This window comes from Takifugu rubripes, chromosome 4 (genome assembly GCF_901000725.2).
Source record: "Takifugu rubripes chromosome 4, fTakRub1.2, whole genome shotgun sequence".
Lineage (NCBI taxonomy): Eukaryota > Metazoa > Chordata > Actinopteri > Tetraodontiformes > Tetraodontidae > Takifugu > Takifugu rubripes.
In genome coordinates, this window is record NC_042288.1 from 9,872,888 (window position 1) to 10,016,340 (window position 143,453).

The following is a 143,453-nucleotide window of genomic DNA, read 5'->3' on the forward strand; positions in this document are numbered from 1 at the left end:
GTAGAAGTAGTAGAGGAAACGGTAGTATTAGTAGTGTGGCGAGCTCGAGTTGCGGAAGAACCCAGATGCAGATTTCAGTCAGCTTATTCTGCTGATCAAATGCAGAAAGAGCCACTTAAATTAACACTCAACAGTACATTAACACGAACAAAGGGAAGTCTTCAATGGCACACATAATCTCGTTTATGGTGTCCAGGTGCAAACAATAATTAAAACAGTAATTAAACACAATAACGACCAGAACTCAATAAATAGAGCATTAACATTGAAAATTACAAAGGATAACATTTACAACAAATAAAAAACAGGGTTAACACAAACCTGAACCCACAGAACACACTACTACAAAGCATGCTGGGAATTTCCCACTCTGACCCTCCCCAACACGCTACAGTAGTAGTAGTGGTAGTAGTAACAGTAGAAGTAGTAGTGGAAAGGTAGTAATAGTAGTAGTGGTAGTAGTAACAGTAGAAGTAGTAGTGGTAGTAGTAACAGTAGAAGTAGTAGTGGAAAGGTAGTAATAGTAGTAGTGGTAGTAGTAACAGTAGTAGTAGTAGTGGAAACGGTAGAAATGGTAGTAATAGTAGTAGTAATAGCAGTAGCAGCATTAGCAATGGTAGTAGCAGTAGTCCTTACCTCCACCTCCGATTGAGAGGGGAACCAAAACTCTCCTCGCAGATGTCACAACATATCAAAATAGAAACGTGAGTAATGATGAGCTATGTCGGAGTTCAGCTCAAATCAAAGGTGATCCAGCTGTTGTAAGACTTGTTGAATAACATGTTTTATTTTAACCCGAAAAAAGTATTGCAGGCGTTGTAATGACGCGATCTCAGTGACAAACATTAGACCCAATAAAGCAGCAACAAGTCAGCTTCATTCAGCAGCCATTAGCTTAGCATCATTATGGATTAATGAAGTAGGACTTTTCGGAAGGAAAATGTAAAATTCAGTAATAAGAAGGAAATGTGGATTTTTTTTATATCACCTATTCTTTTTACTTGTAGATGTTGTGACATACGAAATTGTAATATTTCCAGAGGGAAATTAATATCAGAATTCATTAATTGAAAACAAAGGTTGACGGTCCAGTTTCCCTCTGCGCTTCACCAGATCGGTACGTGTCGATAAAAAGATCAGGCCGGATTCTCTTCGTCTAGAAGCTTTATTGGTAACCGTTTACATCTCACAATGCATTCCACAAACAGCGGTTTATTGTTACAATTAAAGTATATCGTCACAATTAGACAAACAAAATGCTCAAAGGTTCCAAAAACCACGTCAACTTGCAACTTTGAGATTGTGGCTCCACAGGACAGAATGCTTTTTTTTTTTCCCCCATGCAAGTCCTTTTTCTCCCCGTTTTTATTATTCTTTGATGTAGATGAATGTAAACGCATTTCCAGACTTTAGTTACAGCTGCGATGAAGAATGGGAATAACGCGAAGGTTGGCTAGGAAATATTCTAACTAGTTACTCGGAAGCAATGACGAGTTTAAATGGTAGTACAAGCCCCGCCCCCTCGACACTGGTCGCTAAACCGCTCACACCGAAGGTGAAGACACGCAGAAGTTGAGTTGAAGGACATGATGGTAAAAATAGAAATAAAAAAAAAAATCAAAGTTCTCAGCTCAGGGGTCAGTCCCACACATTCATGCCTTTCTCAAAAAAACTGCAAACTCATGGCAACGGCGTCTTGACTTCCCACAATGCACAGGGGCGGGCGAGTTCAAGAAAAAAAGGTGTTTCTGTGAGCATTAACATAACACAATCATTATAAACTTGAAAGTCTATTTCCTGGCATTCACGCGGAAGCTTAAGGACAAAACTTCCATCTCCACACGTCTTTCGGGTGATACACAAACAGGAATTCTGAACTGGAAAAATGAATTTATTATTTTTGACAAATAAAATTAGGACTGCATACACGCCAGATGTCTCAAACGTATCCAAGCCCTGCCCCCAACCAGGACTTCGTGAGTCTACGCTCCACCTTTCTACTTCCTCTGCTTCACTCCGTTTTACGTTTCATGCCTGGGACTTTTGCCTGGATCCTGCAGGAAGTCAGAGAAACCAAGATTACACCTCCCATAAGGCAAAAGTTAAATTGTTTGGAGGTTGTTGTTTTTTTTCTAACTTACTTTCCAACGATATCCTTCACCTGGTTGTTGACCAGAGACAGGTAATGATCAATCTGAGCCTAAAAATACAGGCAAAACATTAGAATGAAGTTTGAGCCGAGACAAGTGAACAATGACGTTGGTAATGATGTTAAAAACTCACCTGGTGTTTCTCATAAACGATCGGGCAGCTGAAAACTGCAATCAGACCTAAACAACAGGAAGAAAGGCTCACTTTTATTTTACATTTGATACACAAACAGAACAATTTTCATGCTACCAGCAGAGGGAACCAGAGAAACAGTCAGTGGGGACTTACCCAGAATGAGCAGAGTGAGGCCGTTGAACAAGGCACCGACGTAGGTCAGGATCCACATCAACACTGCAAACTAGGGAAGCACAAACATGACAAATCTCAATTTGATGTTTACGTCTCAGAAAGGTCGCCGCATGTGTCCTCCTTTGCTTCTGTGTCAAAGAAACTGAAGTGAATTTACCCTGGAAGAAGCCAAAAGATTTTACTGCTGACTCAGCAGAATGATGTCAAGGCACATGTTAGCCAGTAGGCGGCGCCAGAGCTCCGGCATAAGAACTCAACAGTTCCTGTTCACTTATCTCTTGGCCACAGACATTACAATATCACATAGGTGTGATCTATGAAGGGAGGCCTTCATTCTCACTACAGCTGACCGGGGCTTGACTCCACTTCAGGACACCTCCTGCAGATCTGCTCACGTTCCGTATTTCTCCTAAAGCTCATCCATGCGCAACTTTGGGATTTTGGACCGACAGTCCTCACGTGCAGGTATCCGGGCTTACTCTGCATGTCCTGCTCACCTTGATGGAGTCCACCAGGTCCTCCACCAGGAACAGGCGCCTGACTTCTGCGATGGTCTTGTTGAGTTTGGCCAGAACCATGTCGCTGTACTTATGGACCATGTCCTCGGGCAGGGCCACCTCTTGGTCGAGGTACTGCCTAAAGACAGAGACAAAGTACATTCACATCCATTCTGATCGACTACGCATGGACAATCAAGTCAACATGGGAACCATTTGGGCCACGTCTGGGTTCACATTTTTGGGAGACTCACTTGAACGGGTGCCCTTCATCAGACTTCTGGATGGCCTGCAGGATGCCTTTGTATATCCTGAAGCTGATGGTGACGGACAGCAGGGCCAGGCCGATGTACGAGATGACGCTCACGATGCTGCACGCCATCAGGGACAGCAGCAGCAGGAGGGCGGCGCCAAACACCACGCCCGTTGTCTTCACATCACGCCAGTACACAAGATCCACCACTGCAAGTGAGGAAGAGGAGGGGTTTGTGTCAATCGCCCAGGCAACCGGAGAGCCCGAGCTCCACGCTGATCCCTCACATCACTTATCAAAAACAATGAACTTTGAATGGAAGCGATTAGACTCCATCTGTCCTTTACATTTAGATCACAAGCCATGAGCGGCCCTGTGCCCCGGCAGAGCCTGGAGGTCCAGACGCCCTGCAGAGTCATCCACTACCGATGTGACCGATCTGGTGATCTCAGCCCATGTGAACAGCCAGCAGATCAACACTTGAACCGGGACCTACCACAGTAATTTAATGTGAAGTCTTGATTTCCGAAACCTGAATGTTCTCTACTGGTTGAAGAGACGTCCTCATTCTCATCACGACATGAGCGTCACCATTCAGGTGGAGAGCCTGCATCTTCCAATGTTTCTGAAGGGCTGAAGAGCGAAGCTGTTCTCCGACTGTGGATCTGACAGCGCAGGTCATGATGCAGGTCGCACGCTCCGGTTTCAGCAGGGAATTCCAGACAGGTCAGCGGACGATATTAGACATGAACGAGTTCCCTTTCTGCTGATGGCCGGCGCACAGCGAGCGAATTAAACGTCACGCTAATCTCTACGCTGGAATCTGAAACTCCCTGCTCATGACTGGGCCACTCGGGGTGAATGGGGGGGGGGGGACGTGACAACTCTGAACCGTAATATCTGCACCACTCAGCAGCCAACAGGACAAGCAGGCGCTCCGTGCACGGACAATAGCAGACATGTTCTCTGCACCAGTGCAACATTTGGCAGCCAATCGGGGGGCTTGTGAAACTGCAAGTCAGTTTTCCTGCAGGCACATTAACAAGTTCAACACAATCCACCAACCACGGCACCGAGTGTCAGATGACACACTTGAAAATCCAGCAGGTTTTTCTGATCTACCAGGTAAACGTCTGCTTTCACCTGGGACCTCAGTCACCTTTGTAACAACTGGGTAGGACAGAAAAAGAGCCACTGATGGGTCTTGGCTTGATGAGCTCTCAGTGCTGGGACTAGCAATAATCTATTCTCACAGGTTTTTGCATCATCAGATGGACTGTTGCCCAGGCGAAAGTAAGCTGATTGACTCACTAAAGTAAACTGAAACCTCCAAACAAGCATTTTACTCTTGGGTCTGGATTAGCTGCTGCTGTTGCCTGGTAACCACACATGGCACGGCAGATAAGCCGGGTCTTATTTAAAGTACTCATGTATGGTAGAAGCTTTGCATTGTTGACAAAACTCAAACATGCAATTTGCTCCATAGTCCCACTGTAATGAGGGCGTTGACAGCTAGCCGCTCCGCTAACAGACAGCTAGCCGCTGCTAACAGCAGCGTTAGCCCTGTGCAGGCAGCTGTTCAGACATGGGGGTGTTGTCTGGACGCAAAAACGTGGAGCGGGCAGCCAAGAGAAGAGCAAGTGGAGGCGGGTCCACGGACCAAATGCCGTTGCTGGCTACATATGGTAGCAGGCGTGCTAGCGGCGCAGGAGCCGGGCTAAAAATAGAGCGCGCATCGCAGCAACGTTGGCCGAAGCGCTGATCTCCATGTTTAATCTCTACTCTGATCCCCCTGCCACATCACGGCCGGTATCCACAAAGACTTCCATCAGCCCAGGGGACCGCCTGCCGACACCCGACGGCGGCCACTCGCACCGACGGGGGTGAACCGTCAATCCGTCCCACATGACCTCCGCAGACGACCGCATCAGTTACCAACCATGCCCGGACGGAGCTACAGACCCAGCGCTCCCAACGACGGTTAACCGCTAACAAAGCGTCTGTAAAAAGCGACGAAACGCTTTGTGTAAAGAGAGAAGCGGGAGGGAAAAGATTAACAACTAACCCCGTTTGGCGTCCATCTTGAAGCTCCGCTGAGCTACAGCGGCGGCGGCAGGGCTGGCTGACAAGCGGGGAGAGGGAGGAGGTAGAGAGAGCTAGAGGAGTATAGGAGAGAGGAGAGAGAGCGCGCATGCGCAGACCGGCCCCTCATTAGCGAGCCCCAGGGTGCGAGTTTGGGCCAATTAAAAGCGGAACTTTGAAGAAAAATGAATGAATTTAACTCTTCACCAGGCAGAAATATCGTATGCTCCAACAGCAGCTTTTGACACTAGTAACAGCTAGTTCTAAAAGATTTAATTGTTAAAATGTCGACTTTTAGCCTGTAAGAAATGTGTTTTTTGTGTGAGCCATTAGTCACAGTGACCAACGTGGAGTCTGTTGGGACTGCAATGGTTCATATCTCAAAATTTACAATAAAACATGCAAGAGAGACCTCTCCCCTAGACATGGAGCTGACAGGCGAGCCTTAACACCATGTGGTCCTCCTCTGTCTCTCTCAACAAAGCTAATTCTTTGTGTGAACATCTTCAATAGAGGTTGGCAGCCTGCACAACCTTGGCGTGAATGGACAATTGTCTGGAGAAAAGTGCACAAGATGAAATCCCAAATCCCGGCCTCTTGAGAGGCAAAAAAAAGAGAGCTGCTCAATTTAAAGTGGGAGCAGTGTGGGAAGACTGTTGAGCTCAAGTGTGGGATTAAAACTCACATAATCTCATTGTCTGTTCTGCGTGCATAGCAGGTGGTAAACTGAACCCGTGTTCTGGAAGTTTACAGCTTGAATCAAATGAAAAAAAATGCCACAGGGAGACAGAGGCAGACATTAATCTGCATGAAATAGATTATTCAAACATCCTGAACCCAAAAACAAACTTTCAGTGATGCACAAAATCCTGGCTGACACCTCGCCAATAAAGGATCAATATTCTCATCTACACTTTGCAAAAACATTGTTACTATGTACCGAAAATTCATTAATCCCATTTAATAAATGTGCCACCCAGCTGGCACAGTCGAACCCAATGTTCATCATATTTCTGAGCAAACCCAACGGCCCAGAAAAACAAAAACAGTGGTTTACTTTATCAGCGGTTTGTTTACACTTGAACACTGAAATAACCGTTGCTCCTGAACACATCACAACGATCTTGGTGTGAACAACAAAGAAGCTGATTCACCATGTTAACGATTCATCACATCACACACACACACACGCACGCACGCAAACTTATAAACAGCCCCGAAAGAAGCTTCAGCAAGTAAAGCCTTCAGCTCATTTGTGCTCATGAAAGAATTCTCAAACTTTGACAATGAAATGAGAGTGAGGTGCTAAACACTTGTGTTGTCTTGAGTCCACCAGAGGAAACACATCTCGTCTGACTCCGGTCCGGCCCATTAACATATCTCCAGCACCGGGGCCAACCATTAAACCAGCTGATAACGTTGCTCCGCCCCTCCACCAGAAAACTGTTCAAAGGTCCTCCATATCTCCCCATGCTCAGGGCCAGAACTTTACACCATCGTGCCAGCAGAATCAAAGGTGAACATGACAACCATTTAGAACTGCTGCCAGCATGTTCAGTGAGATGTTCTGGAGCCAGTAACGCCTCACAAACAGCGCTCCAAACCCCCAAATAAAATCCATACAAACACATCCGCAGTGAAGAGAAGAGGTGGTGAGGACATTACCCCGCTCCCTCCAGGGTTGAGCCGCACACTCGCCCGTATCCATGGCGTCAGATAAGCAGACGGACTCTAACACACAGACAGAACGTGTGGCGGAACTCTGTCTGCAGAACGTGTCTGAGAGACGCTGCCTATATGGAGGGGAGACGACTGCAGCGGGCGAATCGCCTGCGTCAGCTGACCGTCTGCTGCTAGCACAGTGACGCAGCACCTCCTCCCTCAGTTCTTCCCTTTCCCCTCATTTCCTAACTTTCACCTCATACCAGTCATGTTGGATCTGCCGACACAGCAGCCTGAGTCACGCCTGAACACAAACCTCCGAAGCTGTACCAGCCTAAAGCTACAATAAAACTATACAGCTCATCGACCAAAGGAGGGGTGACTGGCCATCATGGACCAACCTGGGAGAATATTTAGAAACAGAGTGATTCATCAATTCTGCTGCATCACTTTTATCACCTACCTGCAGAAAAGTCAAGAACAGTTTAACATCTCTAGTACTGCAAATATACAGCACTTTTCAGGTTTATTGGCAAAAAGAGACCATCAAATTATATTTTAAAACAAACAATGGAAATTTAATATATGTGTATATATATCTGCTGCACTGATCAGTTATAGGTCATCCATTGTTGTGTGAATGAAGACTTTCAGGTTTTCAATGTTTTGGTTTATGTTCCTAAAGAACCATATAAATCACGGATTTATAAATTTATTGATACAGCTTGAATCTTCAACCCACCAACAGAACAGAAAAATTCTACCGAATGATCCCAGTTACCCCCTTCAGCCGCTAGAGGGCGCCAGTTACGTTTTTCCAACTTCTCCCCACATCAGAATAAACTATAGCTACATACAGCAACATGACCACAGGCTTTAGGACACAATAATCAAGAGGAACACAATTCCACTGATCTTTGAACTTTTAATTTAAGGAACATTAAATATGTTTAAGACCATGACTCATCTACCACCTCTTATCTGGAAACAACCCTGTACGTGACACGACAGAAAAGTACAAAGTTTGACTCCGAGACCCTTTACCCTCATCACATTCATCCTGTGCCAGAGTTCATGCTACAGACCTGTACAAGTTTCAAGCTGTTTCAAGCTGAAATCTGCAACCCTGCAGGCCTCCCGTCCTCCTTGACCTCAGACACACCAGAGCTTCTATTTTAAAAGCAGGTTAACTGACCAAGCAAAAATAAGGTTTTAAACCTGCTTTGCTGTAACTGCATGAATCATTCACCTTAAAAATGAATGACAAACAGAGGTATCAATAATCTGGTAACAAACAACTAACCAGCCAACACAGCCCAAATTTACTGATACCCTATCAATACAGTAAAGTAATAAAATGATGGACAAAAATAAAGAATTTTATAATCAGACTAGTTAATAAAATGAAGATTCTGCATTCTGCAGATATAGTTGTATAATGAACAAGTTTTCTGGGCCGGCGAACCCTTTGTGATTCCGTTAGTGTCGCAGTGCAGGGAGGAGGATTCCCACACACACACACACACACACCTATCTTTGTGAGGATATTCATAGACATCGTATATTCCCCAGCTAACATCACATAAATGCGTAACCCTTACCCCTAACCTTAAACACATCATTTGAAGTTGCAAGGACCAGACAAAATGTCCTCACTTGCTGCAAGTGACATACGTGTCAACACGCGGGTATAACACATTAAAAATATCCCATTTGAATATAATCTGTTCTGTGGTGGCCCTGATTATAACCCTTTCATACGTCAGAAACTTCACCCCCTAAAGGAAGAAGCTGTCCTGGCAAATCCAGGAGTCGGAGTTCTTCAGGACATTCATTACGTGACATAACTTCCACATGAAGGAAACAGTAAAAGCATGTTCTGTCAGCAGGGTGCGGTTGCCAGCTATCGCACTGTTAGCTCCATGACGGTGTTTGCTTTCAGATCGGTATGTGAAGTTATTTCCAGATGACAGAGAAGCTAAATCTGGATAAGAGAAGTAATCTGATACAAGAAAAATGTGGCCAACAAGAAGAATCTGCTGAATGTTCACGTGAATCTTCTGACCAGGATTTATCAAATGACAGATTTAGGTTCAAACAATAGCTGGATTTTTTGTTAGCTCTTAGGTTGTAAACAATATTTTTACTGATCTGAATGCCTGCTTGAAAAATCTAGACCACTTTATCTGATCTTTTCTAGTTAATATAATGTAAAACAAAGAAAAGAGTTTGTGTTCAACGGAGCAGAAAGAAAATTGAGATTCTACTTACCCTCACATGAAACATAAATATAGATAACCATGCTAACAGAAATGTTACTGATGAGACAGAGAAAAGGCAGGAAAAGAAGGCCAAACACAAAATAACGAGCAGATCAACTAAATGCAGGGGTTTTGTTTTTTTGTGATAAGAAAATGCAAAACCATGCAGAGAAAGAGGTGACTGCGGGAAGTGATGCTCCTAAAAATCAATGTGGGGAAAACTGAGAAAAGAAGGATGAGATGACCAACTGACATGAACATGGAGGGCTGGTGATAACTGAAGGGATGCTGGGGTGGGGGTGGTAGTTCCATGACAGCACAGCTTTGATTTTACCTGCTCTTATGTTCAGGTTTGCCACCTTAAACACTTTTCCAGCCTCCGTACTCTTCTGGTGAATGACCTCCTCTGGTTGGTGGGGACTGCTTTGGGTGGGCACAGATGTGAGTGGAGCCTGCTCAGTGTCGAGCTTCTCCAGGTCAGCCTTGCTCTTCTGTGGGGAGGCCTGCGTGAGGAGATGGTATGTCTGACCCTGAGCCTCTTCTTTCAGCCCAGAAAGAGAAAGTGAAGCAGATGCAGAAGATGCCAAGTCTTGTTGCTCCAAGATGAGATCATCATCTAGAGGGATCTCCGGGGGTTTGGTTGATGTTAACTTGGATGTATCAAGAGCCTCCAGAAACTCGTCAATGACACCCTTCGGTGGGCGCTCGATGAACTCAAACTCCTCAGAGGACACTTCATGTTCAGAGACCTCTTCTGCCAACTCGGCTTCCTCCACATCCATTGGCAAGGTCTTCTCAGTTTCCACCTGGAAAATGGCTGGGTTCTTTGCCATGGCTTCAAGGACCGGTGAAAGGGAATCAGCTGTAGGCGACTCTGAATCAGAGTCCTCAGTGTTTGTGTTTTTGCCCTTCAAATCGAGCGGCTCAAACTTTTCTTTCATTCGGGGAGAATCATTGCTTGAGAACCAATCTTTCTGTTCAATCTCAACAGGTTCTTCCTCTTTGACTTTGGTGGGGGTGGTTTCTTCAGCTTCTTTGACAAGATCAAGAGCTCCAAGCTCATCTTCTTTTGTTATATCAGATTTTGCTTTTACCTCCATCTCCTCTGTCATCTCTCTCAACAAGGAAACTTTAGCATCAAAGGCAAATGGATTATTGGCAGATAAATTGATCGGAGGGTTGGGTGACTCCATCATCCTCCTCTCAAAGATTGGACTTTGCTCTTCTGGACTTCCTTCTGAAGAGCCAGAGTCAAGTTTGTCAGGATTCAGGGGAGAGGATTTCAGAATGTCTGGAAGTGAGGGTGGGAGGGCCGAATCCTCCTCTTCATCGTCTTTGAAACCAGCCAAGAACTGATTTGCTGACTCATTCTTGCTCATCTCAAATGATTTTGCTTCATCCAAGAAAGATGGAGGAGTGTCCTGGGATTCTCCAGTCTGGCCATACTGGACCAGATCTGGGGTGGGACTTTCTGACATCTTTGAGGCTCCACTCTCCGATTTGGACTCACCAAAGGGAGAGAAGCCACTATCAGCCAATGGGGAGTAGCCTTCAAATGGATTAATATTTTTCTTCACCTCATTCATTAAGTCATCTTCTTCATCAGACTGGTTGCCAAGCAGGTCTTCTTCATACCTCGAGCTAATGGGAGCCATGTCCTTGGAGAAGGAATCCATGGAAACCTTGGAATTGTCTTCAGATTTCAGGAAGTTTGAATCCCAGTATTCTGTTGGGTTCGAGGAAGCAAAATGAGATTCAGGGACCATCATCTTTGGGTTCACAGGGGAGGGGCCACTGGAGGACTTGTTTGAGCCAAGTAGCTTCTCTTCAGGTGAAAAGGAAACCCCGCTGTCTTCGCACGGATTATGAGGCCCTGGTTCTTTCCCAAGACTCAGGTATGGACAAGCTTGAGGATCAGGAAGATCATTCTTATTCTGACTACATCCTGGTCCAGAGCCTCCCTCTTTAACCAGCCATGGCATTTCTTCCTTGGAGAGAGTCGTGCGAGCCGTAGAAGGGTCAATCGATAAAGAGCCCAGGGGTGCGGCTGAACCTAAAGTTGGGGGCTGATTGGGACTCTCAGTAAGAGACAGCTCCTCCAGAGAGTCAGGGGAGTGTACGGGGGAAAGTGGGGAGATGGGTGCAGGGGAATCCCCCTTCTGCCCAAGTTCTTGAGTAAAGAGGGGGGAGGAGGAGGAGAAGGCAATACAAAACATATCAAAGACATACTCTCGTTCAAACAGAGCTTACCACACCTGGACAGAACCACGAGGGCCAGACAAGCGATGCTCAAAGACCGACTGTGGAGACCAAATTACTGGCCATTATTAATAAAATAGTCATTAACTGGTTTTTAAACATTACATTATTAAGCTAATATCACAGTTATATAACGTGAGACAACAGCAGGTGCTGCTGGTTGGCCAACAACTCTGACTGCACCTTAATAGCAGCCATTTTCTCTCAACCCTACATTTGAACATGTTGATGTCACGCTGATGACAAGATTAAACATGACTATAATATCTCCAAATCCTTTATTGTTTAATAGTTCAGTGGTTGTAAAGAGGTCAAAAAAGATTTGAAAACCACCAAATTGAAGATCCACAGTCGAGTTCTTGCAGCATTTGTCTGGTGGTTACCTCGATTTCAAAACACTTGGTAATGGAATGATTCTGACCCAGGTCTTCCTCGATAAATCACATTGGATCTGACAAGCACAAACTGTCATGTGAGGAGAAATGGCCAAATAAATTTTAATCTCACCTGCCACATTTGAGGAGAATCACTATATTTACCTCACGAACTCATAAGTCTACTGTACAGCATGTCACACACACACTCAAAAGATCTACAAACATGCCCCATAAAGTTAGTAAAGACGACATGCGTCTGGAGGTTTAATCTTTGCTTCAATCAAACTGAACTAAAGAGGTGGTGAAAGCAAACACACAGGGTGGCAAACACAGAGAAAACTTGCCTGTAGGGAATTGCATCAGAGGAAGAGGTTGAGCTTTAGAAGGAGAAGTTACATCTGTGGAGGAAACCAGAGGGAGAGAGAGAGAGAAACGTAACATTCAGTCAGAGTGGAAAGAAGAAAATGACCAGAGGAAAAAAACGGAAACCACCAAAACCCAGAGAAGCAGCAACAACAGTCAAGGCTGGAAGCTGTTGACAGAGAGCAACTAACGGGTACGTGGTGATTAGGTTATCAGACCATTACATGTGTTTCATTCTACAAAGTTGAACTTTTTTTTTTTTTTTTTTTTTTTTGAAGTAAGCATTCTGAACTTGTTCCCATCTCAAACAGTATCAAATGTGCAAAAAGCAACTAACACATGGCACAATGGCGGCAGTTCATTGCATAGAAAAATAGTCCTGTGGACGCAGTTCACCATCAACACAGTGAGTGTCTCAGTGTGTGTGTGTGTGTGTGTGTGCGAAAAGAGAAACAACAGTTTGACTGTAGTGAAGAGTCCAGTCAAAGCTCATTTCTTCACATCCTCCAAACAATGATCTGGGATCCACTTTCCTCTCATCCAAGCTGTCTCACCAAGGACGGACAATGATTCAGAGGAAATTTTAAATCAGAACTGCGATCAGGCAGAAGGAAGTGCTCTGTTGTGATGATGTGATGAAGACAGTGAATCATCAATTTCATAATGTGACACAGGAAAAGATTAGTGCAATGCATCATGAGAATTCTTATCACTCATGAACAGAGCCTACATGATCAGGAATCACTTGTGAGGCAACAAGCTTGACTGATTGGTTTCATGCCAATTTCCTTGTGTGGTTTTGGTCTAATGATTGTTGACGCGATGCTCATGCATCAGGTTACCTCTGCTGTTGAGCTTTAGCTTCCAGCCAATAAGAGCACCTGCAGGATTGAACCAACGACAGACTTTACTTACAGCCAAGTGTGACAGCATCCAAAATGTAAAAAACGTTCTTTTTTAAAAGGTCTGGATAATGATATGTGGGTAATAAATATTACCCAGAATATAACTCAACCAATAACGTGACTGATTACGAGTTGTTTGGTCAATGAATGATCAAAATGGTGAAATACTGAAGATGACATTTTCAACTGTCTTCAGCTCGCTGCCAGGGAAGAGAAAAGATCACAAGGTAAACATTGGAATATTTGGAATTTCGAAACATTAAAAACTCCTAATTGGCCAAATCTCAATGTGTCAACTAAGCATTGAAAATGTAATTCTTTCAGTGTTAAGTCTGATCTATTATTTCTACTACAACAACCAGCACCATTAATCGCAAAGGAAAATGGAGAGACAGACAGATCTATCTAATCCACCTGACCTCATCATGATCTCTCCACAAACTCACGCAGACAGTTGTAGGTGACCCAAAACAAGATTCAGGTCGGTGGCAACCGCCTGGCCGCAATCAATTAAACAGCCTGTCTGTCATGCTGTCCGTTTGAAATTTTCCACCACAATTTCCAGCAGCCAAAAAATCCAGCTGCTCAATTATTGCAATAGCTAAGGCTACAAAAAATAAAGAAGCTCGGTTAAATGGATTATGTCCTTGCAGGTTTTGTTCACCTCATGTTTTCAGTCGCCTGATTACAGGAGGAGATTAAAGCCTCTTCTCGTTGGACCTTTTTAACCATTGATGTAACAGATGGCAGGGAATAAGGTCAGGTGATCTACAGCTGGAACACTGCTTACAAAACATATAGATAACATATAATGTGAAACCTTCGTTTCAGACAGAGGGCAGCCATGTTTAAATTGGAGACTTGGGCTTCATCAGCAGCCCCACCCAGGCTGTGTGCTGCCCGCTCCACAGGCCTGCAGGAGACCATGCAGGCCTGTGCACCTGTCACACCCCAGTAAACAGCAACAGCAACTCCAAATACACACGTCAGAAAATGTTGCAACAACATCGCAACACCATTAAGACTACCATGGCAGCTCTATGGTTCAGGGGGAGGCGCAGCTAGGCCGGTCCAGCGAAACCAGACTAGTCTGAGGGTGTTGGTTGGGTGGAGCTGAGGGAACAGCCCATCCAACAGGATAAAAATATGGAAAAGTGATTAAAGGCACTGACGGCAGCCTGGTGATGGCAGAGAAACGATAGGAAGGAGACAGGGAGTGAACGCTGAGTGGATTCCTTTGTTGTGACTAATCTCCGGGTTACAGCTTTGGTATGCCGTGCGGTGCTAACGACCAGTAGCTCTTTTATCGGACAGTTACTTGAACACTTTAGCATAAAGTGGTCAATTTACATTGAAAATGCACTAGTGACCACGCACAGATTTATAAGTGCAGGGTATAAAAATAAGAGTTGATCATAAAAATAAAAATGAATTTAAGATTAGAAGAAGACTACCTCAAATATGAAGTGTGTCCGACAATGGATCTCGGGGACAGTTGATGTTTAGCCAAAAAGGGCACGCAGCAGCCGGATACGGCAGATGGAAACTGCTCAGTTTCAAAAGAAGGATGGCAAGATAAAATAACTTAATTGATCATAAAAAATAATCATTAAAAAAAAAAATCAGGCCTGGTGGTGTAGATAAACGGAAAACCCGTTGTCGGACACTAAGCTAAAGACGCACAATACTGCCAGCTCATCTGCTCAGTCACAAAACGCCTCCTTCCGATTGTCAAAACAGGTGGGCCGCATCACCAAAAACTGGAGCTAACCAGCTAACATCACCATCGCTAATCTTCAGGGGGAAAGGAGCAGACCTGGCTTGTTTGCCACTACTCTGTTGAAAGGCTGGATTTCCCTAAACTCTTAGCCCATCTGTCAAGCAGCAGGTCGGCTTCAGGATGAGACCGCCCGCATAGCCTCGGGCTAGCATAGCCTGTCTGGCTAGCTCGTTAACCAGAACCGCACAACAAATCTGAAAAGAAAATTAATATTCATTTTTGGGTTTGGATGAAACGTAACCACTGCCGCTGAATAAATTCGGTCCACTGGAAAAAATGATTTTGCTCCGGTTGCATTACAAACCCTGTCGGTGAGCACACAATGCCCAGTTAAAATGATTAGGTGTAAAAGAAAAAAAAAAAAACGCGATCAATTACATTAAACGCACGCGGTTGTTTAAAAATAACAATTTTCTGATGTATTCAAAGCGTCAAACCTCATCCGTGGCGCAATTCATGGCCTTTTTTCCGTTAAGAAACTTACAAGATGAAGGAGCCGACGGTTCTTCTGTCACCGCAGGTCGCTCTGCTGCCTCTGCGGGGGCTGGCGCTGCTTTCCAGGGTTCAACCACGGGGAGGGCGTCGCTCTCCGGGGCGGACAACGGCTCCGGCTCGATCTTTGCGCTTTCGGGTTCAGCTTTTGGGGCGACGACTTCAGACGTGTCAGGAAGAAAAGAGTAGCTGGTGGAATCTGGCCCAGGTTCTGGTACTTCTGACACCGAGTCCGCTGGATGAGTTTCAGTAAACTCATGTGACGCATTATCCTCAGCGATGTGTCGATTTAAGGCATCATGAGCACCGCCGACCAAGTCCACAATATCGTCTAGACTGAAGAGGTCTTGTTTAGGCGGGTCTGGCTGAGGTTCCGGCTCGGCCTGGTAATGATGCACCTCCTCGGTATAGAAAGGAGTGGTAGAAGAGACTTCATGTTCCACGTTGTCTGCCATTTTCGTCCAAACTGTCCTTTCGGGTGGCGGAAAGTTTGAAATCGAGTCTTTGGACTTTTTCGGTTTTGACTTTCACGAACCAACGAAAAGCAGACCTAAGTTCTGGAACCTCGCCGGAAAACCCTGCTTTTTCACCCCGGACGAAGCCGAACAAGTGCGCCACACTACAGCCACCGCAGAGTCGGACCCGAGTTTGAGATCACATCCTCAAGTTTAGAAGGAGACAAGAGAGATTCCATTGACCAATCATTTGCAAGTAAATGTTTGAGCGACATGAAGTGTGACGAATCACAACACAGTAAAGTAGGCAGGCACCGCCCCTCCAAAGTGGAGGCGGAAATGAGACTCCTACCCTGTCAAACATCCACAAATTCAGTCGCCCTGTTCTGATTTACACAACTTCAGCTCCTCCTGACGTGGACAAAAAAATCTGGAAAAAAACCCAAAAACAAACTTTGCAACTATACAAATTTACTCTTCTAAGCAAATAGAAAATCTATTCAAAATTAAATCAATTGGCCTTATAACCCACACAGTTGAAAGGTTGTAGGCTTTAATTTGGGGTCTTTCTAAGTTTCAAGTCAAGTTTATTTTCCCCAGTGGGGAAATTCATGTGGTTGCATATGTCACAGATCCAACTCGTGTCCAACACGTAGCGACGGAATTTTAGTGGATTATCTATTTCAACTCCTAAATATTTATAGGTGAGATCCTCTCAACCCTCTATTTCCCTCTCAAAATCCTTCATAGCCGCTATTTCAGATCTTAAAAATCCAACTAAGATGGTGTCAGATGAAGCTGCCGGAAAAAAACAAACCCTTCAGGGGCACTATTGTTAATGATTTTTGATAATGATGAGAGAGCTCAACTGAACTCACTCCTGACTGCGATTAGTCAAGAAATCATTGATCTATAGAAAAATGTTAGGGTTTGTACTAAAATCCATCAATTTGTTCACTAGCAAATATAATTGTATCATGTTGAAAGCACTGCTGAAATCTACATACCCATTGACCAAGTTATTTGTACATTGAAGGTGCTTGTAGATATTATTCACCGAAGTCAGTAGTGGATGGACAACAACTCTCTCCACATGATAAGCAAATTGATTAAGGGAAATGGTTGATAAAAGTACTTTCAGGACAAGTATTTCAAAACATTTCATTATTGTAGATGTGAAGGCAACTGGATGCAGATTATTTAATACAAACCAGCTCAAGCATGTGCCAAGACAACAATGCTGTCCTGGTATCTGTGTTGAGCCCCTGTGCTCATTTGGTCCTCCTGTTGTCTGTGTGAGGTCTCCATAATCGATTGGGGTCTGTGTGGAGTGTTTTCCATGTTCTCCTGGTGTCTGTGCAGAGTTTTTGTGTTCTTCTGGTCCTTCTGTTGCTTATGTGGGGTTTCCATGTTTTCCCAGTATCTTTGAGGTGTTTCCACATTCTCCTGCTATCTCTGTGCAGTCTCCATGTCCTCCTGGTGTCTGTGTGGAGTATCCGTGTTCTCTTGGTGTCTGAGTGGTTTTCTCTGGTTTCCTATCACAGCAAAAAAGAAACATATTAAGCATCCTGTAGTTCAGAGACTCAAAACCAGGGTTGTCCAAACCCGGTCCCACAGGGATGCATTTCAGCCAGGTTTTCTGACCTACCAGATAGACAAGGCCTTCACCTGGGTGAAGGTTCTTGCCTAGCTGGACAGAAAACCTGGATGCATTACAGCCCTTGAGGACTGGGTTTGGTCACCCTGCTGTCCCTTAATGTTTGTGCTGCACTGATCACCTGTCCAGGTGTGTTCCTGAATAGACTCCACTTCCTGTGACCCCGATTGGGTGAAACCACTTTGAATAAAAACTGCATAGCTGTGTGGCAATGCTAAACATATAATCATATAAATTAGTTTTAGCATAGTTTAAAGAACTTTAGCATGAGCACAGTGCAAGCATTTGCTGTGGAGCGCACTTGGACTCTTGAAAACCCTCACCACCATAACGCTCGCCTTGAGTTGGATAAGATTATTGGTTAGTAATTTTACAAACATTGGACAGTTTGAAGTGTTCTGCAAATCCGGGGTAACGTGTTCGGTTTGTGAATGTTGACCCAGTTGGTATCGGCCGCTGACATACAGAGTTATCTTTAGACATCCAGCAGGGAGGATGATGATGGCAGCTGCTCCGATTACCATTGGTTACCTGGCAACAGATCGGAGAATTTAAAGGGGAACAACCAAACCTTTTGTACATTTCATTTAGATACATTTTTGGATTATACTTTGAAACAAATACATATAATATATATTTAAAACATTTTTTTATCTAAAATTGTTTAGCCACGTTTTTCAAGGGCACCATAAGTGCCATTAAAAATGAATTTGGATCATATTCACTTTAAAGTCTGGTTGCATTGTTGTCAGGTTGGATTCACTTGGAATCTGATTTTACCGTCCTCTTGATTTATGACTTAGATTTTAAGTCCTTATAATTGTCAATATAGAAATAGCATCATTTTTGGGGGTGTAAAATTTAAATTTTAAAAAGTGCAACATGGTACAGTAGTAAAGCTCACACTTGTATACTTTTACACATGTGCATGTTTGCCCCCAGAGGGCGCTCATAAGCCGGAAAATAAAAAGCATGTTAAGCTACAATATCTTATCCTAATCATTATCCTCTCCAATGCAAATGTTTGTGCTCCATTTTATTACTGTCAATTTAAAACACTTTATTTAATCAGGGTTTACAGAAGTCTAACAATGGAGAAAAATAATTACAATTGGCCATTATTGATGCCACTTTTGGTGGGAAGCACAGTGACAATGACCTTAAAGAACTTACTTCTTTTCTCATTTATAATCTTCCAAAAAATATATATTTTGGTGATTTGACACCTGTACAAATATGCTATTACCTTTAAGAAACTGGAAACATTAAAAGTGACACTAGCCTGTCATTGATGTGTAACCAGACCCATTGGTTTGACTGTGCAGGGAAATGTTCTTTTTTCTTTTTTGACTGATGCCTGGAAAGCAACCAGAAATCATCGTCCCCATCACCGTGGAAGCAGACAGGCATGTTTATTTTAGTTTAAATGGCCATACTGGGCTTAATGCACACTTTGACCTGGATAGTGCCAGATGTCAGAGTAACTGTGGTTTTCTTGAAAGATGTGGGAGTATAGAAACTGAGATGTGTAATAACACATTAATGCCAAGTATACAGAGGATAACTTAAAGGACTTTTTTGTTGCAGAAAATATGAACTGACGGACTCTTGAAATAGATGAGCCAATGCTAATGCGGTTTTGGTGCCCTATTAACCACATGTTCATAGCCAACCTGAAGTCTTAATGCCGGGCTAAAAACAAATCAAAGATCATTTTTCTTAAAGCTTGTAGTTCAAATTTAAAAGACAACAACAAAAATAGCTCTTACCGTTTGTGCTGCTGCTGAATGAGCTCTTGGCTCATATTCTCTCTTAATATTGGTCAGCCAGACACGACCCTCCCATTCAGGTTAATGATTAACCCCAGTAGGTCTGAAATGGGGGCTCTGCAGTCAACAAAATTAGATCAGTGCAAATTAAATGAATACTGTATTTAAAAATGTATGATAAATATTACCTTAAACGTTCTAAACACCTGCAGATAATTTCAATTAAATGTATTTTAATTTGTTGAATGCGGAGACCATGCTTATGACATCAACCACCCTCTTTCATGGTTTTATGTAATGTAAATAATCAATGTCCTCATTCAGACATCCGGAAATTACCATAAAGAAAATCCTTTTCTCACACCTGAATCAACAGTGTGAGACAAGCTCAGTTTTCTCACCATGATGTCAAGTGTTTTACAGGTCAAGTTTTATGTCAATGAAACAGCACAAAAGCAATCTGGCAATAACTTTTGAGTTATTGGAAATGCTGACACCTCATTTGAGCTTTGAATTTCAAATTTTGTGTGACAGTAAATTATTATTTAGTTAGTTAGTAGTTAGTTTTCGAGTGAATGGATCAGTCATAACTGTACATATAATTTCAACGTTTATGACCAATGATGTTCAGAGCGAGAAGCAGATTTAAGTTCTATATAACTTATTTTATTTCTCTTTAATCCTCTTTCTGTAGTTGCACAGATCCAAACAGGTTCACCAATCGACTCTCAGTGGGTCTGTTTTGGACAAGATGGTGAGCTTCTTTCAGACTCACAGTCCGAGGCATCACAGGGTGCCAGGGCCACCTCTGGGATGTGATCAGCCAGCTTGGTGGTGATCTATTATGGTATGTGTGCAATGACTGAGGGGTACGTGGCTGGCATGACCATACGAACACAATGGAGACAGAGGTGGTTGATTGGTCACTGTCTTGATCTGGCTGAGAATCCTGATGTCAAAGCCATCCAACCAGGCTGCCAGGGCGTTGGGCCAGAATTCTGCACATAAAGGAGGGCTGACATGACAGAGCCATGACAGAACCAAAGCTAAGTCCTCCTGGAGACATCTCAGTGACACCACAGAGGTCTCCACAGGGACTGCATGATGGCGGCTGCACAGACTGTGCTACCTTTGGTTTTATGTCTCCATTTCTTGAAATTGTGGACACAAAGGATGTCAGACAGAATGGTCCAGATTATTTTGCACAGAAAAGTTGGCAGATCCGTAACCATGATCTTAAGTTCAAGGTCATGAACCAAGTTAGTAATTCTGCAATGAACCTAAAGTCCTGCTTGAAAGTCCTAAACAAATATCCTAAAAAACATCCTGAAACAACTTTCACATCCACTTTATGATTGATAACCATGTGTGCCTTTCTCAAGGATTTCACATAGTAATCCATTCCTGTCACAAATTATGTCAGAAGATTATTTATTGCTGCTGTTTCTATACTGGCTGCTGGCTATATAAGTTACAATACTGGTGTGGAGTGTTTGAAGCAGAAGGTGAACAACTTCACCATGTGGACGCAACTGGTTCTTTGTGGCTTGATCGCTTCATGTGGGTTGCAAGGTATTGTTCAAATGTTCTTGTTTTTGACATAATAGTAATCAACAAATTTAAAATTTATCATATTTTTACATTATATTTCATACAATGACTGGATATTTGCTTATTACAAAACTGGCTCATGGACAAGTAAATAAAATAACAGCACAATTTCCAACCATGGTAATATTATATGATTGCTTTGATTTTAGCATTTACATGACTGCATTCTGTAGGTTTCAAATTTCCACAGCTTCATCGATTCTCCTCATTGCAGTTTTCAGAATCAAGAACAACATGGTCATCAGATTAATTTTTATGAGTTAAGCTTCCGGTATTCTGACTTCATCTCTGCCTGCTCCCTGCTTGTTTTGTCTGTCTGAACTCTAAACTCGGATTTAGTGGCACCAGTAGCCACAGAGGCAGCAGTTACAACTGAGGCACCAGTAACCACAGAGGCACCAGTAACCACTGAGGCACCAGTTACAACTGAGGCACCAGTGACCACAGAGGCACCAGTTACAACTGAGGCACCAGTTACAACTGAGGCACCAGTTACAACTGAGGCACCAGTGACCACAGAGGCACCAGTAACCACAGAGGCACCAGTGACCACTGAGGGACCAGTGACCACAGAGGCACCAGTAACCACAGAGGCACCAGTGACCACTGAGGGACCAGTGACCACAGAAGCACCAGTGACCACAGAAGCACCAGTAACGACAGAGGGACCAGTGACCACAGAGGCACCAGTTACAACTGAGGCACCAGTGACCACAGAAGCACCAGTAACCACAGAGGCACCAGTGACCACAGAGGGACCAGGTACACACATCTGCCTACACATCTGTGACTCTTCCACTGTTACATTATTTCAAGACCCACAGCCTGTAACACATCTTCTGCATTCTGCATCAGGAAACAGCTGTGAAAAATATCTGTCTCACTCTGGCAGCTTCACCAGCCCGAACCACCCAGGCTATTACTACAACAATGTCTACTGTACCTGGCAGCTCAGAGTACAACACGACAAAAAAGTCTTCCTGTCCTTTAGATTCATGGAGTGAGCAAATAACATCTCCCATTTTTGGGATCACTAATACTCTCTGCAATTGCTTGAAGATACTTTGTTGTCTTTGTTAATCTTTTTGAAAAAATTAGATTGGAGAACTGCTGCTCCTGTGATTATGTTGCTGTTTATGATGGACCCTCTGTTGGCTCACCGTTTTTGGGCAAGTTGTGCAACAAAAACGTGACCTCCTTCCACTCTTCCTCCAACTACTTAACGGTACTCTTCAGGACCGACAGCTCTGTGGTTGCTAGAGGCTTTAAAGCTGAGTTCACCAGCTCTCTGCCAGCAAGTTCAGGTACGATTGAGGAATTGAAATTGGACAAAAGACTACGGGTATAATAGTACTGATAAAGGATTGGAGTCTTGTAAAATTGTAATGTTGTACTGTTGCACCGTTGATATCTTAGTAAACTACTCTCTATCAAGATTCAAGAGTACTTTATTGATCCCTTTAGGGGGTGTCCATTAGGGAAATTAGCATGAGTGGAAATGAAAAATAGCCATCGGCTCAATTTTTGACTAATTAGCTTTTCTCTTGCAGGTCGAGTCGTTTGTTCAGACAACATGACCATTGTGATCAGCAGGGCTTACCTGAACTCTCTCGGCTATGACGGCAGCAGCGTGTACCTAAATGACCCTCAATGCAGACCCCAGATCTCCAGATATGACGTGACCTTTGTTTTCCCCATTGACACCTGTGGCAACATCAAAACGGTAACACCTTGCATCCTTTCAGAGAGAATATGATACAATAATTCTCTGGTATGTTATCGCTACATTTGAAAGTCTCCTACCTTGGACAGTTTGTGGACGGCAGGGCGGTGTACACCAACACTCTTCGCGCCTATCCCTCCTCCTCTGGGGAAATCACGCGTCAGGATCATCTCAAGCTGTTAGTGGGCTGTAAAATGGATCAAGACTCGATATCACAGATCATGTATCTCATCGAACATCGTGATAACAGCAGCATCACAGGCACAGGCAGATTCACCACCAGCATGCATTTCTACACATCCAGCAGTTTCATATACAAGGTGTGGAAATCGAGGGTGCACGCCATGTAAAAGTGGATCCTTCTTCAATCTATTCCACAAGAGTGCTGATTGTTTTGATCTCCTGCAATCTCAGGTTACTCAAGTTCCATATGAGGTCTCGCTCAACCAGGAATTGTTCATTCAAGTGGAACTGAAGAATAATGACAGTTCTTTGGTTCTCTTTATTGATACCTGCGTGGCCTCACCTTCACCCCACGACTTCCAAACCAGAGCTTACTATTTGGTTCGCAATGGGTAAGAATGCACTTTTAACAGAATGTTTCAAATTAAGGTCTTTAAATCTTACTGGGTCCTTTCTGGCAGCAGCAGGACGTAACAACCTCTGTTTCACCTGTAGATGCGCTGCAGACAGCACTTATGAAGCCTACGCATCTGGCTTCAAACACTACGCCCGCTTCGGTTTTAGAGCCTTCCAGTTTCTGCGAGCCGGCGAGTCTGTGTATCTTCAGTGCAAGGTGCTGATCTGCCAGGACAGTGACACCAACTCTCGCTGTCGCCGTGGTTGCGTGAGACGTAAGACCAGAGACCTGCAGTCTCATCACGAGAGCCAGACACTGGTCGCTGGCCCCATTCAACTCAAAGGTCTGAATCCTTTTTCCCCTTGATTTTTCTGTGTAATTATGCTTCAGTTGACTGATACCACTCTTTCTTTCATCAGGCTTTAAGAAGAGGAAGGAAGAATGAAGAGACCCAGGAGGGGGCCTGAGAGGGAAACTTGCATTTCCATTCATTTTAACAAATCAGATCTGTTTTTCTCTCTTTCTTGTCCAACATGGAATTGAAGTATATAATCATTTCTTCCTCTGATTAAAAGCATCATGAAAAGGCAAACTCTTTGTGTTTTTCATATTTTCATTGTCATGCACATAAATGGGCAGCAATCAAAACCTAATAATAAACCATAAAATGCAGAAGCTCATTTAGGAAAAACTTCACTTATAAATTTGATTAGTTCATAACACAATCAAACAATTTTCCATCCCAGAAGGAAAAGTGATCACCGAAAGGCTGCAACATTCAGCTTTATCTGAGAATGTAATACACAGTGAAAGAACATAAGGCAGCCATTATTGATGCCCCTGTTACTGGTGAGCAGGGTGACAAGAGGTGGTCCTAAAGACGTTAACTCCATTAATTTGCGGTGAAGAGAACTTCCTTCTTTTCTCATTTTTATTGCAAAAATATTTTTTTTGATTTGACACTGAAAAACCTCTATAAAAATGCTGAGTTACCTTTTAGACACTGTAAACATTAAAAGTGATACTGGCACATTAACGAGTAAACAGACCCTTTGGTGTGGCTGTGCAGGGACAAGACTCAACATGTTTCAAACACTGATCATCCTTGAGAGACTTGACTGGGCAGCATACATCACAAATTAGTTTAAATGTTTTCCTGTATCAGTAGAGCTTTCAAATCGATACCAAGTAAAAGATGAATAAATAAAACAACAATAATGACCGCAGGCTCCCTCAGGACTGCGATTGACATTAGTCACACTGCTGTATAGCAGTGGTTAGTGTGGAGGCGGAGGGCTGCTGAATTAGAAAAGGTTTCTCATTAAGAAGACAGTCTTCTAGGGACGTTGAAGACTGGATCTGTGACTCTGGAGGTAGTCTTCCTGTTAATGCAACAGCTCATGGGAGAAGTTATTGACTTGATCCGCCTAGTGCCCAACAGTTTGTGCTGCTGCTGCTGCTGAATGAGCTCTTGGCTCATATTCTCTCTTAATGTTGGTCAGCCAGACACGACCCTCCCATTCAGGTTAATGATTAACCCCAGTAGGTCTGAAATGGGGGCTCTGCAGTCAACAAAATTAGATCAGTGCAAATTAAATGAATACTGTATTTAAAAATGTATGATAAATATTACCTTAAACGTTCTAAACACCTGCAGATAATTTCAATTAAATGTATTTTGATTTGTTGAATGCGGAGACCATGCTTATGACATCAACCACCCTCTTTCATGGTTTTATGTAATGTAAATAATCAATGTCCTCATTCAGACATCCGGAAATTATCATAAAGAAAATCCTTTTCTCACACCTGAATCAACAGTGTGAGACAAGCTCAGTTTTCTCACCATGATGTCAAGTGTTTTACAGGTCAAGTTTTATGTCACTGAAACGGCACAAAAGCAATCTGGCAATAACTTTTGAGTTATTGGAAATGCTGACACCTCATTTGAGCTTTGAATTTCAAATTTTGTGTGACAGTAAATTATTATTTAGTTAGTTAGTAGTTAGTTTTCGAGTGAATGGATCAGTCATAACTGTACATATAATTTCAACGTTTATGACCAATGATGTTCAGAGCGAGAAGCAGATTTAAGTTCTATATAACTTATTTTATTTCTCTTTAATCCTCTTTCTGTAGTTGCACAGATCCAAACAGGTTCACCAATCGACTCTCAGTGGGTCTGTTTTGGACAAGATGGTGAGCTTCTTTCAGACTCACAGTCCGAGGCATCACAGGGTGCCAGGGCCACCTCTGGGATGTGATCAGCCAGCTTGGTGGTGATCTATTATGGTATGTGTGCAATGACTGAGGGGTACGTGGCTGGCATGACCATACGAACACAATTGAGATAGAGATGGTTGATTGGTCACTGTCTTGATCTGGCTGAGAATCCTGATGTCAAAGCCATCCAACCAGGCTGCCAGGGCGTTGGGCCAGAATTCTGCACATAAAGGAGGGCTGACATGACAGAGCCATGACAGAACCAAAGCTAAGTCCTCCTGGAGACATCTCAGTGACACCACATGATGGCGGCTGCACAGACTGTGCTACCTTTGGTTTTATGTCTCCATTTCTTGAAATTGTGGACACAAAGGATGTCAGACAGAATGGTCCAGATTATTTTGCACATAAAAGTTGGCAGATCCGTAACCATGATCTTAAGGTCAAGGTCATGAACCAAGTTAGTAATTCTGCAATGAACCTAAAGTCCTGCTTGAAAGTCCTAAACAAATATCCTAAAAAACATCCTGAAACAACTTTCACATCCACTTTATGATTGATAACCATGTGTGCCTTTCTCAAGGATTTCACATAGTAATCCATTCCTGTCACAAATGATGTCAGAAGATTATTTATTGCTGCTGTTTCTATACTGGCTGCTGGCTATATAAGTTACAATACTGGTGTGGAGTGTTTGAAGCAGAAGGTGAACAACTTCACCATGTGGACGCAACTGGTTCTTTGTGGCTTGATCGCTTCATGTGGGTTGCAAGGTATTGTTCAAATGTTCTTGTTTTTGACATAATAGTAATCAACAAATTTAAAATGTATCATATTTTTACATTATATTTCATACAATGACTGGATATTTGCTCATTACAAAACTGGCTCATGGACAAGTAAATAAAATAACAGCACAATTTCCAACCATGGTAATATTATATGATTGCTTTGATTTTAGCATTTACATGACTGCATTCTGTAGGTTTCAAATTTCCACAGCTTCATTAATTCTCCTCATTACAGTTTTCAGAATCAAGAACAACATGGTCATCAGATTAATTTTTATGAGTTAAGCTTCCGGTATTCTGACTTCGTCTCTGCCTGCTCCCTGCTTGTTTTGTCTGTCTGAACTCTAAACTCGGATTTAGTGGCACCAGTAGCCACAGAGGCACCAGTTACAACTGAGGCACCAGTAACCACAGAGGCACCAGGAACCACAGAGGCATCAATAAAAAGTATTTATGACCATAGTCCAACCTATTTATTTGATAAACATCACAAAATGCATGCTTTCTTGTATTTCAGAAGTACTCTCTATCAGCTTTCATTTCTACTTTTGATTTTTTTAAAAATATTCATGCTTATGAATAAATTTAGGTGCCCCGTGTGGTGGCTACCTATATGGAAGTTCTGGAACTTTTTATAGCCCCAACTATCCATATTCATACCCAAACTATGCAAGCTGTTACTGGTACATCAGGCCAGGACGGAGCATCATAGAACTGGAGTTCTCTTATGTAAAGTAAGCAGCATCGATTGTCCTGGAGGCTCCTGTGATGAGGATGATTATATTTTAAACATTTAATGCAAACCTCTCTTCTTCTTTTACAGCGTTGAGAGTCATTCCTCTTGTAGTTATGATGCTATTAACGTCTATGATGGCTACAGTAGTGGTAGCCGGCTTCTGGGGAGATTATGTGGCTCCCAACGTGCCACCTTCCACTCCACTGGTGCCTATCTGACTGTGTACTTCAAGAGTGACGGCAGTGTGACCAGCCAGGGATTCCGTGCTAACTACCGAATAGTGTGTAGGTCCTGTTGGTCCTGTTGCACAATCCAGAGTGTCTATGTTTCTATATATTCTATGTAGTTTCTATTCACAGTGTTTCACCTGTTGTTTCTGCAGCCAGTGGGTCTTGCAGGTTCAACTGTGGACACCAGGTTGGAAACTGCTCTTGTTCTACAAGCTGTCTGTACTGGGGGACCTGTTGTCCAGACTACATCAGTAAGCAGTGGTAGAAAAAATAATGACAATGTATTTCCTTAATGATTTTAGAAAAGCTACTAGCCCCTAATTTTATTGCCTCATAGGAGGACATCAACCCGAGCTCAATCAGCGTCAATATAAATTCAGTCAGCATTCTTCCTGCTTTCACACGAAGGTGCCTTAATGTCAGCATATCTTTTGGGCTACAGTGCCACTTTATTTGGTTTTAGTTGTGATTTGAAAATCCACATCTTTACATTTTGCAAAATTAATACTCTAAATTATATCGTTTATCATGTAAATCCTTACGTACCTCCACTGGGACAAATTTAGCTCAGTAATAAAGTCCCACTGAACATTACTCCAGTATTGGGACACTACTGTAAATTACCGCAACATTTTCATAAAAATATATATTAATAGATTTGGGAAAATACATTGAGAGACATGGTCAATTTCTCATATCTTTCTGACAGATTACTGTAAAAACCTACCAGTAACAACAGCGGCACCAGTGACAACTGAGGCACCAGTTACAACAGAGGCACCAGTAACAACAGAGGCACCAGTGACAACTGAGGCACCAGTAACCACAGAGGCACCAGTGACAACTGAGGCACCAGTAACAACTGAGGCACCAGTAACCACAGAGGCACCAGTTACAACTGAAGCACCAGTAACCACAGAGGCACCAGTAACCACAGAGGCACCAGTTACAACTGAAGCACCAGTAACCACAGAGGCACCAGTTACAACTGAGGCACCAGTAACAACTGAGGCACCAGTAACCACAGAGGCACCAGTTACAACTGAAGCACCAGTAACCACAGAGGCGCCAGTAACCACTGAGGCGCCAGTAACCACTGAGGCACCAGTAACCACAGAGGCACCGGTAACCACTGAGGCACCAGTAACCACAGAGGCACCAGTTACAACTGAGGCACCAGTTACAACTGAGGCACCAGTAACCACAGAGGCACCAGTAACCACAGAGGCACCAGTAACAACAGAGGCACCAGTGACAACTGAGGCACCAGTTACAACAGAGGTACCAGTAACAACAGAGGCACCAGTGACAACTGAGGCACCAGTAACCACAGAGGCACCAGTGACAACTGAGGCACCAGTTACAACTGAGGGACCAGTTACAACTGAGGCACCAGTAACCACAGAGGCACCAGTTACAACTGAAGCACCAGTAACCACAGAGGCACCAATTACAACTGAAGCACCAGTAACCACAGAGGCGCCAGTAACCACTGAGGCGCCAGTAACCACTGAGGCGCCAGTAACCACAGAGGCACCAGTGACCACAGAGGCACCGGTAACCACTGAGGCACCAGTAACCACAGAGGCACCAGTTACAACTGAGGCACCAGTTACAACTGAGGGGCCAGTGACCACTGAGGGACCAGTGACCACAGAAGCACCAGTAACCACAGAGGGACCAGTGACCACAGAGGCACCAGTAACCACAGAGGGACCAGTGACCACAGAGGCACCAGTTACAACTGAGGCACCAGTAACCACAGAGGGGCCAGTGACCACTGAGGGACCAGTGACCACAGAAGCACCAGTAACCACAGAGGGACCAGTGACCACAGAGGCACCAGTTACAACTGAGGCACCATTAACCACAGAGGCACCAGTAACCACTGAGGCACCAGTAACCACAGAGGCACCAGTAACCACTGAGGCACCAGTGACCACAGAAGCACCAGTAACCACAGAGGCACCAGTTACAACTGAGGCACCAGTAACCACAGAGGCACCAGTGACCACTGAGGCACCAGTAACCACTGAGGCACCAGTAACCACAGAGGCACCAGTAACCACTGAGGCACCATTAACCACAGAGGCACCAGTGACCACTGAGGCACCAGTAACCACTGAGGCACCAGTAACCACAGAGGCACCAGTAACCACTGAGGCACCAGTAACCACAGAGGCACCAGTAACCACTGATGCACCAGTGACCACAGAGGCACCAGTTACAACTGAGGTACCATTAACCACAGAGGCACCAGTAACCACTGAGGCACCAGTAACCACAGAGGCACCAGTAACCACAGAGGCACCAGTAACCACAGAGGCACCAGTTACAACTGAGGGACCAGTAACAACTGAGGGACCAGTTACAACTGAGGCACCAGTGACCACTGAGGGACCAGTAACCACAGAGGCACCAGTAACCACAGAGGCACCAGTAACCACAGAGGCACCAGTGACCACTGAGGGACCAGTAACAACTGAGGGACCAGTTACAACTGAGGCACCAGTGACCACTGAGGGACCAGTAACAACTGAGGGACCAGTAACCACAGAGGCACCAGTAACCACAGAGGGACCAGGTACACACATCTGTCTACACATCTGTGACTCTTCCACTGTTACATTATTTCAAGACCCACAGCCTGTAACACATCTTCTGCATTCTGCATCAGGAAACAGCTGTGAAAAATATCTGTCTCACTCTGGCAGCTTCACCAGCCCGAACCACCCAGGCTATTACTACAACAATGTCTACTGTACCTGGCAGCTCAGAGTACAACACAACAAAAAAGTCTTCCTGTCCTTTAGATTCATGGAGTGAGCAAATAACATCTCCCATTTTTGGGATCACTAATACTCTCTGCAATGGTTTGAAGATACCTTGTTGTTTTTGTTAATCTTTTTGAAAAAATTAGATTGGAGAACTGCTGCTCCTGTGATTATGTTGCTGTTTATGACGGACCCTCTGTTGGCTCACCGCTTTTGGGCAAGTTGTGCAACAAAAACGTGACCTCCTTCCACTCTTCCTCCAACTACTTAACGGTACTCTTCAGGACCGACAGCTCTGTGGTTGCTAGAGGCTTTAAAGCTGAGTTCACCAGCTCTCTGCCAGCAAGTTCAGGTACGATTGAGGAATTGAAATTGGACAAAAGACTACGGGTATAATAGTACTGATAAAGGATTGGAGTCTTGTAAAATTGTAATGTTGTACTGTTGCACCGTTGATATCTTAGTAAACTACTCTCTATCAAGATTCAAGAGTACTTTATTGATCCCTTTAGGGGGTGTCCATCAGGGAAATTAGCATGAGTGGAAATGAAAAATAGCCATTTGCTCAATTTTTGACTAATTAGCTTTTCTCTTGCAGGTCGAGTCGTTTGTTCAGACAACATGACCATTGTGATCAGCAGGGCTTACCTGAACTCTCTCGGCTATGACGGCAGCAGCGTGTACCTAAATGACCCTCAATGCAGACCCCAGATCTCCAGATATGACGTGACCTTTGTTTTCCCCATTGACACCTGTGGCAACATCAAAACGGTAACACCTTGCATCCTTTCAGAGAGAATATGATACAATAATTCTCTGGTATGTTATCGCTACATTTGAAAGTCTCCTACCTTGGACAGTTTGAGGACGGCAGGGCGGTGTACACCAACACTCTTCGCGCCTATCCCTCCTCCTCTGGGGAAATCACGCGTCAGGATCATCTCAAGCTGTTAGTGGGCTGTAAAATGGATCAAGACTCGATATCACAGATCATGTATCTCATCGAACATCGTGATAACAGCAGCATCACAGGCACAGGCAGATTCACCACCAGCATGCATTTCTACACATCCAGCAGTTTCATATACAAGGTGTGGAAATCAAGGGTGCACGCCATGTAAAAGTGGATCCTTCTTCAATCTATTCCACAAGAGTGCTGATTGTTTTGATCTCCTGCAATCTCAGGTTACTCAAGTTCCATATGAGGTCTTGCTCAATGAGGAATTGTTCATTCAAGTGGAACTGAAGAATAATGACAGTTCTTTGGTTCTCTTTATTGATACCTGCGTGGCCTCACCTTCACCCCACGACTTCCAAACCAGAGCTTATTATTTGGTTCGCAATGGGTAAGAATGCACTTTTAACAGAATGTTTCAAATTAAGGTCTTTAAATTTTACTGGGTCCTTTCTGGCAGCAGCAGGACGTAACAACCTCTGTTTCACCTGTAGATGCGCTGCAGACAGCACTTATGAAGTCTACGCATCTGGCTTCAAACACTACGCCCGCTTCGGTTTTAGAGCCTTCCAGTTTCTGCGAGCCGGCGAGTCTGTGTATCTTCAGTGCAAGGTGCTGATCTGCCAGGACAGTGACACCAACTCTCGCTGTCGCCGTGGTTGCGTGAGACGTAAGACCAGAGACCTGCAGTCTCATCACGAGAGCCAGACACTGGTCGCTGGCCCCATTCAACTCAAAGGTCTGAATCCTTTTTCCCCTTGATTTTTCTGTGTAATTATGCTTCAGTTGACTGATACCACTCTTTCTTTCATCAGGCTTTAAGAAGAGGAAGGAAGAATGAAGAGACCCAGGAGGGGGCCTGAGAGGGAAACTTGCATTTCCATTCATTTTAACAAATCAGATCTGTTTTTCTCTCTTTCTTGTCCAACATGGAATTGAAGTATATAATCATTTCTTCCTCTGATTAAAAGCATCATGAAAAGGCAAAGTCTTTGTGTTTTTCATATTTTCATTGTCATGCACATAAATGGGCAGCAATCAAAACCTAATAATAAACCATAAAATGCAGAAGCTCATTTAGGAAAAACTTCACTTATAAATTTGATTAGTTCATAACACAATCAAACAATTTTCCATCCCAGAAGGAAAAGTGATCACCGAAAGGCTGCAACATTCAGCTTTATCTGAGAATGTAATACACAGTGAAAGAACATAAGGCAGCCATTATTGATGCCCCTGTTACTGGTGAGCAGGGTGACAAGAGGTGGTCCTAAAGACATTGGCTGTTTCCGAAACCACCCCCTATACCCTACATAGTGCACTCAATAGTGTGGTCGCCATTTTGAAATGGTGTCCGAATTGTTAGTGAGCATCGCTGTACCCTATGTAGTGCACTCAATATATCCCACAATGCACTGCGAAGAGTAGTGTACGAGTGAGCGCCCAAACTCGGAAAATGTATCCCATCAGCCTTAACGGTATCACGTGATACCGATGGGATACATTTTTTAACGTAATTTCTACTGTGCAGTTTGATATATGACATTTTTAGAAATAAGATTTTTTTTTTTTCAGTTGGGGTCCAATATGATCATCTTAAAATATTACAACATAAATGTGTAAAAAAAATAAATCAATCAATCTTCACTGATCCCCTGCCCCTCATTTAAAAATGTTCTTCGGAATCGTCTGTTCCTCACCAGGTGACACAATCTCAGTAAAATAATATTTACAAAGATGAAAAGGAGCTCTGGATCTATTTTTTGATGAAAAATTGCTTTATTAAATGTTTTCACTACAGCGGAATATGACTTGAGAATGTGCCATCACGTCTTGGCTTGAAAATGTCAAGGGACACTAATTATTTTAGGTAATAAGTAATTATTGTTGTATTATTATTGACATTAATATTTCATTTTATTATATTGAGTTAATTATAGGGTAAAATATTGCATTTTCCTAAAATGACCGCTGAATGTATTTCCGATGGGTTAAAATAATTAAAGTTTGTGCTGCTGCTGCTGCTGCTGCTGCTGCTGAATGAGCTCTTGGCTCATATTCTCTCTTAATATTGGTCAGCCAGACACGACCCTCCCATTCAGGTTAATGATTAACCCCAGTAGGTCTGAAATGGGGGCTCTGCAGTCAACAAAATTAGATCAGTGCAAATTAAATGAATACTGTATTTAAATATGTATGATAAATATTACCTTAAACGTTCTAAACACCTGCAGATAATTTCAATTAAATGTATTTTAATTTGTTGAATGCGGAGACCATGCTTATGACATCAACCACCCTCTTTCATGGTTTTATGTAATGTAAATAATCAATGTCCTCATTCAGACATCCGGAAATTATCGTAAAGAAAATCCTTTTCTCACACCTGAATCAACAGTGTGAGACAAGCTCAGTTTTCTCACCATGATGTCAAGTGTTTTACAGGTCAAGTTTTATGTCACTGAAACGGCACAAAAGCAATCTGGCAATAACTTTTGAGTTATTGGAAATGCTGACACCTCATTTGAGCTTTAAATTTCAAATTTTGTGTGACAGTAAATTATTATTTGTGTTATATATGTTCAGAGCGAGAAGCAGATTTAAGTTCTATATAACTTATTTTATTTCTCTTTAATCCTCTTTCTGTAGTTGCACAGATCCAAACAGGTTCACCAATCGACTCTCAGTGGGTCTGTTTTGGACAAGATGGTGAGCTTCTTTCAGACTCACAGTCCGAGGCATCACAGGGTGCCAGGGCCACCTCTGGGATGTGATCAGCCAGCTTGGTGGTGATCTATTATGGTATGTGTGCAATGACTGAGGGGTACGTGGCTGGCATGACCATACGAACACAATTGAGATAGAGGTGGTTGATTGGTCACTGTCTTGATCTGGCTGAGAATCCTGATGTCAAAGCCATCCAACCAGGCTGCCAGGGCGTTGGGCCAGAATTCTGCACATAAAGGAGGGCTGACATGACAGAGCCATGACAGAACCAAGACTGGATCTGTGACTCTGGAGGTAGTCTTCCTGTTAATGCAGCAGCTCCTGGGAGAACTTATTGACTTGATCCGCCTAGTGCCCAACAGTTTGTGCTGCTGCTGCTGCTGCTGCTGCTGCTGCTGCTGCTGCTGCTGCTGCTGCGCTGCTGCTGCTGCTGCTGCTGCTGCTGCTGCTGCTGCTGCTGCTGTGCTGCTGTGCTGCTGCTGCTGTTGCTGCTGCTGCTGCTGCTGCTGCTGAATGAGCTCTTGGCTCATATTCTCTCTTAATGTTGGTCAGCCAGACACGACCCTCCCATTCAGGTTAATGATTAACCACAGTAGGTCTGAAATGGGGGCTCTGCAGTCAACAAAATTAGATCAGTGCAAATTAAATGAATATTTAAAAATGTATGATAAATATTACCTTAAAAGTTCTAAACATCTGTAAAATATTTTACTCAAATGCATTTTATTTTCTTTCATGTGGAAACCATGTTTATGATATCAAAGAACCTCTATAATGTTTTGAATGATTGTATATTAATCAAGGAACTCATTCGGACATCCGGGGACGATAATAAAGAAAATCCTTTTCTCACACCTGAATCAACAGTGTTAGACAAGCTCAGTTTTCTCACCATGATGTCAAGTGTTTTACAGATCAAGTTTTATGTCAATGAAACAGCACAACAGTTATGTGACAATGAAACTTTGGGTTATTCATGAAAAGGATGAAATCTCACTTGATCCAGTATGTGGGGGGATGACCAAGGGGTATATGTCTAGCATGACCAAACCATCACAGGGGGTTGTTTAGTCCCTCCTTTGATCCAGCTGAGGGCCCAGATGGTGAGTGACGTCCGGCCTAGCTGCAGGAGTGTTGGGCCATGTTTCTACAGAGGAAGGCTGGCTAATGTGACAGAGGTGTTTTCGACCCAAAGCTAAGTCCTCCTGGAGACATCTCAGAGACACCACAGAGGTCTCCACAGGGACTGCATGATGGCGGCTGCACAGACTGTGCTACCTTTGGTGTTTTGTCTCCTGTTCTTGAAATTGTGGACCCAAAGGATGTCAGACAGAATGGTCCAGATTATTTTGCACAGAAAAGTTGACAGATCCGGAATAATGATCTTAAGGTCAAGGTCATGAACCATAAAGTTAGTACTTTTGCAATGAACCTAAAGTCCTGCTTGAAAGTCCTAAACAAATATCCTAAAAAACATCCTGAAACAACTTTCACATCCACTTTATGATTGATAACCATGTGTGCCTTTCTCAAGGATTTCACATAGTAATCCATTCTTGTCACAAATGATGTCAGAAGATTATTTATTGCTGCTGTTTCTATACTGGCTGCTGGCTATATAAGTTGCAATACTGGTGTGGAGTGTTTGAAGCAGAAGGTGAACAACTTCACCATGTGGACGCAGCTGGTTCTTTGTGGCTTGATCGCCTCATGTGGGGTGCAAGGTATTGTTCAAATGTTCTTGTTTTTGACATTATTGGAATTATATAATACAAAATTTTAATTTCTATATTTTATAGAGTGATTGGCTATTTACTTTAAAAGTGATTTCCTATCTTTCTTCCAATGCACCAGCTTATTACACAACTGCCTCGTGGAGTAAGTAAAATAACAGCACAATATCCACACATAGTAACATTGTTATTGCTTTGATTTTAGCATGTACATGATTGCATTTTGTAGGTTTTAAATTGCAATAATTTCCTAAATTCTCCTCATTGCAGTCTTCATCACCAAGAACAATATGGTCAGTTAACCCTCTTGTATTTCTTAGCTCAGCACTCCTCAGCAACAACTCCACAGCCGTCATGTCAGCATAACTGCAACACTCACATGGGAAGCTGCTCCTGCAGGAGCTCTTGTCAGTACTATGGCAACTGTTGCCGTGATTACTCCTGTAAGTATCATGCAGCTGCAGGTCTCCTTTACAAAATAATGAAAATCTAATTTTTTGTGCCTATTGGTTTCTTTGATAGATTACTGCCCATCAAGCACTGCATCAAGTACCACACAGGACCTGGGAACCAATTCAACTCCACAGCCGTCATGTCGATACAAATGTGGTTATCACATGGGGAGCTGCTCCTGTGCGAGTTCCTGTCGCTACTATGGCAACTGTTGCCGTGATTACAACTGTAAGTATCACGTAGCTGTAAGCTCATTGGGGAAGACACCACATTGTGTCAGCAATGTTTGTCTGTTATTCCTGATATAGAGACACATCATTTGAATTAAATATTATTGAGACCTACGTAACTGTATTCTTTGATAGATTACTGCCCATCAAGCACTGCATCAAGTACCACACAGGACCTGGGAACCAATTCAACTCCACAGCCGTCATGTCGATACAAATGTGGTAATCACATGGGGAGCTGCTCCTGTGCGAGTTCCTGTCGCTACTATGGCAACTGTTGCCGTGATTACTACTGTAAGTATCACGTAGCCGTAAACTCATTGGGGAAGACACCACATTGTGTCAGCAATGTTTGTCTGTTATTCCCAATATAAAGACACATAATTTGAATTAAATATTATTGAGACCTTCGTAACTGTATTCTTTGATAGATTACTGCCCATCAAGCACTGCATCAAGTACCACACAGGACCTGGGAACCAATTCAACTCCACAGCCGTCATGTCGATACAAATGTGGTAATCACATGGGGAGCTGCTCCTGTGCGAGTTCCTGTCGCTACTATGGCAACTGTTGCCGTGATTACAACTGTAAGTATCACGTAGCTGTAAGCTCATTGGGGAAGACACCACATTGTGTCAGCAATGTTTGTCTGTTATTCCTGATATAGAGACACATCATTTGAATTAAATATTATTGAGACCTTCGTAACTGTATTCTTTGATAGATTACTGCCCATCAAGCACTGCATCAAGTACCACACAGGACCTGGGAACCAATTCAACTCCACAGCCGACATGTCGATACAACTGTGGTAATCACATGGGGAGCTGCTCCTGTGCTAGTTCCTGTCGCTACTATGGCAACTGTTGCCGTGATTACAACTGTAAGTATCACGTAGCTGTAAGCTCATTGGGGAAGACACCACATTGTGTCAGCAATGTTTGTCTGTTATTCCCAATATAAAGACACATAATTTGAATTAAATATTATTGAGACCTTCGTAACTGTATTCTTTGATAGATTACTGCCCATCAAGCACTGCATCAAGTACCACACAGGACCTGGGAACCAATTCAACTCCACAGCCGTCATGTCGATACAACTGTGGTAATCACATGGGGAGCTGCTCCTGTGCTAGTTCCTGTCGCTACTATGGCAACTGTTGCCGTGATTACAACTGTAAGTATCACGTAGCTGTAAGCTCATTGGGGAAGACACCACATTGTGTCAGCAATGTTTGTCTGTTATTCCTGATATAGAGACACATCATTTGAATTAAATATTATTGAGACCTTCGTAACTGTATTCTTTGATAGATTACTGCCCATCAAGCACTGCATCAAGTACCACACAGGACCTGGGAACCAATTCAACTCCACAGCCGTCATGTCGATACAACTGTGGTTCTCACATGGGGAGCTGCTCCTGTGCGAGTTCCTGTCGCTACTATGGCAACTGTTGCCGTGATTACTACTGTAAGTATCACGTAGCCGTAAGCTCATTGGGGAAGACACCACATTGTGTCAGCAATGTTTGTCTGTTATTCCCAATATAAAGACACATAATTTGAATTAAATATTATTGAGACCTTCGTAACTGTATTCTTTGATAGATTACTGCCCATCAAGCACTGCATCAAGTACCACACAGGACCTGGGAACCAATTCAACTCCACAGCCGTCATGTCGATACAACTGTGGTAATCACATGGGGAGCTGCTCCTGTGCGAGTTCCTGTCGCTACTATGGCAACTGTTGCCGTGATTACAACTGTAAGTATCACGTAGCTGTAAGCTCATTGGGGAAGACACCACATTGTGTCAGCAATGTTTGTCTGTTATTCCCAATATAAAGACACATAATTTGAATTAAATATTATTGAGACCTTCGTAACTGTATTCTTTGATAGATTACTGCCCATCAAGCACTGCATCAAGTACCACACAGGACCTGGGAACCACAGAAACATCAAACACCACAGGTATGGATGGCCATCATGCCACTGGATCATTTTAGTTATAAATATCACATGTTGCATACTTTATTGTGTTTGATAGCTGTTTTATCAGCTCTTATTTTCAGACTGTCCTAATTTACTATTTCTTATTTATTGTTCGTATTTATGCTTCTGAATAAATTCAGGTGCACCGTGTGGTGGCTACCTATATGGAAGTTCTGGAACTTTTTATAGCCCCAACTATCCATATTCATACCCAAACAATGCAAGATGTTCCTGGTACATCAGGCCAGGACGGAGCATCATAGAACTGGAGTTCTCTTATGTAAAGTAAGCAGCATCGATTGTCCTGGAGGCTCCTGTGATGAGGATGATTATATTTTAAACATTTAATGCAAACCTCTCTTCTTCTTTTACAGCGTTGAGAGTCACTTCTCCTGTAGTTATGATGCTATTAATGTCTATGATGGCTACAATAGTGGTAGCCGGCTTCTGGGGAGATTATGTGGCTCCCAACGTGCCACCTTCCACTCCACTGGTGCCTATCTGACTGTGTACTTCAAGAGTGACAACATTGTGACCAGCCAGGGATTCCGTGCTCACTACCGAATAGTGTGTAGGTCCTGTTGGTCCTGTTGCACAATCCAGAGTGTCTATGTTTCTATATATTCTATGTAGTTTTTATTAACAGTGTTTCACCTGTTGTTTCTGCAGCCAGTGGGTCTTGCAGGTTCAACTGTGGACACCAGGTTGGAAACTGTTCTTGTTCTTCAAGCTGTCAGTACTGGGGGAGCTGTTGTCCTGACTACAACAGTAAGTATTGTTAGAAGACACAACGACACAGACGATATTCACTTTCCTTCAATGAGAATAACTGTCAAAAAAGTTGTTTGCAATGCAAACCTATATTTATTGTTAATCATCTGACAGATTACTGCGTAAACACATCTACACCGGCTCCCACCACACCAGTCTACCCCTCAGCAACAACTCCACAGCCGTCATGTCGATACAACTGTGGTTCTCACATGGGGAGCTGCTCTTGTGCGAGTTCCTGTCGCTACTATGGCAACTGTTGCCGTGATTACTACTGTAAGTATCACATAGCTGTAAGCTCATTGGGGAAGACACCACATTGTGTCAGCAATGTTTGTCTGTTATTCCCAATATAGAGACACATAATTTGAATTAAATATTATTGAGACCTAGGTAACTGTATTCTTTGATAGATTACTGCCCATCAAGCACTGCATCAAGTACCACACAGGACCTGGGAACCACAGAAACATCAAACAATACAGGTATCGATGGCCATCATGCCACTGGATCATTTTAGTTATAAATATCACATGTTGCATACTTTATTGTGTTTGATAGCTGCTTTACCAGCTCTTATTTTCAGACTGTCCTAATTTACTATTTCTTATTTATTGTTCGTATTTATGCTTCTGATTAAATTTAGGTGCACTGTGTGGTGGCTACCTATATGGAAGTTCTGGAACTTTTTACAGCCCCAACTATCCATCTTCATACCCAAACAATGCAAGATGTTACTGGTACATCAGGCCAGGACGGAGCATCATAGAACTGGAGTTCTCTTATGTAAAGTAAGCAGCATCGATTGTCCTGGAGGCTCCTGTGATGAGGATGATTATATTTTAAACATTTAATGCAAACCTCTCTTCTTCTTTTACAGCATAGAGAATCACTTCTCTTGTGCTTTTGATGCTATTAACGTCTATGATGGCTACAGTAGTAGTAGCCGGTTTCTGGGGAGATTATGTGGTTCCCAACGTGCCACCTTCCACTCCACTGGTGCCTATCTGACTGTGTACTTCCAGAGTGACAGCAGTGTGACCAGCCAGGGATTCCGTGCTCACTACCGAATAGTGTGTAGGTCCTGTTGGTCCTGTTGCACAATCCAGAGTGTCTATGTTTCTATATATTCTATGTAGTTTCTATTAACAGTGTTTCACCTGTTGTTTCTGCAGCCAGTGGGTCTTGCAGGTTCAACTGTGGACACTACGTTGGAAACTGTTCTTGTTCTTCAAGCTGTCAGTACTGGGGGAGCTGTTGTCCTGACTACAACAGTAAGTATTGTTAGAAGACACAACGACACAGACGATATTCACTTTCCTTCAATGAGAATAACTGTCAAAAAAGTTGTTTGCAATGCAAACCTATATTTATTATTAATCATCTGACAGATTACTGCGTAAACACATCTACACCGGCTCCCACCACACCAGTCTACCCCTCAGCAACAACTCCACAGCCGTCATGTCGATACAACTGTGGTAATCACATGGGGAGCTGCTCCTGTGCGAGTTCCTGTCGCTACTATGGCAACTGTTGCCGTGATTACAACTGTAAGTAATGACTGAAAGTTCTTTAATGCCTACTTATCTAATGTTTAGTCTCTTCATAACAACAACTGCCAGCTGTGTAAACTACAGTATATCATCCGTCCCATGCATGTATTTGTTGAGGTGTGGAATGAACAAGAGGCCTCAGAATGTAAGGAAAAGAGATGTCAACATCTTCGTTCTCTTCCATTTTTCACAGATTACTGCCAAAACTCAACCACTGGACCTACACCACCAACCACAGGTACACACATCTGCCTACACATCTGTGACTCTTCCACTGTTACATTATTTCAAGACCCACAGCCTGTAACACATCTTCTGCATTCTGCATCAGGAAACAGCTGTGAAAAATATCTGTCTCACTCTGGCACCTTCACCAGCCCGAACCACCCAGGCTATTACTACAGCAATTCCTACTGTACCTGGCAGCTCAGAGTACAAAACGACCAAAAAGTCTTCCTGTCCTTTAGATTCATGGAGTGAGCAAATAACATCTCCCATTTTTGGGATCACTAATACTCTCTGCAATGGTTTGAAGATACTTTGTTGTTTTTGTTCATCTTTTTGAAAAAATTAGATTGGAGAACTGCTGCTCCTGTGATTATGTTGCTGTTTATGATGGACCCTCTGTTGGCTCACCGCTTTTGGGCAAGTTGTGCAACAAAACCGTGACCTCCTTCCGCTCTTCCTCCAACTACTTAACGGTACTCTTCAGGACCGACAGCTCTGTGGTTGCTAGAGGCTTTAAAGCTGAGTTCACCAGCTCTCTGCCAGCAAATTCAGGTATGATTGAGGAACTGAAAGTGGACAAAATTCTTCCTGTAAATTAGTAGATAAAATTCTGTAGTACTGTAAAATTTTAATAACTGTTATACCTTTGATGTGTGAACAAACAAAATTCATACGCATCACTATGGATCACTCAACCCTAATCCTAAATACTAAACCCTAACCAACCCTCAGTCTACCCGAACCTTACCAGATTCCTAACCCAAAACCCTAACCCCCTTGAAACCTAGGACTAACCCTAAACCCAACTTCTAACTCAAAACCCTAACCACTCTAACCCAAATCCTATCCCTCACGCTGACCCACTTCAAGCATCAAAGATGAACCATCTCTTTGCAGCCATCACAGCAAGCCAGCTCTTAGTTATTTCAAGTGCTTTGCATGAATAAGACCTTTACCAGGTCAAAACGTCATTTTTCGGGACACTCTTCTATCGTTATTTATACAATTCTGGATGATTTCATTCACTTTAAACATTTAAGGTACAAAAACTTTAAGTATTACAAGTAACACCCCCACCCCACCCCCTTGTGCCGCACTACAATGTATTGGCACTGAACTGAAAGCCTTCCCTTGTGTGGTCACACTGCTTCAATGACGCATTACGCCCACTTCTCAGGTGAATCATCGCACAGTAGACAGGTGAGAGAACCACGGCAAGCTAGCTTCTAAAACAAAGCTTCGCTGAGTGCACGGCTGCAGGATTAAAGAAAGCAAAGAAACATTAATTAAGAATAGAATCTCACCTCTGCAGTGGTCAAGAGAAGTAATTTCAAAGCATCAAATTAACAGAGGAATGAAAAACACCAGCTAATGCTGCAACAGAAACTCACTCAACAGATGAACCACACAGTTCACAGGGACAACACCTCCACCAAACCAATGGATTGATTTATGTTTTGGCGCACAGCAAAGCTTCTACCAACACGCTTACAGTCTCCTGAATGAGGCGAGAAAGGCAAAGAGGAAGTGACTTGGTCACATGGGTGCTTTTGGACAGGTTGTGTAAAACCCTCTCGTCAATCACAGGACTGTGTTGACATCGGGTCTTAAGGAGCAGAATGATGCCTCCTTGTCTGAATGAGACTGAAATCGGCTCTATTGGCTCCATTTTTGACTAATTAGCTTTTCTGTTGCAGGTCGAGTCGTTTGTTTAGGCAACATGACCATTGTGATCAGCAGGGCTTACCTGAACTCTCTCGGCTATGACGGCAGCAGCGTGTACCTAAATGACCCTCAATGCAGACCCCAGATCTCCAGATATGACGTGACCTTTGTTTTCCCCATTGACACCTGTGGCAACATCAAAACGGTAACACCTTGCATCCTTTCAGAGAGAATATGTTACAATAATTCTCTGGTATGTTATCGCTACATTTGAAAGTCTCCTACCTTGGACAGTTTGAGGACGGCAGGGCGGTGTACACCAACACTCTTCGCGCCTATCCCTCCTCCTCTGGGGAAATCACGCATCAGGATCATCTCAAGCTGTTAGTGGGCTGTAAATGGATCAAGACTCGATATCAGAGATCATGTATCTCATCGAACATCGTGATAACAGCAGCACCACAGGCACAGGCAGATTCATCACCAGCATGCATTTCTACACATCCAGCAGTTTCATATACAAGGTGTGGAAATCAAGGGTGCACGCCATGTAAAAGTGGATCCTTCTTCAATCTATTCCACAAGAGTGCTGATTGTTTTGATCTCCTGCAATCTCAGGTTACTCAAGTTCCATATGAGGTCTTGCTCAACCAGGAATTGTTCATTCAAGTGGAACTGGAGAATAATGACAGGTCTTTGGTTCTCTTTATTGATACCTGCGTGGCCTCACCTTCACCCCACGACTTCCAAACCAGAGCTTATTATTTGGTTCGCAATGGGTAAGAATGCACTTTTAACAGAATGTTTCAAATTAAGGTCTTTAAATTTTACTGGGTCCTTTCTGGCAGCAGCAGGACGTAACAACCTCTGTTTCACCTGTAGATGCGCTGCAGACAGCACTTATCGAGTCTACGCATCTGGCTTCAAACACTACGCCCGCTTCGGTTTAGAGCCTTCCAGTTTCTGCGAGCCGGCGAGTCTGTGTATCTTCAGTGCAAGGTGCTGATCTGCCAGGACAGTGACACCAACTCTCGCTGTCGCCGTGGTTGCGTGAGACGTAAGACCAGAGACCTGCAGTCTCAGCACGAGAGCCAGACACTGGTCGCTGGCCCCATTCAACTCAAAGGTCTGAATCCTTTTTTCCCTTGATTTTTCTGTGTAATTATGCTTCAGTTGACTGATACCACTCTTTCCTTTCATCAGGCTCTTTAAGAAGAGGAATGAAGAATGAAGAGACCCAGGAGGGGGCCTGAGAGGGAAACTTGCATTTCCATTCATTTTATCAAATCAGATCTGTTTTTCTCTCTTTCTTGTCCAACATGGAATTGAAGTATATAATCATTTCTTCCTCTGATTAAGAGCATCATGAAAAGGCAAAGTCTTTGTGTTTTTCATATTTTCATTGTCATGCACATAAATGGGCAGCAATCAAAATCTAATAATAAACCATAAATGCAGAAAGAAGCTCATTTAGGAAAAACTTCACTTATAATTTATTAGTTCATAACACAATCAAACAATTTTCCATCCCAGAAGGAAAAGTGATCACCGAAAGGCTGCAACATTCAGCTTTATCTGAGAATGTAATACACAGTGAAAGAACATAAGGCAGCCATTATTGATGCCCCTGTTACTGGTGAGCAGGGTGACAAGAGGTGGTCCTAAAGACATTGGCTGTTTCCGAAACCACCCCCTATACCCTACATAGTGCACTCAATAGTGTGGTCGCCATTTTGAATAGTGTCCGAATTGTAGTGAGCATCGCTGTAACCTATGTAGTGCACTCAATATATCCCACAATGCACTGCGAAAAGTAGTGTACGAGTGAGCGCCCAAACTCGGAAGATGTATCCCATCAGCCTTAACGGTATCACGTGATACCGATGGGATACATTTTTTAACGTAATTTCTACTGTGCAGTTTGATATATGAAATTTTTAGAAATAAGATTTTTTTTTCAGTTGGGGTCCAATATGATCATCTTAAAATATTACAACATAAATGTGTAAAAAAAATAAATCAATCAATCTTCACTGATCCCCTGCCCCTCATTTAAAATTGCTCTTCGGAATCGTCTGTTCCTCACCAGGTGACACAATCTCAGTAAAATAATATTTACAAAGATGAAAAGGAGCTCTGGATCTATTTTTTGATTGAAAATTGCTTTATTAAATGTTTTTCACTACAGCGGAATATGACTTGAGAATGTGCCATCACGTCTTGGCTTGAAAATGTCAAGGGACACTAATATTTTAGGTAATAAGTAATTATTGTTGTATTATATGACATTAATATTTCATTTATTATATTGAGTTAATTATAGGGTAAAATATTGCATTTTCCTAAAATGACCGCTGCTGAATGTATTTCCGATGGGGTTAAAATAATTAAAGTTTGTGCTGCTGCTGCTGCTGCTGCTGCTGCTGCTGCTGCTGCTGCTGCTGCTGCTGCTGCTGCTGCTGCTGCTGCTGCTGCTGCTGCTGCTGAATGAGCTCTTGGCTCATATTCTCTCTTAATGTTGGTCAGCCAGACACGACCCTCCCATTCAGGTTAATGATTAACCCCAGTAGGTCTGAAATGGGGGCTCTGCAGTCAACAAAATTAGATCAGTGCAAATTAAATGAATACTGTATTTAAAAATGTATGATAAATATTACCTTAAACGTTCTAAACACCTGCAGATAATTTCAATTAAATGTATTTTAATTTGTTGAATGCGGAGACCATGCTTATGACATCAACCACCCTCTTTCATGGTTTTATGTAATGTAAATAATCAATGTCCTCATTCAGACATCCGGAAATTACCATAAAGAAAATCCTTTTCTCACACCTGAATCAACAGTGTGAGACAAGATCAGTTTTCTCACCATGATGTCAAGTGTTTTACAGGTCAAGTTTTATGTCACTGAAACGGCACAAAAGCAATCTGGCAATAACTTTTGAGTTATTGGAAATGCTGACACCTCACTTGAGCTTTGAATTTCAAATTTTGTGTGACAGTAAATTATTATTTAGTTAGTTAGTAGTTAGTTTTTGAGTGAATGGATCAGTCATAACTGTACATATAATTTCAAGGTCAATGTTCAGAGCGAGAAGCAGATTTAAGTTCTATATAACTTATTTTATTTCTCTTTAATCCTCTTTCTGTAGTTGCGCAGATCCAACCAGGTTCACCAATCGACTCTCAGTGGGTCTGTTTTGGACAAGATGGTGAGCTTCTTTCAGACTCACAGTCCGAGGCATCACAGGGTGCCAGGGCCACCTCTGGGATGTGATCAGCCAGCTTGGTGGTGATCTATTATGGTATGTGTGCAATGACTGAGGGGTACGTGGCTGGCATGACCATATGAACACAATGGAGACAGAGGTGGTTGATTGGTCACTGTCTTGATCTGGCTGAGAATCCTGATGTCAAAGCCATCCAACCAGGCTGCCAGGGCGTTGGGCCAGAATTCTGCACATAAAGGAGGGCTGACATGACAGAGCCATGACAGAACCAAAGCTAAGTCCTCCTGGAGACATCTCAGTGACACCACAGAGGTCTCCACGGGGACTGCATGATGGCGGCTGCACAGACTGTGCTACCTTTGGTTTTATGTCTCCATTTCTTGAAATTGTGGACACAAAGGATTTTAGACAGAATGGTCCAGATTATTTTGCACAGAAAAGTTGGCAGATCCGTAACCATGATCTTAAGGTCAAGGTCATGAACCAAGTTAGTAATTCTGCAATGAACCTAAAGTTCTGCTTGAAAGTCCTAAACAAATATCCTAAAAAACATCCTGAAACCACTTTCACATCCACTTTATGATTGATAACCATGTGTGCCTTTCTCAAGGATTTCACATAGTAATCCATTCTTGTCACAAATGATGTCAGAAGATTATTTATTGCTGCTGTTTCTATACTGGCTGCTGGCTATATAAGTTGCAATACTGAATGTTGGAAGCAGAAGGTGAACAACTTCACCATGTGGACGCAACTGGTTCTTTGTGGCTTGATCGCCTCATGTGGGTCGCAAGGTATTGTTCAAATGTTCTTGTTTTTGACATAATAGTAATCAATAAATTTAAAATTTATCATATTTTGACATTATATTTCATACAATGACTGGATATTTGCTTATTACAAAAGTGGCTCATGGACAAATAAATAAAATAACAGCACAATTTCCAACTATGGTAATATCACATGATTGCTTTGATGTTAGCATTTACATGACTGCATTCTGTAGGTTTCAAATTTCCACAGCTTCATCGATTCTCCTCATTGCAGTTTTCAGAATCAAGAACAACATGGTCATCAGATTAATTTTTATGAGTTAAGCTTCCGGTATTCTGACTTCGTCTCTGCCTGCTCCCTGCTTGTTTTGTCTGTCTGAACTCTAAACTCGGATTTAGTGACCACAGAGGCACCAGTGACCACAGAGGCACCAGTGACCACAGAGGCACCAGTGACCACAGAGGCATCAGTAACCATAGAGGCACCAGTGACCACAGAGGCACCAGTGACCACAGAGGCACCAGTGACCACAGAGGCACCAGTAACAGGTATTTTTGATCATAGTCCTACCTATTTATTTGATAAACATCACAAAATGCATGCTTTCTTGTATTTCAGAAGTACTTTATCAGCTTTCATTTCTACTTTTGATTTTTATGAATATTCATGCTTATGAATGAATTCAGGTGTACCATGTGGTGGCTACCTATATGGAAGTAGTGGCACTTTTTACAGCCCCAACTATCCATATTCATACCCAAACAATGCAAGATGTTACTGGTACATCAGGCCAGGACGGAGCATCATAGAACTGGAGTTCTCTTATGTAAAGTAAGCAGCATCGATTGTCCTGGAGGCTCCTGTGATGAGGATGATTATATTTTAAACATTTAATGCAAACCTCTCTTCTTCTTTTACAGCATAGAGAGTCACCCCTCCTGTATTTATGATGCTATTAACGTCTATGATGGCTACAATAGTAGTAGCCGGCTTCTGGGGAGATTATGTGGCTCCCAACGTGCCAACTTCCACTCCACTGGTGCCTATCTGACTGTGTACTTCAAGAGTGACAACATTGTGACCATACAGGGATTCCGTGCTAACTACCGAATAGTGTGTAGGTCTGGTTTATCCTATTTGAGATATTTTTGGATTTTACAAAATCTGGACTGTCCATGATTCCATACAATATCACATGACAAGAAAGTAATTCAATCGTTTGTCAGCAGATTCTAATAACAGTGTTTCACTTGTTGTTTCTGCAGCCAGTGGGTCTTGCAGGTTCAACTGTGGACACCAGGTTGGAAACTGCTCTTGTTCTACAAGCTGTCAGCACTGGGGGAGCTGTTGTCCAGACTACATGAGTAAGCAGCGGTAGAAAAAATAATGACAATATATTTCCTCAATGATTTTAGAAAAGCTACTAGCCCGTAATTTTATTGCCTCATAGGAGGACATCAACCCGAGCTCAATCAGCATCAATATAAATTCAGTCAGCATTCTTCCTGCTTTCACACGAAGGTGCCTTAATGTCAGCATATCTTTTGGGCTACAGTGACAGTTTATTTGGTTTTAGTTGTGATTTGAAAATCCACATCTTTACATTTTGCAAAATTATTACTCTAAATTATTTTGTGTATCATGTAAATCCTGACGTACCTCCACTGGGACAAATTTAGCTCAGTAATAAAGTCCCACTGAACATTACTCCAGTATTATGACACTACTGTAAATTACCACAACATTTTCATAAAAATATATATTAATATATTTGGGAAAATACATTGAGAGACATGGTCAATTTCTCATATCTTTCTGACAGATTACTGTAAAAAGCTACCAGTAACAACAGAGGCACCAGTAACAACTGAGGCACCAGTAACCACTGAGGGACCAGTGACCACTGAGGGACCAGTTACAACTGAGGCACCAATAACCACAGAGGCACCAGTAACCACTGAGGGACCAGTGACCACTGAGGGACCAGTTACAACTGAGGCACCAGTAACCACTGAGGCACCAGTAACCACAGAGGCACCAGTGACCACAGAGGCACCAGTAACCACTGAGGCACCAGTTACAACTGAGGCACCAGTAACCACTGAGGCGCCAGTAACCACAGAGGCACCAGTGACCACTGAGGCACCAGTAACCACAGAGGCACCAGTAACCACAGAGACACCAGTAACCACTGAGGCATCAGTGACCACTGAAGCACCAGTGACCACAGAGGCACCAGTAACCACAGAGGCACCAGTAACCACAGAGACACCAGTAACCACTGAGGCATCAGTAACCACTGAGGGACCAGTGACCACTGAGGGACCAGTTACAACTGAGGCACCAGTAACCACAGAGGCACCAGTAACCACAGAGGCACCAGTGACCACAGAGGCACCAGTAACCACAGAGGCACCAGTAACCACAGAGACACCAGTAACCACTGAGGCATCAGTAACCACTGAGGGACCAGTGACCACTGAGGGACCAGTTACAACTGAGGCACCAGTAACCACAGAGGCACCAGTAACCACAGAGGCACCAGTGACCACAGAGGCACCAGTAACCACTGAGGCACCAGTAACCACAGAGGCACCAGTAACCACAGAGGCACCAGTAACAACAGAGGCACCAGTAACAGGTATTTTTGATCATAGTCCTACCTATTTATTTGATAAACATCACAAAATGCATGCTTTCTTGTATTTCAGAAGTACTTTATCAGCTTTCATTTCTACTTTTGATTTTCTTTTTTAATATTCATGCTTATAAATAAATTCAGGTGTACCATGTGGTGGCTACCTATATGGAAGTAGTGGCACTTTTTACAGCCCCAACTATCCATATTCATACCCAAACAATGCAAGATGTTACTGGTACATCAGGCCAGGACGGAGCATCATAGAACTGGAGTTCTCTTATGTAAAGTAAGCAGCATCGATTGTCCTGGAGGCTCCTGTGATGAGGATGATTATATTTTAAACATTTAATGCAAACCTCTCTTCTTCTTTTACAGCATAGAGAATCACTCCTCCTGTAGTTATGATGCTATTAACGTCCACGATGGCTACAGTAGTAGTAGCCGGTTTCTGGGGAGATTATGTGGCTCCCAACGTGCCACCTTCCACTCCACTGGTGCCTATCTGACTGTGTACTTCCAGAGTGACAGCATTGTGACCAGGCAGGGATTCAGTGCTAACTACCGAATAGTGTGTAGGTCTGGTTTATCCTATTTGAGATATTTTTGGATTTTACAAAATCTGGACTGTCCATGATTCCATACAATATCACATGACAAAAAAATAATTCAATCGTTTGTCAGCAGATTCAAATGACAGTGTTTCACCTGTTGTTTCTGCAGCCAGTGGGTCTTGCAGGTTCAACTGTGGATACCAGGTTGGAAACTGCTCTTGTTCTACAAGCTGTCAGCACTGGGGGAGCTGTTGTCCAGACTACATGAGTAAGCAGCGGTAGAAAAAATAATGACAATATATTTCCATAATGATTTTAGAAAAGCTACTAGCCCGTAATTTTATTGCCTCATAGGAGGACATCAACCCGAGCTCAATCAGCATCAATATAAATTCAGTCAGCATTCTTCCTGCTTTCCCACGAAGGTGCCTTAATGTCAGCATATCTTTTGGGCTACAGTGCCAGTTTATTTGGTTTTAGTTGTGATTTGAAAATCCACATCTTTACATTTTGCAAAATTATTACTCTAAATTATTTTGTGTATCATGTAAATCCTGACATACCTCCACTGGGACAAATTTAGCTCAGTAATAAAGTCCCACTGAACATTACTCCAGTATTGGGACACTACTGTAAATTACCACAATATTTTCATAAAAATATATATTAATATATTTGGGAAAATACATTGAGAGACATGGTCAATTTCTCATATCTTTCTGACAGATTACTGTAAAAACCTACCAGTAACAACAGAGGCACCAGTAACAACAGAGGCACCAGTAACCACTGAGGCACCAGTAACCACAGAGGCACCAGTAACAGGTATTTTTGATCATAGTCCTACCTATTTAATTGATAAACATCACAAAATGCATGCTTTCTTGTATTTCAGAAGTACTTTATCAGCTTTCATTTCTACTTTTGATTTTTATGAGTATTCATGCTTATGAATAAATTCAGGTGTACCATGTGGTGGCTACCTATATGGAAGTAGTGGCACTTTTCATAGCCCCAACTATCCATATTCATACCCAAACAATGCAAGATGTTACTGGTACATCAGGCCAGGACGGAGCATCATAGAACTGGAGTTCTCTTATGTAAAGTAAGCAGCATCGATTGTCCTGGAGGCTCCTGTGATGAGGATGATTATATTTTAAACATTTAATGCAAACCTCTCTTCTTCTTTTACAGCATAGAGAGTCACCCCTCCTGTATTTATGATGCAATTAATGTCTATGATGGCTACGATAGTGGTAGCCGGCTTCTGGGGAGATTATGTGGCTCCCAACGTGCCACCTTCCACTCCACTGGTGCCTATCTGACTGTGTACTTCAAGAGTGACGGCAGTGTGACCAGCCAGGGATTCAGTGCTAACTACCGAATAGTGTGTAGGTCTGGTTTATCCTATTTGAGATATTTTTGGATTTTACAAAATCTGGACTGTCCATGATTCCATACAATATCACATGACAAAAAAATAATTCAATCGTTTGTCAGCAGATTCAAATGACAGTGTTTCACTTGTTGTTTCTGCAGCCAGTGGGTCTTGCAGGTTCAACTGTGGATACCAGGTTGGAAACTGCTCTTGTTCTACAAGCTGTCAGCACTGGGGGACCTGTTGTCCAGACTACATGAGTAAGCAGCGGTAGAAAAAATAATGACAATATATTTCCAGAATGATTTTAGAAAAGCTACTAGCCCGTAATTTTATTGCCTCATAGGAGGACATCAACCCGAGCTCAATCAGCATCAATATAAATTCAGTCAGCATTCTTCCTGCTTTCCCACGAAGGTGCCTTAATGTCAACATATATTTTGGGCTACAGTGCCAGTTTATTTGGTTTTAGTTGTGATTTGAAAATCCACATCTTTACATTTTGCAAAATTATTACTCTAAATTATTTTGTGTATCATGTAAATCCTGACGTACCTCCACTGGGACACATTTAGCTCACTAATAAAGTCCCACTGAACATTACTCCAGTATTATGACACTACTGTAAATTACCGCAATATTTTCATAAAAATATATATTAATATATTTGGGAAAATACATTGAGAGACATGGTCAATTTCTCATATCTTTCTGACAGATTACTGTGAAAACCTACCAGTAACAACAGACGGACCAGTAACAACAGAGGCACCAGTAACAACTGAGGCACCAGTAACAACTGAGGCACCAGTGCCCACAGAGGTACCAGTAACCACAGAGGCACCAGTGACCACGGAGGGACCAGTTACAACTGAGGCACCAGTGACCACAGAGGCACCAGTTACAACTGAGGCAGTAGTGACCACAGCGGCACCAGTAACCACTGAGGCACCAGTGACCACTGAGGCACCAGTAACCACAGAGGCACCAGTAACCACAGAGGCACCAGTTACAACTGAGGCACCAGGAACCACAGAGGCACCAGTAACCACAGAGGCACCAGTTACAACTGAGGCACCAGTAACCACTGAGGCACCAGTGACCACTGAGGCACCAGTAACCACAGAGGCACCAGTGACCACAGAGGCACCAGTTACAACTGAGGCACCAGTAACAACTGAGGCACCAGTTACAACTGAGGCACCAGTAACCACAGAGGCACCAGTAACCACAGAGGCACCAGTTACAACTGAGGCACCAGTAACCACAGAGGCACCAGTAACCACAGAGGCACCAGTAACCACAGAGGCACCAGTTACTACTGAGGCACCAGTAACCACAGAGGTACCAGTTACTACTGAGGCACCAGTAACCACAGAGGCACCAGTTACTACTGAGGCACCAGTAACCACAGAGGCACCAGTTACTACTGAGGCACCAGTAACCACAGAGGCACCAGTTACTACTGAGGCACCAGTAACCACAGAGGCACCAGTAACCACAGAGGCACCAGTAACCACAGAGGCACCAGTAACCACAGAGGCACCAGTGACCACTGAGGCACCAGTAACCACAGAGGCACCAGTAACCACAGAGGCACCAGTTACAACTGAGGCACCAGTAACCACTGAGGCGCCAGTAACCACAGAGGCACCAGTGACCACTGAGGGACCAGTTACAACTGAGGCACCAGTAACCACTGAGGCACCAGTAACCACAGAGGCACCAGTGACCACAGAGGCACCAGTAACCACTGAGGGACCAGTTACAACTGAGGCACCAGTGACCACAGAGGCACCAGTTACAACTGAGGCACCAGTAACCACAGAGGCACCAGTGACCACGGAAGCGCCAGTAACCACAGAGGGACCAGTAACCACTGAGCCACCAGTAACCACTGAGGCACCAGTAACCACAGAGGCACCAGTGACCACAGAGGCACCAGTAACCACTGAGGCAGCAGTAACCACAGAGGCACCAGTAACCACAGAGGCACCAGTAACCACAGAGGCACCAGTGACCACAGAGGCACCAGTAACCACAGAGGCACCAGTGACCACAGAGGCACCAGTAACCACTGAGGCACCAGTAACCACAGAGGCACCAGTAACCACAGAGGCACCAGTTACAACTGAAGCACCAGTAACCACTGAGGCACCAGTAACCACTGAGGGACCAGTTACAACTGAGGCACCAGTAACCACAGAGGGACCAGTGACCACAGAGGCACCAGTAACCACTGAGGCACCAGTAACCACAGAGGCACCAGTGACCACTGAGGGACCAGTAACCACAGAGGCACCAGTAACCACAGAGGCACCAGTTACTACTGAGGCACCAGTAACCACAGAGGCACCAGTAACCACAGAGGCACCAGTAACCACAGAGGCACCAGTTACAACTGAGGCACCAGTAACAACTGAGGCACCAGTTACAACTGAGGCACCAGTAACCACAGAGGCACCAGTAACCACAGAGGCACCAGTTACAACTGAGGCACCAGTAACCACAGAGGCACCAGTAACCACAGAGGCACCAGTAACCACAGAGGCACCAGTTACTACTGAGGCACCAGTAACCACAGAGGTACCAGTTACTACTGAGGCACCAGTAACCACAGAGGCACCAGTTACTACTGAGGCACCAGTAACCACAGAGGCACAGTTACTCACCTGAGGCACCAGTAACCACAGAGGCACCAGTTACTACTGAGGCACCAGTAACCACAGAGGCACCAGTTTACTACTGAGCACCAGTAAGCCACAGAGGGTACCTAGTTACAACTGAGGCACCAGTAACCACAGAGGCACCAGTAACCACAGAGGCACCAGTTACTACTGAGGCACCAGTAACCACAGAGGCACCAGTAACCACAGAGGCACCAGTTACTACTGAGGCACCAGTAACCACAGAGGCACCAGTAACCACAGAGGCACCATTTACAACTGAGGAACCAGTAACCACAGAGGCACCATTTACAACTGAGGAACCAGTAACCACAGAGGCACCAGTTACAACTGAGGCACCAGTAACCACAGAGGCACCAGTAACCACTGAGGCACCAGTAACCACTGAGGCACCAGTAACCACAGAGGGACTAGTGACCACTGAGGCACCAGTAACCACAGAGGGACTAGTGACCACTGAGGCACCAGTAACCACAGAGGCACCAGTTACTACTGAGGCACCAGTAACCACAGAGGCACCAGTTACTACTGAGGCACCAGTAACCACAGAGGCACCAGTAACCACAGAGGCACCAGTAACCACAGAGGCACCAGTAACCACAGAGGCACCAGTGACCACTGAGGCACCAGTAACCACAGAGGCACCAGTAACCACAGAGGCACCAGTTACAACTGAGGCACCAGTAACCACTGAGGCGCCAGTAACCACAGAGGGCACCAGTGACCACTGAGGGACCAGTTACAACTGAGGCACCAGTAACCACTGAGGCACCAGTAACCACAGAGGCACCAGTGACCACAGAGGCACCAGTAACCACTGAGGGACCAGTTACAACTGAGGCACCAGTGACCACAGAGGCACCAGTTACAACTGAGGCACCAGTAACCACAGAGGCACCAGTGACCACGGAAGCGCCAGTAACCACAGAGGGACCAGTAACCACTGAGCCACCAGTAACCACTGAGGCACCAGTAACCACAGAGGCACCAGTGACCACAGAGGCACCAGTAACCACTGAGGCAGCAGTAACCACAGAGGCACCAGTAACCACAGAGGCACCAGTAACCACAGAGGCACCAGTGACCACAGAGGCACCAGTAACCACAGAGGCACCAGTGACCACAGAGGCACCAGTAACCACTGAGGCACCAGTAACCACAGAGGCACCAGTAACCACAGAGGCACCAGTTACAACTGAAGCACCAGTAACCACTGAGGCACCAGTAACCACTGAGGGACCAGTTACAACTGAGGCACCAGTAACCACAGAGGGACCAGTGACCACAGAGGCACCAGTAACCACTGAGGCACCAGTAACCACAGAGGCACCAGTGACCACTGAGGGACCAGTAACCACAGAGGCACCAGTAACCACAGAGGCACCAGTTACTACTGAGGCACCAGTAACCACAGAGGCACCAGTAACCACAGAGGCACCAGTTACAACTGAGGCACCAGTAACAACTGAGGCACCAGTTACAACTGAGGCACCAGTAACCACAGAGGCACCAGTAACCACAGAGGCACCAGTTACAACTGAGGCACCAGTAACCACAGAGGCACCAGTAACCACAGAGGCACCAGTTACTACTGAGGCACCAGTAACCACAGAGGTACCAGTTACTACTGAGGCACCAGTAACCACAGAGGCACCAGTTACTACTGAGGCACCAGTAACCACAGAGGCACCAGTTACTACTGAGGCACCAGTAACCACAGAGGCACCAGTTACTACTGAGGCACCAGTAACCACAGAGGCACCAGTTACTACTGAGGCACCAGTAACCACAGAGGTACCAGTTACAACTGAGGCACCAGTAACCACAGAGGCACCAGTAACCACAGAGGCACCAGTTACTACTGAGGCACCAGTAACCACAGAGGCACCAGTAACCACAGAGGCACCAGTTACTACTGAGGCACCAGTAACCACAGAGGCACCAGTAACCACAGAGGCACCATTTACAACTGAGGAACCAGTAACCACAGAGGCACCATTTACAACTGAGGAACCAGTAACCACAGAGGCACCAGTTACAACTGAGGCACCAGTAACCACAGAGGCACCAGTAACCACTGAGGCACCAGTAACCACTGAGGCACCAGTAACCACAGAGGGACTAGTGACCACTGAGGCACCAGTAACCACAGAGGGACTAGTGACCACTGAGGCACCAGTAACCACAGAGGCACCAGTGGCCACAGAGGCACCAGTAACCACAGAGGCACCAGTGACCACAGAGGGACCAGTTACAACTGAGGGACCAGTTACAACTGAGGCACCAGTAACCACTGAGGCACCAGTAACCACTGAGCCACCAGTAACCACAGAGGCACCAGTGACCACAGAGGCACCAGTAACCACTGAGGCACCAGTAACCACAGAGGCACCAGTAACCACTGAGGCACCAGTAACCACAGATGCACCAGTAACCACTGAGGCACCAGTAACCACTGATGCACCAGTGACCACAGAGGGACCAGTAACCACAGAGTCACCAGTGACCACAGAGGCACCAGTAACCACAAAGGCACCAGTGACCACCGAGGCACCAGTGACCACAGAGGCACCAGTGACCACAGAGGGACCAGTGACCACAGAGGGACCAGTTACAACTGAGGCACCAGTAACCACTGAGGCACCAGTAACCACTGAGGCACTAGTAACCACAGAGGCACCAGTGACCACAGAGGGACCAGTAACCACAGAGGCACCAGTGACCACAGAGGCACCAGTGACCACAGAGTCACCAGTAACCACAGAGGCACCAGTAACCACTGAGGCACCAGTAACCACAGAGGCATCAGTGACCACTGAGGCATCAGTGACCACAGAGGCACCAGTAACCACAGAGGCACCAGTGACCACAGAGGCACCAGTAACCACAGAGGCACCAGTAACCACAGAGGCACCAGTAACCACAGAGGCATCAGTGACCACTGAGGCATCAGTGACCACAGAGGCACCAGTAACCACAGAGGCACCAGTAACAGGTATTTTTGATCATAGTCCTACCTATTTATTTGATAAACATCATAAAATGCATGCTTTCTTGTATTTCCGAAGTACTTTATCAGCTTTCATTTCTACTTTTGATTTTCTTTTTTAATATTCATGCTTATAAATAAATTTAGGTGCACCATGTGGTGGCTACCTATATGGAAGTTCTGGAACTTTTTACAGCCCCAACTATCCATCTTCATACCCAAACAATGCAAGATGTTACTGGTACATCAGGCCAGGACGGAGCATCATAGAACTGGAGTTCTCTTATGTAAAGTAAGCAGCATCGATTGTCCTGGAGGCTCCTGTGATGAGGATGATTATATTTTAAACATTTAATGCAAACCTCTCTTCTTCTTTTACAGCATAGAGAATCACTTCTCTTGTGCTTTTGATGCTATTAACGTCTATGATGGCTACAATAGTAGTAGCCGGCTTCTGGGGAGATTATGTGGCTCCCAACGTGCCACCTTCCACTCCACTGGTGCCTATCTGACTGTGTACTTCCAGAGTGACAGCATTGTGACCATACAGGGATTCCGTGCTATCTACCAAATAGTGTGTAGGTCTGGTTTATCCTATTTGAGATATTTTTGGATTTTACAAAATCTGGACTGTCCATGATTCCATACAATATCACATGACAAGAAAATAATTCAATCGTTTGTCAGCAGATTCTAATAACAGTGTTTCACTTGTTGTTTCTGCAGCCAGTGGGTCTTGCAGGTTCAACTGTGGACACCAGGTTGGAAACTGCTCTTGTTCTACAAGCTGTCAGCACTGGGGGACCTGTTGTCCAGACTACATGAGTAAGCAGCGGTAGAAAAAATAATGACAATATATTTCCTCAATGATTTTAGAAAAGCTACTAGCCCGTAATTTTATTGCCTCATAGGAGGACATCAACCCGAGCTCAATCAGCATCAATATAAATTCTTGTTAGGTTCAAACGACCTGAAACACGAGAAAAACAAATGAGGCAAAGACAACAGTTTTGAATTTTACTTGCAAGGAGAACGGAGAGATGTGCTCAGTTACAGATCTCCAACACGTTCTGAGGCACAACTTCCGCCATCCTTCTTTTATTGAAAATAGGAGGTTCCTAGTTACACAGAAGTCAAATGTGTCTAAGGGGAGGGGAAAACACAAGATAGCAGGTCCCAAACAAAGCAAAAGACTGGAAATCATAATGGTGAGATTATACGTAGGTCTTCACTGATTTGATTATCTTAGCTCGCACACAGCACATTCTTCCATATCAGACAGATTAAAAGAACAGCTCCTGGGTCAGGCTCTGCAGCTCAGTCTCCAGTCAATGCCACTTCCCCACAGCAGCTGCATTTCTGTCGCCCTTGACCAGAGAAGTTCGAGTTGACATATCAAGCATCATGAACATTAAGCATTAGCAAATAATAAGAAACATTAAGTAATGAGAAGCAATATAACAAGAATAAAGAATATAACAAGGTAAAAGCAAATAAGAGATAACTTTAATATAATGGATCTAACAATTCAGTCAGCATTCTTCCTGCTTTCCCACGAAGGTGCCTTAATGTCAGCATATCTTTTGGGCTACAGTGCCAGTTTATTTGGTTTTAGTTGTGATTTGAAAATCCACATCTTTACATTTTGCAAAATTATTACTCTAAATTATTTTGTGTATCATGTAAATCCTGACATACCTCCACTGGGACAAATTTAGCTCAGTAATAAAGTCCCACTGAACATTACTCCAGTACTATGACACTACTGTAAATTACTGCAATATTTTCATAAAAATATATATTAATATATTTGGGAAAATACATTGAGAGACATGGTCAATTTCTCATATCTTTCTGACAGATTACTGTGAAAACCTACCAGTAACAACAGCGGCACCAGTAACAGGTATTTTTGATCATAGTCCTACCTATTTATTTGATAAACATCACAAAATGCATGCTTTCTTGTATTTCAGAAGTACTTTTTCAGCTTTCATTTCTACTTTTGATTTTCTTTTTTAATATTCATGCTTATAAATAAATTCAGGTGTACCATGTGGTGGCTACCTATATGGAAGTAGAGGCACTTTATACAGCCCCAACTATCCATCTTCATACCCAAACAATGCAAGATGTTCCTGGTACATCAGGCCAGGACGGAGCATCATAGAACTGGAGTTCTCTTATGTAAAGTAAGCAGCATCGATTGTCCTGGAGGCTCCTGTGATGAGGATGATTATATTTTAAACATTTAATGCAAACCTCTCTTCTTCTTTTACAGCATAGAGAGTCACTCCTCTTGTGCTTTTGATGCTATTAACGTCTATGATGGCTACAATAGTAGTAGCCGGCTTCTGGGGAGATTATGTGGCTCCCAACGTGCCACCTTCCACTCCACTGGTGCCTATCTGACTGTATACTTCCAGAGTGACAGCATTGTGACCATACAGGGATTCCGTGCTAACTACCGAATAGTGTGTAGGTCTGGTTTATCCTATTTGAGATATTTTTGGATTTTACAAAATCTGGACTGTCCATGATTCCATACAATATCACATGACAAGAAAGTAATTCAATCGTTTGTCAGCAGATTCTAATTACAGTGTTTCACCTGTTGTTTCTGCAGCCAGTGGGTCTTGCAGGTTCAACTGTGGACACCAGGTTGGAAACTGCTCTTGTTCTACAAGCTGTCAGCACTGGGGGAGCTGTTGTCCAGACTACATGAGTAAGCAGCGGTAGAAAAAATAATGACAATATATTTCCTCAATGATTTTGGAAAAGCTACTAGCCCGTAATTTTATTGCCTCATAGGAGGACATCAACCCGAGCTCAATCAGCATCAATATAAATTCATGTTAGGTTCAAACGACCTGAAACACGAGAAAAACAAATGAGGCAAAGACAACAGTTTTGAATTTTACTTGCAAGGAGAACGGAGAGATGTGCTCAGTTACAGATCTCCAACACGTTCTGAGGCACAACTTCCGCCATCCTTCTTTCATTGAAAATAGGAGGTTCCTAGTTACACAGAAGTCAAATGTGTCTAAGGGGAGGGGAAAACACAAGATAGCAGGTCCCAAACAAAGCAAAAGACTGGAAATCATAATGGTGAGATTATACGTAGGTCTTCACTGATTTGATTATCTTAGCTCGCACACAGCACATTCTTCCATATCAGACAGATTAAAAGAACAGCTCCTGGGTCAGGCTCTGCAGCTCAGTCTCCAGTCAATGCCACTTCCCCACAGCAGCTGCATTTCTGTCGCCCTTGACCAGAGAAGTTCGAGTTGACATATCAAGCATCATGAACATTAAGCATTAGCAAATAATAAGAAACATGAAGTAATGAGAAGCAATATAACAAGAATAAAGAATATAACAAGGTAAAAGCAAATAAGAGATAACTTTAATATAATGGATCTAACAATTCAGTCAGCATTCTTCCTGCTTTCCCACGAAGGTGCCTTAATGTCAGCATATCTTTTGGGCTACAGTGCCAGTTTATTTGGTTTTAGTTGTGATTTGAAAATCCACATCTTTACATTTTGCAAAATTATTACTCTAAATTATTTTGTGTATCATGTAAATCCTGACATACCTCCACTGGGACAAATTTAGCTCAGTAATAAAGTCCCACTGAACATTACTCCAGTATTATGACACTACTGTAAATTACCGCAATATTTTCATAAAAATATATATTAATATATTTGGGAAAATACATTCAGAGACATGGTCAATTTCTCATATCTTTCTGACAGATTACTGTGAAAACCTACCAGTAACAACAGAGGCACCAGTAACAGGTATTTTTGATCATAGTCCTACCTATTTATTTGATAAACATCATAAAATGCATGCTTTCTTGTATTTCAGAAGTACTTTATCAGCTTTCATTTCTACTTTTGATTTTCTTTTTTAATATTCATGCTTATGAATAAATTCAGGTGTACCATGTGGTGGCTACCTATATGGAAGTAGTGGCACTTTTCATAGCCCCAACTATCCATATTCATACCCAAACAATGCAAGATGTTACTGGTACATCAGGCCAGGACGGAGCATCATAGAACTGGAGTTCTCTTATGTAAAGTAAGCAGCATCGATTGTCCTGGAGGCTCCTGTGATGAGGATGATTATATTTTAAACATTTAATGCAAACCTCTCTTCTTCTTTTACAGCGTTGAGAGTCACTTCTCCTGTAGTTATGATGCTATTAACGTCTATGATGGCTACAATAGTAGTAGCCGGTTTCTGGGGAGATTATGTGGCTCCCAACGTGCCACCTTCCACTCCACTGGTGCCTATCTGACTGTGTACTTCCAGAGTGACAGCATTGTGACCAGGCAGGGATTCCGTGCTAACTACCGAATAGTGTGTAGGTCTGGTTTATCCTATTTGAGATATTTTTGGATTTTACAAAATCTGGACTGTCCATGATTCCATATAATATCACATGACAAGAAAGTAATTCAATCGTTTGTCAGCAGATTCTAATAACAGTGTTTCACTTGTTGTTTCTGCAGCCAGTGGGTCTTGCAGGTTCAACTGTGGACACCAGGTTGGAAACTGCTCTTGTTCTACAAGCTGTCAGCACTGGGGGACCTGTTGTCCAGACTACATGAGTAAGCAGCGGTAGAAAAAATAATGACAATATATTTCCATAATGATTTTAGAAAAGCTACTAGCCCGTAATTTTATTGCCTCATAGGAGGACATCAACCCGAGCTCAATCAGCATCAATATAAATTCATGTTAGGTTCAAACGACCTGAAACACGAGAAAAACAAATGAGGCAAAGACAACAGTTTTGAATTTTACTTGCAAGGAGAACGGAGAGATGTGCTCAGTTACAGATCTCCAACACGTTCTGAGGCACAACTTCCGCCATCCTTCTTTTATTGAAAATAGGAGGTTCCTAGTTACACAGAAGTCAAATGTGTCTAAGGGGAGGGGAAAATACAAGATAGCAGGTCCCAAACAAAGCAAAAGACTGGAAATCATAATGGTGAGATTATACGTAGGTCTTCACTGATTTGATTATCTTAGCTCGCACACAGCACATTCTTCCATATCAGACAGATTAAAAGAACAGCTCCTGGGTCAGGCTCTGCAGCTCAGTCTCCAGTCAATGCCACTTCCCCACAGCAGCTGCATTTCTGTCGCCCTTGACCAGAGAAGTTCGAGTTGACATATCAAGCATCATGAACATTAAGCATTAGCAAATAATAAGAAACATGAAGTAATGAGAAGCAATATAACAAGAATAAAGAATATAACAAGGTAAAAGCAAATAAGAGATAACTTTAATATAATGGATCTAACAATTCAGTCAGCATTCTTCCTGCTTTCCCACGAAGGTGCCTTAATGTCAGCATATCTTTTGGGCTACAGTGCCAGTTTATTTGGTTTTAGTTGTGATTTGAAAATCCACATCTTTACATTTTGCAAAATTATTACTCTAAATTATTTTGTGTATCATGTAAATCCTGACGTACCTCCACTGGGACAAATTTAGCTCAGTAATAAAGTCCCACTGAACATTACTCCAGTATTATGACACTACTGTAAATTACCGCAATATTTTCATAAAAATATATATTAATATATTTGGGAAAATACATTGAGAGACATGGTCAATTTCTCATATCGTTCTGACAGATTACTGTGAAAACCTACCAGTGACCACAGAGGCACCAGTAACAGGTATTTTTGATCATAGTCCTACCTATTTATTTGATAAACATCACAAAATGCATGCTTTCTTGTATTTCAGAAGTACTTTATCAGCTTTCATTTCTACTTTTGATTTTCTTTTTTAATATTCATGCTTATGAATAAATTTAGGTGTACCATGTGGTGGCTACCTATATGGAAGTAGTGGCACTTTTTACAGCCCCAACTATCCATCTTCATACCCAAACAATGCAAGATGTTACTGGTACATCAGGCCAGGACGGAGCATCATAGAACTGGAGTTCTCTTATGTAAAGTAAGCAGCATCGATTGTCCTGGAGGCTCCTGTGATGAGGATGATTATATTTTAAACATTTAATGCAAACCTCTCTTCTTCTTTTACAGCATAGAGAGTCACCCCTCCTGTATTTATGATGCTATTAACGTCTACGATGGCTACAATAGTAGTAGCCGGCTTCTGGGGAGATTATGTGGCTCCCAACGTGCCACCTTCCACTCCACTGGTGCCTATCTGACTGTGTACTTCCAGAGTGACAGCATTGTGACCATACAGGGATTCCGTGCTATCTACCAAATAGTGTGTAGGTCTGGTTTATCCTATTTGAGATATTTTTGGATTTTACAAAATCTGGACTGTCCATGATTCCATACAATATCACATGACAAGAAAGTAATTCAATCGTTTGTCAGCAGATTCTAATAACAGTGTTTCACTTGTTGTTTCTGCAGCCAGTGGGTCTTGCAGGTTCAACTGTGGACACCAGGTTGGAAACTGCTCTTGTTCTACAAGCTGTCAGCACTGGGGGACCTGTTGTCCAGACTACATGAGTAAGCAGCGGTAGAAAAAATAATGACAATATATTTCCAGAATGATTTTAGAAAAGCTACTAGCCCGTAATTTTATTGCCTCATAGGAGGACATCAACCTGAGCTCAATCAGCATCAATATAAATTCATGTTAGGTTCAAACGACCTGAAACACGAGAAAAACAAATTAGGCAAAGACAACAGTTTTGAATTTTACTTGCAAGGAGAACGGAGAGATGTGCTCAGTTACAGATCTCCAACACGTTCTGAGGCACAACTTCCGCCATCCTTCTTTCATTGAAAATAGGAGGTTCCTAGTTACACAGAAGTCAAATGTGTCTAAGGGGAGGGGAAAACACAAGATAGCAGGTCCCAAACAAAGCAAAAGACTGGAAATCATAATGGTGAGATTATACGTAGGTCTTCACTGATTTGATTATCTTAGCTCGCACACAGCACATTCTTCCATATCAGACAGATTAAAAGAACAGCTCCTGGGTCAGGCTCTGCAGCTCAGTCTCCAGTCAATGCCACTTCCCCACAGCAGCTGCATTTCTGTCGCCCTTGACCAGAGAAGTTCGAGTTGACATATCAAGCATCATGAACATTAAGCATTAGCAAATAATAAGAAACATGAAGTAATGAGAAGCAATATAACAAGAATAAAGAATATAACAAGGTAAAAGCAAATAAGAGATAACTTTAATATAATGGATCTAACAATTCAGTCAGCATTCTTCCTGCTTTCCCACGAAGGTGCCTTAATGTCAGCATATCTTTTGGGCTACAGTGCCAGTTTATTTGGTTTTAGTTGTGATTTGAAAATCCACATCTTTACATTTTGCAAAATTATTACTCTAAATTATTTTGTGTATCATGTAAATCCTGACGTACCTCCACTGGGACAAATTTAGCTCAGTAATAAAGTCCCACTGAACATTACTCCAGTACTATGACACTACTGTAAATTACCGCAATATTTTCATAAAAATATATATTAATATATTTGGGAAAATACATTGAGAGACATGGTCAATTTCTCATATCTTTCTGACAGATTACTGTGAAAACCTACCAGTAACAACAGAGGCACCAGTAACAGGTATTTTTGATCATAGTCCTACCTATTTATTTGATAAACATCACAAAATGCATGCTTTCTTGTATTTCAGAAGTACTTTATCAGCTTTCATTTCTACTTTTGATTTTCTTTTTTAATATTCATGCTTATAAATAAATTCAGGTGTACCATGTGGTGGCTACCTATATGGAAGTAGTGGCACTTTTCATAGCCCCAACTATCCATATTCATACCCAAACAATGCAAGATGTTCCTGGTACATCAGGCCAGGACGGAGCATCATAGAACTGGAGTTCTCTTATGTAAAGTAAGCAGCATCGATTGTCCTGGAGGCTCCTGTGATGAGGATGATTATATTTTAAACATTTAATGCAAACCTCTCTTCTTCTTTTACAGCATAGAGAATCACTCCTCTTGTGCTTTTGATGCTATTTACGTCTATGATGGCTACAATAGTAGTAGCCGGCTTCTGGGGAGATTATGTGGCTCCCAACGTGCCACCTTCCACTCCACTGGTGCCTATCTGACTGTGTACTTCCAGAGTGACAGCATTGTGACCATACAGGGATTCCGTGCTATCTACCAAATAGTGTGTAGGTCTGGTTTATCCTATTTGAGATATTTTTGGATTTTACAAAATCTGGACTGTCCATGATTCCATACAATATCACATGACAAGAAAATAATTCAATCGTTTGTCAGCAGATTCTAATAACAGTGTTTCACTTGTTGTTTCTGCAGCCAGTGGGTCTTGCAGGTTCAACTGTGGACACCAGGTTGGAAACTGCTCTTGTTCTACAAGCTGTCAGCACTGGGGGAGCTGTTGTCCAGACTACATGAGTAAGCAGCGGTAGAAAAAATAATGACAATATATTTCCATAATGATTTTAGAAAAGCTACTAGCCCGTAATTTTATTGCCTCATAGGAGGACATCAACCCGAGCTCAATCAGCATCAATATAAATTCATGTTAGGTTCAAACGACCTGAAACACGAGAAAAACAAATGAGGCAAAGACAACAGTTTTGAATTTTACTTGCAAGGAGAACGGAGAGATGTGCTCAGTTACAGATCTCCAACACGTTCTGAGGCACAACTTCCGCCATCCTTCTTTCATTGAAAATAGGAGGTTCCTAGTTACACAGAAGTCAAATGTGTCTAAGGGGAGGGGAAAACACAAGATAGCAGGTCCCAAACAAAGCAAAAGACTGGAAATCATAATGGTGAGATTATACGTAGGTCTTCACTGATTTGATTATCTTAGCTCGCACACAGCACATTCTTCCATATCAGACAGATTAAAAGAACAGCTCCTGGGTCAGGCTCTGCAGCTCAGTCTCCAGTCAATGCCACTTCCCCACAGCAGCTGCATTTCTGTTGTCCTTGACCAGAGAAGTTCGAGTTGACATATCAAGCATCATGAACATTAAGCATTAGCAAATAATAAGAAACATGAAGTAATGAGAAGCAATATAACAAGAATAAAGAATATAACAAGGTAAAAGCAAATAAGAGATAACTTTAATATAATGGATCTAACAATTCAGTCAGCATTCTTCCTGCTTTCCCACGAAGGTGCCTTAATGTCAGCATATCTTTTGGGCTACAGTGCCAGTTTATTTGGTTTTAGTTGTGATTTGAAAATCCACATCTTTACATTTTGCAAAATTATTACTCTAAATTATTTTGTGTATCATGTAAATCCTGACATACCTCCACTGGGACAAATTTAGCTCAGTAATAAAGTCCCACTGAACATTACTCCAGTATTATGACACTACTGTAAATTACCGCAATATTTTCATAAAAATATATATTAATATATTTGGGAAAATACATTCAAAGACATGGTCAATTTCTCATATCTTTCTGACAGATTACTGTGAAAACCTACCAGTAACAACAGAGGCACCAGTAACAGGTATTTTTGATCATAGTCCTACCTATTTATTTGATAAACATCATAAAATGCATGCTTTCTTGTATTTCAGAAGTACTTTATCAGCTTTCATTTCTACTTTTGATTTTTTTTTAAAATATTCATGCTTATAAATGAATTTAGGTGTACCATGTGGTGGCTACCTATATGGAAGTAGTGACACTTTTCATAGCCCCAACTATCCATATTCATACCCAAACAATGCAAGCTGTTACTGGTACATCAGGCCAGGACGGAGCATCATAGAACTGGAGTTCTCTTATGTAAAGTAAGCAGCATCGATTGTCCTGGAGGCTCCTGTGATGAGGATGATTATATTTTAAACATTTAATGCAAACCTCTCTTCTTCTTTTACAGCATAGAGAGTTACCCCCCCTGTATTTATGATGCTATTAACGTCTATGATGGCTACAATAGTAGTAACCGGCTTCTGGGGAGAATATGTGGCTCCCAACGTGTCACCTTCCACTCCACTGGTGCCTATCTGACTGTGTACTTCCAGAGTGACAGCAGTGTGACCAGCCAGGGATTCCGTGCTAACTACCGAATAGTGTGTAGGTCTGGTTTATCCTATTTGAGATATTTTTAGGATTTTACAAAATCTGGACTGTCCATGATTCCATACAATATCACATGACAAGAAAATAATTCAATCGTTTGTCAGCAGATTCTAATAACAGTGTTTCACTTGTTGTTTCTGCAGCCAGTGGGTTTTGCAGGTTCAACTGTGGACACCAGGTTGGAAACTGCTCTTGTTCTACAAGCTGTCAGCACTGGGGGACCTGTTGTCCAGACTACATGAGTAAGCAGCGGTAGAAAAAATAATGACAATATATTTCCAGAATGATTTTAGAAAAGCTACTAGCCCGTAATTTTATTGCCTCATAGGAGGACATCAACCCGAGCTCAATCAGCATCAATATAAATTCAGTCAGCATTCTTCCTGCTTTCCCACGAAGGTGCCTTAATGTCAACATATCTTTTGGGCTACAGTGCCAGTTTATTTGGTTTTAGTTGTGATTTGAAAATCCACATCTTTACATTTTGCAAAATTATTACTCTAAATTATTTTGTGTATCATGTAAATCCTGACGTACCTCCACTGGGACAAATTTAGCTCACTAATAAAGTCCCACTGAACATTACTCCAGTATTGGGACACTACTGTAAATTACCGCAACATTTTCATCAAAATATATATTAATATATTTGGGAAAATACATTGAGAGACCTGGTCAATTTCTCATATCTTTCTGACAGTTTACTGTGAAAACGTACCAGTAACCACAGAGGCACCAGTAACCACAGAGGCACCAGTAACCACTGAGGCACCAGTGACCACAGAGGGACCAGTAACCACTGAGGGACCAGTTACAACTGAGGCACCAGTAACCACAGAGGCACCAGTTACAACTGAGGCACCAGGAACCACAGAGGCACCAGTAACCACTGATGCACCAGTGACCACAGAAGCACCAGTAACCACAGAGGCAGCAGTGACCACTGAGGGACCAGTAACCACAGAGGCACCAGTAACCACAGAGGCACCAGTAACCACAGAGGGACCAGGTACACACATCTGTCTACACATCTGTGACTCTTCCACTGTTACATTATTTCAAGACCCACAGCCTGTAACACATCTTCTGCATTCTGCATCAGGAAACAGCTGTGAAAAATATCTGTCTCACTCTGGCAGCTTCACCAGCCCGAACCACCCAGGCTATTACTACAACAATGTCTACTGTACCTGGCAGCTCAGAGTACAACACGACAAAAAAGTCTTCCTGTCCTTTAGATTCATGGAGTGAGCAAATAACATCTCCCATTTTTGGGATCACTAATACTCTCTGCAATGGCTTGAAGATACTTTGTTGTTTTTGTTCATCTTTTTGAAAAAATTAGATTGGAGAACTGCTGCTCCTGTGACTACGTTGCAGTTTATGACGGACCCTCTGTCGGCTCACCGTTTTTGGGCAAGTTGTGCAACAAAACCGTGACCTCCTTCCACTCTTCCTCCAACTACTTAACGGTACTCTTCAGGACCGACAGCTCTGTGGTTGCTAGAGGCTTTAAAGCTGAGTTCACCAGCTCTCTGCCAGCAAGTTCAGGTACGATTGAGGAATTGAAAGTGGGCAAAAGACTACGGGTATAATAGTACTGATAAAGGACTGGAGTCTTGTAAAATTGTAATGTTGTACTGTTGCACTGTTGATATCTTAGTAAACTACTCTCTATCAGTGGAAATGAAAAATAGCCATTGGCTCAATTTTTGACTAATTAGCTTTTCTGTTGCAGGTCGAGTCGTTTGTTCAGACAACATGACCATTGTGATCAGCAGGGCTTACCTGAACTCTCTCGGCTATGACGGCAGCAGCGTGTACCTAAATGACCCTCAATGCAGACCCCAGATCTCCAGATATGACGTGACCTTTGTTTTCCCCATTGACACCTGTGGCAACATCAAAACGGTAACACCTTGCATCCTTTCAGAGAGAATATGTTACAATAATTCTCTGGTATGTTATCGCTACATTTGAAAGTCTCCTACCTTGGACAGTTTGAGGACGGCAGGGCGGTGTACGCCAACACTCTTCGCGCCTATCCCTCCTCCTTTGGGGAAATCACGCGTCAGGATCATCTCAAGCTGTTAGTGGGCTGTAAAATGGATCAAGACTCGATATCACAGATCATGTATCTCATCGAACATCGTGATAACAGCAGCATCACAGGCACAGGCAGATTCACCACCAGCATGCATTTCTACACATCCAGCAGTTTCATATACAAGGTGTGGAAATCAAGGGTGCACGCCATGTAAAAGTGGATCCTTCTTCAATCTATTCCACAAGAGTGCTGATTGTTTTGATCTCCTACAATCTCAGGTTACTCAAGTTCCATATGAGGTCTCGCTCAACCAGGAATTGTTCATTCAAGTGGAACTGGAGAATAATGACAGGTCTTTGGTTCTCTTTATTGATACCTGCGTGGCCTCACCTTCACCCCACGACTTCCAAACCAGAGCTTATTATTTGGTTCGCAATGGGTAAGAATGCACTTTTAACAGAATGTTTCAAATTAAGGTCTTTAAATTTTACTGGGTCCTTTCTGGCAGCAGCAGGACGTAACAACCTCTGTTTCACCTGTAGATGCGCTGCAGACAGCACTTATGAAGTCTACGCATCTGGCTTCAAACACTACGCCCGCTTCGGTTTTAGAGCCTTCCAGTTTCTGCGAGCCGGCGAGTCTGTGTATCTTCAGTGCAAGGTGCTGATCTGCCAGGACAGTGACACCAACTCTCGCTGTCGCCGTGGTTGCGTGAGACGTAAGACCAGAGACCTGCAGTCTCAGCACGAGAGCCAGACACTGGTCGCTGGCCCCATTCAACTCAAAGGTCTGAATCCTTTTTCCCCTTGATTTTTCTGTGTAATTATGCTTCAGTTGACTGATACCACTCTTTCTTTCATCAGGCTTTAAGAAGAGGAATGAAGAATGAAGAGACCCAGGAGGGGGCCTGAGAGGGAAACTTGCATTTCCATTCATTTTAACAAATCAGATCTGTTTTTCTCTCTTTTCTGTCCAACATGGAATTGAAGTATATAATCATTTCTTCCTAATGACCTGATTAAAAGCATCATCAAAAGGCAAACTCTTTGTGTTTTTAAGATTTTCATTGTCATGCTCATGAATGAGGATTGATCAAAATGAAATAAAACATAAAACGCAGAAGCTCGGTTAGAAAACACTTTACTTATAAATTAGATTAATTCATAACACAATCAAACAATTTTCCATCCCAGAAGGAAAAGTGATCACCGAAAGGCTGCAACATTCAGCTTTATCTGAGAATGTAATATACAGTGAAAGAACATAAGGCAGCCATTATTGATGCCCCTGTTACTGGTGAGCAGGGTGACAAGAGGTGGTCCTAAAGACATTAACTACACGCTCTACGTATGTTGCTATGCAACAGACAACATTATCCAAGACAAAGAACAATCTTGCTAATGAAGCAGTCCAACTGCAATATGAGTTTGCTTTTAAAGACACAGAACATCTACAGTACTGGACCACTTGGAGTACAAGAAAATACCCTGAAATAAATATTGTCAAAAGGCTTCTACCCACTGCTACGAGGAACTTCTGGGCAAAAAGAAAGAAATCCTCATAACACACAAAATTCTGTCCTAAACAGAGACAGTGGATATCCAAGGGACGAGAACACCCAAAACAGTATTTGGTAAGATGTAATCAGAAGATGCAAATAAGTCAAACAAGGGCACTATGTGATAAACCAACACACATTTACAAAATGCACTTCAGAAAATGTCTCTTTAACGCAGAGGTTTGGCCCAGGGTGTACTGTGGTCATGATCTCTACGATTGTAATATAAAGACACATAATTTGAATTAAATATTATTGAGACCTTCGTAACTGTATTCTTTGATAGATTACTGCCCATCAAGCACTGCATCAAGTACCACACAGGACCTGGGAACCAATTCAACTCCACAGCCGTCATGTCGATACAACTGTGGTAATCACATGGGGAGCTGCTCCTGTGCGAGTTCCTGTCGCTACTATGGCAACTGTTGCCGTGATTACTACTGTAAGTATCACGTAGCCGTAAGCTCATTGGGGAAGACACCACATTGTGTCAGCAATGTTTGTCTGTTATTCCTGATATAGAGACACATCATTTGAATTAAATATTATTGAGACCTTCGTAACTGTATTCTTTGATAGATTACTGCCCATCAAGCACTGCATCAAGTACCACACAGGACCTGGGAACCACAGAAACATCAAACACCACAGGTATGGATGGCCATCATGCCACTGGATCATTTTAGTTATAAATATCACATGTTGCATACTTTATTGTGTTTGATAGCTGTTTTATCAGCTCTTATTTTCAGACTGTCCTAATTTACTATTTCTTATTTATTGTTCGTATTTATGCTTCTGAATAAATTTAGGTGCACCGTGTGGTGGCTACCTATATGGAAGTTCTGGAACTTTTTACAGCCCCAACTATCCATCTTCATACCCAAACAATGCAAGATGTTCCTGGTACATCAGGCCAGGACGGAGCATCATAGAACTGGAGTTCTCTTATGTAAAGTAAGCAGCATCGATTGTCCTGGAGGCTCCTGTGATGAGGATGATTATATTTTAAACATTTAATGCAAACCTCTCTTCTTCTTTTACAGCGTTGAGAGTCACTCCTCCTGTAGTTATGATGCTATTTACGTCTATGATGGCTACAATAGTAGTAGCCGGCTTCTGGGGAGATTATGTGGCTCCCAACGTGCCACCTTCCACTCCACTGGTGCCTATCTGACTGTGTACTTCAAGAGTGACGGCAGTGTGACCAGCCAGGGATTCCGTGCTCACTACCGAATAGTGTGTAGGTCCTGTTGCACAATCCAGAGTGTCTATGTTTCTGTATATTCTATGTAGTTTCTATTAACAGTGTTTCACCTGTTGTTTCTGCAGCCAGTGGGTCTTGCAGGTTCAACTGTGGACACCAGGTTGGAAACTGTTCTTGTTCTTCAAGCTGTCAGTACTGGGGGAGCTGTTGTCCTGACTACAACAGTAAGTATTGTTAGAAGACACAACGACACAGACGATATTCACTTTCCTTCAATGAGAATAACTGTCAAAAAAGTTGTTTGCAATGCAAACCTATATTTATTATTAATCATCTGACAGATTACTGCGTAAACACATCTACACCGGCTCCCACCACACCAGTCTACCCCTCAGCAACAACTCCACAGCCGTCATGTCGATACAACTGTGGTTCTCACATGGGGAGCTGCTCCTGTGCGAGTTCCTGTCGCTACTATGGCAACTGTTGCCGTGATTACAACTGTAAGTAATGACTGAAAGTTCTTTAATGCCTACTTATCTAATGTTTAGTCTCTTCATAACAACAACTGCCAGCTGTGTAAACTACAGTATATCATCCGTCCCATGCATGTATTTGTTGAGGTGTGGAATGATCAAGAGCCCTCAGAATGTAAGGAAAAGAGATGTCAACATCTTCGTTCTCTTCCATTTTTCACAGATTACTGCCAAAACTCAACCACTGGACCTACACCACCAACCACAGGTACACACATCTGCCTACACATCTGTGACTCTTCCACTGTTACATTATTTCAAGACCCACAGCCTGTAACACATCTTCTGCATTCTGCATCAGGAAACAGCTGTGAAAAATATCTGTCTCACTCTGGCACCTTCACCAGCCCGAACCACCCAGGCTATTACTACAGCAATTCCTACTGTACCTGGCAGCTCAGAGTACAAAACGACCAAAAAGTCTTCCTGTCCTTTAGATTCATGGAGTGAGCAAATAACATCTCCCATTTTTGGGATCACTAATACTCTCTGCAATGGCTTAAAGATACTTTGTTGTTTTTGTTCATCTTTTTGAAAAAATTAGATTGGAGAACTGCTGCTCCTGTGATTATGTTGCTGTTTATGATGGACCCTCTGTTGGCTCACCGCTTTTGGGCAAGTTGTGCAACAAAACCGTGACCTCCTTCCACTCTTCCTCCAACTACTTAACGGTACTCTTCAGGACCGACAGCTCTGTGGTTGCTAGAGGCTTTAAAGCTGAGTTCACCAGCTCTCTGCCAGCAAATTCAGGTATGATTGAGGAACTGAAAGTGGACAAAATTCTTCCTGTAAATTAGTAGATAAAATTCTGTAGTACTGTAAAATTTTAATAACTGTTATACCTTTGATGTGTGAACAAACAAAATTCATACGCATCACTATGGATCACTCAACCCTAATCCTAAATACTAAACCCTAACCAACCCTCAGTCTACCCGAACCTTACCAGATTCCTAACCCTAAACCCAAATTTGCCTAACCCAAAACCCTAACCCCCTTGAAACCTAGGACTAACCCTAAACCCAACTTCTAACTCAAAACCCTAACCACTCTAACCCAAATCCTATCCCTCACGCTGACCCACTTCAAGCATCAAAGATGAACCATCTCTTTGCAGCCATCACAGCAAGCCAGCTCTTAGTTATTTCAAGTGCTTTGCATGAATAAGACCTTTACCAGGTCAAAACGTCATTTTTCGGGACACTCTTCTATCGTTATTTATACAATTCTGGATGATTTCATTCACTTTAAACATTTAAGGTACAAAAACTTTAAGTATTACAAGTAACACCCCCACCCCACCCCCTTGTGCCGCACTACAATGTATTGGCACTGAACTGAAAGCCTTCCCTTGTGTGGTCACACTGCTTCAATGACGCATTACGCCCACTTCTCAGGTGAATCATCGCACAGTAGACAGGTGAGAGAACCACGGCAAGCTAGCTTCTAAAACAAAGCTTCACTGAGTGCACGGCTGCAGGATTAAAGAAAGCAAAGAAACATTAATTAAGAATAGAATCTCACCTCTGCAGTGGTCAAGAGAAGTAATTTCAAAGCATCAAATTAACAGAGGAATGAAAAACACCAGCTAATGCTGCAACAGAAACTCACTCAACAGATGAACCACACAGTTCACAGGGACACACCTCCACCAAACCAATGGATTGATTTATGTTTTGGCGCACAGCAAAGCTTCTACCAACACGCTTACAGTCTCCTGAATGAGGCGAGAAAGGCAAAGAGGAAGTGACTTGGTCACATGGGTGCTTTTGGACAGGTTGTGTAAAACCCTCTCGTCAATCACAGGACTGTGTTGACATCGGGTCTTAAGGAGCAGAATGATGCCTCCTTGTCTGAATGAGACTGAAATCGGCTCTATTGGCTCCATTTTTGACTAATTAGCTTTTCTGTTGCAGGTCGAGTCGTTTGTTTAGGCAACATGACCATTGTGATCAGCAGGGCTTACCTGAACTCTCTCGGCTATGACGGCAGCAGCGTGTACCTAAATGACCCTCAATGCAGACCCCAGATCTCCAGATATGACGTGACCTTTGTTTTCCCCATTGACACCTGTGGCAACATCAAAACGGTAACACCTTGCATCCTTTCAGAGAGAATATGTTACAATAATTCTCTGGTATGTTATCGCTACATTTGAAAGTCTCCTACCTTGGACAGTTTGAGGACGGCAGGGCGGTGTACACCAACACTCTTCGCGCCTATCCCTCCTCCTCTGGGGAAATCACGCATCAGGATCATCTCAAGCTGTTAGTGGGCTGTAAAATGGATCAAGACTCGATATCAGAGATCATGTATCTCATCGAACATCGTGATAACAGCAGCATCACAGGCACAGGCAGATTCATCACCAGCATGCATTTCTACACATCCAGCAGTTTCATATACAAGGTGTGGAAATCAAGGGTGCACGCCATGTAAAAGTGGATCCTTCTTCAATCTATTCCACAAGAGTGCTGATTGTTTTGATCTCCTACAATCTCAGGTTACTCAAGTTCCATATGAGGTCTTGCTCAACCAGGAATTGTTCATTCAAGTGGAACTGGAGAATAATGACAGGTCTTTGGTTCTCTTTATTGATACCTGCGTGGCCTCACCTTCACCCCACGACTTCCAAACCAGAGCTTATTATTTGGTTCGCAATGGGTAAGAATGCACTTTTAACAGAATGTTTCAAATTAAGGTCTTTAAATTTTACTGGGTCCTTTCTGGCAGCAGCAGGACGTAACAACCTCTGTTTCACCTGTAGATGCGCTGCAGACAGCACTTATGAAGTCTACGCATCTGGCTTCAAACACTACGCCCGCTTCGGTTTTAGAGCCTTCCAGTTTCTGCGAGCCGGCGAGTCTGTGTATCTTCAGTGCAAGGTGCTGATCTGCCAGGACAGTGACACCAACTCTCGCTGTCGCCGTGGTTGCGTGAGACGTAAGACCAGAGACCTGCAGTCTCAGCACGAGAGCCAGACACTGGTCGCTGGCCCCATTCAACTCAAAGGTCTGAATCCTTTTTCCCCTTGATTTTTCTGTGTAATTATGCTTCAGTTGACTGATACCACTCTTTCTTTCATCAGGCTTTAAGAAGAGGAATGAAGAATGAAGAGACCCAGGAGGGGGCCTGAGAGGGAAACTTGCATTTCCATTCATTTTAACAAATCAGATCTGTTTTTCTCTCTTTCCTGTCCAACATGGAATTGAAGTATATAATCATTTCTTCCTCTGATTAAAAGCATCATGAAAAAGCAAACTCTTTGTTTTTCACATTTTCATTGTCATGCACATAAATGGGCAGCAATCAAATTCTAATAATAAACCATGCAGAAGCTCATTTAGGAAAAACTTCACTTATAAATTTGATTAGTTCATAACAGAATAAAACAATTTTCCATCCCAGAAGGAAAAGTGATCACCAAAAGGCTGCAACATTCAGCTTTATCTGAGAATGTAATACACAGTGAAAGAACATAAGGCAGCCATTATTGATGCCCCTGTTACTGGTGAGCAGGGTGACAAGAGGTGGTAATTTGCGGTGAAGAGAACTTCCATCTTTTCTCATTTTTATTCGTGCAATTTTTTTATTTGACACTGAAAAACCTCTATAAAAATGCTGAGTTACCTTTTAGACACTGTAAACATTAAAAGTGATACTGGCACATTAACGAGTAAACAGACCCTTTGGTGTGGCTGTGCAGGGACAAGACTCAACATGTTTCAAACACTGATCATCCTTGAGAGACTTGACTGGGCAGCATACATCACAAATTAGTTTAAATGTTTTCCTGTATCAATAGAGCTTTCAAATCGATACCAAGTAAAAGATGAATAAATAAAACAACAATAATGAGGGTAATGCAGGCTCCCTCAGGACTGCGATTGACGTGTCTGCTGTATAGCAGTGGTTAGTGTGGCGGGGGGGCTGCTGAATTAGAAAAGGTTTCTCATTAAGAAGACAGTGTTCTGGGGACGTTGAAGACTGGATCTGTGACTCTGGAGGTAGTCTTCCTGTTAATGCAGCAGCTCATGGGAGAAGTTATTGACTTGATCCGCCTAGTGCCCAACAGTTTGTGCTGCTGCTGCTGCTGCTGCTGCTGCTGCTGTGCTGCTGCTGCTGCTGCTGCTGCTGCTGCTGTGCTGCTGCTGCTGCTGTGCTGCTGCTGCTGCTGCTGCTGCTGCTGCTGCTGCTGCTGCTGCTGCTGCTGCTGAATGAGCTCTTGGCTCATATCCTCTCTTAATGTTGGTCAGCCATCTGTAAAATATTTTACTCAAATGCATTTTATTTTCTTTCATGTGGAAACCATGTTTATGATATCAAAGAACCTCTATAATGTTTTGAATGATTGTATATTAATCAAGGAACTCATTCGGACATCCGGGGACGATAATAAAGAAAATCCTTTTCTCACACCTGAATCAACAGTGTTAGACAAGCTCAGTTTTCTCACCATGATGTCAAGTGTTTTACAGGTCAAGTTTTATGTCAATGGAACAGAACAACAGTTAGGTGACAATGAAACTTTGGGTTATTCATGAAAAGGATGAAATCTCACTTTAGTTTTGATCCAGTATGTGGGGGATGACCAAGGGGTATATGTCTAGCATGACCAAACCATCACAGGGGGTTGTTTAGTCCCTCCTTTGATCCAGCTGAGGGCCCAGATGGTGAGTGACGTCCGGCCTAGCTGCAGGAGTGTTGGGCCATGTTTCTACAGAGGAAGGCTGGCTAATGTGACAGAGGTGTTTTCGACCCAAAGCTAAGTCCTCCTGGAGACATCTCAGAGACACCACAGAGGTCTCCACAGGGACTGCATGATGGCGGCTGCACAGACTGTGCTACACTCTAAAAAAAGACCGTGAAATGTTCATAAAAACATTGTAAAATCCCTACAAAAAAATCTTGTAAACCCAAATACATAAATTTTTTGTTTAAATCACTGTGAAATTTTGTAAACTATGAAACAGAATTTTTTGTTAGATTTACTACAACAATATGAGAGAAGAAATGGACCACTTCTTGTCAAAGTGACAGGTTGACCTTTCCCTGAACCCGCCCACAACTGTTCCCCCCCCCTCCACCTCCCTTTCTCCCTCCCGCCTCCCGCCTCCCGCCATTCTCCCTTGCCCGCCTTTTTTTTTAAAAGGGAGGAGTGTGGATCCCCCCCCCCCCCCCACCTCCCTTTCTCCCTCCCGCCTCCCGCCTCCCGCCATTCTCCCTTGCCCACCTGTTTTCAATAAGGAAGGGCGGGAGTTACAAAACAGTTACAAATCAGTTTTGCCATAGTCCTGGCATATCCATCTGTCGGCAACATGAGTAGTTCTACATCCGTGATTGGCGAGACGGCTGTGACCGTTATAAGAGAATTGTGTGGAAAAGTAGTTGAAAAATCCACGGTGTTTGTACAGCGTTCTCAGGCGTCACCTTCTGAGCCTTTGCAGCAAGAATGGTCTTTGGAGCCTTATAGTCAAACAGGGAGTTTTGGGTATGTGTTCCGTTACAAGACGGGGGAGTTGATTCTCTATCAGCGGGAAGAATCTTCCAGTGAGGGGCCTATGTTGTCGGCTACGATGTCTTCCAATGACTGGGGTGTGTTGAAACTGATCAAACCGGGAATGGTGTGTGTGACTGAAGAAGGCTGTGAAGAAAGAAACAACACAGAACAGAAACCTTCCACAGAACAAACATTTGTGAGCATTTGGTTGACGAAAACCTCGGGTACGGGAAGATGGTTCTATCGTGCTAGCTACAAGATGCAGATGGAAGAGATGTCAGGGAAACCGAGACAGTATTTTGTCTTGGATCTTTTTAACTCAGACTGTGGGGTTTTCAGCAACGTGTTGACTCTACCTCTTGCAGCATGGATCGAAAAGATGCATGAAATGGATGATAAAATCACAAAATTTTTTCACCATTGTCGTCTTTGGAACAACACTGTGGTGACGAAAAAAAGAGTCCTCCCTCGTGTAACCCCACACCCATATCTCAAATGTATAAAAGACGTTCGTCTGAACCATACGTTACCCACTACCGGAGTGAAACACTAAGGAGAGCATGTCTACCAACAGAAGCGTCAAGAGCGGATCTGACAATCCGAGCAATTCCTATCTGTGGGATGAGGATGAGACACAAGCGGAATGCCGTCAACGTCGGCTTCGGCCTCGCAGGCTGGACTTTGACTCACTCATCCAACGCTCGGATCCCACGGATTCTAACGAGTCTCTCACTCCTTGGCTAAGCCCTCCACCAACCCCACCCCTCGGACGCACGGCATCGGATCCTGGGGTGTCCAGTCCTCACTCACCCTCACTGACACCACCCGTCAGAGACTCGGCATCACTTCCAGAGCTGTCCGAGTCTCTTCTCCAAGGCAGAGATCCTGCGCCGTCTCCGGCTTCTTCATGTCCAGGTTCTCCAATCTCTGTGAGCGGTGTGGAGAGTCTTTCACGCTCAACAACCCCTGATCCGCCTTTGCCCGACGACGCATCGGATCTCCCCGGGGCTGTATGTAACGGTGCTGACCAGCTTGACGGCTGGGCATCTGAATTCTTTGGTCTGGTAAAAAAAGGCGTTCTTCATCTACTTAGCGTCGTCCTGGACCTGTACAAGGGTGAGGTTTGCAACGGATGTCGGATCGACCACCCCAGCCAGCGCCAACACCAGTGTTTGGATGTGATCGAACCGGGTTTCTACCGCAACAACTTTTACATGTTGATGAAAAGACTCTACACACCCAAGTTCATTCCTGCTATTCAAAATTTCCTGAAAGCGTGCGGTGTCAACGCTGACTACGTGAAAGTCAAGATCGCCGCAGAGAGCCTTTTGCTCGAGCTGAAATCCAGCGAATTAATCTACACTCCCATCCAACAAATGTACGAGAGTATCGCCGACAACGACAGGGAGATTAAACAGGAACATCTGGACACGGTGACTCAGTACTGGACTGAAAACACTTATATCTGAAAACACCATTTTCAGATATAAAATGGGGAGCTTCTGGGGAAAAGTTGTAAACGATGTAGAAGGTGTCAAGATCCAATTGATCAAGGGTCAGATAATAAACATCTTGTACCAGGCTATTGAGAACAAAACGGCTTCAAACAAAAACATCTTGCTGGAAAAAACCAGAACGTGTGCAGGACCCGCACTTTGGGAAGAGATGGTAAATGACACGATGCTTATGAGCAAATCTGGATTGTCGGATTGTTTTAAAGTAATTTTTAAAGAACTGTCCAACGATGTTGTAAAACCATGTCATATGATAGCCTTTTATGCTTTGCTCATTGATGTGACCAGCAGACTTGTGCAAAACAACCATTCTGTAAGCATCTTGGAAGAACTTGGAAAATTTCACGATGATATCTGCCTCAGTCTAGATCATAAAGTCTTAACTCAAACTCTATTGATGATAACGCATTGGTCTTAGACTAGTTTTTGACTATCTGTACTTTCACATTACAAATGTTACAAATGTATTTGCTCATGTTACTCACAAAATGTATTTACTCATGTTACTCACAAAATGTGTATGCTAAAGATTTCTTAACAGCTAATAAAAAAATAAATACCTCTCAAACGAGCATCCCTTCTCATTCTGTTTTCAACATGTCTGAGACACGCTTCATGGAAAAAGTGTACTATGATCCCGCGCATCCCGGTAGCCTCGGTGGTGTAGAGCGGCTCCATAAGGGGGTGCAAGAAGAAATGGGAAAGACGGTTCCTCGAGAAAATGTTAAAACATTTCTACAGGGACAGGACGCTTACACTCTACACAAACCGGCCAGGATACATTTTCCAAGAAACAGGGTTTTCGCCCCCCGCCCTTTAAACCAATTTCAAGCGGACCTGTGCGATATGCAAGCCCTGTCGGAGCATAATGACGGATATAATTATTTATTAACGGTCATAGACATATTTTCCAAAAAAGCTTACGTCAGGGCTCTGAAGAGAAAATCAGCGGCTGAGGTGGTAAAGGCGTTTGAATCCATTTTTGAGTCAAGTCAGACGCCTGAAAAAATACAAACTGATGCGGGGAAAGAATTTTTTAACAAGAGTTTTGAAGCTTTGATGAGAAAACACAATATCGTTCATTTTTCCACCGCCAGTCACCTTAAGGCCTCTGTGATTGAAAGATTTAATCGTACATTAAAAGGTAGAATGTGGAGATATTTTACAGCAAACAACACTCTGCGATACACCGACGTCTTACAAGACTTGGTGAAAAGCTATAATCACAGTTATCACAGCAGTATCAAGATGAAACCCGCTGAGGTAACCTCGGAGAACACTTTTAAAGTGTTTCAAAACTTGTACGGTAAATCTGAAAACCGACGGAAGGTTGAAACCAAGATGAATTTCAAGAAGGGGGACCTAGTTAGAATTTCAAAACTGAGAGGAGTGTTTGATAAAAAATATGAACAGAGTTTTACGAACGAGGTGTTTACGGTATCTGAACGCATCCCTCGCGACCCTCCAGTGTACAAGTTAAAAGATTACGATGGAGAACCCATCCAAGGGTCATTTTATGAGCCAGAGCTACAAAAGGTAACGATGGGGGAAGACAGACTTTTCCACGTAGAAAAGATTCTGAAGCATCACGTCGTCAGGGGTGAAAAGCAAGTCTTTGTAAGTTGGAAAAACTGGCCGGAGAAATTCAACAGCTGGATCAAAGCTGCAGATTTAAAGAACGTATAAAAATCAACTCGCGATCGCAACGGATATCATTTCATCATGTACGGTCCGAAGGACGAGGGTTTTTTTATTACCCTACCCTCCAACGCCAGCGTCGATGTTTTTAAAGAAAACACGAGTTCCAGTTACCGCGTGGATTTGCCTCAACATATCGATTTAGAGGGAAGCTGGGAAGTAGCTTTAACGCAGATTTCATACCCGCACACCTTTTATCACCTTTCTCAGGAGGATGCCTACTTTTACTGGAGGGAAAACCCTCAAGAACCGGCCACGGAGAGCAAGGTGCATCGTCAAGAGATGAAACAATCATATTTCAACGGCTTCTCAGCCTTTAGATTCGAGATGGACGGACAATTTAGAAGAATAAAGTCTGATATTTACCTCGTCTATGACAGTCTTCTGAAAAGATTTGATTTCCAATCGGGAGGTAAAACCCACGTACTCTTCGAAGGACCCCTGGCATATTTGATGGGTATGAAATCAGGGGAATGGTTTACGTTTGACCAAAGGTATGCGTACTATCCCTGCGATTTACGAGCTGGGTTTTATCACATGTATTGTTACAGCGACGTAGTTGCACCGCAGATGGTCGGCGACGTTTATGCGCCACTTTTGAGAACGATTGATGTAAAAGGAACGTTCGGTGAAATCGTCACACAGTATTTCAATCCTGCTTACTATTTACCGGTGTCCAAAAACCACATTGAAAACATTCAGGTGGAGATAAAAACGGATCAAAACAAACCGGTAAAATTTTCATACGGCAAGACTATCGCGACTCTCCACTTTAGACCTAGAACTTGAACCCCAGGGTTATATATATTCCAATCGCCCGCGTCCTCATCATTCATTTTCAGGAGGCTGATCAGCTATCCACACACAAAGTGTTCAAGGCTAAGAGAAAAATAGAGAAAAAGAAAATGGCTCGGGTAGGTTTGAGAGAAGATCCTCACCGATTTGTACAATATTATGAGAGTCAAGTAGGGGGGAATTTGCCGGGGTTTTACGGTGCACCGGTCATGTACGGTCGGGGGATAGGATCTTTGTTTTCTAAATTATTTCGTTTCGTCAGCCCTTTGGCCAAGAAAGGTTTCGAAATAGCTAAACCTCATCTTAAAGCCGCTGCGAGTAACATCGCCTCCAACGCCGTCAAACACGTGATGGAACGGTTCGCCGGTGATCAAGAAGATGATCAAGAGATGAAGCAAGAAGGATCCGGGGGCATTATGGTGTTGTCGCGTAGGAAGAGAAGACGACCCCCCGGAGAACGCATCCCCTCGAGCTTTAATAAACAGCCGTTCGGTAAAAGGAAGAAATCAGTTGCAAAAGGCCGTCGTGTGAAGAAGAAGTCCGTCCGGAGCTCTGATATTTTTTAAGAATATCTTTTCTTTGAGAAAAAAGAAAATGGCTCTAGTACATCAGAAATCTCCAGAGTGTACTCTGGCCGAATTGGATTTATTTTCAGCACCTATGACGCAGCTGTCTATCGATGAAAAAACCTACACGGAAATTTCTCCCCTGTCAGCCATCACCGACGGGGGACCCATTGAGTTTTTCATCCCCGGAGACGGGGACCGGTATCTGGATCTGAACGACACTCTGTTGCATCTCCGTGTAAAAATCACCAACGCTAACGGATCGAACCTAGCTAATGACGCAGCGGTGGGTCTTATCAATTATCCTCTAAATACAATTTTCAGTCAATGCGACGTGACCCTGGGGGATCGACTCATCTCTCAGTCGAGCGCTACCCACCCCTATCGCTGCATGATTGAGACCCTGCTCAACTTTTCACCGGACACACTCTCCAGTCAGTTTACCGGGGGTCTTTTTTACAAAGATACCGCCGGGTCAGTGGACTCTATCGTGCTCGTGAACGGTCCAAATAAAGGGTTAACGAGGAGAGCCGCGTCCACAGCCCGTTCCAGAGAAGTACACCTGCTCGGTCCTCTCCACGGGGACATCTTTTTCTGCGAGAGACTATTGCTCAACTCTGTCGATTTGAGAATTAAACTGATGCGAGCCAACGATGCTTTCTGCCTCATGGGGGCGCGTGACTCTACTTTTAGCCTAAAAGTACTGGGGGCTTCCCTATTTGTTAAAAAAGTAGCCGTGTCCCCTGCAGTCAGGTTAGGTCACGCCGCCGCCTTAATGAAGGGCAACGCTCTCTACCCCCTTTCACGCGTTAATGTGAAAACTTACTCTATTCCGGCAAACTCTAGGGTTTGCAACCAGGAGAATCTGTTTCTGGGTAGCATACCAAAGTACGTGGTTCTGGGTATGGTACACCACGAAGCTTTCACAGGAAGACGAGACCTGTCGCCTTTTAATTTCAGACACTATGACATCGAATACCTGGCTCTCTGTCAGGACGGCCGGCAAGTTCCGGCTAAAGCTTTCCAACCCGATTTTAACAACGGGGTGTCCGTCAGAGAATTCTACAACATGTTCCTGGCTACCGGGAGACATCTCAAAGATTTACCCCTGAGTATCAGCCGTGATGACTTTAATGACGGCTACTCTCTGTTTGTGTTTAATCTCAATCCGAGCGATGACAACGACGCACTGTCTACCGTCTCAAACGGAAACCTCAGGCTGGAGTTGAGATTTAGAACACCCCTGCAGCACACCGCGACCCTTATCGTCTACGCCTGTTACGATTCTATTCTGGAGATCAACGCCAAGAGGCAGGTGCTGGTGGACTATTATTAAAAGATGGACAACGTTCAACTAGAGAACCTTCTGCATAGCCTGCTGGGAGATGTGTTTTGCGGGGTGTGGGCGTCCGATCAACTGCCCATGCTGAATCCCTCTTTTAGAACCCCGGCCTACTTTATCGTCAACACACATCCGGCTCACATGCCGGGGGAGCACTGGTTAGCTTTGACGCTGGAAAATGGTGGCATAGCCACCTTTTTTGATTCTTATGGATTTCCGCCGGACTTTGATCACTACCCCCCAAGCATCTTACAGTTTCTGGAAAAACGTTCTAAAAACATTGAGTACCACGACGTTCAGTTGCAGCACCACATGTCGACGGTCTGCGGACAACATTGCATCTATTACCTCTGTCACCGCGCGTGCGGGCTATCTTTTGATCAAGTACTGTCTTTGTACAATGATGATGTAATAAAGAATGACTTCATGGTGTACGACTATGTGAGGAAATATCAGCGCTGTATTAGAAATAAAATCAATGGTCCCTCCAAGCAGGGGTGTTGTTTTTTGCAATGTTTTAAAGATTTTTAAAGTTTTTGAATGAATGACTGTACGCTCAAAAAAATGTTTAATAAACGCTTTATTGGTAAAAGACAAAACTTTGTGTATTACATTTATTCACGATGAAATGTTAATCCAACGCGGGGGGTCATTTGTTCGTCTTCTAGTTTTTGACGGTAGATCCGCAGGTGTTTCAGAGTCTTGAGATCCGATCGCATCCATCTTGAGGAGTCGGTATTGATTACGCGCTTTTGGGTTACTTATAGAAGACAAAGGGATGTTTAATTCTGAGAGAGTATTTAAAAAATGTGTCCATCCGGGAGGTTCAGAACCCTCTGATTTTTTCTTTTTAAAAGGAAACAAGAGTCGTTTGAATAGATCGATCATGTGAGACCCTTTTACAACGTTGCCCCGGTACACAAATTCCCCTTTTGTATTCCAAACATCGTGACGGTCGGATAATTTCTTTAAGACGTATTCGGCGTTCTTGCGATCTCGCGGTGGGAGGCTCTGCAACACGTCGTCGATGATGCTATCGGACGTCCGTACGTCCGTCCCAGAATCTGCCTCTGCCTCCGTCTTTGTCAGATTCTCTGTCAGATTCTCTGTCTGATCCTGCTTCACAAAGGTCAGATATCTTTGCAGTAACGCGTTATATTTTTTAATTTTTTCATGAGAGCTCAGCCCCTGCTCGTTTAAGATGGCTCTCATCCTAGCATCCAAATCGTCCTCCGCGACATCTCTGATGGACTGGGAGGGCCGCGTCAGGCGGTTGAGTTGATGAGGGGTGACGAGAAACATTTTTTGGGCCTTTTTCAAAGTCATTTTCGTATCAATCCTCCGACGAGGTTCCCGATCAAAGGTACCACCGCTGAGAGGAGAGGTAAAAGAAATCCGCCCGTCTGCTTCTTTAGAACCTGTTGCTTCCTCTTTAAACTGGTTCTTTTATCAGCCAACAGTTTGATAATTTTTTTCTGTCTCTTCAGTTTTTTAAATTGAGAAGGAGTCAGGGGGAGGTTTCCTTTTAGAAGATTTAAAGAAATCTCACACAGTGTCTGGATAAAATCCGGGGAGCTGTGAATAAGAATGTCTCTACGTTTCTTGGGTGTGGCACGGTACAGGGCCTTCAGCAGGGGTGCGTTTCTTTTTATACGCGCTGACATGATGATCTACGTCGACGCTCTGGGGATGTAAACGGCCGCTTGCTGGTGAGGAAGCACACCCGTCCTCAGTCTGTACGGATCTGGGCAGACGGGGGTGAGATCCACTATTAAATACCCGCGAGGGTCTTTTGTGGCGTCTTCAAAACTCTCCAAGAAAAATGTCTTTTGTGATGGAAAAATCTGATGAGCCAATATATTCATTTGTAGTTTATCCCGTGGGTTTTTAAACATGACCAAATAATTGCTGTTCAAACTGATGGTGCGACTGTGTTTACCCTGGTGAAACACGTTTTGAGTCAACATCATAACACTCATGTTTCTGTGGTGGCGATACTGTGTAAAAATCTTTACCACTTCAGGATGGTCAGAGGCTTGAAAAATAACATCGTCCAAAATAATCAAATGCTTTTGATCAGGAGGAAACAGTGTTTCATCTTCAAAAGAATCAGGCAGACCTTTGACAAATTTAATGTTTTTAATCATCTTTTGCAGTTCAGCGTACATAGGTTGAAAAGAGGTATAAATCCACACGATATTGTCAGGTACAACATTTATTACACGGTCACAGTTTTCCAATACATTTTTTACAAAATAGGTCTTTCCACACCCGCTCGGACCCGCGATTAAACAAGAAAAAGGAAAGATAAACCTAGGATCAAATTCAATTTCCTGCATTTCTAATACCCGAAAGGCAGAGTTGTTCCGTCAGCAAAGAGTCGTCTTTTGTCATACACCACCCTAAATTTTTTATCAAATGACACATTTCTCAATGCGAAACCCTTTTTATCACGTCTGATGCTGTGTTGACGGATCTCGATCGTGTTTCCCTCTTGTTTATTACTCAGGTAACCCTCCACCAGCTCTCTGACACTGTCAAAGCTCACACGCTCACAAAATTCCCGGGTCTGAGTGATACCTTTCACACGCATGACGACTTTCTTTTTATTTCGTGTTTGGTACGCGTAACTCTTGGGACCCGCCGCTGCAAACTCTTGAATGCTGTCACCATCCAGTTCATCCGTCAGGTCACCTAAATAGTTACCCAGCTCTAGAGGTTTCTCACCCTCTTTGACCAGATAGATTAAACTATCTGTGTCGATGTAAAACACTCTGTCTTGTAGTTTTTCCAGATAACTGTACAGCTTCAGTCGTGCGTGTGCTGTGGTGAATGCTGCAATAAAAACATTACTCTGTTTACCTGGGGGTTGAACGTACCTGTCGGTGTATTTCCACCTGATGAGAGCTCTGTTGCTGTGGAGAACGGTAAAGTATTCGACTTTGTATTTACCTGAAAACATGTAACTAAAGAATTCTTTAGGATCTGAGACAATGGTGGTTTTAAACAAATTATCTCTCTGTGCAAACTTTCCCCACAAACTGTTGAGACACAATTTAGCAACCTGTCTTTTCACAGGATTGGTCTCGATTTTGCCAGCATCTAAAAGAATGCCCTGATGCTCCTGATAGTCCCTGATGTATTTTTCCCTGCTCTCTCGGTCCGTCGCCTCAGCGGGGTAACCCGAGGCTTCCTGCTTTCCTTTCAAAAAGGTGTGTATGTAATCGGTAAACACAGTGTCGCTGCTCTTGTCAAAGTGCCAGACTTCTGTAATTTTACCCACCCTGTACCCCACATCCAGAGCTTTGATGAATTCAACGGTGACCCAGACCCCCGTCAGAGCTCTGCCCTCATCGTCGTGTTCGCAGGGGCCACCCTCATTGTTAGTTTCGGCACAGGTGCGACACAGTGTAAAGAGTAATTTACCTCCCTCACTTTTGTGCGGTAACACGGGGAATAAAAGACCTCGAGGAGGATACACAGTGGCTCTGATGAAGCCGTAGTAGCTGCGTGGGTCCTCGAAATCTTTGTAGATGATCACGGGGTGACCAAAGGGGTAAGAGCAAGTACTGTTGACAAACGGGTACAGTGAGGTGACATCAACATAGTGGATGGTTTCATCGGGCGCTGCCGTGTGTCGCAGTTTTAAAGCGCTCGTTCTACCTCCGAAAAGTGCTTTTCGGGGGTTGAGAGGCTCAGGAGCGTTAAAGCAACGGAGAAATTCTTTAACCTCCGTGCATGTTGTTTTCATCTGGTTCCACGTGTGTTCTCTCATGACTACAACACGAACCCCATGTGTGGTCTGTAGCTCACTCACCCTCTTCTCACTTTTGTAGTGCAGTTCACCAAAGGTGACGCCTCTCATATCGCACTGTACTGTGGGATCAAAGCAACTGGGACAGCCGTGGTAAAAACATCCATGAAATTCCCAGACATGTTTTACACCGTCAATCTCAGCATATCCGTCTACGAAAAATGCACCAATCTGTTTTTCACCCATGTTTAGAGCATGCTGTATAAAGATTTTTTCTTTGTGCATCAACCATTCTAACCATTGAACCGATGCGCTAGAGAATCTTTTGCTCTGATTCAAATAGTTGTGCGGGCAGGGGATAGCCAGAGTGTTAGGAGTCAGATAATTGGTGCGAAACACCTTCATACAGGCTCCGGCTATGGCGATAGAACCAAAAGGGTCTACCCCCGTCTCACCTAGGAACTGATCTCTAAATTTAAGACTGCCCTGGGTGAGAATGTCAACATCATTTTTGCAGTACAGCGAGGCCTCCTTTTTGAAGTCAAAGGTACCGCGGCTGACCTCGTTGTACCACGGGTCAAATTCTTCCCGTTCGCGCACCGTCATGCGATCTACGTCGTAGTCGGACGGAACGGGATAGGGCCCCACGTAATTGAGGTGAATTTCTGAGCTAAATTTGTGTGGGAAATACCCCTTGGTCTTGTCAGTGAATCCTAAGGCTTTGGGCATAGCGCTGAGACGCATGGGGAGAAATGACAGGGAATCTATGAATTTGAGACCATAATGGGATTCCTCAAAACTGAGGATTTTACTCCCGTTCATCAGAATCTGTTGTGGCGTCACATCCAGTTCCAACATACCTTTTAACACCAGATAACTGTCAAACCCCTTGGCATTATGGGCTATAAAGATGTTCTGTTTGTATCGTGGCTTCCTGAAATGCAAAATAAACATTTTAGCACAGTCAAGACCATAAAACGCCTTCTCTTCACCTTTGGATGTTTTTGTATGCACTAAAAAAGGAACATGCTCTCCATTTTGACCCACAAATGTTTCAAAATCATAAAAAACCAAATCAGGATGTGAGATGTCTGGTTGGAGGGTAGGAATGTAACAACTATGATCGACTTTAGAGTCGCTCTGCAGTTTTTCACCACAGATTTTACATTTTTTCACCGCACAGCGATGCTTTGCATCGTCTAACGACAAATTGACACTGTAGTATAGTTCGCATCGTGTGCATTTTTTGATTTGGTCGCAGAGGCTGGACTTTCTGCTTGAACCGACCAATTTGTGTCTGGTGAAACAAGAGGGTGAGCGACACGTTCTGTTACAGTCAGAGCAAACCACTGTGTTGAACCCTTCTGTGGGGCAGGCAGGATCGTTGCACACTGCGCAGTAACCTTTACAAAAGTGGGTATAGGGGTGCTTAAAAGTCTTGTAACAATAATTACAGACTGACGACCCCAGGAAGGCTTTGAGATTTTTTATCCCATAATAGTGATTTTGTAGTAAAAAGAGAAACAACTGATTGGAACGATCAGAGAATTTTGTCTCATAATGTGAGAGGGGTTTACTGTGGCATGTTCTGTAAAACACAACAATTTTACGCCCCAGAATATTTTCAAATTTACCAATGTCACTGAAAGTGACGGGGGTCTCATCATTTAAACCAGCCTGATGCTGCAACTTCCTCGCAATATCAAGGCATCCTCTTTCAGTAAGTTTCGGGTAGATAACGTGAGCTAGACTGATGGCGAAGCAAAGCTGGTTGTCTCTGTTGTCTACGATAAATAAGTGACGTCTTTTTTTGTCAATGATTTCACAGTCTAGAGTTTTCTCCATCTTACGTTTGGCACCTCCTCCTGGGTTCTGCACCACGTGAAGGATGAATTCTATATTCTCATCCGATGAAATGATACCGTTTGACTGCACAATCCGATCTAGCATTCCATTAAAAGCCGGTAGAATATTTTCACCTTGTTCATCCACAGCAACTGTAACATGATTGTGTACGTTTTCACCCACCACCTCCAACTGTATTAAATCATTGCGACTACTATGTCGTCTGGCAACATCCACCAATTCGCTGATAACCCCTGTTACATCTCGATAGAATGTTGCAATGTCAGGCACATTTCCCCGAGTGGGAATGTTAAAGGAGCGTCTTGTTCTCCATGTGATAAAATCATTAAAAAACCTCTCACCCCGCTCAGGAGAGAGATCGGATGGATTTTCTCCTAGCCCTCCTCCCCCTTGCTGAGGAGAAAGTTTAGGGGGGGCCATGTGTGTAAGGGCTGAGGGGCTGCTCTCTGACCCCCCTTCTTGTGTCTCTGCTGAATCCGTCTCTGATCTGATTGTTACCGCGTGTAAGACATGATCACTTTGCGTGTGGAGAGCTGATGAAGGAGAATGATTTTCAAACTCTACTGCATTAACTGCATTAAGGTTTTCGAGGGCATCATTTATGAGTTGTAAGGTGTCAAGTTCTAGGACGTTTTCATTTTGCTCTGTAAAATGTAAATTTATTGGAATGGAGATTGGAATTTCACTTAATTGATCAACAGCTATTTGTAAAGCATTCGGTACTTGATTAAAATATTCAACATTGAAATCCTCATCACTTAATTGATCAACAGCTATTTGTAAAACAATCGGTACTTGATTAAAATATTCAACATTGAAATCCTCATCCATATCTTAAACAAAAGACAGAAAAAGGAAAAAAAAAAAAAAAAATTACAGCTTTTTCAACACTGTTTTAGTACACCTTTGGTTACAATTGGAGGAAACAATATACCGTATGACATTATTGAAAATCTCCAGCACTACCTTGTCTTGGGGGTGTTGGGAATGAATGTAGCAGCCTGTATCCTCCTCCACCCTGTCAAAGAGCGGATCAGGAATGCTCTCGTGGTGCTCGTGCTGTTGTTGGGGATGATTGTATCCGGCTGTATCCCCGTCCACCCTGTTGAAGGACGGTTGACGAACGCTCTCGTGGTGCTTGTGCCGTTGTTGGGGATGATCGTTGCCCCCCGTATCCCCCTCGACCCTGTTGAAGGACGGTTCAGGAACGCTCTCGTTTAATCTCAACCCTGAATCTGTAATTAGATGAGAGATGAGTTATTTTTTTTTTTTTTTTTTATATATTATTATTATTATTAGTCAAGAAGATATAGTATAAAATATACCATCAAACAATCTCCTAACAATGTTAGACTTGTGTCTCTGGTTCCTACGTCTCCTTATCGGCCTCGCAGGTTCGAAAGGATCTGGTGCCGCTGTAAGTACAGGGGTCAGAGTGGTACACGCTTGCCGTATTCTACGTCTCCTCGCAGGGGCAGAAGGTTCACGGGAGAGTGGAGCTGCCGTGGGAGTCACAGTGCTCAGAGAGGCGCACGTTTGAAGGTTCTGTTTTGATGGTTCTGTTTAGACAGAGGGGAAAATCGTTAAAATACAAATCATCAAAACGGCACATATTTTGTATATACTTCTAATCACAGATAAATATATTACCTTGTACAGTCGACTTCGGTCCTCCTGGCTGTCTCACACGTCTTCTGGAGAGTTTGTTCGTCTGCTTACTTGAGTCAGTCCCATGTTGAAGTGCCGAGGGTCTGCTCTCAATCTCAATTTCACCAATTTCAGTTACACAGCAATTTGTCCCCTGCACGGGGGGTGGGGTTTCAGAACACAGCAATGCTTTTACTGCTTTTTCAGTTTCTTGGTTGTCTTCGGATACCAATCTTTCAGCCCTGGCTAACAGATCTGAAAAATGTATCATAAAAAGTTATATTTCAGCAATCTATGAACAACTGAGCTGTTCATAAAAAACAAAAAACAACCAAAAAAAAAAAAAAACTGTATGTAAAATACCAATGTCTGTTTGCGTGAGGGTTATTCCTTCAAACTCATCGGCGCTGACTTTAAAGATACAGAAAGTTACACTTAAAAATCTAGAATAAAAATAGAACAACTTTCAGGTTAAAAAGATCACGGATTGCTTACCAGGATAAATTGGCATATGGTGAACCTCTACTGTAACTTCTAAAACACAGTTATTCGTAAATAGTAGTTAATCATTAATAGTTCATTCATTAATAGTTTTCTAAAACTATTTAGAAAACTACAGAGAAAAAGTTTGGGAAGAATTTGAGGCTTACCGGTAGTCATCTTTGCAGCCATCTTTGTTTGTTACACGCGCTCGCAGACGGTGAAGCTTCTGATGAAGTTCTGGAGGACTGAGCTAATGACTGTGAGATGATCATGTATATATTCGCTTTACAATGCTTGGCGAGAAGGAAAAAAAAAAAAAGTTGATTGGCGCCGAAAAGTCTGATATTGACGACTGCCCCGGTGGACCAACTGGTGGTGATGTAGCTCCCATGGGGATAAGTCCCTACACGGGAACTCTACCAAACAACAGGTTCAGGCGATATAACTCATGTTAAGAATGTTTTTCTCCAGGAGGGCCTCCAGGTCTCCAGGGGATTTAAGCTTCTTCAGTTACACACCTCGGACACCGGAAGACAACGTAGGCCCCTAAATTTCTTACTTGAGGCCACCAACTCTTTTCTCTTTTCTTCTGAACCACAGTGTTAGGGTTCTAACAGTCTAACTTTCTCCAATAGTTTTCTCTTCTCTAGTTTTCACAAATGTTTCACAAAATGTTTGTTCTGTGGAAGGTTTCTGTTCTGTGTTGTTTCTTTCTTCACAGCCTTCTTCAGTCACACACACCATTCCCGGTTTGATCAGTTTCAACACACCCCAGTCATTGGAAGACATCGTAGCCGACAACATAGGCCCCTCAGTGGAAGATTCTTCCCGCTGATAGAGAATCAACTCCCCCGTCTTGTAACGGAACACATACCCAAAACACCCTGTTTGACTATAAGGCTCCAAAGACCATTCTTGCTGCAAAGGCTCAGAAGGTGACGCCTGAGAACGCTGTACAAACACCGTGGATTTTTCAACTACTTTTCCACACAATTCTCTTATAACGGTCACAGCCGTCTCACCAATCACGGATGTAGAACTACTCATGTTGCCCACAGATGGATATGCCAGGACTATGGCAAAACTGATTTGTAACTGTTTTGTAACTCCCGCCCTTCCTTATTGAAAACAGGTGGGCGAGGGAGAATGGCGGGAGGCGGGAGGCGGGAGGGAGAAAGGGAGGTGGAGGGGGGGGGGGACCCTCCTCCCTTTTTAAAAAAAGGCGGGCAAGGGAGAATGGCGGGAGGCGGGAGGGAGAAAGGGAGGTGGAGGGGGGGAACAGTTGTGGGCGGGTTCAGGGAAAGGTCAACCTGTCACTTTGACAAGAAGTGGTCCATTTCTTCTCTCTAATATGTGATTTAAATGGAATTTATTTGTTAAAATTACAAATATTGGCAAAAGAAACCGGGAAATACTGCAATACTCATAACAAAGCAACTTTGATAAATTGACATGCAAATATTGCAAAAACTATTGTTTTAGTCTTTTTTTTTTAAATACAAAAACTATATGTTATTTCCTTCACAAGTTTGTCCTTTTAGCAAAATTATTCATTTTAACATTGATGAAGTTATGTTAATTGAGGTCAACCAAATGTGATTTCACACAAAATTTCATTGTAACGTGAAACCGTTTACTGCCTATCTATTTATATATTTTTAAAATTATAAACTTATAATGACATTGTTTTTATAGCCTATTGTACTGTTCAATCTTAACCCTTGCTTTATATATTTTTTGTCTTTAGATTTTAATGCATTACAGCCCATTATTATTATTGTTAATAATAATAATAATAGCAACAATAACAACAACAATAATAATAATTATTATTTATATAATAATATTTATTTATATAATAATTCAAATAGAATATATATATTCATAATACTCATAATGGGCAGTGCATCGTCATCACTGGCTAATCGACCTAACAGCGCCTCTCTCCAGAGGCTGATACCTGTGCAATAAAGCCGCCTCCTTCCGAGACTTATTTTTTTGAGTTTAAAATTGCGCGGGTTAAGCTCGTCTCTGATTGGATAATGATGGAAAGGCGCGAACTCCTCGTTGACGGACACAACTGACACCACTCGCGAACGGGTCGGAACAGAGCAGAAATCGCAGAAATTTTTCATTTCAAAAGATTTTACAAAAAATCGACACACTACATACAAGATTTTGCAGGGTCTGGAGTGACTGCGCAATTGGAAAAAAGTCTAAAGTCTGAAAGTCTAAAGTTTGCACGGTAAGTTTTCTTACTTTCTTTGGGAGACCTAGCAAAAATGTGTGCTAATAGCAAATGGCGTAAGTTAGCAATTCTCTGTGTCCAAAACCACCCCCTATACCCTACATAGTGCACTTAATCGCGTGGACGCCATTTTGAAATAGTGTCCGAATTAGTGAGCATCGCGAGTGCACTCAATGTATCCCACAATGCACTGCAAAAAGTACTGTACAACCGATGCACCTGGGCTCGGTAATATATCCCATCAGCCTTTACGGTATCACGTGGTAATCTGTCGATGGCGGGTAAACGAGCAGACATGACGTACAAATGTATGTAATATTATGTTATTATTATATGGTATTTGTTTCACATATCTTACTAGAGCGTAAAATTCTTTCACTTTAGTTGAACATTGCTGCCTCCATTTTAAATGTTTTTTGCCTTTATTTATTTATACGCGACTATAAGCATCTTATTAGATTACGTACCGCTTTAATTCTGCCGTACTAGAGTCGGTGCATTTCAAATGCAAATTTAAGGTACTGTAGGAGTGGTATTAATATAACGCAGACTGATGGCTTGAATTGATTTCTTAAGGGAGTGACGATGATATAAATATGATGATCCGATGCCGGATGGAGAAGGACCACCTCTTCTCCGGGAAGAGGTTTTCTGCTGCAGCAGGATGGGAGTGGGTGGTGGCAAAATGTTATTAAATACTGTATTGTATTGCTGTAACTTGGAATCTGGTGTGATCACAATCCAGAAACTAAACTGATGGACTTCTGCAATTTGTTTATGTCCTTGTTCCAATTTGTAGAGCTGTGCTGAGGGAAATTGGCCTCACCGGAAAGCTGACTCCAGCACGAGCAGCCAAAAAGTGGGAGAACCTTAACAAAAACCGACAAGGTTTGTAATAATTGCTTTAAATTTGGTCTAAATGTAACAGACTTAATAATTATAGGAAATGTTGCATTGCTGTTTGAATTAGTCGCTTATTCCCTATTTGTAGGAGCTTCGGAGACCACCATCAGGGTCTGGGACTGAGTCTGGGGAGGTCACAGCTGACAAATGGAAATATTGCCCGCCATCTGGTCTTCATAATGCCAAAAGCCCGTTCTATCACAGAACGGGCTTTTGCATGATGTCTGTTGAACCTGGCCACCATCATATTCGCCACTGGCTCCCTGTACGGTGTAACTAGGGCTATAGTCCTGGACATACAGGGATAGCCACCATCCCCAACTATACAATATCCCTCAGGTGGGTACAGTCCCTGAACATACAGAGGGCTGTTTCTCAGGACTCGCGCGTCATGGACTGAGCCTGGGTAGCCAGTAAAAATGTCTATAAAAAGGCCCTGGTGGTCACACACTGCTTGCAGCTGGATGGAATAGAAAAGCTTCCTGTTGAAATAACACTGAGCATGTGCACCTGGGGACTTAATTCTAATGTGGCACCCGTCAATGCTGCCCACCACATTTTGAAGAGCCGGTGATCCCGACAGGCGCTGAAATCCAGCAGCAATATTCGGAATGTCTACCAGACCTGGAAATTTGATGGTCCGATTCTTCAGGGACAGAACTTTGTCTGACATCCTGTGAACAATGTCAAAGACTGTGGAACGTGGAATTGAAAATCCCCTTGACACCACACGATAAGAGGTTGCGCTTGCCAGCCAGAAAAGGTACACTAAAACCTCCACTTCCAGACCCCAGCCATGGTCAAACGGTGAGCGCAGGACATCGATGAGTTTGGCCACCGTTGACCGAGAGAGACGGAAGTCTGGGCGGAGGTCAGTTTGGCCATCAATGTACATCGGCAGCAATGGAACATGCCTGTCCTGCACACAATACTGTGATGGTTGCTCGTTCTGTTGGTAAAACAAAGTTGTTGTTTTTTTTAAAGGCAATTTTCCACTGTGCTGTTTGATACAATATGATCATCTTAAAATAACACATAAATGTGGAAATCAATCTACCATCAAATGTTCCCCCCCCCTCCCTCACTTACAGTTTGATATCTGGATCTTAGAGCCAAAATTGCCCTTCGGACGCGTCTGTTCCTCGCCAGACGGCGGGATCGCAGCGAAAAGAATACTAAAGAGTACGAAAAGCAGTTCTGGAGCCATTTTGTGATGTAAAATTCCCGTATGTAAAATTCCTGTATTACTTATATAGATATTTGAGAATTTACCATCATATCATGGCGCGAAAATGTCACCGGACACTAATTATTTGAGATAATAAGGAAGTGTTATGTTATTGTTATTGACATTAATATTTTAATCTATTATTATTATATAAAGATAATAATAGGGTAAAATATTGTACTTTCAAAGAAACAAGCGCTGAATGTGTTTGGGTATGTTTCGGATGGGTTAAAATAATTAAATGGACCTGGCCACTTTTCCCGGGGAACGGTTCGTTATTATTATGCGACAACATTACGTCATTTTACATGCGCCGTAGTGTCCGTAGTGTCCATGGTGTCCGAAAGCTAATTTTGAATTGAGTGCGCTACGTAGTTCACTCAATCCATGTCCCCCATGTAGTGAGTAGTGAATAGGGAACGAGTGTGTGGTTTCGGAAACAGCCCATATTGCAAAAAGTACGTCAGTTCGTAATTATTAAGCAGAGAGAGACAGACAAACACTTGAAATTTTAAAAATGATCACCTGTGTCTTTTGTAAAAAGAAATTGGTTACGTTAAGATGCTATGTGCAACATTGCAGAGTGCATAGGAATGAGTCACGCTGTCTTTTCAAACGTGTTGGCGCCAACTGTAATAAAACCTTTACTACTTACTCGGCTTTCAAGGGCCATTTTTACCGTGCGCACAATATACTTGAGCCACAAGCTGTTTCTGTTGTTGCGGATTTAAAATGTGCGGTTTCATTGTGTGTCCGCCATTTTCAAACAGTGAAAGAGCTAGTGTCACACTTAAAGGATCACATTGGCGAAGGCAGGTCTGTGTCATGTTGGAATAGTTTTTGAAACTCAGATGTAATTTCTCACATGCTGTCAGGATCAGCTACAGGAACTAGAAAATCCTGCTGGTTAAATAAGCAAAAAGGGGACCAGCCTTAAATGTAAACATCTCTCTTTTGTCCCCAACAGTTACAGGCGGTGATGAGGATGTTGTCAGTGTCGAAGTCTGGCCCAACTGTACACATTTCCTCCGGTGTCCAATGAGATCCCATCATGCCCAGTATGTATGGCAGCACCCAGGAGGCACGGTGTTGTGCAACTCCAGGGACGAGCATTGTGTCTTCCTGATCAACAGCATGGCTCCTCAGCTTGAGGGGAACTACAGTTGCATCTCCACAGAGGCAGGATACATCAAAGTGATTAAACAGTACCAAATTAAGCTGAAGAACCGAGGGGCTGGACACTCATGGAGCCCACTGCTTTGGATTCTTCTGACAGCTTTTTGGTTTGCTGGTCCAGAATAGATGCTAACCACAGGCATGGTTCAGGGCCAAGCCCGTGATCAGGTCCTGCGGCCCGTTTTACATAGCATGTTTAACAAATTGGGAGTCAAAATCTTAACGTTATGCTGTCCAACTCTGAGCTGTCAAATTTTTTGGAAAGACTAACAGGTGTTAAGAGTTAGTTCAACCAACCCTGAGTGAAGCCCTGCAGGATCTAAAAAGCCTTGGAATGCAAATGTATCGATGCATGCATCAATGCATCAATGGAATGCAAATAACAACAGCCGATGAAAACTCTTGATTCTCCTACTTCTCCCCTACAATATATTAATAATTATATACTTTTTCATAAAGATGTTATATATTTCTCAACATCAACTGGCTCTTTGAGAAATGGACACCCATGTCTGCGACTGTCTTAGCTGTGCAGGCTTCTAAATAAGAGCAGTGGAAACTCATGTTTCGAAGAAACTAGTTTCTAAAGTAACTGACTCATTGTGAAACTGAAAAACCACAGTTTCCCTCATCTCAGGATTGACTGAATCAATAAACCTCCCCTCAGAAATGGGCCCCAGGTTTGTGACCTCCAGCTCTATACTAGGACAGCGTTTTCCCACCTCTGACTCATTTTGCACGACTGAGGTGTCTTTAGATGGGGAACCCACCTGTTTGTGAAGGCACTGTCACACCAGCCACTGCTCTCAGTTTGCCTCTTCAAATGCCTCAAGAAATTAAGAAATGCTTATGGTGTTGAAACACACAGTCCTCAAAACTGCTTCACTTCCTTAAAAAAGATGTAAAGATTTATTTTGAAAGCAGCATATAGATGTCAGTTTTTGCTTCCTTTTTGTGTTAGTGTGGTTTAATTTATCGGTGTGTGTGTGTGTGTGTGAGGTGAGGTGGGGGGTGGGAGGTCGATGTGTTAATCTCACAAAAATGTTAATGTCTCTGTTAATGTCACAAAAAATCCCCCTCCACTCATTTACTTATTTAAGGATGTGTTTCTGTATCTGTATATTACTGTGGTTTCCGCGATGTCAGCACCAGCCACCATGCCATCGTTTTCTGTCTTTCTGAAATGCCACTTAAATAATTAAATGGTGTTTTGTCTCCTGTTCTTGAAATTGTGGACCCAAAGGATGTCAGACAGAATGGTCCAGATTATTTTGCACAGAAAAGTTGACAGATCCGGAACCATGATCTTAAGGTCAAGCTAACTAACCATAAAGTTAGTACTTTTGCACCTAAATGAACCTAAAGTCCTGCTTGAAAGTCCTAAACAAACATCCTAAAAAACATCCTGAAACCACTTTCACATCCACTTTCACATCCACTGGCTATATAAGTTGCAATACTGAATGTTTGAAGCAGAAGGTGAACAACTTCACCATGTGGACGCAACTGGTTCTTTGTGGCTTGATCGCCTCATGTGGGGTGCAAGGTATTGTTCAAATGTTCTTGTTTTTGACATTATTGGAATTATATAATACAAAATTTTAATTTCTATATTTTATAGAGTGATTGGCTATTTACTTTAAAAGTGATTTCCTATCTTTCTTCCAATGCACCAGCTTATTACACAACTGCCTCGTCGACAAGTAAGCAAAATAACAGCACAATATCCACACATAGTAACATTGTTATTGCTTTGATTTTAGCATGTACATGATTGCATTTTGTAGATTTTAAATTGCAATAATTTCCTAAATTCTCCTCATTGCAGTCTTCATCACCAAGAACAATATGGTCAGTTAACCCTCTTGTATTTCTTAGCTCAGCACTCCTCAGCAACAACTCCACAGCCGTCATGTCAGCATAACTGCAACACTCACATGGGAAGCTGCTCCTGCAGGAGCTCTTGTCAGTACTATGGCAACTGTTGCCGTGATTACTCCTGTAAGTATCATGCAGCTGCAGGTCTCCTTTACAAAATAATGAAAATCTAATTTTTTGTGCCTATTGGTTTCTTTGATAGATTACTGCCCATCAAGCACTGCATCAAGTACCACACAGGACCTGGGAACCAATTCAACTCCACAGCCGTCATGTCGATACAACTGTGGTTCTCACATGGGGAGCTGTTCCTGTGCGAGTTCCTGTCGCTTCTATGGCAACTGTTGCCATGATTACTACTGTAAGTATCATGTAGCTGTAAGCTCATTGGGGAAGACACCACATTGTGTCAGCAATGTTTGTCTGTTATTCCTGATATAGAGACAGATAATTTGAATTAAATATTATTGAGACCTAGGTAACTGTATTCTTTGATAGATTACTGCCCATCAAGCACTGCATCAAGTACCACACAGGACCTGGGAACCACAGAAACACCAAACACCACAGGTATGGATGGCCATCATGCCACTGGATTATTTTAGTTATAAATATCACATGTTGCATACTTTATTGTGTTTGATAGCTGTTTTATCAGCTCTTATTTTCAGACTGTCCTAATTTACTATTTCTTATTTATTGTTCGTATTTATGCTTCTGAATAAATTCAGGTGCACCGTGTGGTGGCTACCTATATGGAAGTAATGGCACTTTATACAGCCCCAACTATCCATCTTCATACCCAAACAATGCAAGATGTTCCTGGTACATCAGGCCAGGACGGAGCATCATAGAACTGGAGTTCTCTTATGTAAAGTAAGCAGCATCGATTGTCCTGGAGGCTCCTGTGCTGAGGATGATTATATTTTAAACATTTAATGCAAACCTCTCTTCTTCTTTTACAGCGTTGAGAGTCACTCCTCCTGTAGTTATGATGCTATTTACGTCTATGATGGCTACAATAGTAGTAGCCGGCTTCTGGGGAGATTATGTGGCTCCCAACGTGCCACCTTCCACTCCACTGGTGCCTATCTGACTGTGTACTTCCAGAGTGACAGCAGTGTGACCAGGCAGGGATTCCGTGCTCACTACCGAATAGTGTGTAGGTCCTGTTGGTCCTGTTGCACAATCCAGAGTGTCTATGTTTCTGTATATTCTATGTAGTTTCTATTAACAGTGTTTCACCTGTTGTTTCTGCAGCCAGTGGGTCTTGCAGGTTCAACTGTGGACACCAGGTTGGAAACTGTTCTTGTTCTACAAGCTGTCAGTACGGGGGGAGCTGTTGTCCTGACTACAACAGTAAGTATTGTTAGAAGACACAACGACACAGACGATATTCACTTTCCTTCAATGAGAATAACTGTCAAAAAAGTTGTTTGCAATGCAAACCTATATTTATTGTTAATCATCTGACAGATTACTGCGTAAACACATCTACACCGGCTCCCACCACACCAGTCTACCCCTCAGCAACAACTCCTCAGCCGTCATGTCGATACAACTGTGGTTCTCACATGGGGAGCTGCTCCTGTGCGAGTTCCTGTCGCTACTATGGCAACTGTTGCCGTGATTACAACTGTAAGTATCACGTAGCTGTAAGCTCATTGGGGAAGACACCACATTGTGTCAGCAATGTTTGTCTGTTATTCCTGATATAGAGACAGATAATTTGAATTAAATATTATTGAGACCTTCGTAACTGTATTCTTTGATAGATTACTGCCCATCAAGCACTGCATCAAGTACCACACAGGACCTGGGAACCACAGAAACACCAAACACCACAGGTATCGATGGCCATCATGCCACTGGATCATTTTAGTTATAAATATCACATGTTGCATACTTTATTGTGTTTGATAGCTGTTTTATCAGCTCTTATTTTCAGACTGTCCTAATTTACTATTTCTTATTTATTGTTGGTATTTATGCTTCTGAATAAATTCAGGTGCACCGTGTGGTGGCTACCTGTATGGACGTATGGCACTGTTGATACAGCCCCAACTATCCATCTTCATACCCAAACAATGCAAGATGTTCCTGGTACATCAGGCCAGGACGGAGCATCATAGAACTGGAGTTCTCTTATGTAAAGTAAGCAGCATCGATTGTCCTGGAGGCTCCTGTGCTGAGGATGATTATATTTTAAACATTTAATGCAAACCTCTCTTCTTCTTTTACAGCGTTGAGAGTCACTCCTCCTGTAGTTATGATGCTATTTACGTCTATGATGGCTACAATAGTAGTAGCCGGCTTCTGGGGAGATTATGTGGCTCCCAACGTGCCACCTTCCACTCCACTGGTGCCTATCTGACTGTGTACTTCCAGAGTGACAGCAGTGTGACCAGCCAGGGATTCCGTGCTCACTACCGAATAGTGTGTAGGTCCTGTTGGTCCTGTTGCACAATCCAGAGTGTCTATGTTTCTGTATATTCTATGTAGTTTCTATTAACAGTGTTTCACCTGTTGTTTCTGCAGCCAGCGGGTCTTGCAGGTTCAACTGTGGATACCAGGTTGGAAACTGTTCTTGTTCTACAAGCTGTCAGTACGGGGGGAGCTGTTGTCCTGACTACAACAGTAAGTATTGGTAGAAGACACAACGACACAGACAATATTCACTTTCCTTCAATGAGAATAACTGTCAAAAAAGTTGTTTGCAATGCAAACCTATATTTATTGTTAATCATCTGACAGATTACTGCGTAAACACATCTACACCGGCTCCCACCACACCAGTCTACCCCTCAGCAACAACTCCACAGCCGTCATGTCGATACAACTGTGGTTCTCACATGGGGAGCTGCTCCTGTGCGAGTTCCTGTCGCTACTATGGCAACTGTTGCCGTGATTACAACTGTAAGTATCACGTAGCTGTAAGCTCATTGGGGAAGACACCACATTGTGTCAGCAATGTTTGTCTGTTATTCCTGATATAGAGACAGATAATTTGAATTAAATATTATTGAGACCTAGGTAACTGTATTCTTTGATAGATTACTGCCCATCAAGCACTGCATCAAGTACCACACAGGACCTGGGAACCACAGAAACACCAAACACCACAGGTATGGATGGCCATCATGCCACTGGATCATTTTAGTTATAAATATCACATGTTGCATACTTTATTGTGTTTGATAGCTGTTTTATCAGCTCTTATTTTCAGACTGTCCTAATTTACTATTTCTTATTTATTGTTCGTATTTATGCTTCTGAATAAATTCAGGTGCACCGTGTGGTGGCTACCTATATGGAAGTTCTGGAACTGTTGATAGCCCCAACTATCCATCTTCATACCCAAACAATGCAAGATGTTCCTGGTACATCAGGCCAGGACGGAGCATCATAGAACTGGAGTTCTCTTATGTAAAGTAAGCAGCATCGATTGTCCTGGAGGCTCCTGTGCTGAGGATGATTATATTTTAAACATTTAATGCAAACCTCTCTTCTTCTTTTACAGCGTTGAGAGTCACTCCTCCTGTAGTTATGATGCTATTTACGTCTATGATGGCTACAATAGTAGTAGCCGGCTTCTGGGGAGATTATGTGGCTCCCAACGTGCCACCTTCCACTCCACTGGTGCCTATCTGACTGTGTACTTCCAGAGTGACAGCAGTGTGACCAGGCAGGGATTCAGTGCTCACTACCGAATAGTGTGTAGGTCCTGTTGGTCCTGTTGCACAATCCAGAGTGTCTATGTTTCTATATATTCTATGTAGTTTCTATTAACAGTGTTTCACCTGTTGTTTCTGCAGCCAGTGGGTCTTGCAGGTTCAACTGTGGATACCAGGTTGGAAACTGTTCTTGTTCTACAAGCTGTCAGTACTGGGGGAAGCTGTTGTCCTGACTACAACAGTAAGTATTGGTAGAAGACACAACGACACAGACGATATTCACTTTCCTTCAATGAGAATAACTGTCAAAAAAGTTGTTTGCAATGCAAACCTATATTTATTGTTAATCATCTGACAGATTACTGCGTAAACACATCTACACCGGCTCCCACCACACCAGTCTACCCCTCAGCAACAACTCCACAGCCGTCATGTCGATACAACTGTGGTTCTCACATGGGGAGCTGCTCCTGTGCGAGTTCCTGTCGCTACTATGGCAACTGTTGCCGTGATTACAACTGTAAGTATCACGTAGCTGTAAGCTCATTGGGGAAGACACCACATTGTGTCAGCAATGTTTGTCTGTTATTCCTGATATAGAGACAGATAATTTGAATTAAATATTATTGAGACCTAGGTAACTGTATTCTTTGATAGATTACTGCCCATCAAGCACTGCATCCAGTACCACACAGGACCTGGGAACCACAGAAACACCAAACACCACAGGTATCGATGGCCATCATGCCACTGGATCATTTTAGTTATAAATATCACATGTTGCATACTTTATTGTGTTTGATAGCTGTTTTATCAGCTCTTATTTTCAGACTGTCCTAATTTACTATTTCTTATTTATTGTTGGTATTTATGCTTCTGAATAAATTCAGGTGCACCGTGTGGTGGCTACCTATATGGAAGTAATGGCACTTTATACAGCCCCAACTATCCATCTTCATACCCAAACAATGCAAGATGTTCCTGGTACATCAGGCCAGGACGGAGCATCATAGAACTGGAGTTCTCTTATGTAAAGTAAGCAGCATCGATTGTCCTGGAGGCTCCTGTGATGAGGATGATTATATTTTAAACATTTAATGCAAACCTCTCTTCTTCTTTTACAGCGTTGAGAGTCACTCCTCCTGTAGTTATGATGCTATTTACGTCTATGATGGCTACAATAGTGGTAGCCGGCTTCTGGGGAGATTATGTGGCTCCCAACGTGCCACCTTCCACTCCACTGGTGCCTATCTGACTGTGTACTTCCAGAGTGACAGCAGTGTGACCAGGCAGGGATTCCGTGCTCACTACCGAATAGTGTGTAGGTCCTGTTGCACAATCCAGAGTGTCTATGTTTCTATATATTCTATGTAGTTTCTATTAACAGTGTTTCACCTGTTGTTTCTGCAGCCAGTGGGTCTTGCAGGTTCAACTGTGGACACCAGGTTGGAAACTGTTCTTGTTCTACAAGCTGTCAGTACTGGGGGAGCTGTTGTCCTGACTACAACAGTAAGTATTGGTAGAAAACACAACGACACAGACGATATTCACTTTCCTTCAATGAGAATAACTGTCAAAAAAGTTGTTTGCAATGCAAACCTATATTTATTGTTAATCATCTGACAGATTACTGCGTAAACACATCTACACCGGCTCCCACCACACCAGTCTACCCCTCAGCAACAACTCCACAGCCGTCATGTCGATACAACTGTGGTTCTCACATGGGGAGCTGCTCCTGTGCGAGTTCCTGTCGCTACTATGGCAACTGTTGCCGTGATTACAACTGTAAGTATCACGTAGCTGTAAGCTCATTGGGGAAGACACCACATTGTGTCAGCAATGTTTGTCTGTTATTCCTGATATAGAGACAGATAATTTGAATTAAATATTATTGAGACCTAGGTAACTGTATTCTTTGATAGATTACTGCCCATCAAGCACTGCATCAAGTACCACACAGGACCTGGGAACCACAGAAACACCAAACACCACAGGTATCGATGGCCATCATGCCACTGGATCATTTTAGTTATAAATATCACATGTTGCATACTTTATTGTGTTTGATAGCTGTTTTATCAGCTCTTATTTTCAGACTGTCCTAATTTACTATTTCTTATTTATTGTTGGTATTTATGCTTCTGAATAAATTCAGGTGCACCGTGTGGTGGCTACCTATATGGAAGTAATGGCACTTTATACAGCCCCAACTATCCATCTTCATACCCAAACAATGCAAGATGTTCCTGGTACATCAGGCCAGGACGGAGCATCATAGAACTGGAGTTCTCTTATGTAAAGTAAGCAGCATCGATTGTCCTGGAGGCTCCTGTGATGAGGATGATTATATTTTAAACATTTAATGCAAACCTCTCTTCTTCTTTTACAGCGTTGAGAGTCACTCCTCCTGTAGTTATGATGCTATTTACGTCTATGATGGCTACAATAGTAGTAGCCGGCTTCTGGGGAGATTATGTGGCTCCCAACGTGCCACCTTCCACTCCACTGGTGCCTATCTGACTGTGTACTTCCAGAGTGACAGCAGTGTGACCAGGCAGGGATTCCGTGCTCACTACCGAATAGTGTGTAGGTCCTGTTGGTCCTGTTGCACAATCCAGAGTGTCTATGTTTCTATATATTCTATGTAGTTTCTATTAACAGTGTTTCACCTGTTGTTTCTGCAGCCAGTGGGTCTTGCAGGTTCAACTGTGGACACCAGGTTGGAAACTGTTCTTGTTCTTCAAGCTGTCAGTACTGGGGGAGCTGTTGTCCTGACTACAACAGTAAGTATTGGTAGAAAACACAACGACACAGACGATATTCACTTTCCTTCAATGAGAATAACTGTCAAAAAAGTTGTTTGCAATGCAAACCTATATTTATTGTTAATCATCTGACAGATTACTGCGTAAACACATCTACACCGGCTCCCACCACACCAGTCTACCCCTCAGCAACAACTCCACAGCCGTCATGTCGATACAACTGTGGTTCTCACATGGGGAGCTGCTCCTGTGCGAGTTCCTGTCGCTACTATGGCAACTGTTGCCGTGATTACAACTGTAAGTATCACGTAGCTGTAAGCTCATTGGGGAAGACACCACATTGTGTCAGCAATGTTTGTCTGTTATTCCTGATATAGAGACAGATAATTTGAATTAAATATTATTGAGACCTAGGTAACTGTATTCTTTGATAGATTACTGCCCATCAAGCACTGCATCAAGTACCACACAGGACCTGGGAACCACAGAAACACCAAACACCACAGGTATCGATGGCCATCATGCCACTGGATCATTTTAGTTATAAATATCACATGTTGCATACTTTATTGTGTTTGATAGCTGTTTTATCAGCTCTTATTTTCAGACTGTCCTAATTTACTATTTCTTATTTATTGTTGGTATTTATGCTTCTGAATAAATTCAGGTGCACCGTGTGGTGGCTACCTATATGGAAGTAATGGCACTTTATACAGCCCCAACTATCCATCTTCATACCCAAACAATGCAAGATGTTACTGGTACATCAGGCCAGGACGGAGCATCATAGAACTGGAGTTCTCTTATGTAAAGTAAGCAGCATCGATTGTCCTGGAGGCTCCTGTGATGAGGATGATTATATTTTAAACATTTAATGCAAACCTCTCTTCTTCTTTTACAGCGTTGAGAGTCACTCCTCCTGTAGTTATGATGCTATTTACGTCTATGATGGCTACAATAGTAGTAGCCGGCTTCTGGGGAGATTATGTGGCTCCCAACGTGCCACCTTCCACTCCACTGGTGCCTATCTGACTGTGTACTTCCAGAGTGACAGCAGTGTGACCAGGCAGGGATTCCGTGCTCACTACCGAATAGTGTGTAGGTCCTGTTGGTCCTGTTGCACAATCCAGAGTGTCTATGTTTCTATATATTCTATGTAGTTTCTATTAACAGTGTTTCACCTGTTGTTTCTGCAGCCAGTGGGTCTTGCAGGTTCAACTGTGGATACCAGGTTGGAAACTGTTCTTGTTCTACAAGCTGTCAGTACGGGGGGAGCTGTTGTCCTGACTACAACAGTAAGTATTGGTAGAAGACACAACGACACAGACGATATTCACTTTCCTTCAATGAGAATAACTGTCAAAAAAGTTGTTTGCAATGCAAACCTATATTTATTGTTAATCATCTGACAGATTACTGCGTAAACACATCTACACCGGCTCCCACCACACCAGTCTACCCCTCAGCAACAACTCCACAGCCGTCATGTCGATACAACTGTGGTTCTCACATGGGGAGCTGCTCCTGTGCGAGTTCCTGTCGCTACTATGGCAACTGTTGCCGTGATTACAACTGTAAGTATCACGTAGCTGTAAGCTCATTGGGGAAGACACCACATTGTGTCAGCAATGTTTGTCTGTTATTCCTGATATAGAGACAGATAATTTGAATTAAATATTATTGAGACCTAGGTAACTGTATTCTTTGATAGATTACTGCCCATCAAGCACTGCATCAAGTACCACACAGGACCTGGGAACCACAGAAACACCAAACACCACAGGTATCGATGGCCATCATGCCACTGGATCATTTTAGTTATAAATATCACATGTTGCATACTTTATTGTGTTTGATAGCTGTTTTATCAGCTCTTATTTTCAGACTGTCCTAATTTACTATTTCTTATTTATTGTTGGTATTTATGCTTCTGAATAAATTCAGGTGCACCGTGTGGTGGCTACCTATATGGAAGTAATGGCACTTTATACAGCCCCAACTATCCATCTTCATACCCAAACAATGCAAGATGTTCCTGGTACATCAGGCCAGGACGGAGCATCATAGAACTGGAGTTCTCTTATGTAAAGTAAGCAGCATCGATTGTCCTGGAGGCTCCTGTGCTGAGGATGATTATATTTTAAACATTTAATGCAAACCTCTCTTCTTCTTTTACAGCGTTGAGAGTCACTCCTCCTGTAGTTATGATGCTATTTACGTCTATGATGGCTACAATAGTAGTAGCCGGCTTCTGGGGAGATTATGTGGCTCCCAACGTGCCACCTTCCACTCCACTGGTGCCTATCTGACTGTGTACTTCCAGAGTGACAGCAGTGTGACCAGGCAGGGATTCCGTGCTCACTACCGAATAGTGTGTAGGTCCTGTTGGTCCTGTTGCACAATCCAGAGTGTCTATGTTTCTATATATTCTATGTAGTTTCTATTAACAGTGTTTCACCTGTTGTTTCTGCAGCCAGTGGGTCTTGCAGGTTCAACTGTGGATACCAGGTTGGAAACTGTTCTTGTTCTACAAGCTGTCAGCACTGGGGGACCTGTTGTCCTGACTACAACAGTAAGTATTGGTAGAAGACACAACGACACAGACGATATTCACTTTCCTTCAATGAGAATAACTGTCAAAAAAGTTGTTTGCAATGCAAACCTATATTTATTGTTAATCATCTGACAGATTACTGCGTAAACACATCTACACCGGCTCCCACCACACCAGTCTACCCCTCAGCAACAACTCCACAGCCGTCATGTCGATACAACTGTGGTTCTCACATGGGGAGCTGCTCCTGTGCGAGTTCCTGTCGCTACTATGGCAACTGTTGCCGTGATTACAACTGTAAGTATCACGTAGCTGTAAGCTCATTGGGGAAGACACCACATTGTGTCAGCGATGTTTGTCTGTTATTCCTGATATAGAGACAGATAATTTGAATTAAATATTATTGAGACCTAGGTAACTGTATTCTTTGATAGATTACTGCCCATCAAGCACTGCATCAAGTACCACACAGGACCTGGGAACCACAGAAACACCAAACACCACAGGTATGGATGGCCATCATGCCACTGGATCATTTTAGTTATAAATATCACATGTTGCATACTTTATTGTGTTTGATAGCTATTTTATCAGCTCTTATTTTCAGACTGTCCTAATTTACTATTTCTTATTTATTGTTGGTATTTATGCTTCTGAATAAATTCAGGTGCACCGTGTGGTGGCTACCTATATGGAAGTAATGGCACTTTATACAGCCCCAACTATCCATCTTCATACCCAAACAATGCAAGATGTTCCTGGTACATCAGGCCAGGACGGAGCATCATAGAACTGGAGTTCTCTTATGTAAAGTAAGCAGCATCGATTGTCCTGGAGGCTCCTGTGATGAGGATGATTATATTTTAAACATTTAATGCAAACCTCTCTTCTTCTTTTACAGCGTTGAGAGTCACTCCTCCTGTAGTTATGATGCTATTTACGTCTATGATGGCTACAATAGTAGTAGCCGGCTTCTGGGGAGATTATGTGGCTCCCAACGTGCCACCTTCCACTCCACTGGTGCCTATCTGACTGTGTACTTCCAGAGTGACAGCAGTGTGACCAGCCAGGGATTCCGTGCTCACTACCGAATAGTGTGTAGGTCCTGTTGGTCCTGTTGCACAATCCAGAGTGTCTATGTTTCTATATATTCTATGTAGTTTCTATTAACAGTGTTTCACCTGTTGTTTCTGCAGCCAGCGGGTCTTGCAGGTTCAACTGTGGATACCAGGTTGGAAACTGTTCTTGTTCTACAAGCTGTCAGCACTGGGGGACCTGTTGTCCTGACTACAACAGTAAGTATTGGTAGAAGACACAACGACACAGACGATATTCACTTTCCTTCAATGAGAATAACTGTCAAAAAAGTTGTTTGCAATGCAAACCTATATTTATTGTTAATCATCTGACAGATTACTGCGTAAACACATCTACACCGGCTCCCACCACACCAGTCTACCCCTCAGCAACAACTCCACAGCCGTCATGTCGATACAACTGTGGTTCTCACATGGGGAGCTGCTCCTGTGCGAGTTCCTGTCGCTACTATGGCAACTGTTGCCGTGATTACAACTGTAAGTATCACGTAGCTGTAAGCTCATTGGGGAAGACACCACATTGTGTCAGCAATGTTTGTCTGTTATTCCTGATATAGAGACAGATAATTTGAATTAAATATTATTGAGACCTAGGTAACTGTATTCTTTGATAGATTACTGCCCATCAAGCACTGCATCAAGTACCACACAGGACCTGGGAACCACAGAAACACCAAACACCACAGGTATCGGATGGCCATCATGCCACTGGATCATTTTAGTTATAAATATCACATGTTGCATACTTTATTGTGTTTGATAGCTATTTTATCAGCTCTTATTTTCAGACTGTCCTAATTTACTATTTCTTATTTATTGTTGGTATTTATGCTTCTGAATAAATTCAGGTGCACCGTGTGGTGGCTACCTATATGGAAGTAATGGCACTTTATACAGCCCCAACTATCCATCTTCATACCCAAACAATGCAAGATGTTCCTGGTACATCAGGCCAGGACGGAGCATCATAGAACTGGAGTTCTCTTATGTAAAGTAAGCAGCATCGATTGTCCTGGAGGCTCCTGTGATGAGGATGATTATATTTTAAACATTTAATGCAAACCTCTCTTCTTCTTTTACAGCGTTGAGAGTCACTTCTCCTGTAGTTATGATGCTATTAACGTCTATGATGGCTACAATAGTGGTAGCCGGCTTCTGGGGAGATTATGTGGCTCCCAACGTGCCACCTTCCACTCCACTGGTGCCTATCTGACTGTGTACTTCCAGAGTGACAGCAGTGTGACCAGGCAGGGATTCCGTGCTCACTACCGAATAGTGTGTAGGTCCTGTTGGTCCTGTTGCACAATCCAGAGTGTCTATGTTTCTATATATTCTATGTAGTTTCTATTAACAGTGTTTCACCTGTTGTTTCTGCAGCCAGTGGGTCTTGCAGGTTCAACTGTGGATACCAGGTTGGAAACTGTTCTTGTTCTTCAAGCTGTCAGCACTGGGGGACCTGTTGTCCTGACTACAACAGTAAGTATTGGTAGAAGACACAACGACACAGACGATATTCACTTTCCTTCAATGAGAATAACTGTCAAAAAAGTTGTTTGCAATGCAAACCTATATTTATTGTTAATCATCTGACAGATTACTGCGTAAACACATCTACACCGGCTCCCACCACACCAGTCTACCCATCAGCAACAACTCCACAGCCGTCGTGTCGATACAACTGTGGTTCTCACATGGGGAGCTGCTCCTGTGCGAGTTCCTGTCGCTACTATGGCAACTGTTGCCGTGATTACAACTGTAAGTATCACGTAGCTGTAAGCTCATTGGGGAAGACACCACATTGTGTCAGCAATGTTTGTCTGTTATTCCTGATATAGAGACAGATAATTTGAATTAAATATTATTGAGACCTAGGTAACTGTATTCTTTGATAGATTACTGCCCATCAAGCACTGCATCAAGTACCACACAGGACCTGGGAACCACAGAAACACCAAACACCACAGGTATGGATGGCCATCATGCCACTGGATCATTTTAGTTATAAATATCACATGTTGCATACTTTATTGTGTTTGATAGCTGTTTTATCAGCTCTTATTTTCAGACTGTCCTAATTTACTATTTCTTATTTATTGTTGGTATTTATGCTTCTGAATAAATTCAGGTGCACCGTGTGGTGGCTACCTATATGGAAGTAATGGCACTTTATACAGCCCCAACTATCCATCTTCATACCCAAACAATGCAAGATGTTCCTGGTACATCAGGCCAGGACGGAGCATCATAGAACTGGAGTTCTCTTATGTAAAGTAAGCAGCATCGATTGTCCTGGAGGCTCCTGTGATGAGGATGATTATATTTTAAACATTTAATGCAAACCTCTCTTCTTCTTTTACAGCGTTGAGAGTCACTTCTCCTGTAGTTATGATGCTATTTACGTCTATGATGGCTACAATAGTAGTAGCCGGCTTCTGGGGAGATTATGTGGCTCCCAACGTGCCACCTTCCACTCCACTGGTGCCTATCTGACTGTGTACTTCCAGAGTGACAGCAGTGTGACCAGGCAGGGATTCCGTGCTCACTACCGAATAGTGTGTAGGTCCTGTTGGTCCTGTTGCACAATCCAGAGTGTCTATGTTTCTGTATATTCTATGTAGTTTCTATTAACAGTGTTTCACCTGTTGTTTCTGCAGCCAGTGGGTCTTGCAGGTTCAACTGTGGACACCAGGTTGGAAACTGTTCTTGTTCTTCAAGCTGTCAGTACGGGGGGAGCTGTTGTCCTGACTACAACAGTAAGTATTGGTAGAAGACACAACGACACAGACGATATTCACTTTCCTTCAATGAGAATAACTGTCAAAAAAGTTGTTTGCAATGCAAACCTATATTTATTGTTAATCATCTGACAGATTACTGCGTAAACACATCTACACCGGCTCCCACCACACCAGTCTACCCATCAGCAACAACTCCACAGCCGTCATGTCGATACAACTGTGGTTCTCACATGGGGAGCTGCTCCTGTGCGAGTTCCTGTCGCTACTATGGCAACTGTTGCCGTGATTACTACTGTAAGTAATGACTGAAAGTTCTTTAATGCCTACTTATCCATGTTTAGTCTCTTCATAACAACTGCCAGCTGTGTAAACTACAGTATATCATCCGTCCCATGCATGTATTTGTTGAGGTGTGGAATGAACAAGAGGCCTCAGAATGTAAGGAAAAGAGATGTCAACATCTTCGTTCTCTTCCATTTTTCACAGATTACTGCCAAAACTCAACCACTGGACCTACACCACCAACCACAGGTACACACATCTGCCTACACATCTGTGACTCTTCCACTGTTACATTATTTCAAGACCCACAGCCTGTAACACATCTTCTGCATTCTGCATCAGGAAACAGCTGTGAAAAATATCTGTCTCACTCTGGCACCTTCACCAGCCCGAACCACCCAGGCTATTACTACAGCAATTCCTACTGTACCTGGCAGCTCAGAGTACAACACGACCAAAAAGTCTTCCTGTCCTTTAGATTCATGGAGTGAGCAAATAACATCTCCCATTTTTGGGATCACTAATACTCTCTGCAATGGCTTAAAGATACTTTGTTGTTTTTGTTCATCTTTTTGAAAAAATTAGATTGGAGAACTGCTGCTCCTGTGACTACGTTGCAGTTTATGACGGACCCTCTGTTGGCTCACCATTTTTGGGCAAGTTGTGCAACAAAACCGTGACCTCCTTCCACTCTTCCTCCAACTACTTAACGGTACTCTTCAGGACCGACAGCTCTGTGGTTGCTAGAGGCTTTAAAGCTGAGTTCACCAGCTCTCTGCCAGCAAGTTCAGGTATGATTGAGGAACTGAAAGTGGACAAAATTCTTCCTGTAAATTAGTAGATAAAATTCTGTAGTACTGTAAAATTTTAATAACTGTTATACCTTTGATGTGTGAACAAACAAAATTCATACGCATCACTATGGATCACTCAACCCTAATCCTAAATACTAAACCCTAACCAACCCTCAGTCTACCCGAACCTTACCAGATTCCTAACCCTAAACCCAACTTCTAACTCAAAACCCTAACCCCCTTGAAACCTAGGACTAACCCTAAACCCAACTTCTAACTCAAAACCCTAACCACTCTAACCCAAATCCTATCCCTCACGCTGACCCACTTCAAGCATCAAAGATGAACCATCTCTTTGCAGCCATCACAGCAAGCCAGCTCTTAGTTATTTCAAGTGCTTTGCATGAATAAGACCTTTACCAGGTCAAAACGTCATTTTTCGGGACACTCTTCTATCGTTATTTATACAATTCTGGATGATTTCATTCACTTTAAACATTTAAGGTACAAAAACTTTAGTATTACAAGTAACACCCCCACCCCACCCCCTTGTGCCGCACTACAATGTATTGGCACTGAACTGAAAGCCTTCCCTTGTGTGGTCACACTGCTTCAATGACGCATTACGCCCACTTCTCAGGTGAATCATCGCACAGTAGACAGGTGAGAGAACCACGGCAAGCTAGCTTCTAAAACAAAGCTTCACTGAGTGCACGGCTGCAGGATTAAAGAAAGCAAAGAAACATTAATTAAGAATAGAATCTCACCTCTGCAGTGGTCAAGAGAAGTAATTTCAAAGCATCAAATTAACAGAGGAATGAAAAACACCAGCTAATGCTGCAACAGAAACTCACTCAACAGATGAACCACACAGTTCACAGGGACAAAACACACCTCCACCAAACCAATGGATTGATTTATGTTTTGGCGCACAGCAAAGCTTCTACCAACACGCTTACAGTCTCCTGAATGAGGCGAGAAAGGCAAAGAGGAAGTGACTTGGTCACATGGGTGCTTTTGGACAGGTTGTGTAAAACCCTCTCGTCAATCACAGGACTGTGTTGACATCGGGTCTTAAGGAGCAGAATGATGCCTCCTTATGTGTAATTATGCTTCAGTTGACTGATACCACTCTTTCTTTCATCAGGCTTTAAGAAGAGGAATGAAGAATGAAGAGACCCAGGAGGGGGCCTGAGAGGGAAACTTGCATTTCCATTCATTTTAACAAATGAGATCTGTTTTTCTCTTTCCTGTCCAACATGGAATTGAAGTATATAATCATTTCTTCCTCATGACCTGATTAAAAGCATCATCAAAAGGCAAACTCTTTGTGTTTTTAAGATTTTCATTGTCATGCTCATGAATGAGGATTGATCAAAATGAAATAAAACATAAAACGCAGAAGCTCGGTTAGAAAACACTTTACTTATAAATTAGATTAATTCATAACACAATCAAACAATTTTCCATCCCAGAAGGAAAAGTGATCACCGAAAGGCTGCAACATTCAGCTTTATCTGAGAATGTAATACACAGTGAAAGAACATAAGGCAGCCATTATTGATGCCCCTGTTACTGGTGAGCAGGGTGACAAGAGGTGGTCCTAAAGACATTAACTACACGCTCTACGTATGTTGCTATGCAACAGACAACATTATCCAAGACAAAGAACAATCTTGCTAATGAAGCAGTCCAACTGCAATATGAGTTTGCTTTTAAAGACACAGAACATCTACAGTACTGGACCACTCGGAGTACAAGAAAATACCCTGAAATAAATATTGTCAAAAGGCTTCTACCCACTGCTACAAGGAACTTCTGGGCAAAAAGAAAGAAATCCTCATAACACACAAAATTCTGTCCTAAACAGAGACAGTGGATATCCAAGGGACGAGAACACCCAAAACAGTATTTGGTAAGATGTAATCAGAAGATGCAAATAAGTCAAACAAGGGCACTATGTGATAAACCAACACACATTTACAAAATGCACTTCAGAAAATGTCTCTTTAACACAGAGGTTTGGCCCAGGGTGTACTGTGGTCATGATCTCTACGATTGTAAATACCATAGCAGCACTAATAAAGCAGTAGTTTGGCCACAGACTGGCACCACAGAAAACCAGTCAGGTCAAACTTCATGTAAGGTTCTGGGGTTGTTTTTCTGCCTACTGCAGTCAAAAGATGACTAATATATCTTAATCAATATAATTCCACTCTTTTACACAAGAGATGACAATGTTAGGCACCGCAGAGAATTGGTATTAATGCTTGGAGCACTGCACTCATTTCAACAAGGCTTTTCTGGGCTTCCAAGTCAACACTTTCACTCCTGTCAGTCAGTGAATATCAGCTGGAACCACAGTGCAACTAACAACTGCCTTTTTATTGCCGTCATACTCTTTTTAAAGAGAAAACAGAGTATTTTCTATGAACTTTCAAAACAGGCAAAACTATTCCTTCACTTCGTATTTGACACTGAAAACCTGTACAAAAATGGTGAGTTTCATTTCAGAAAGTGGAAATATCTGCCAGTATCGCTGGCAGATTGCCTGTGTTAGTAACAGAAGTAAAGGAACCATAGATTTTGACTGCGCAGCAAAATGCTTTTCTCTGATATCCTGATCTCTTTAAAGCAGCTGGTAAAAATAAAGTCAACATGTTCAAACACTGATCATCCCTCTGTTGATACTTGAATGGGCACTATAAAAACAAATCTGTTTGAATATAACCCTGTATAAGGACAACTTTGAAAGGAAAGGCTACATCAATGTCAAGTAAAAGATCAATGAATAAAGGTATATTCTAATAAAACAATGCTGTCAGAGAATTTTTCAGTTCTTGGATTACTTGTGCTGCCCTCGAGCAAAATGGCAGGCAAAGTCATACTTGCTCTTGCACTTGTATCCGCAGATGTTGCACTGGAATGGGTTCTCGTAGCCGTGGCAGCCCATGTGTATGGTGTAAAGGATGTTATCTGGGAAATAAATGTCACAGTGCTGGCAGTGATGCAGGACGTGGGGGTCCTGGGGAGGTGCAGACAGGCCATGGGCTGGTGTGCTGGGCTGGCTGTTGGAGATGCTGGGAGTATTTGTGCGTCCACTGTGATCGCTGCAGGGTCCTCCTCCAGGACTGCAACTGCTGTGGGGAGGAGGACGAGGTTCTGGCGTAATCGGGGATGAAGAGGAAGCGTGAGCCATGCTGACTGTCAAGGCAACAGGGGTTGTGGCTGGGTGGGGCTGCTGAATGAGGAAGGGTTTCTCATCAACGACAGACTCTTCCCCTGGAGACATCGGGGGCTGGGACTGGGACTCTGAAGGCAGGCTGGCCAACTGGCCTGCCAGAGTGGACAGTTGATTCAAAGGGTTATCCATAACCATGTCGTGCTGATGGTGATTTTGAGTTGTGGAATGGCCTTCCTCCATAGGTCGACTCTGATTGTCATAGTTCTCCTGACGTAAATGGGGCAGCTCGTGGGAGAAGTCGTTCACATTGTCAGCCTTGTGCACGACCATGGATGGGGGATTGAAGTTGATGAGTAGTCGTCGGCCATAACCTAAGGAGCTGGCCTTTTTCTGTAAAACACTCAGCATCTTCTTGTGGGAAAGTGAGCGAGCGCCCTTCATTGGCAGGAGTTTGTGGCGTCGCCGACGATGGTGTGACAAGTTACTGCGATCGCTGCAGCGGAAAGAGCAAAGCTCACACTTGTATGGTTTCTCGCCCGTGTGCGATCGCATGTGGGCCTCCAGGTGCCGCTCATATGCTGAAGCAAATGGGCACAGGTGGCAGCGGTGAGGTTTCTCTCCTGTTTTTGGAAACCCCGCCCCCCCAAAAGACAGGTTGAGTTTCATATGTTAAGCTCATTATTTTCTACAAATCTTCTCAACTTACCTGTGTGAATTCGGATATGTTCAATGAGCCTAGCTGTGCCTCTGGTGGCATAGGTGCAGTAGCGGCACTTGAGCTTCCCATCATAGGTCCTCTCAAAACCATCTACAAGGATCCCAGAACTGTCCTCCAGGGAGATATCCACTGGAGGATGATCCAGCCCATTCTGACTGCAGTCTGCATACAACGAGACTGGTTATAAATTGTGCTTATACTGAAGCTGGGATCAACATTGAGGTATATGGCAATGCTCTTTCCAGTTTCATTAAATAACAGCATGCAGTCCAATACTTTAGTTATACTTGAGTATAAAATATCAGACTTTCAGATAGAAGGACCACAGAAATTGTGATTTCAATATACAGACTTCAAGTTCGATTCTACTATTCACAATTGTTGACTTTCATTGTGTAATGTGGAAAAGCCAGAGATTGGATTACTAACCATTACCTGGGGGCAGCTCGTCAGCCTCTTTAACGCCGCTAACAGACCCTGATATCATGTTGACATGTTGAGTCTGCTGGCTCAGGTATTCTTGAAAATCCTTCACAAAGTCAAGCGTGTCTGGCTTTTCCTCACTCATTGGTCCAAAGTGATATAAGCGTCCAACCTACAATTCCTGAGGAAAGCAGAGGACTCAACATAACATTAGAATGCCTTGTACTTAGCTATATCGGAAAAGAATGGAATAAAAATAAGTCAAACCGAAGAAAATATAAGGAGCAAAAATGGAGCATAACCAAAACGGCATCAGAGATCTCAACCCACCTTGTCGAAGATGACGTGTTGAAAAATGTAGTATTTTACTTTGCTGATTAAAAACGTTCAACAACCTATTAATAATCCTTTAGGTCCGTAACGGGCACAAGAGGAACCGACGCCTAGCTAATCTATAATCTCCCCAATCTCTGCGATACAACACATTCTTTTCGTCAATTAGTTGTTACCACAGCTACATTAGCCAGTTACACAGGTTAGCCAGACAGCTATCGTTAGCTTATCTAAGAGAAAACATATCTGTCCAATCAAACGCAGCTCATTTGGTTGACATGGTCACAATTCACGCAGTCTCCGTAGTTCTGAGAGAATAATCAATCAAAGTAAACTTCAAATGAATTTAACTTCAGCCGTTTAAGAAACAGCTAAAGAGTAAAGGGAATTTACTAAATCAAAACAATGAACCTGTTGGAGGAGTCATTTAACGCTGGAGCTCATTTTGTGTACCAATAAAAAACGGTCCTAATAGCTCCATGCAACCGAAAACCATGGTTCCGCTTCTTCTTCTGCGTTTTCTTCTTCTTCTTCTTCTTCTTCTTCTTCTTCTTCTTCTTCTTCTTCTTCTTCTCTTCTTCTTCTTCTTCTTCTTCTTCTTCTTCTTCTTCTTCTTCTTCTTCTTCTTCTTCTTCTTCTTCTTCTTCTTCTTCTTCTTAAATCGAGGTAGCAAACTACAATTGCTAAACCGCCACCCTGTGGTCTGTAGTGATGACTGCAATGGCGTTCCGTCTAATATTTAGATGAAATCGCAAAACTAAAAATAAATAAATAGATAAATAAAAATATTCTAAACCGTACATACATAGATCCATTCCTTTATACTTAATCCTGTTTCTCTTAAAAATTCCAAAATACATCCGCTGACCCGATCTCTGGATGTGCTCTTGCCAACTTGTCTAGCATATTTATCTCCAAACACATTTCCTTGAACCCAAAAATGAGCTGGTATCCAAATTTAACAAATATTCTTAATGATTGAATTCAATGGTTCAATGATACTGTTTCATAGTATTCCATACATAGAAGATTCTATTTCCCAAGTGACTCCCAAGTTCTTAAACCTCCTGGCTCTAAAAGTGATTCTCTACACACTACTTATTGGTTTCACTTCCTCTATCCACTGTAATGACATGATTATTGCTTATTAAATCTTTAATCCTCTTCTAATCTCCTTTGAGTGAAAAATAGAACTTTTGTCTGCTCTATTGAAAACCTGAATCTCCAGTTTAATGACCATAATTGCAGCTTGTTAATGGCATTTTCTAAACTTTTAACATATGTTATATTCCTCCCCCTTTCCCATTGTGACGCATCACCAGCAAACAGAGACTTTCCTGTTGCTGAGGCCGATCCTGACCCGGTCACACCACACATTCTCCTCATGGAACGGTACGGCCCTTCACTACAACCCCAACAGTGTCCTAGGGAGCCGTCGATGGCGGCACAGCCAGGTGCTAGTTGACAACTTCTGGTCTGCCTTCATCCGACGTTACCTGCCAGGCCTTTGATCACCGACTATATTAACAGGTTAATGACGTATTCATCCTTTGTGGCAGCTATATACTCTTATGAGATATTAGCCGACTGTTAGGAACTCTGGCAAATATACCATCACTGACCCCTGTAACGCTGAAGCTTCCTAACTGGTCTCAACTCAGAATAAAATATGTAAAAATCCAGTTGGACGTTATCGCACCTTCCTCCAGAAGCGCTGGATTAAGGAAGAATGCTTTGTAACACAGTCCCCCCCACACATTTTTGAAGATAATGAGATTCTTTAATGTTAATGTGAAATGTTTTTTTTTTAAAGTGTTACATGCACGCATATATTCATCCAGTAGACCACATCTTCAAAATATATTTGTTACTGTCATTTGAGCACATCCACTATGACATGACGGCACTAACCTGTGTGACACGACACACTCTTAGATTTACAGCTTGCAATTACATAGAAGTGGAAAACAAGGCCCGGCAATTACATCGCTTTCAAAAGCTGTTGTATAATTTAGTACACTCAATAATTTACCGGTAAGAGCCTGGTGAAGCTCACATTGCCCTATTTATGTCAAAGTTGTGGGACAACTGGGGAAGATGACAAACGATCTAGTTGAGTGAGGCAACTCTTACCACGTTAGTTCTGCAAATGTTTGAGCAAAACAATTAAAACACTGTCAAAAACCTGCCACATACCATATGTTAATACAATGTAATAAAGACTTATAGTAGTTAATATATTATTGAGCTTTATTTAGCCATTCAATTCAACATATTGCCGCTAGATGGCGCACATGCCATTGAAATCGTGATTTTCTATACCCACTCTGCCCATTATGATATAAAACACAAAGGTTGGGATTATTTTAATCACATAGATTACCATTACATCGATAAATGCTTACTAAACAATCAGTCAGTCAGTCCTGCTCACTGTCTGTACTCATGGCAGATAAAGGACAGGAACCGGTATTTGAATCAGGACCACCAAAGCAACCAATTACATCCCCTTCTAACAGCCTGTCCTCACTAATGTTATTTTATTGCAATTTAATTATGGTCAGGTTTCTACTGGAGCTGGTTCCTGTTGAATAATTTACATGCAGCCACCATGATTTGTCAGCTAGGAGAGAAAAGGTGCATATTCAGGGTGTCTCTGTTATTCAGCTGATGTTTAATCATTGAAAATAACAACCACAACAAAACTTTTCCTGCCATTACAGAAAATGTGGCCTTTGATTTGAGGGACAGATTTACAAAGCCTAAAAAATACTAAAGGGAACAGTTGATCAGGCTTGATTTTGCATTAATGACACGTCCACTGTGCAATATATTAAGCTGCTCTTTTAAAGGGCAGTGAGTATAATGAGCACAGGTACTAGTCTAATAGAGCGTAGAGGGCTGGCATTTACACCTAATAATGTTGTGGTCACAATGATGGAAACTTGCAGAAATAACTTCCGTCAGCGTAGCCCTTAAACTGAAATTGTGGCGGATGTCGTGCTACTTTCAGCCATTTAGTTATTGTTTAAGCATCAATCAAAGGTTTAATTCAGTTAGACAATTGCTCCTTTATATTTAGCATTTTGTAAAGGTCTGATTTAAACTCAAATCAAAATGATATGAGTGTGTTGAATATACACACTGGCACTTGCAGAAGGGTTTTGGGACAGCACCTGTCTTTGAGAAGGCTGCAGTGTTATCCACTTGCCCTGCTTCACATTTAAAAAGGCCTGAATCAAAAGGTTCCTTCTCCTCTTAACCGCTTGATTTACAAGCTGTTTGTGGTTTAACGCGGCGCCCGAGACAATAGATTGGCTCCCCTTTCTTGAAAGAAATTGGAATTTAATTTAGAGTCTTAAGCAGTTTTTAAAGACTTGGTGTCATTTGTTGGGCTTGTGTAGAAGCTGCATTAGAGATCAGCCTCCTGGAAAAGCCTTTTAATCCTGGACAAGTGCAACCATAGTAACGGCAGACAGGCACCTCTTGGAGGCAGAGAGGTGAAGGTGGACTTTGACAAGATTTATTCTTCTCTCAGTGCGACTGTTTCTTTCTCCAGGCCCCCTGCTTTGGTGGGGTTGGGGGGTGTATTTGAAAAAGAACTGAGAGGTGGGGGATAGAATAAAGGAGGTATATATTAAGCTTTTCTTTCCTCTCACCACTTAATTTCCTCGCAGCCTCGCCTTGCGCTGTTGTAATGAATGTAATTGCTGCCTTTGATGAGAATGCTATTATCTGGATCACACTTTACATGGGCAAACACGACTGCCCCTCCCTCCACCTCCACCTCCCATTTAACTCGGCAATGAGACCCCCCAATTATGCAGGGAACAAGTGGCTTTTCATAAAGCCAGCGTGTTGCTCTTGATTGGCGAGGCTTGGCGACGGCTACACGTGGACAAAGGATAGATTAGATGTGATATAGGCACAGCGAAAAACCCCATTTCCTTGATTAATTTCCTGCGTGGCTCACAGACGCGGCCCTGCCTCTGCTGGCTGAATCCGTATCTGCCCTTTAAATATAAACTTCCACCTTCTGACAGATTTTGGCTTTATTAAATAAAATCCTCCAAACGTTCGTGAGCCACCATCTTTTTTTGTGTGCATTAATATCCTTCTCATTACACAAACACACGCTGTTCTTCAAATGGACATGCAGGCTAAACAGTCGGCGAATGATGGTGGGAAACAGATATGATAGGACTTTATGAGGCGATGCGCGATAAAGCTGCTGTCACCTTAAGTCTAAGTGTTCCTCTGACTGCCTTATTACCGCCTTAAAGCACCACTCGACACATTCACACAACACCTGGCTCGGATTCTGTCTGAAATATGGAGAACGATCAAATAGACTGTCAGGGTGACAAATTAGACTATTACTCCTCCGAGATCGTCATCCTCGAAATGCATTTGCAGCCATTGTGGCCATAAAAGTGAGGAATTATTCCTCAAAGCCAGCAGGTTCTGGCTGACAAATTGGTGATCGATTCATTTGATTATGCTTTGAGAACATCTCCACAGGACGGGTTCTCCTGCAGATGGTCCACACCGGCTCTCAGATGCCCGCTGGCCCAGCTCTTAAAGGTTTACGCCATCAGAAACCGCCTCCATCCTGGCCGAGCGGACAGAAAAGGAATCGGCCAATATCTCTGAGCACAGTGGCACTGAGGCGGTATTTATCTGATGGTCCCACAACCAAAACCACAGGCCACAAATAAAGAAGATGGTCTAGTGGCTTTTGACCGGCCCGCTAGCGTCTGACTTGAAATGAAGTGTCCAGCTTTGAGTTATCGTGGCCAAACGTCATTTGTACGGCCTGGAAGTGGGAACATTTTTCCAGCTTGTCACTCCGGCTGTAGCTCATTGTCCTGAATGATGCTGCTGAAACCACAGTTGCTCCAATCGGAGGATTTCACGTGCACGGCGAGAGGGGCCTGTAATGGATTAGCCTGTCTGTAGGAGAGAATACGGCATCACGGGCATCTTTAAACACTGCAGCCACCCCGTGTCCTGACGAGTGGAATTAAAAGACCTTATTGAGTCTAATGCTTTTTTAACGAGGGCACTTCTGTAACCTTGGTGTGAAGACTCTTCAAGAAGGTTCGTTTGAGTTATGTGGCCTCATCCCAAAGACTTTTTGTACACCAAAATCACCTGCTTCTTGTCCGACAGTGTTTTGTTGTACATGAATGGTGTTTTGGACCAATATGGGTAAGAACATTTTTATAAATGAGGCCACTGATGTCTTTATGGATCTGTGGGAATAAAGAGCGGGTCGAATCAGACGGTTCCGCTAATGTGAGGACGTTTCAGATTAATGAGGCTCCTGCTCCTTCAGGATATTGATCAAACCCAAACTGGCCAAAAACGATTTACTCCCCTGCTGTAATATTAATGTATTGGCGATCAGAAGCCGTCCCAGAGGTCCTCGGGGATCTAAAACTCCAGCACACTTTGAATTAGCTGTTTAGATTTGATCTCTTAATGGATCCGCTGAAGTGGCTCTCGAGTCGGAGCAAAAAGGGAGCAGAATCGGGCAGGAGGTTTTAGATTAGACCCAATGCCCTTTGAGGATATTGATCAGACCCGATTGGGCCAGGAGCAATCTCACATACTTCTGTGCACTAATATCCATAATTTGTCAACTCTGGGAAACACAATGTCACAATGTTCCTCAGGGCCCCTAAAAACCAAGGAAAGCGAATAAATTTGAGTCAGTTTTAGATCAGATGCTGAGTTTGGTTTTACTGTACAACTACTGTTGGGTTGCTATCACACATAGATTGGTCCTAACAAAATGTAGAAAAACTCATGAAGAATTACTGGAGAATAGAGAAATATGAGAATCAGCAGTTATTATTAAGTAGCTCAATTACTCATAAAAATATTAAATACATTTACATAAGAGTGGAAAATAATGTGACACTGTAAAAACATGTTTTAATGGGAACACTGAGCAGAAAAGACTGATATTCTTTAATGCCACCAGCTTATATGTTAATCATTCCTAGCATTGAGGCATTCATAACATATTCATTAAACTATTTTTAAGCAAAACTTACATTATTAGTCGTGTGTGTATGGTTAAATCACCATGGGAACCTTCTCCCATGGTCCCCTGCTATTCTTTTTGTCCTTTTGTAGCCAGCTTCTAAGTGAGCCAGAGGCCGACAGTCAGGCTGCTGTCAGCTCATTTCATTATGGTTTTTTTTGGAAGAGATCATTACATTTTTTTTGTGTGAGGCTGATTCACTACTGATAATGAGCAGAAATATTCAAATTCTGTAGCCCTGTAGCTCCAGGTTCATCGACCGATCATCAAATAAATACCTAACCCAATTCATAATTTAAGAGGTACAAACCAAGTTTCAGGGGTCAGTTTTCTGCTATTGTCTCTGTAGGTCCTAATTTTAACTGTTATATCACTAAAATATGTCAGTGTGAGGTGTGACGCTGGAAGCTTTGTCTTCGGTCGCCTACGTCTTTCAACGCTGGCTCATTGTCCCACCCGTGTGTGCAGATCGTCTCCAGATATGACATGATCGACAGTTTCAGGCTTCACATCAGTCTCCCTTTCCCTGCGCCGACTCCATATCTGGCCCTCCTGCAGGCGTCGTTAGCCAGACCATGACGGGCGCTAGCTAGGCCATAATGGGAGGGTTGACTGACCCCTGACCCCATATTGATCCCCTGGCTGTGTCCAGCTGGGCCTCCCCAAACCCAGTCAGCTGAAGAGGTGTTTAAAAGCTAACACCCCGGCTCCCTTCCACGCCGCTACACAGTCATTAATTACATCATTTACCTGTGACAGTGACAAACACGCCCGGCCACACGCTAGTTTATTAGGGTCAGTGTATAAAGCCCAGGCCAAACAGCAGGAACGTGCATCTGTGCGTGTGTGTGTGTGTGTGTGTGTGTGTGTGTGCGTGCAGCCGATGGGCAGGGAAAGACCCCATCTCCTCCAGTATGAGTTTATGAGTATGGATGCACGAGTGTGGCTGCTTTGTCCCGCTCTGTCGAGTTCCTCAGTTAAAAGTTTATTTTGATTTATCTGATGTGTTGAAAGACAAAGACACCCCCCCCCCCCCCCCCCCCAACCTGACGTGTTTGCAGATGTAAAGCCGAACTTTCTGCCCAGAACGCTGACTCAGGTCTTTGCCGCTCTTTGTTGACTTTACGCTGCTGGATATTCATTTCCCCCATTTTATGCCGTTGCATTGGCAGTTTTGCTGCCCAGGTTCTAGCTCCTGCCTTCAGTCATCCCTCACTTCCCCCTTTTTGCCAGGGTCTCCCTTCCTTTCCTCTCAATGCGGTATAAGCCCATCGGTTTCCTCTCGCTGTACCTTTCCTGCTGCACACTGCTGTTTCAATCTCAACTCAATCGCCCAGGCTGACCCGCGGACATAAAGAATTGGCTTTAAGGCTTTCCAAATGAAACCAAATCTGCTGCAGGTCACACTGGGGGAAAATAAGCAGCAAATGTAAGTAAGCATGAAATAGTTTTTCATAAATAACCCAAATGACAGCGGCCTCTCTAATGGTGCCAGGGGGCTGTAAAAGAATATGTTGCCAATTTCTCCCCTATTAAAGTGAAATGGAAAGCCAAATACACACCGGCGCTGACGGAAAAGTTGCATACCCGGGTCCATTGGACTGGAGATTGAGAATGTGGTTGGGTATTAGAGGTGGTTGTAACCGGAGGTGCAGCGGAGTGATTGGTGGCCTCATGGCCGAGAAGGAGGAGGAGGAGGAGGAGGAGGAGGAGGAGGAGGAATGCCCCTGCTTCACATCAAATCAACCGGTCAATAACTGCCCCTCTTTCCCGCCTGTGTGCGGCACCGCTCACACCTGCCCCCCCCCCCCCCCCCCCCCCCCCCCCCCCCCATCGGTCTGGGTCGCTTTTCACTTGTTTTTGCACGTGATCATTGTTCTGCTTCCACCGCAAACGTTTGCGAGGTGGGTAAGAGATGCCGTCAATGGACGCAAATCGATGCACAGAATTATGATCTATTCAAAGGATCCTGATTTAAGCCACAACAAGCCCCCCACCCCCCAACCCCCACCCCTCTCGGGGGCCGGGGAAGGGGGGGTCATGACGGCTGTTATTTATTACTATTAAATGGTTCTTTCTCTAGGTTGCCCTCAGGAATATGGGCTTCATTATCATGTGAGGACTTATCAGCATCACACTTGATATATTACAGGATCCCGGAGCTGCTGGTGATGGTCAATGTTTGTTTGTTTCTTTGACACAGCGTTAACTTCATATAAGCAACATTGCCTCCCCACTATATGGACAGACTGCATATGTTAGCATTGTTATCGTACTGTCAGAGACACCAGAGACAATAAGCACACACCAATTTATGTCTGTCACGGGGAGGGGGCGCAGTCAAGCTCACAGGCTCCTGTGTCTCCTGCTTTCATACTCTGACCAGGGACATTTTGGTTCAGATGAACTTCCTGATTGGTTGGGGGTACTTCCTGTTGACCCTATGAAGGGTTAGAATCAGCCACAGGCTCCCTGTTGAGTGGAGGTAAGTGCAGAAAACATAGGCCACTAAAGTGCAATCACTTTTGATTCATTAGCCAATTTATTGATCTGCCGGCGATCGATTCTGGCTCCTTATCGACTCACAATCCTTTGCTTTCCCTCTTCTGTGAGACAAAATAGAGCTGACCCCTCTTTAACCGAGGAGACGATTTTGTTGCTCTTCATCGCGCGCTGTTGTCATGTCACGGCGCCGCAGTGTAGCGGTCATACGCGTGTGTCAGGGGTCAGAGGGTGTGCACGGGGGCTGTGAGGCCGGGGCCTGGGGAGGCACTTTGCTTTGAGGTTCTGCCCCCTTTGCCTGCCTGCTCTCCTCGTCACTGTCAGGGCCACGTGCATGACACCAGCCTCTCTTTAATTATGCAGCAACACGCACAGATCAGCTGACACGACAACATGGTGACAATGAGGGCGCGTCACATTCTTCCTGTGTGAAGACTCCGTGAGTCCAGCCAGGCTGAAGAAATCCAAAAAGTTCATTAATTTTGCTGCATTATTTATTCGGTGTTTTCTTCCTCTTTGCGGTGATGCCAACCTGGGTACAAACAAGCAGAATCCGTACCTAAATATGTTCTCAAACTGTTCCTTCGTTTCTGCTGATGAGTTCACATCAGCCAATGACGTGAATAATAACATGACAACAAGACAAACACGCTCCTTTCTAAAAAGTGAGTCCTCAGCTGAGCAGTTCCCCCACCCGGGTCACAGTGAGATGCTGCCGAGCGGCACTGAATGGCCCCCCTTGATTTTGCAGTTCCAAATGACCCGCGATAATCAGGTCATTAAAATGAGCCCATTCTCCACCACTGACACACTTCTCCCCTCACCTCATCTGAATAACAAATCGGCCGAGGAGTGAAAAGGGAAGAAATCCGACTTTCTCTTTATTTCCAGGTTGACCCCATCTCTATATTTAGGAGTAAAGATGGTAAGGAGCCCGGAGGGTAGAAAAGCTCCTGTCAAAAGTGGCAGCGCCTGTGTGAAAGTAGCCGGTTTTCTTAATTCATCCCCCAGGACCGGATAAGTCTATCAATCTGTTAGATTGGAAAGCCATTAGGTGCCTTGGTTTATGTGTTTCAAGCTGTTAACTAGAGGCTGATTGATTGTTGTTCCTTTGATGGGATATGCTGATCTAATCTCACTGTGTGCACGTTTGCAATAAATTACACAATTCATTTCCCCCATTTAGGGGGTGGGGGGAGGGGGGTCCACACCTCCAGGCATGCCTTCGCTCTGCAGGCAAAAGAGCAGGAAACCTATTTTATGGTGCCATTTAGACGGCAAGCTTTCAGTGATCCCGGCCCTCTGTCTAACCACCCCCACCACCCCCACCTCGCCCTCGTCCCCGCCAAAAAAAAAAAAAATCGAAGCATAATCAAGGTGTATGTTTAGAAAATTTATCGTTATAATTTTCCCGCCATAATCTCTTCCATTTTCGCCCAGCCGGGCCGGCATAGATCATCATCTAAAAAGAGAAAATGGATAGCAGTTTAAAATTTATCGGTCTTTGATTCTCAATTATACGTGTTTATGGCTTCATCTGTCTTCAGTGACTTCAACCTTTTCCATTATGGTGGAATATTGTTTGTACGGAATCCATTAAATTCACAAGGCAGGACTCTAATGGTGGCGCTGCAGCGATTTGCAGAGAGAAAAGTTTTGAAAGGTTAGCTTTAAGAAAAGCGGGGCTGTTATGACACCAGGAATTGCTTTATTGATGGTCTCCTCTGCTGCCTGTGCATTAGGCCATTTGTTACGGGGCCCTTCTCTATATCTCAGGCCGACACTGATGAGAACTTTTCGGTCGCCCTCTCCAGGTTTTCTAGTTGTAATGACATGCTGGCAGAGTGGGCAGGAGCTGCCAAGCAGGGCACCGTTTTTGGAGGAACAGAGGCTGGTTATTGATGCTGGGGCCCCCAGAGGGGGTAAATAACACTGGTTTGGACGTGGTTCCGATGTCTGTTCCCATCTAAAGCTCAAATGGAATATGAAGAGAGACAGCCAGGAATAACAAATGTCCACGCAATTAAAGAAGGAGAATGACAAGAAGTTTGCCTTCATTCTTCACCTTAAAAATGCACTTTTTTTCCTGTTTATACAGGAAGTCAAGTGGCAACTAAAGTGCACCAACCTGGATGACATTGAGCTCATTCGACTCGCTGGCGCGAGGGCTCGCGTAAAAGCCAACTGGGTCGTAAGTCAGGATTCACCTGGACACCCACAATCAATACCTGCACAATCCCAATTAAAGCGTGCCGGGTCGGTGGAGGGTCACCAATTCCCTTTCAAGTTAAAAGCAATACTCAAATCGAAACAATCTCGGCGTGGCCTTCGCTGGTTTAATGGCGCGAACCAACAGCGTGTCCGGTTAAAAATGGAAGAGAGGCAGGTGAGGGTGGACGAAGTCCGATGCTGAGAGCTTCCAATTCAGCACGTAAAGTCATGAAGACAGAGTAAATCTAGCGGGGAAAGAAGGTTATTTTACAGGCTGGTTGTTGTTTGTTGGGTCAGTTATAATTATGCAAACTTTGCAAAAATGGAATATCCTTCGACTGTTTCTTGGCCTGAAATCACGCTTTAACTGAAGCTGCAGGAACTGAAACGTCTTTACATTTCAAATTGGATGCAGCTTCTGATAAGATCTTCACGTTCTCATGGCTTTTGTCCATTCTGTGACTGGAATATTGCTCCCTTCATTAAACAGGTTCTGAATGCTTCATCACAACTCCAAGATCAGCCTCTCTCAGCTCACATGTGCCCGCCTGTCTTTTCTTTTCTATTCTTCCCTCCAGCTTTTTCCCCCCCTCTTGTGAGCCTTCGCCATCCCATCCAAGTCTTTTATCACAATTCTGACCCACAGAAAAGAATTCTCACAAGATATCAAAACAAAAATCTATATTTAATATGGGAGCAATTACAGAGCGAAGTTGGCTGCGCGGGGCCGTTGTCACCAGAGCGCGTGTTTTTCATCAAACAGGTCATTAGACCATGATGGATGTAAACCTATAAAGTATCTAAACTGGTCCTTTTAACAAACCATGAGCAACACTATCATTTCTCTAATAGAACCTGCTGACCGTGTCATTCCCCGCTGCCATTCGTCATCTTTCCTTGTGAAATAATCAATAGCTGGCTGCTTTGAAATAAATAATATAAAAGTCATAGTAACCTACCTAAGGAGCAACAAAAATGGATTTATGGAGCATCCAAGAGACTTGGGGCAGCATATATGGCACAACTATTTTTAAAATATCTACATTTTTGAAGATGCAGGATTTTTGAGGCTTATTTCATTGCAATTAAATAAGAAGATTTCAGTGGTTCGTAAACTCATTGGGACACGTCTCACCTCGATTCGAGGCCTGATATACTCACTTCATGTGATCATTTTCTAATAAAGCACAATTTAGGAACATAATTTACACAACAGAATGTTGGGTTAGGGATAGAAAATACTTTAATGTTAATTGACATACTGTAGATCATCGTCTGCAAAGAGAGAATAGGTGGAAAGTTACTCAGTGTTTGCATGTGTGTATGTGTGTGTGAGTGTGTGTAGTATCAGCTGTATTAGGAAAGGCAGTAATTACCTGACAGTAACAGGATATCCTAATTTGAGCTGCCCACTACCTGAATAACACATGTTAATAACATGTTTAATACTGTATGTCACAACTGCAGACTGGAATATATGTGTGGAGGAGAGGGGGTGTTAATATTGGAGAATTTAGTCTAGTAATCCATCTAAAGTCGTGTGTTTTTGGAATGCAGATTTTTTCGGGGGAATTTTTTTGCTTTCATGTGTTTCTTTACGTGTTGGTCCCCTACTTGCAGTACCCACACTTAACCCACAGAGGGCGCTGTCCCACCGCCATTCTTGCACGCCAGAAGATTTTTAACAAGTCAATTTATATCACTATGTGCATACATAAAACGTTTGTAAGCATGAATTATCCACATCGATTAGAGAGGAATTAAAGTCCACCGTGAGGAAGTGACCGCATGAAAAAAATTGACTAATCAAAAATATGAATTTGATCGTCATTTAGAGCTAAAAATTAAAATTGGACCTTTTTCAGATTATTTTTGCAAATCTGATTTTTTTTTTTTAGTCCTTTAGACGCCACATTTGTGTTCCTTTCCCCCATAGTTTTGGCAGATTAGGATTCACATTATTTACTATTGTTATGGAAGGTTTGCACAGTTCCACAGATGCCATCAGCCGAGTGATTAATTTCGCTCACATTGTATATGAGCTGGATTATGTTGGCATCAGTTCACGGTTTTAATGTTGCAAAAACAAATGTTGTTTTTATAATTGTTGGTTTTCACTGTTCCGGTTGTTTGTTTTTTTTTGTATTTTGAGATCAATAACGTGGCTATTATTCGTAAATCGTTACAAATACATCATGTAATATATCATGCAGCTGAAAAACAATCACATCGGAATGAGCCTACTTGAGTGCCAGTTGGATTTTATATAGTGTGTTTTTGTTTTACAGGTTTAACTTTAAACAGGCCTTCAGACGGCTTTGTCCCCTAGAAAATAAAAATCATTATCAGTGTCTCTGAGTCTGGGTGTAATGTAAGTTTGATGGGCTGATTGTCCGACCGCGCTCGTTCCAAACCTTCCTTTTGGCTCTAACAGCCTCTTGTTCATTTGCTGCCTAATTGGACTAGATGAGACCAATAAGAGGCGAGCGCGCAGCCCGCAGCCAGAGCGCACGGAGTAGGGAGGTCTCTCTCTCTCTGTCTGTCTGTCTCTCTCCCTCTCTCCCTCTCTTCTCCCCCCTCGTCGCCTCTCCTTTAATCCCATTTGCCATTGTACATGCCCAATCGCCTATACTTTCCGCGTTTAACTTGGATGACTTTTTTATTCCATCATTAGCCTAGCATCAGAAGCTCCAGCGAACACGCTTCGCGTTTTCAGGAGGGACCCCCGGAATGAGACATCTCCGTGTTCGTATCCTGCACGTTTTACCTCCACGAGTACTTTACTTTGGTCTTTTTCTAGTCTGAAAGGACGCGTCGGGGGTGTCAGATCGACACGCCGGACTGGATCGCCAGGACACCGTCAGTGTGTAAGTCAAGCTTGTGTTTGTTTCGTCTCTCCGAACTCTTCTGGTGGTCCTCCGAGCTCAGACCACAGCCGCAGCAATGCCCGAGACAACCCAAGAGACGTGCTCCTCGGCCAAAGACTCCCCTTTCTTCATTAAAAACCTGCTGAACTGTGACAGCAAACCGCCCAAACCCAAACCCGCGCTGACCGTCACCAAGGCGGCCTTGGATGGAGGGTTTTCCCTGTCCCAGGTCGGGGACTTCAGCTTCCCACGCTTTGACCTGCCCGCACATCGATTCAGCCTACCGGCTCACTACCTGGAGCGCACCTCGGCGTGGTGGTACCCGTACGCGCTCAGCTCCTCGCACATTCAGAGAACCGAAGGTAAGACTGACCCTCGAAACAGGTTCCATTTCAATCATCCAGTTAAAGAATCAAATCAGCAGGCGTCACATCTACCCGAGGCCCGATATTACCATAGCAACAAGTTATGACACTTCTTCTTGGGCTAATTTGAGAGGAATGGATATAGTTACATCGAGGAAGTCTTATTTGTTATAAAAGATGATAAATTAGAGGGGACGCGTCAGGGGTTCGCAGTGCGCCTTCGACACGCACACGCACGTCTCTCCTCCCGGGCCACTGACATCATCCTCACCTCAGTTTCAATTATGAATCCGTTTAAAAGATTCATGCGTGAGCGATGCCTCCATCCTGTAATTTAAAGGAGAAAAGATGGCTTAAACGGGCGGGAAGATTAAAATAGACCCAGCTTGCATATTTAGAAATCTTTTTTTGTAATTTTGTGATTTTGTAATAAATAGACGGAAATCTCTGACTCATTTTCTTGTGCCCACATTCCAGTTATTGAGAAACCAGGAGCCACAGATTCACCCCCGACCTCAGGCACTGACCGAGACTCGCCGGACCTGGTTCTCAAGTCTGAGCCGGAAGCGAAAGAGGACGACGAGGACGACGAGCAGAACAACAAGAGCGGCGACGAGATCATCCTGGAGGAGAGCGACGCGGAGGAGGCCAAAAAGGAGGAGCTGGACGAGTGGAAAAAGAGAGACGACGACAAGAAGCCGTGCCGCAAGAAGAAGACGCGCACGGTTTTCTCTCGCAGCCAGGTGTTCCAGCTGGAGTCCACCTTCGACATGAAGCGCTACCTGAGCAGCTCGGAGCGGGCCGGCCTGGCCGCGTCCCTGCACCTGACGGAGACCCAGGTGAAGATCTGGTTCCAGAACAGGAGGAACAAGTGGAAGAGACAGTTGGCTGCCGAGCTGGAGGCCGCCAACCTGAGCCACGCCGCCGCGCAAAGGATAGTCCGTGTGCCCATCCTCTACCACGAGAACTCGGCCCCGGAGAGCGGGGGCGCCGCCGCCAGCGTGCCGGCCAGCCAGCCGCTGCTCACCTTCCCGCACCCGGGGGTCTACTACTCCCACCCGATCGTTACATCTGTGCCGCTGCTCAGACCGGTCTGAAGTGTCTTTAAAAAAAAAAAATCAGAATCAAAACACACAAAAAATGAAAAAAGACAATATTTTTTATACAAGTGACTGAATGAAGAAAAGACTATAAATACAAGAAACACATACAAAGACTTATTTTGGCAAAATCTGAAACCTTACAAACCACCGCTATCTATTATTATTATTATTTGTATTATTATTATTATTGGGTTTATTCCTCAGGAGAGCACCACATTTGGACTCTCTTTGGTGTTTTCCCATACATCGATTTATTTAAACAGATCTAAGAAGTTAATAAAATTGTCATCTGGCGATGACGGTTCCGGGCGTTTTAATCACTATTCCTACATTTCCACTCCTGATTATGTGCAATATCCCGGCTGTGTGCTGGGAATGATCGGACCCAGTTTAAATGGACCTCACACAATTGTGGACGGATCCCGCCGATGTTCGGTTGCAGGTTTTGTTTATTTGTTTTGGATTTAACGGAGGACAATCAAGACGCTCGTAGATGTAAAATATCCAGCTTTATGTTTGGTTTCAGTGGGTAGAACTCTCCACGGCACCGGTGAACAGGCTGACTCTGCTTTGTGTTTTTTGAACTAAATGGCAAAAAAAAAAAAAAATGTAAAAAATGTATATATTTAATGGGATGGGGGCGGGGGCACCCGCTGCAGCGTCTCTTTTGTACAGTCAAACTATCGTTTTGATATTGATATTGTATTGCTGAACCATGTTGTGAAATAAATTAAGAGTATTCCTAACATTTTGGTAGGTTTTAACCTTCCTAACGTCGGGTTAAAGTGGGAAACATCAGCAAAAAGGAATTTTAGTAAATCTTCAATCAGCGAAAAAATAAAAGAATGAATGTATCCTTTTTTAAGGTTGTGTTTGAGACGCACAGCCACGCGCACTCTCAGCTGGACAGCTGAGGATCCGTCACCATCTTAGTGTGGGACGATCCTAAAAGCTTCATTTACATAAAAGCGTCTCGCTCAGTTAGACACGTAATTGCCACCATCTTGCTAAAATGATCAGTAATGTGTTCAGGGATGCTCTTTACTTCTACTTGCGTGGTCTGCGCGTGCAAGTGTGCGTGTGCTGGAGAGAGTAAAGAGGACGGATCTATGGATCTATAGCAACCGAACCTGTCCATGTAGCAGTCAAAGTGTTTTTATTATTACAATTATTACAAGTATTATTACCATTATTATATATTATTACCAGTGTTACTTTTATTATTAATATTATTATTATTATTATTGGTAGTAATTGTAGTATATTCGTGAGTTACTTTTAATCTCCTTTTTGCCAGTTTGAAAAAAGGATCAACTGATATATTTAATATTAGAGAGCTGACTTAGTGCTTATGTTAAATAATATAACATGATATATATATATAAGGGGAGAAGGCTTATAGTTTCTACCAAACTGGTAATTTCTCATTTCGTATTTCTACGATTTTGAAGTGTAAATTATTATTATCATCATCACCATTATTATATTATTGTTATTATTATTATCATTATTATTATTATTATTATTATTATTATTATTATTATTGTTCTTATTATTATTAGTATTACCATTAATAATAATAATATAATAATTATTATTATATCAATAATAACAATAATAATAATGCTGATAATCATTATAAAGGGTGGGTGAATAAATAAGAATAGATGAGATTATGATTACAAAATTGATCATCCAAAGGTCATTCTGCTCTTCATCATAAATTCGCAGCTATCGGAAATTAATAATCTAACAATCCTCCACATGATGACCTCATCAAGAGACAAAGGGTTCATTCAAATATGATCAGAATATTGACGCGTACCTACCACCACGAACCCATTACTGCAAATTAATAGATTGGTAGCATTATTCCCCTGGCATGTATCGATCCGGGAACGTCTGCATCGTGCTGCGTCAAGAGCAGCGCGCAGCAGCACATGACCTCGATTTGCGCGCATAAATTGAAAAAATTACCACTCGATAATTTCCATTTGTGCGACATCTTTATGTAAAAGAGAAAGAGGAGCGGGGCCAGAATCAGATAGAGTAAATTTGCGAGGGTGGGGGGGTGACCGGGCACTGCGCTCAGTGTGCTGCGGAGCAAAGAGCTGAGCAGCTGAGTGGGTCATTGGAACGCTCACCGCGGGATTTCTGCTATATTTGCAATTGCAAAGTGGTCGGACTGCGTGTATTCCTCATATGTTTGGAGGTTTCAAAGTTTCAGAGGATTAAAGTGCCCCAGTAAAGATCCAATAAATGATTGTTGACGAATTTTGACCATAAAATGCGCTTCAGTGCATGTGCGTGGGGAAAACAAACACATGCTAATGTTGTAACCTATTTCATGATACAAGTTGGCCAAACCTGGCTCGTGACAAGGCTCCGTTCACGCGTGTAAAACAAACAAACAAACAAACAAACAACAACAAAACCCTCGCATCCAACAGCCAACGAACACCAGAAGGGTTCCGAACCCATCACTTCCGCCGAGTGACGCGTGTTTGCGCAACTCTTCTGACGCCTCTCGGGAAGCACATCAGCTCTCAAACATCCCATTTGCCTCGCTGATTGAACGCGAACATCAGATTTTCATCAAAGTTCTATTAAGTGAAACATAGGTTGCGGGGCACCGTCTGATTGGAACAGTTTAAATTTTAATTGTGTTTTTAATTTGACATATAGTTGCTGTGAAGAATGACAGTGGAACGCCGAGGGGCGGTCGATTTTCTTAATTTCTCCCCGAGGAATTGATGAGTCTATCAGGGCAGTAGATTGGAAAGCCATTAAAACTCAATGGTTGGGTTGTTAATTGGAACTTGATGGATAGGAGCCTGTGGATAGGCTGTGCTGATCCAATCTCCCTGACTTGGTGTTTTCCAATAAATTACCCAGTTCATTTCCACACTCAGATTACATAAATTGTACACCTCCAGGGCTGGGCCCACTCTGCGTTTACATCTCTCTCTCCCCCTCTCTGCCACCCTAAAAAAAGCAGCCCTCACTTTCTTGAATGAAAATCGAAACATAATCAACGTTTATACTTAGAAAATTTATCGATATCATTTTCTCTGGTAATTTCCTTATTCTAGAGCCGGACACGCCATATATCATAATACAGGCTTGTAAAGGCTCTTTGTTTAATATTTATCGAAGCTTGATTCCCAGATCAAAGCTCCTCATAACTTCATCTGTCTTTCTCAGACCTTTTCTCTCCTGCTAAAGATCGTGTTCCGTTATTGCGGTAGGGCGGCCAGACGCCACCTATCAACGTGATAGAGCAGGAACTTCAGGCCGCTGCTGGCTGCTCGGGCCTCCCCACAGGAAGGAGAAAGACGCGGCCGAGGATGGACCTGACGATGCTAATGAGGAGCTGGACCACTGCGGGCCGGGACCAGGCCCGAGCTCTGCGTCGGGTGTCCAGCACACAGTCCACGATGGACTAATCTCACTTCACAGAAGCGGACGGGGAAGTGATGAAGGAGGCCGCATTAGCAAAGGTCTTTGTCCGAGAAGAGCGGCGTATAAAACCGAGCCATTTAACTGTCACCGTGGATTTCACGCCTTATGTGTAACCGCCATAAATCCCGCATCCGCCCACGCCTGCCCTCATATATTTACCCCTTCAGAAAAGCCTCCGCTGCGCACAGCTTTGGCCGCGCTCGTTAAGCAGCTGCCGCCGGGATACGTGCGCGGATCCGCGGGCGCTTCCGTGCCGTGATGAAGATGACGGGAGGTGCTGCTCATGATCATCTGCATCAGCAGAGCGTCGGTGCGGTAAGAAGGCGCGGGATCAAAGATGCGTGGCTGGGGGCTCCCTTAAGATCAAGAGGGCCAAGGCGCGCACCCCACGCGCACACGAGCTTATTAGAAGGAGCTCTTTCACGCTGCATACGCAATCTGCTGCCACCGAATCAATCAGTTTGTCGATCAATTAGCTCCACGCGTGGTCGTGACGAGGCAGATCAGCTCATAATGATCGAGTTCATTGGGGATCGCTGATAAAGGACGAGTTTAGGAAACCAGCGGAAATAAAGGGACGCCCTTCACGGGTGACCAGGCTGAAGAGCCTCTAATTAACTTTAGAGTAAATATGGTTAAAATATGGAAAATGATCTCCTTGAATCTTGTGGAAGATTTGCTTTTTTCCATTTTATTTTTTATGTCCATGTTTAAAACCAGGTTTTGAGCTAAAGCTCATAAATAGTTGGAGTTATGCTGGTTTAGAATTACGCCAAATAAAGACAGCTGCAGCTGTCTGGTTCTAACTCTCCTCATCTCCTTTCCAAAGCCCCTGACAGAAGTTTAAACTTTCCGGGGTTCTGCAGGAGGCAGCCATTGGCCCAGGAGGAGCTTACCTACATGCAAATGAGCAGCGCAGCGCCGCTGCCTCTGATCCAGAGTGGAAGGAGGAGGACCAGGATTACACTCATCCTCACCGAGCTGTAGAAAAACACCTTCAACTCCTTCAATGTGAAAACTCGACAATTAAGCAGGCTGGGGGGGAAATGCGAGAAACAAAAGGCGTTTTTTGAAAATCATTTTTACGCACCAAACTAAAAACGGAGTTCACGTCGTCAGATTCAGTCAAGATTTCTCTACTGTTATGAAGCGAGAATGAGCAGCGCAGGAGACAGCGGGAGCAAGTGCTCTTCGGGCCCGATTTCCAGCTTCACCATCCAGTCTATTTTAGGGACTCCGTCCGATGCGCCGCGCTCCGGGACTAAAGAGCTCTCCAAGGTGCCGCCGCCTCCGCCGCGGAGGCGCTCCCTGTCGGTGTCCTCGGAGGAGGAGTGCAGCGGCGGGGAGGATTCAGCAGACTGCTTCTGCTCCGACACGGGTCACAACGAGCGATGCACGCAGCACCAAGCCCATAATTTCTCATGCTTAGGTGAGCAATATTGCCGTAATATTTGTAACCTTATTCTTGAAATGATGACGAAGCGCTGGCATTGTTGGAAATATTAAATGAAATGATCATTGTCTTTTTACATTATTTCTTTAGTCCTGATGCATCTTTGATTTTAATACGCGTGCAATTATCTGAATTTCGGGTCATATAAGCTTGGTTTTGATACATGCACATGCAGCCCATCCATATCCACTTGTTTGTCATGTGCGGAGTGCAGCATCAGCAGCAGGTTAAGGTGGAATAATTAGCCTTTTCCCTCTCATTTCACATTTAATAGAGGCTGCTAATTGATGAAACATGTTCCTACTCTGGGCGTTAAACAGCAGCGTTTTATGAACAGACGCCACTCGCGCTGAGTTGTTGGTTTAAAAAGTCAGAGGTCACGCTACCAACTCTTAAAATAAGTTTATCCAACGGTATTTTCCCACTCGTTAGTGGATAAAAAATAATTACAATTGTGGCATTCAACACGTTTTATTGCTCGTGTTTAGGTCCCGATAAAGGACTCCTGCCTGGGAGCGACGGTCTGGCGCGGCGGCCGCACCTGACACAGCCCCTGCTGCAGGATTACAAGGAGGACCGGGAGAGACCGTGCCATCAGATGTCACCTCTGTCCGACGAGAGGCAGGCAGACGGCGCGGACAAGCAGAGCAGCTCGGCCAAGAAGAAGACGCGCACGGTTTTCTCTCGGAGTCAGGTGTACCAGCTGGAGTCCACCTTCGACATGAAGCGCTACCTGAGCAGCTCGGAGCGGGCCTGCTTAGCCTCCAGCCTCCAGCTGACGGAGACTCAAGTCAAGACGTGGTTTCAAAACAGGAGGAACAAATGGAAACGGCAGCTTTCGGCTGAACTGGAGGCGGCCAACATGGCACACGCCTCCGCACAGACATTAGTGGGGATGCCGCTGGTTTTCAGAGATAACTCGTTACTGCGCGTCCCCGTCCCCCGCTCCATCGCCTTCCCGACGCCCCTTTATTACCCGGGGAGCAACCTGCCAGCGTTACCTTTATATAACCTGTACAACAAGATTGATTACTGATGGACTCTGTACATTCACCGGCGTAAAAAGAAAATTACGCAACATGCTCATAAGTGTTTCCACCTAGCCGCTGTATATTAACTGTATCACTTTATTCGTTCGACAAACTCATATTATGCAGCAACGGAACGTCTCACAAAAATGGAACCAACTTTGCCTAAATGTATTAAAATACACCATGTGTATAATTCACTTTAATAATTTTGTTATTTTCTGAACTGATGGAATATGACGCATCCATATCACATAAGAAATAGTTTTTCTTTAATTTGACTACAGGTTTGCCAAATAGATCGCAAACATCCGTCACTCATCAGTCGTTTTAAAATGCAAGTAAAATATAGACTAATTGTTCCGTTTGAGGGGAGGGTGGTTGTTTTTATTGTAATCTGAACCTTGTCATTCAATAAATTTTCTATTTCAGTGAATTTGGGCTTCTTTGGTTTTATTGGCTAAATTTAAAGCTCGCCACGGAGCCTGTCTAACTTGTTAAATCATTTGCTTCATGACTCATGCTTCATTGATCATGAGTCTAAAGGTCATGATTTGAGCAGAAAGAGTGTTTTATTTCTGTTGCAACAGGCCCAACTCTCACCCAAAGGGTTGAACTAAATTATGGTTACATAGCAGACATGCTTGATGCATGATAACCACCATCCTCTGGTGCATTTAGGTGCAGCACGTGGAGTTTCTGCTGGAGAAATAAATCTTTACATCGTCCAAAATATTAAACTTTGAGTAGTTTATGAATTACGTCATGGAAATGGCAAAACATAGTATAACTATAAAAAAGAATGAGGCAGACAGAATAAAAATGCACAATATCATCCACTGATCTCTTCTCTAGTAGATTTTATAACTATTCAATGGTTATTACGAGATGATTGTGCCCCAATCAGAACTCAGAATAAACATTAAAGAGAAGCTAAAGAATGCTTAAAAGGCTCTGAGCCATTGATCAATCAGTGCCATGTTACTGGCTTCACCACATCTTAAGGAAGCGGATCAGAGTCAGCAAAAAGTCCCAACACGTTAAAAAAAAGGCCACAGTCTCAAAGATGTCTTTTCAAATGATAATTCAGTACATGGAAACACACACACACACACACACACACACACACACACACACACACACACACACACACACACACACACACACACACACACACACGCGGAGTTGATGTGGAGCAATAAAACTTCATTGTGCCGGTTTTTCTTGGGTGTCACATCATGTAGAAGAGGCCCACCTCCACAGAACCACCCACCCTACACCCTTCTACCCATCACGCCAATCTCTTGCCGTGTGCTAATGGCCACATTACCTCACAGGACCATGACTAGCCAGGCTCTGCTGCCCCACAGATTATGCCTGACCCAATTTCTGCAACAGCCGCTGCCCTGTGATTCTGGCAAAATGGATAGCGTTAGACAACAGCGGTGATTTATGGGTAACATCAGAACCAGAGGAGAGGTGAGGTGCAGAAGGATGAATCTGTGGCAGACGCGGAGAGAAGGGAAATAGAGAGAAGGATGGGGGCGCGTAACACTTATGAAAAGGAGCGATAGCTTTGGATGAATGAAGCTGTTTATTAGTTTCCAAGCGGTCATTATGTCATCGGGGGTGACGGCGATCTGTAGCTCTTTTGGATGGATGTTTACACCTGAGTGACTTGTAGGAAATCTGCATGACCTGTCACCTGAGCACGTTTGATTTACACGACATGGGGGGAGAGAGCTGACTGGAGACACAGTGAGGAGGAGAAGAGTCGGGGGTAAAGGAGAGGGGTTTGATGTACCTATGGATCACGCAGTGTCAGGCCTGACTTACACATTTTAATAGCCAGGCAATGAAAATGATTTGAAGTGGTTTAAACTGCAAAGCGACAGCGACGGGCAGGGTGATGAAGATTTGTTGAGATGATGTGTTGTGCCTTAGGATTCATCAAACCTGCCCAGTAAGGTGAAAAGCAAGTGTAATTCAGGCCGCGGTGTAATTTATGATGGGAATAATGGAAACTGCGGGCTGCGGGAGATGGGGAGCACTGAGCAAAGTCTGAGGGGAGTTTTAGAGCATATTTACAGGATCATAATGAATTGTAGTAAAAGCTAACCGGATGTTTCCTCTTTTATGTCTCCTGATAAAGCGACGCAGATCAAAACCCACTTAATGGAAATTCTATTAAATTTAAACAGGCTGCAAAAACGTTTAAGTTTTATTTATAATGTTCTATGCCCCCATGGTCAAAACGGTATTCTTCATATTTATGCTCATTTGATTTGAAGATGTCCGTAGAGCGACAGGGTTGGAAGTGTAACACCAGCAGGCACAGACGCGGCTCGGCCTCAAGACCAGAGTTTTAAAAGCGATCGCGATGCATTAAGACAGACGACTCTCAAGACCTGTTTGCTGCCTAAATGAATTTGAGGGGAGCGTAACAAGGTTTCTGCAGCAGGCCCTGTCATCCGCCGGCTTTAACCAGTTTCTGTGTTTATGGGTTAATGGTTAAAAAGGAGGGCTCGGACCAGAAGCGATTTTTGGGGGGATTCTGTTTTATGTCAACTGGAAAATGAAGGAGCTGAAGGGAAATTGTGTTTGTCCCCCCAGCATTCTGCCCATGCTCCCGACAGCAGAGGTTCGAGTAAAATCTGTAATATAACGCTCATCATGGTGGAAATTCATGTGTGCGTCCGAACACACAAAATAGCAGAGATATAAGCAACTCTTTAAAAGAGGCCTTAAATGTTATTTGTTAAAATATTTCTAAAATATTCAAAAATCAGTCAGTTCTAACATATTTCAGGGTTGTTTTTATGCCAAAGTAGCTCTATTATTTAAACTAATACTTCTTTTCCATTCCTCCTTAAACTCCTCAAGACCAATATTTAGCTCAAATCTGTATCATTCGGCTTTAATGGATAAATACATAATGCGTCTTTGTTAAATCACCAACCATTTCGCCAACCACGTGTGCTGAAGCACCATTTGCCGGCCAACGTACATCAAACTATTATGGGCCATGTTATGTGTGGAGAACTGGGCTATTTTTCCAGAGGTAAGTCCATTAGCATTACCTTTGACACAATAATGGATGCCAGTTACAATTCTCCGCTCTCCATTTTGTATTTGTGAGGACAATAGGGGGGATTATCTTGAAGGCCTTATGCTGCACGCTCAAGAGTGAGACCACACTGTGAGGAGAGAGCTCTGCAACAGTTGTTATCACATCCCCCCCTCCCCTCCAACCCTCCCCTCTGCTCCAAGACCCTCTCAGAGAGAGGCTGGGAAGATAAAGCATGTCATTATTCTATTAAAGACCTACAATTTTTGTAATGGGACTTGCAGCGGTCGGCAGAAGTGCAGGCAGCTTCTTCAATATCCTGGACATTATTTGCTCGTTTAGTTAAATGATGTTTCTAATTCCCTCATAATTACTGGTAATGAGGCTGCCTCCCTCGTTTTGATGCGGCCACATCTTAATACAGCATGGCATTCTTTTTTAGGGATAATTGCCTCTCATGAGGCCGGGGAGCGAGGCTGGGGTTTGTTGTGCGCTGCACACGTGGCAAATTGGCTTGTTTCCTGCCATCTTGTCTTCCTGCAAATTGGTAAATTAAGTTTCTCGGCTGGAGAATTAGAACCGTTAAGTTTGCTTTCTCGGCTCGCTAAAATTGTGATGTTCTATGACGTAAAAATGACTGAACATTCTGTGCTTTCTTTTATTTATTTACCGGACTGTTTATTTACAGTGCAGGCAGATGTGACGGGAGGTGAATGCTAAGCTAAAAAAAAAAGATTTTAGGCTTTTTAGAGCCTTTAATAATAAGTTGCTCAAAATGAATCCCTGTTGTGCCTGTGGATTAAGATTACTCTGAAAATAATTTACTGCTTCAGAAATCAATTATTTTTCTTAATGTGAGGGATGATTAGATTTTTTTTCCCAATCCTAGAAGACCTGTCTGTCTTGTCTTTCTGAAATGATCCGTCCACCAAACCGCAGCCGTCGTGGGGTCGGCTGAGCGGTTTTTATTTCTAAGTGCTGATGTGTCGCAGACAGTTTGGCTCTACAAGGCACTGTTATACGGCGATTAAGTAGAGGGAAGGAGTGCTCCCGCAGGGCGGCCTCGTGCATTTAGCCTGACCGCAGAGAGGTCTAGCGCTTACACCCTGGTGCTGACGTGACCTTCAGACCAGGACCTCGGCCGCTCGGGTAGATACTGGAACGGTTTGGAGGAGGGTTGCAGAAAAGGGAACAGGAAGAAGCCATTTCCTGATGTCAAGAAACATCACAAATGGGGAAAAATGGCAAATTTTGTCTTTAAATCTCAATTATTTTACATTAAATTGAGTGCTGCTAAATATTTTCTCTCCGTTAAAAACATCAGCAACTACACATTAGCAGCAAGTCTATTGTCTGTCTCTGCTGATCCCGCAGTGACCCTCTTGTCTTTCATGGCTCAGGGATCTGTTTGTTATGAGATTTGATATTGGGTTCCTCTTAATATGGAAACTCGGGATCTCTTTGTAAAGACCAAGTGGTCTCTTTCAGCTGCAGGGGTTTGGTGTGTGTGGAGATGATCTGTCACTCCAGCCTGAGACTGACTGCTGACCACATAGCCTGCAGCACAGCAGCAGGGAACACAATAAAAGCTGCACACTATCACCTGACAGCTAATTAGGGATCACCTCCCTGGGAGGGACTATATTTTCTTTAAAGGAATGAATGAAAGAGAGCAAGAGGTTGCTGGGATCTGTGTGATGTGTCAGTCAACGCCACATCCACCTGCAAACTCTTAAAAGACCTGCTGGGATTTTTGCTGATCAACAGTAATTTTTAAAGAAATATTGCTCCCGCACTCACTAATTAAAAGCACTAATGTGTTTACAATGACTTTGTTCTCGGAGGAAATGAATCAAAACATAACACATCTAAATTCATAGACACTAATCAACCTAAATTGTGCATACAGACGCGTTGAATGGTCCGTATGTGCATATATAATTATTCAGTGTGGTGTGGTGCTTTATAGATGCCTGGGATTACCTTGAAAATGCATTTATAACCATTAGCTGAGTCTTACGTTTCCTGCGTGGGGTGCATCCTCTCTACCGGTGTCTACATAGCTCTGCAGCAGAGTTTATTGGAGGGGCAGAAAGGAGGAGGAGGAGGATGAAGAAGCAGCACTGGAGCCTGGGTGTCCCACTGTCAATGCATCACGGCAGGCAGGGTGTAACATGAGCCCCCCCTCTGGCCACGGTGTGCCCTGCCACAGCGCACTCCCTCTTGGCG

The 143,453-nt window shown here is 43.3% G+C and overlaps 7 protein-coding genes and 4 long non-coding RNA genes across 22 annotated transcripts; 7 read left to right on the forward strand and 4 right to left on the reverse strand.

Annotated features, from left to right (window-relative positions):
• Positions 1-1,146: 1,146 nt before the first annotated feature.
• On the reverse strand, positions 1,147-16,069 carry rtn4a (reticulon 4a). Of its 9 annotated transcripts, XM_029835162.1 has the most exons (10): positions 15,384-16,069; positions 13,057-13,095; positions 12,196-12,249; positions 9,550-11,385; positions 3,212-3,419; positions 2,958-3,096; positions 2,440-2,509; positions 2,284-2,330; positions 2,142-2,200; positions 1,147-2,054 (listed from the first exon to the last, which is right to left on the reverse strand). In XM_029835162.1, the coding sequence occupies exons 1-10, from the start codon at positions 15,844-15,846 to the stop codon at positions 2,012-2,014; spliced, it is 2,958 nt and encodes a 985-aa protein (XP_029691022.1). In that variant the 5' UTR covers positions 15,847-16,069; the 3' UTR covers positions 1,147-2,011. The 9 variants fall into 9 exon arrangements, with proteins under 9 accessions (XP_029691022.1, XP_029691023.1, XP_029691024.1 ...); XM_029835163.1 differs by lacking the exon at positions 13,057-13,095; XM_029835164.1 differs by lacking the exon at positions 9,550-11,385 and having other exon boundaries at positions 15,384-16,061.
• Positions 16,070-26,824: 10,755 nt separating this feature from the next.
• On the forward strand, positions 26,825-28,041 carry LOC105419342 (uncharacterized). Its single transcript, XR_003888229.1, has 4 exons — positions 26,825-26,934; positions 27,024-27,220; positions 27,319-27,417; positions 27,876-28,041. It is a non-coding gene; the product is annotated as an uncharacterized lncRNA (long non-coding RNA).
• Positions 28,042-32,854: 4,813 nt separating this feature from the next.
• LOC115249549 (uncharacterized) lies at positions 32,855-74,208 on the reverse strand. The gene is made up of 7 exons (XR_003888228.1): positions 74,121-74,208; positions 73,918-74,021; positions 68,592-68,698; positions 68,389-68,492; positions 42,548-42,654; positions 42,345-42,448; positions 32,855-33,034 (listed from the first exon to the last, which is right to left on the reverse strand). It is a non-coding gene; the product is annotated as an uncharacterized lncRNA (long non-coding RNA).
• On the reverse strand, positions 34,643-42,034 carry LOC115249550 (uncharacterized). Its single transcript, XR_003888230.1, has 3 exons — positions 41,902-42,034; positions 41,580-41,582; positions 34,643-34,900 (listed from the first exon to the last, which is right to left on the reverse strand). It is a non-coding gene; the product is annotated as an uncharacterized lncRNA (long non-coding RNA).
• Positions 35,281-113,780, forward strand: LOC101078735 (cubilin-like). The gene is made up of 66 exons (XM_029835161.1): positions 35,281-35,346; positions 35,477-35,500; positions 35,676-35,798; positions 35,878-36,036; positions 36,174-36,332; positions 36,470-36,628; positions 36,766-36,924; positions 37,062-37,220; positions 37,358-37,516; positions 37,654-37,812; positions 37,950-38,021; positions 38,183-38,327; positions 38,417-38,613; positions 38,712-38,810; positions 38,928-39,025; positions 70,587-70,650; positions 70,788-70,859; positions 71,021-71,165; positions 71,255-71,451; positions 71,541-71,639; positions 71,757-71,918; positions 98,752-98,910; positions 99,048-99,119; positions 99,281-99,425; positions 99,515-99,711; positions 99,810-99,908; positions 100,026-100,187; positions 101,603-101,674; positions 103,114-103,258; positions 103,348-103,544; positions 103,634-103,732; positions 103,850-104,011; positions 104,149-104,220; positions 104,382-104,526; positions 104,616-104,812; positions 104,911-105,009; positions 105,127-105,288; positions 105,426-105,497; positions 105,659-105,803; positions 105,893-106,089; positions 106,188-106,286; positions 106,404-106,565; positions 106,703-106,774; positions 106,936-107,080; positions 107,170-107,366; positions 107,465-107,563; positions 107,681-107,842; positions 107,980-108,051; positions 108,213-108,357; positions 108,447-108,643; positions 108,742-108,840; positions 108,958-109,119; positions 109,257-109,328; positions 109,491-109,635; positions 109,725-109,921; positions 110,020-110,118; positions 110,236-110,397; positions 110,535-110,606; positions 110,768-110,912; positions 111,002-111,198; positions 111,297-111,395; positions 111,513-111,674; positions 111,867-111,911; positions 112,005-112,149; positions 112,248-112,453; positions 113,604-113,780. The coding sequence occupies exons 1-66, from the start codon at positions 35,295-35,297 to the stop codon at positions 113,627-113,629; spliced, it is 8,643 nt and encodes a 2,880-aa protein (XP_029691021.1). The 5' UTR covers positions 35,281-35,294; the 3' UTR covers positions 113,630-113,780.
• Positions 67,686-69,677, forward strand: LOC115249546 (CUB and zona pellucida-like domain-containing protein 1). Its single transcript, XM_029835171.1, has 7 exons — positions 67,686-67,847; positions 67,946-68,151; positions 68,339-68,511; positions 68,601-68,831; positions 68,926-69,086; positions 69,190-69,434; positions 69,511-69,677. Exons 1-7 carry the CDS (start codon positions 67,843-67,845, stop codon positions 69,534-69,536), a joined length of 1,047 nt encoding a protein of 348 aa, XP_029691031.1. The 5' UTR covers positions 67,686-67,842; the 3' UTR covers positions 69,537-69,677.
• Positions 73,884-76,944, forward strand: LOC115249547 (CUB and zona pellucida-like domain-containing protein 1). The gene is made up of 5 exons (XM_029835172.1): positions 73,884-74,040; positions 74,130-74,360; positions 74,455-74,615; positions 74,719-74,963; positions 75,040-76,944. Exons 1-5 carry the CDS (start codon positions 73,891-73,893, stop codon positions 75,063-75,065), a joined length of 813 nt encoding a protein of 270 aa, XP_029691032.1. The 5' UTR covers positions 73,884-73,890; the 3' UTR covers positions 75,066-76,944.
• On the forward strand, positions 93,249-95,414 carry LOC115249548 (uncharacterized). Of its 3 annotated transcripts, none has more exons than XR_003888227.1 (4): positions 93,249-93,361; positions 94,164-94,252; positions 94,356-95,138; positions 95,359-95,414. It is a non-coding gene; the product is annotated as an uncharacterized lncRNA (long non-coding RNA). The 3 variants fall into 3 exon arrangements; XR_003888226.1 differs by having other exon boundaries at positions 93,264-93,672; XR_003888225.1 differs by having other exon boundaries at positions 93,264-94,252.
• Positions 113,781-113,861: 81 nt separating the features above from the next.
• On the reverse strand, positions 113,862-117,624 carry ikzf5 (IKAROS family zinc finger 5). 2 transcript variants are annotated; one of them, XM_003963946.3, is made up of 4 exons: positions 117,112-117,624; positions 116,794-116,962; positions 116,347-116,520; positions 113,862-116,260 (listed from the first exon to the last, which is right to left on the reverse strand). In XM_003963946.3, exons 2-4 carry the CDS (start codon positions 116,924-116,926, stop codon positions 115,302-115,304), a joined length of 1,266 nt encoding a protein of 421 aa, XP_003963995.2. In that variant the 5' UTR covers positions 116,927-116,962; positions 117,112-117,624; the 3' UTR covers positions 113,862-115,301. The 2 variants fall into 2 exon arrangements, with proteins under 2 accessions (XP_003963995.2, XP_011601519.2); XM_011603217.2 differs by having other exon boundaries at positions 116,788-116,962.
• A 12,764-nt stretch (positions 117,625-130,388) lies between these two features.
• On the forward strand, positions 130,389-132,960 carry hmx3a (H6 family homeobox 3a). Its single transcript, XM_003963947.2, has 2 exons — positions 130,389-131,108; positions 131,589-132,960. Exons 1-2 carry the CDS (start codon positions 130,823-130,825, stop codon positions 132,206-132,208), a joined length of 906 nt encoding a protein of 301 aa, XP_003963996.1. The 5' UTR covers positions 130,389-130,822; the 3' UTR covers positions 132,209-132,960.
• A 2,995-nt stretch (positions 132,961-135,955) lies between these two features.
• Positions 135,956-138,593, forward strand: hmx2 (H6 family homeobox 2). Its single transcript, XM_003978816.2, has 2 exons — positions 135,956-137,105; positions 137,618-138,593. The coding sequence occupies exons 1-2, from the start codon at positions 136,832-136,834 to the stop codon at positions 138,163-138,165; spliced, it is 822 nt and encodes a 273-aa protein (XP_003978865.1). The 5' UTR covers positions 135,956-136,831; the 3' UTR covers positions 138,166-138,593.
• The last annotated feature ends 4,860 nt before the right edge of the window (positions 138,594-143,453 follow it).

Coding starts and splice junctions, on each gene's coding strand:
- LOC101078735 (XM_029835161.1), top strand. CDS start 35,295: ATGTGGACGCAGCTGGTTCTTTGTGGCTTGATCGCCTCATGTGGGGTG. Junction 35,799..35,877: donor CTGTTGCCGTGATTACTCCT/GTAAGTATCATG, acceptor TTTCTTTGATAG/ATTACTGCCCATCAAGCACT. Junction 108,358..108,446: donor CTGGAGTTCTCTTATGTAAA/GTAAGCAGCATC, acceptor CTTCTTTTACAG/CGTTGAGAGTCACTCCTCCT.
- LOC115249546 (XM_029835171.1), top strand. Junction 68,152..68,338: donor CTCTCTGCCAGCAAGTTCAG/GTACGATTGAGG, acceptor TTTCTGTTGCAG/GTCGAGTCGTTTGTTCAGAC. Junction 69,087..69,189: donor TATTATTTGGTTCGCAATGG/GTAAGAATGCAC, acceptor TTTCACCTGTAG/ATGCGCTGCAGACAGCACTT.
- hmx3a (XM_003963947.2), top strand. CDS start 130,823: ATGCCCGAGACAACCCAAGAGACGTGCTCCTCGGCCAAAGACTCCCCT. Junction 131,109..131,588: donor GCACATTCAGAGAACCGAAG/GTAAGACTGACC, acceptor CCCACATTCCAG/TTATTGAGAAACCAGGAGCC.
- hmx2 (XM_003978816.2), top strand. CDS start 136,832: ATGAGCAGCGCAGGAGACAGCGGGAGCAAGTGCTCTTCGGGCCCGATT. Junction 137,106..137,617: donor CCATAATTTCTCATGCTTAG/GTGAGCAATATT, acceptor GCTCGTGTTTAG/GTCCCGATAAAGGACTCCTG.
- ikzf5 (XM_011603217.2), bottom strand. CDS start 116,926: ATGAGTGAGGAAAAGCCAGACACGCTTGACTTTGTGAAGGATTTTCAA. Junction 116,521..116,787: donor CGAGCTGCCCCCAGGTAATG/GTTAGTAATCCA, acceptor CGTTGTATGCAG/ACTGCAGTCAGAATGGGCTG. Junction 116,261..116,346: donor ACATATCCGAATTCACACAG/GTAAGTTGAGAA, acceptor TTCCAAAAACAG/GAGAGAAACCTCACCGCTGC.
- LOC115249547 (XM_029835172.1), top strand. CDS start 73,891: ATGACCATTGTGATCAGCAGGGCTTACCTGAACTCTCTCGGCTATGAC. Junction 74,616..74,718: donor TATTATTTGGTTCGCAATGG/GTAAGAATGCAC, acceptor TTTCACCTGTAG/ATGCGCTGCAGACAGCACTT. Junction 74,964..75,039: donor TGGCCCCATTCAACTCAAAG/GTCTGAATCCTT, acceptor TTCTTTCATCAG/GCTTTAAGAAGAGGAATGAA.
- rtn4a (XM_029835162.1), bottom strand. CDS start 15,846: ATGGCAGACAACGTGGAACATGAAGTCTCTTCTACCACTCCTTTCTAT. Junction 13,096..15,383: donor ACCGTCGGCTCCTTCATCTT/GTAAGTTTCTTA, acceptor TCAATCCTGCAG/GTGCTCTTATTGGCTGGAAG. Junction 11,386..12,195: donor TCTGATGCAATTCCCTACAG/GCAAGTTTTCTC, acceptor TCTTTACTCAAG/AACTTGGGCAGAAGGGGGAT.